Here is a 140,032-nt window from a genome sequence, read left to right on the forward strand (position 1 = left end):
GATGTATGTATGCTTGGAATATGCTATGGCTGGACTCTTTGTGCTGGTTACGAATCGTAATAAAGATTTCTGATCTGAGTGAATTCTCTGTTGGTGTTGGTATAGCTTATAGCTTTGCAAGGGAAGTTAGGAAAGTATTGGTCCCTTCTCATTCCTGTTGTGACCACTGTGCAGACTTTAGTTCTCTGTCAGACTCCTGTGTCAGCATTAGTATTACACTTGAAAAGAATGCAAGAATAGTTTTTACATGGGCAACACCCCTACACCCAATTCATTAAGCTAGAATCAGAGTTGCTTGTTTATGACAGATAACATTTTAAACATCCAGGTAGAGTAAACGAATTAAAGATTTCTAATGTATTCAGTAACACAGGAAAGGAACCATTTTCATATGCTGAATATATGAGCTGGCTGGTAGTAACCAGTAACTCTGAACTCGAACACAAAACAAAACCATGTTTCAACCAAGAGTCTGAATCTAGTGCTTTGAAGTAAACTCAGCGGGTTGAAAAACAACAACAACAACAAATCTGTAATGTATTCTATGTGATGCCAACTGAATACAAGAGTTATTGTGAACCTCCCCATTGACACCTAATGTTAAGCTTCATCCTGGGCTAGGATCCAAAGACATCCTATCAGAAGACTAGCCCAGGAAACGGAGTCCAATCACTTCACCGCTAGCTCCCTGAGCGGGAACATTCGTGATTGGTCCTTATTGGTTCAACCTCATTGGTTGGTTATTGTACAGTGGGTGTGGCTATATTAGCCGGGAATGTTTAAAAGCAGGACAGCTGCAATGTTAAAGCTGTTCTGGCTATCAGATGTTGATCCGTGTTAGAGTTGTGTGCGTTCTGAAGAATAAAGTTGTGTTCTTGCTGAATCACTCTCTGACTGCTTTGTTAAGTGAGCAACTTAACAAAATCCGTTAATTAAAAGCCTGGGTAAAAATAGATATTTTGACCTGGCATCTGAAAGAGAATAGGGTAGCCACCAGATGAGCCTCAAAGAGAACATTATTCCACAGGCAAGAGGCCATCACTGAAAAAGTCTAGCCTGGTCACCGCACACCTCACCTCCGCAGGTGAAGGCACAAAAAGCAGGGTTTGTGATCTTGACTGACAGACACCCATTCTCTGTGGTTGTGTGTCACATATGCCATTTTACTGGAATCTAAGGGTCAGCAGTAGGCCCAGAATTTCTGAATTAGACCACAAATCTCTTATTCTCTTCTGTCTTACACTAGGAAATCATGGATAGTGCTAAAAGCACTGGACATCTGAGAAGCTGACAAAATAATAATGGGCACAGGTGCATATCTGTGAGGTGAGGACTTAATTTGGGACACTCAGAGATCATTTGTAATTTTTCACACTTTGTGCAACAAGCTCAGAACAGCCTTTTAGCCTCCTAAGGACTGGGTGAGAGAAAGACATTAATTGTTCAAGATGTTGCATTGTGAATATGCAACCCCCAACTCTGTGGTATCAGGCTTTTTTCTGGTTAAATATACCTTAATTGCATTTTTTAAAGGTGGCTTACTTGAGGGAAGAACATTATTTAGAAAAGAAGATCTTTACAAATATTTCACAGTGAAAAAATCGAGGAAAGATTTGTCATCCAGTTGTGCATCATTTTAAAAAATGGATATGTATTTGGCAAAATAAACTTACAAAAGTGTGTTAGCCTGAAGAATAATTTCTGTAAGGTACAGTGTACATCCCAGCCCACATAGGAAGTACAAACAACAAAGCATTGATTTCATGTGGAGTTCCTCCCTTTACTTACCTTGGCAATGTTATTACCTCACAATCAATACCGAGAACATATATTTAACAATAGCACCAGTGATATGATGTGGCCTGTAAAAGTTTCATGTTTGTTGCATTCTAAGATTGTGGAAGTCTGTGGAGCTGAATATCCCATCTAACAATGGCCAGGTGGACCATATCAAGAACAAAGGTACAAGAACATGCTTGTGTAATAGATTATTACACTAACAATAATTCACTTCAAAATATAAGGCAAAGTACTTCTAAAACAGAAAGTATCTCTGGAAGCAGGAATCATAGAATTGATTTAATGGCACTATAAATGGTGTCATAAATTAATACAATCTTTGCTTAGCTTCAAAAGCAAGCTAGTTGCAGTCAAAATGCAAAAGAAAGCCGGCAATTTGCATTGAGAATGGGAGGGGGAAAAACAGACATAGATCAAAGCTGTGGGGTTAACACACTAACAATGCTACTATGTGATAACATACTAGCATATGCAATCCTGACTTCAGACTTCAGTGGACTTAGAACACATTTTTGATGAAAATGGCAAATATACAGCAAATACTTAAGAACACTGTCCTGGAAGTAAGTCCCATTGAATTGATCTGGGTAGGATTCTGAGTAGACCTGCATAGGATTCCTCTGATAACTTCTCACATGTTCCTTGTGTTATGTAATTCCTTTAGTGTAATACACACAGAATGTATTTTAATTGATATTTATTTACAAAAGTATTTCCAATCCACACCTGAAAGTCCTTTGGTTGTATACCACAAGAGTGTTGTTTTGTTCTTTTTACTCTGCAGCTGGCAACAGCAGACTTAAAGCTCTGGATCTTCTTAATTTGACAGTCCTCTGTCCAACTCCTAAAAAATGCTGCAACCAAAAAGTTCCATCCGAAGAGCAATGCCCTGATTCCATGTTTTGGGAACAATGCGAATGAACCTGGAAAATATAGGTGGGTTGAAAAAGTGCTTGATCTGTCCATTACTATTAATATTACCCATGAACACCTGAAAGTAAACAGAAAATATTTAATTAGTGAGATGGTAAAAAGAATGCATGCTGTTTAAACATATTCTTATGAATTCTTTGAATACTTGAAGGAGTAGACATTTCAAGTTTACACAATGGGTAGGGTTGCCAACTCTGGGTTGGGATTTGGGGGTGGAACCTGGTAAGGGTGCGGTTTGAGAAGGGGAGGGATGTCAGTGGGATATAATGCCCTAGAGTCTACCTTCAAAGCAGTCATTTTTTCCAGGGGAACTGATTCCTGCAGTCTGGAGATCCATTGTAATTCCAAGAGATCTCCGGACTCCACTTGGAAGTTGGCAACCTTAGGCATATAAGGTCTGCCTTCTTGTTGCAGAAAGGGGCAGGGCTGTCCTGACCTTGCCACAGATGGGATGTCAGTTCCAAAGATCCTTCCCCACACTCACCCTCCTTCCTTCCTGCCCCCTTCAGCCCCACAGCAGGCAAGGGCTTTATAACTGGCTTCCACCACTCTGGTTCTAGGGCTTTACTAGAGAGGTTTTACCATAGAGATTCCAGTGATTTCTTGAACTACCCTACATCAGGTTTCCCCCAGAAGTGCTGTAGTAATGTCCCCAGTATCACACACAGACCCAATATCTTCACCCCTAGCTCTCCCACCAGTTGTCTGGCTTGGCTTGGTAACCCTATGCATGCTGCTCTGCTCCCTAGCTTCATGATACTTCTCCACATTAATATGAACCTACAAAGCTGCCTCACACAGAATTAGACCATTGGTTTGTTCTATGAGCCAGCTACTGAAGAATCCCCAACCTTGTTTAACCTGTGTGCATTTTTGGAATTTTGAAAACAGGCATTACTCTAATGGTCTGTGCATATAATTATCAATTCCCATTTGGCAGGTGGCAACCCATGTTCAGTTGGGAAATTCCTGGAGATTTGGGGTTGCAGAGTGGGGAGGGCAGAGTTTGGAGGGGGAAGCTCAGCAGAGATGTGATGCTATAGAGTCCACCCTCCAAAGCTGCCATTTTCTCCAGAGGAAGTGATTTATGTGGTCTGGAAGTCAGTTATAATTCCAGGAGAACTCCAAGATGGAGGTGGGTAATCATACTACTGAGGGACTTAGCTATTTGTAGATGTTGGGGGAAGGTAGCAACATTTTTGAAGCTTAGCATGTTCCTGAGGTTGAACTAAAAGCATACATAGAGAAAAAGATGGCACCTTTTCCATGGAAGTTGAGCTATCCAAATAAGGCCTCCATGTTGACTCATTATCACCGTAAAGGATGGAGAATGCTTTCACATACATTTCAGTAGTCAGTGATTTGGCACCTTGGGTAACAATAGCTGTTATCTTCTTAGGTTGAAGGAGATCGATCTGCAGCCACTGATTATTGTTGTTTGACTATAGAGTAAATAAGTGTAACAATCATATTGTGTAATTTAACAGCCAAACTGGTAAATATCCAAAATATACAAATAATCTGTTGAGTTCTACAGAAATGCCCAGGGCAAAAGGATTATAATGAAAGGATGAAAAATGCTGCCCATTGTTGGATACTGCTACTATGGGTTGAAAAAACATATGGAGAGTGAACATAAGATGGAAAATTCAAATGACCAGAAGCTTGGATCCAGACCAAACTTTCCAGGAGCAAGGACTTCCCTCCATGGAGCATGATTTTGACACCTCCCTACTCCAGTGGCAGCCCAAAATACCCCCCAAAATCTTTAAACATAAACATAAAGATCATTCTCTGTGGGTGGGAATCCTGATACCCATGGAAATGGACTGAACCCTGTGTTTCTAGTACAATGGTCACATGCTGATGAAAGAAGCCTTGGGAAGGGACAGTGGTTCAGTGACCAAGCTCTTTGCTGTGTGTGCAGAATCTCCCAAATTCCATCCCTGGTATCTCCAGCTGAAAGGTCTCGAGTAGCAAGCACTGGGAAAAATAAGTACGTATTTACAAGTTTTTTGATTGCTGATTGCCATTTTGGCTTTATTGGTTTCCTTTTAGCATTAAACAGTTGAAAAGTACGCAGACGGAGAGTGATTTCAGCAAAGCGTACTTTATTCGATCAGGAACAAGACGGCTTTGGCCGGCTCGCAGGCCGGCTTATATTCCCCGAGAAACCGCCACCCAAAACACTTCCCAATAGGTTATTTACAGTGGCTGAGAATCCCATAGGCTCTTGGCCGGGAACCTAGCCCCCTGATTGGAGCGGGCTAGGATCCGCATAGTCTATTGTCTCTTGGAGCTAAGCTCGACGTTTGTGCCTGACCGCGTGGAGCCCAAGCCGGCCACGCGGTCTGGACTGGATACATTATAACAGTTAATATCTATCACTTAAAATAAGGGTGGTCTAAAGGTAAGTTGTACTCCAATGACTAATTTCTGGTGGGCTACCTAACACTCGTTTATGGATTAGACCATCTTTCGATTGTAGCCATAAAACGTTTTTTAAACACATGTATGTTTGCTGTCAGCAGCAGAAGCTTGGACTGTGCAGTTTTTATCTTACCTTTGCTTGCCAGGCATTCACCCCCCCTTCTCTATTGAGGCGGGCAAGGGATGGCTGCCATGAACGAAACCAATTCTTCTTATAGGAGGAGGCTGTAATCTGTGCATCCTTAATAGCCCCATTTTCTAAACCCAGTGGCATAGAGCAGCCTGTCATTAAAACAGCAACACATCATGGTTAGATCACTTAACCATCAGAATGGTTTCTAAGGAACATGTCCCAGTCTGGGAACCCCATTCCTATTGCTGGCTTCTTCAAGCAATTTTGCCACCTTAAGCTTAGCTTTTCTCTCTTTTAAAATCTTTCCTATTCCTCATACTTAATGTTTCTGCCACAAGAAAAGGAATATGAGAATTGTGTGACCATAGCATTCTCTAGTGAGGGCCCCTTAACCTTTCCAAATGCATGTGGATCACCAGTCAGACTTGTGGTTCTTTCTCCTCCTCCATCTCTTGCTCCAAATTGGAGTGTCAGACCATGAGAACAGAGGTGGGGAAAGGTTCCTGTGTGGGGAGGGCAAGTGAGTGACAGAAGGCAGGAAAGCAGCGCCAATGTAGGTCTGGAATTTTCCTCCTGGCCAGTTTTCCTTGCATGTGATTTCTCAGTGTGCTTGTTCAGAACTATTATGGCTCTCTTGCGTCCACTGAGCTAGGGATATAGTTGGGGTATAAAATGTTGATATGCATTCTGAATTCTCAGTTTACAAGATGATGGAAAGTAATCTTTTAGGATGGAAAATTAAGTTGTGGCATTCATAAGAGACTTTTTCTTTAGCTCTTTCCACCTGGGGAAGACTCAAAGGAGTCAGTGCGGGGTGGCTGCAGGTGAAGCATCCATGGGGTTTCTCTACCCACAGCCCATATAAGTAAGGGGTAAAGCTAAGCTCTGCATTCCTCCCTTCAGCCCTTTAACTGGATTTTTTTCCTCCTCATGGCTGGGTGGAACTGCCCCTTTAACAGCAGGTCAGCTGGGAAAGGGGGCTGAGTCGGGGGCTGCTCAGGAGCAGGGCATGCAGACACCATCCCCACCCATCTCTATCCCATTTTTATTACTATTATTATTATTACATTCAATTCGATTTGCTGCTGGTTCCACACCAGGGTGCCTTTTCTTCCTCCTTTGTGGGAGCAGTCTTTGTTAAGTCAATGAGGATCTTGTTGAGTGGTTCACCAAAGGGAATTTCCTTCCTTTTTCATCAAGTAGCTGTATTTTAGGTGAGAGGTCAGTGTTCCTGCTTTGAACCAGAGGTGCCCCTAGCAGTGATATTTATGACCATGGTTAAAGGCAGAAAGTCTGGCAGAAATAGGACTGGTACCTGCAAGATATATTGCTGCCAGTGACTTCCTGCTAATGGTAGATTCTGCTGGCCAAGGGGAAGGACAAGCTCCTTTTGGTCTTTAAAAAAGCTATACAGGAGACTTCCAGTTCATGGCGACACGCTGGTGGATGCATCTCCTGGACCTCCCGGGGATGTGATCTGCGCACCAGCGGATAGGAGGGGGGACAACGGGTCGCCACCCCCCGGAGCCTTGGCAAAAGACTCCTAGCCATGGGGCTTTTGAGGGGCGACCTCTTTGCCAGCGCGATGCTGGGGAATTGAGGCATCCTCTGCCCTGACGGTCCTGCCGCTGAGTGTCCGTATGGATCTAGAGCTGCTGACCGGGACAAGCTTCGGAGATCGAGCGTTTTAAATGTGTTCCGAGCGAGGTCGTATGACCAACAATGAACAGTGAGTCAGGTTAAAGCGAATACGAGAATTTAACAAGAAAGCGACCCACCAGGAATGGCAAGAAAAGCGAACGGGGGAGGGGCCCCTCCCATGCACATGAACTAAAAAATGATATACCAAGGGGGGAGTGAAAGAAAAAGCATTGAAATTTGTTTTGAGAGACTTACCAGAGCGCGGATAAGTGTATGGGCAAATTTCAGAGACTTTAGCAAGTTTTCATAAAAGTAAACAATCCATAAAGATGGCGGGGAAGAGGGCAGAGAAAGACAAACTAGCAAAAGTGAAACCAGCGGGGAACATGAGCCCTTGATCGAAAAAGGTCACTGTGTTCTCCAAAATGTTGGCAGATTCCTTGTGCCCTCTGCTGGACCAGAGGACTAACAGCAAACAACAGCTGACAACTCTAAATCAGAACCTCGCAACTCAGCAGCTCCAACTGACTGAGACTTTAAAAATAACAGAGCAAATGGCTGAGAAGGTGAAGGAAATGGACGCCAACACTAAAAAAAGTCAAGAAAAAGGTGCAAAAGCTGGAAAAAAACAAGCTTTGGAAGAATCACAACTTTTACAGCTGCAAATGGAGAAAGCAAATTTGGTCCTCCAGTTTCAAGGGGTCCCAGAATTAAAAGGCGAGAATCTAAAGCAACTCTTGAGTGAAGCATTAGCCCCAGTTACAGATTTGAAAGCAGAATATCTTGCAAGCGAGATGGATGTGGTCTACAAGTCCTATTCCGTGTACATCAAGAAGAATCTGCCTGGGGAAATAGTGGTCAAAGAGGCATGTGGGATTCTATCCTGAAAGCAACTACAGGAACACCCTTGAAAATCGGGGACAACATCATCAGGATTCTAAAAGACATCCCATTTGAAATAAGGCAAAAGAGAAAAAAATATAAAGACTTAATCCTTTTCCTACAAACAAACAACATTGCCTACAGATGGTTAATTCCAGAATGTTTCATTTTCAAAATACACAATAAAAAATAAAAGATTGACTCTGTCCCTAAAGCACGTGAGTTCCTGAGATTGCAGCTGGGCGAGACAGCCGAGGTCAAGAAGAAAGAAGATGACAGCAAATCCAGTGGCGAATTGGACTCGGTGTCTTCCAACGAGGACTCTGTTTGCGATAAGGGGGCGGCTGCCCCCAAATGTGCATATAAATTGAGGATTAGAAAAGACAAGACAAAATGAAGGCTGAAGGACTCTGAATTGTGCCTTAAAACTTTAGTTTTATTATGGGATGCTCTGGGGGTTCTCTTAAACAGTTAAATCAATGGATAAAAAGATAAATAATTTAGCATAACCGACTATGTTCAAAGTAATACTAGCAATTTAACATTTATATAAGCTGTTGTTATGATATCCTATTCTTGGGGTTTTAGTTATTAGAGGTTTTCTTTCCTTTCTCCCTAGATGTAGTTACCCCTTCCCAATTTTTTATTGTAGTTTGTAGTCTATTAAAAAATGCAATAAAAAATCCCTCCGGGGGGCAAAAAAAAAGCTATACAGGACAGGGCTGCAGTGAGGACAGGAGCTGAGAGACATTACCTCTCTCTTGTTCCTGTGTAAAATCTCATAGAATCCAAATCACTATTATTAAATGCCTTCCACCACCATACCAGAACATCCAGGTTTGCTTATCTCACCCTTACTCCATGGAGCCCTCCGCAATACACATAGTTCTCTCTTCCTCCATTTTTTCATCAAAACAATCCTGTATGGTAGGTGCTGACAGAGAATGACTGGCAGAGGGGGGAATTTGAACCTGGGTCTCCTCAGTCATAGGCCAACCACTCTAGTCTACTTTAAAACCCAGAACTTATAATTTAACATACACCAAGAACACAATGATGCAGTCCAAGAAATAAAAAGCAACACATAATTTGTAATTGATATTTGCCTTAAATAACACAGATAGGCTTTTATAGTTTTGCTAGTTACAGAAGATCTGTAGTCTGAAGAACTATAATTCGCTCTCTACCTTGTTGGCAAAAGGTGCTGTATGGAAAGCTCCAAACAATAGCCTCGGCTACATTCTTACAGGCAAACTGGGCTGTGAACTTACCTGAAGGTACAACGTGATTTGGGAAACAGGAACAATGTTTCAGCACAAATTCATGTTTTCCTAGCAGGGCAATACACATCTGAGTTTATTTGCTAGAGTCTGGAAACAGCAGGCAGGACACACAGTGGGTATGTGACATCCATCTTAGTAATGGAAGCATGCTGGCTAATGTTTGGGTTTATGCAACCATCTACTTATTTTCCCCATTCAATGTCCTGGCCCCACTGCTGGACCTCCTGATGGCACCTGGTATTTTTGGCCACTGTGTGACAGAGTGTTGGACTGGATGGGCCTTTGGCCTTATTCAACATTGGCTTCTCTTGTGTTCTATTGATAGTAAATAAGTAAAATGAACTTTCAGGCCTTACCTTCTGTTTCACAGCCCAGCAATTCCATACGAAGTGTAGGTCTGTTATAGCACGCAGTTGGATATACCCTAATATACCTAGCAATTATAGGAGGATCAATGTGATTTTCTTTTATTCCAGTGCCATCAGAGTTACCTTCAAAAAACTAAAGGAAAAATGCCTGTAAATAATTATACAATATTTGTTCATTTTATTGTCGGCTTCCAAATCATTGGCTGCAAGTTGCCTTTTGGAACACCCATGCCTACAGGCTCCACCACCCCACCCCACCCGCATGAGCAATGAAAAGAGAGAATCATGGTTATAGCAATATAAAAAATGAAAATAATTTGTAAATGTATTTTTTAAAATTAAAAAAATAATAAATTATATTTACATACATTTGTCAGTATTCCAATATGTGTTGTGGATTATTAATCAAATAATACATAAACTTATAATGATTACTTAAAGTCTATAATACCATCAGAAAAAGATGGTATTATACCTTTCAAACACAAACTACAAAATATAGTAACACAGCTTCTTCATAAAAGTATGTGTCCAAAATCACAGTTGATGTTATATGCAATACTAACAGTTCCTTACAAAGTTCAACTAGGTGGAACATCTCCCACAAGTTTCCAAAGTTCCAGCTCTAGATTCTCCGTGTTCCAGCTGACGAGGAGGCCAGCTTACAAGCTCATTTCAAACATTCCTCTTTTTCAAGGTTACTCCCCTGGAATTGTGAATCTTGGAAGGCTTTTCCAGCCATTTATTGAGGGTGAGAATAACTTACAATGGTTCCAATGTAAGACTGTAACTCCATTGAAGAAGCTGTTAGATATTGTGGAGCCATTCCGACTTTGAAAAAGAGCAACATTTGAAATGAGCTTGTAAACCGGCCTCCTCATCAGCCGGAACTTGGAGAATCTAGGGCTAGAACTGTGGAAATTTGTGGGAGGCATTCCACCTATCTGCACAAGGCAGTGGCAATCTAAATACACATGCAAGATGAACATCTGTATCCCCATTGGATATATGTGTAGATCATTATAACAGAATCAAGACAAATATTTTAGCATTATATTTATATTACATGGCTGGCTATATACAAGATGCTGCCTTATACTGAATTAGACCATTGGTCCATCGAGGTCAGCACTGTGTACCTGATCGTTTTAACTGGAGATGCTGGAGACTGAACCTGGGGCTTTCTGCATGCCAAGCACATGAACTAACACTGAGCCATGACCCCCTCCTCCACAATGACAATGAGAACCCTTAGCTAGGTGAGGATTAGAATTTATGTTACCCATTTCTGTAATACCATAGACCAGTAATATGTACTCAGTGGCTTGGGAGCCACATGTGGTTCTTTGATATGCCACCTGTGGCTCTTCTGAGCACTGTTCCCTAAAGTGGCATGGCACCTGCTCCTGTTTCAGTAAAATTGGGCAAGGCCCTTGCCTAGTGGGGCTTGTAGTTATAGGTGGTTCCTGCCTTGAATACCTACAATACCCAGGTGCCAGAACTCTCAAGAGGGAAATGAAAACTTATGAATTTTTAAACATTTTAAAAAGAATTTTGTCAAAGAGGTTCCAGAACTCTGTTCCAGCGCATTCTGGGAAATTAGACAGGAAAATTACCTATTTGCATGGACTTAGTTTGCAGGTTAAATCCACAGTTTAAAAGAGCTGGGATGGGTCTGTGAGGAACTAGAGATCCATGTGTGTGCAACAAGGATGGTAGACATATGAGAAGCAACCCTATGTTGTAGGTCCTACTCCCTATTTTGGCAGGCAGAAGTTTCTTTCTCTTGCATGATTGCTTAGGTTGCTCATAGCTAACTGGAGCCTGGAGAACAGGAAGCGTTGCCTGCAGACACTACAGTCTTCAGGCTGCCACCTGCTGGATGTTCTCCCACTTAGGGTGGCACTCCTGGCATCAGCCAGAGTTTGGGCCTTTTCCATCGTGGCTCCCATTCTGTGGAGTGGGTTCCTTAAAGACATGAGGAGAGCCCCATCAGTGGATATCTTCAGAAGGTGCTACAAGACTTGTCTGTTTGCCAGGGCTTCTGATGGACCATGAACGGGAGACATCTGTTAGGTGGGAGAGGGAGGTATTTGGGGGTTATTTTATTTTGGATTAAATATGAACCAAGAGTAAATATAGGGTATACATGTTTTTAATAAGTACATTTCCTTCCCTAGAAACATTGTTTTAGAAAAGCAACAATTTAAGCTGATTCCTGTAGCTAATAGCCAAGGGCTGGCCCTAATGCAGATAGACAAAACTGCATAATGGGACCAGCCACAGCAATGATTTCAAGTTCTGAATACCTGGGCCAATCCCCAGGCTTGCAAATACGACCTGACCTTTAAAAAAAAAAAAGGCCCAATGAAGGGAGTGATAGTGATCTGTGCACATCCAAACATCATGTCTCAAAAAGCCAGAGTCCAGGAACATTTTGCAACCCCAAGTGGCATACAAGCACTGGGTTGAATCCAACCATCCTCCAGGTGGCTTTCCTCCAGCTTAAGTGGTTCTTGCTCCAATGGAAGAGCCACTTGATTTGAAGGCTCATTAGATTGGAGGAAGGCTTCAACCCTGAGCCAAAAAGGAAGTGGGGTATAAATATTTTAATTAATAAACAACATTTGCTCAGTGGAGTGATGCAGCTGCCAGCAGGAGGAGGTGAGGAGGGGGAAATGGAGATGGGGGGGGAAGAAGGCCAATTGGCAGCACTGATGGCCAGTGGGGACATGGGGAAAAGGAGAGCTGGAGATGGCAGGAGAGGAGGAAGTAAAGGGGCGTTGATGTGGGGGAAGGAAAGGGGAATAGGGAAGCTGATAGCAAGAGGGGGAGGGAAATAGGATGAATATGTGCTTCAAATCCAATGAGCATACAGACCTTCTGTGCCCCTGTACTGTTTCCTCTGAAGGCAATCCACCTTCTCCCATTTTTGCTGTACGCGATAAAATATTTCTCTGTATACAAGTGTTTTGTTAACTGCTTGGCTCCCTGGGTCTGAATCCCTGTAATTAGAACTTCCCTCTGTAGGTCCACCTGTACAACAACAAAATAATAGGTCCATATTATTCCAGTTCAATTCTCTCATGCCCATGTATCCTTCAGAAACTGTTTTCACTTGATACGTGCTGATCTGTGTCTATTTATGCACAAGTCCTGCCATTCACATGTAAAGTGGAGTCAGGGTGTCTAATGGTTTTTCGGGGGGGGGGGTTGTACTGAAAATGGAATGGACGCATGAGGGGAGCTAAGCCTCATCCTTGCTTTACTACCTTGTTGCACTTAATTGCTTGAAGCAGTTTTCTGACAATCCAGCTCACTTGGAGCCAAAGTAGGGGGGGAATCTTCCAAACACTGGAGCACAGGTGAAGGAGGGCTCTTCTCCTCCCTACATAGCTCTCTAAAAACCAGATATTTCCCTTTTAACATGTCATGTGAATGGGCAGAGATGTGAATAAATAGATGTAGGTTCCACCCCGTCAGTTTTGCCCTAGGAGCCGAATGACACCGTAGTCAATATCTCTGTTAGAATTATCCATGATTAAAGTTATCAAACCATTTATTAAGAATAGCACACCACTTATGCAAAATCAGTCTTTGCTTCATCAAAGCGTTGCTGGTTCCTTATCCATTCTTGTCCAAAGGAGCACAAGTCAGCAGATACACAGGATACTACCTCCTGGTCATACCTAAAAAACCAATTATTTGGATCACAGTTATGGGGTATTAAAAGATGAAGAAAGCCCTCCATAATCCCTGGCAGACTGAAAAACAATTCTTTGGATCACAGTCATGGGGTATTGAAAGATGGGGAAAGCCTCCATAATCACTATGCAGACTGAATCTCTTTTTATCTAACACAGTGCAAAATCTTAGAGCTGGAATGGATCACAGGGCATCTCTTGGTCAGTGCTGTACCTCGTGCCCACATTCCACACAGCTTGTGACATCCCACACCAAAGACCATCTGTCTTGTACTGTGGCCTACCAGTTGCTCTACCACCCTTCTACCCTGCTGTTCAGTCATAAGCAGGCAGCAAGCACAGGAGTTTATTGAGGAGCCGATGGCTGATGGGCTTTGTACACTTCAGTTGGTCAGATCTTGTGTAGGCCTACCCGACTCAAACCATCCACAGCCATCAGCATCCCTCAGCATTCCAAACCGCCATCACAGCTCCACTCCACGGAGCTTGCACAGTCCCATGAGCTATAAACGACACCACTGCTAGAAGCCCAGAAGAGGCAATGCTCCACATGGCCCATGCAGATATAACCTTTAGCTATTCCAGCTGATTCTGTCCTTCAAACATTACTGGAGCACCATGTGGATGCAGCCATGTAGCAGGCAAGGTGGGATATAAGTCAAAACGAATAAATAAATAAATAAAATGTATTAATGAGTAGTTGCTCTTAACCGCACCTGTTACAGGTGGAATTAATCTGTCATGAACATGGATAACCACACTGACGAAGGGAGCTTTGACCCTCAAAAGCTTATACCCCAAAAATCTTGTCAGTCTCTGTGGTGCTACTGGACTCAAATCTAGTTGCTGTACTGTAGACCAAGAGGGCCACCCTCTGAAACTATCTTGTTGAGACCTGGGAGATACAAGGTTCAAGTCTGCACTCTCCTATGGAAGCTCATTGGGTATTGATGCCAAACTTAGTGCGGACACCCAATCGGCATAGCCCGCTGCAGCCCAGAACTCCTGAGCTCACGTGATCTGCCATCCTCAGCCTCCCCGGCAGCAGGGATTACAAGCACATGCATCAGTATCCTTGGATCAGTCACTCTCTCTCATCCTACTCTACCTCACAGGGTTGTTGTGAGGAAAAGCTGGAGGTGGGGGAAATTATGTGTGCCACCCTGAACTCCTTGAGGGAGGAGGAAGATATAAAATTCACAAAATAAATACTCCATCCATCCATCCATCCATCCCAACTAAAAATGCTTCAATAAGGTTGCATACATAAGGACCAATCACGGATGTTCCCGCTCAGGGAGCTTGCTGACAAGTGATTGGTTGGTTCTTCCTGGGCTAGCAATGCGATTGGATGGATTTGGATCCTAGCCCAGGATGAAGCTTTACATGACAATTCAATTATGTTGTTCACATACAGTTATGCATTCAATGGCAGCTATTGAATACATTACACTATGATACCTTATGAAAATGTGCCTTATTATGTATGACCCCAGGTGAATCCAGTGGAAACTGCTTAGATCAATACTGCAGAAAATCTAGAATATCCTGCAATGCAAACACAGCCCAAATCATACCTGGATCCAGGAACCATTTTCTTTCCTCTCGGTGCTCCACGCATTGTATTTCCCATTATTGTGTAATCTTGCCAATTTGGGTTCCCAGTAAGCTGGGTAGGAGGAAAAGAAGGGAGGGTGCATGTAAGAATAAAAGGAACACTGAGATCTCTCTGCATGCCTGCTTCTGTTTTAGAGGAAATCAAAGCCTTGACATTGATTGATTGGTTTTTCATGAGAAAATAATAGACATTCTAAGAGACAATCTCTTGTAAATCCATGGCTAGAGTAAAAGAAATGTTCTTGAGTGCAATCTAGGACATGTTCACATACATAGCCTGTTGAATTTCTTATGCCAATGTATGCCTGCTAATTAATGTATGTCATATTTTTGTTTGTTTTTGTTTTGTTAGTTCTGGAATTACAGAAGACAACTTGTTCCAACCATAGTGAAAACTTGGAAGTTAAAATATTAAGCCACACTGAATAAAGTAGTGGCATGTGGTATCATGGACATCTATTTATTTAAACTATTTATTTATTTCTTCTCCATTTAAAAAGTTTTAGGTGGCTCACAACTTCAAAACCAAAGCTAAAGTAATGCTAAAAATAACAACATCAGATTAAAAATGACATTCAGCGCAATTTAACAGCAGCAGCAAACACCATGAGAGCAGTAACAATCAGAAGAACGATAGAAACCACAACAGAAGCAAAGGCACGGGTCTATAAAAACACAAACGCCAGCCAAAGGCTTGACCAAACATACATATCACCTAACACTTAACACAGCTGGGGCCAAGCATATTGTTGTGGCAAGGGCATTCCACTAGAGATTATACTGTGTCTTCAGTTGCCACTCACCTCAGAAGGGAGGGTGGCATCTGAAGACCCCAATACCCATGGGGAAGGGAGAACCCACGTTCCTGAAAGGGTGGACTAAAAAGGCAGAGCAGGTGGGCATATTCAGCATCCTATCAGACATTCCATAGCTGTGACATTCAACTTACGTTTGTGATCAGAAGCACTTATTTGTGAATCTTGTATAATGCCACTTCCCAGACCCAAGGGTAATTTGCATTCTGTAGAGAAGGATCACAGACATTTTACTAGCCATATCTCCAGGGCTAAGAAATCTTGCTCCTTGTTTTATGAAATAAAGGGAGGGGTATCTCAAATACTCTTTCTGAATACAAAAATCCACTGGGAACCTTACCTCTGCAGTCCCTATGGGAAGATATGTACACAAAACACATTTGGAACATTAACTGAACCTATTTTGTTTTACTTTATTTATATCCTGTTTTTCTCTCCAATGAGGATCGCAAGTGGCTTACATTGTTCTCATCTCCCCTTTTTAATCTTCACAATAACCCTGTGAGGGAGGTTCAGCTAAGATTGCGTGACTTGCCTAAGGGCACCCAGCAAGCTTCCATGGCAGAGAGGGGATTAGAACCGGTGTCCCTCAGATCCTAGTCTAACACAATAACCATGACACTATGCTGGCTATCAGGCACAGTGCACTGGAAAGGCTCTTGGGCATGGTGCAAGAAACAGCATATGAGGCTGTAGTGGAAACAGGGAATATGAGCTCTCATATGAGCTCTAGCTCCATTCATACAAGAGTTTGTGCAAATGTATTATATAGAAAAAGCAATTATGCTTGGATTGGTTAGCGACAAAAGGAAACCAGGCCACCAAAGATCACAGTGGCTAGAGACCATAAAAGTTGACACCAGCCTGAGCATGGGACGACTCAAAGAAATAGTACAAGATCAGAAAATGTGGAGACAGCTGGCCCATAGAATTGCCAAGATTCAGGCACAACTGAATCTGTGCCTCTGTCCAAGATTCAGGCACAACCCCCTTTAGCATATAAGACTCTGTCTTAGCAGGGCTCTTTTTGTAGCAGGAACTCCTTTGCATATTAGGCAACACGCCCCTAATGTAGCCAATCCTCCAAGAGCTTACAGAGCTCTTCTTACAGGGGCTACTGTAAGCTCTTGGAGGATTGGCTACACTAGGGGTGTGTCGCCTAATATGCAAAGGAGTTCCTGCTAGGAAAAGAGCCCTGAAAATCACATTTTAGTTTCTTAAAATGTGCACACTTTGAAAAGAAAGATCTGAAAGAATGCCGCCATCGCCTATCACCTGTATTTGCTTGAAACTGTGATGGTTTTACCTGTTTTATCTGTTTTAAAATATTTTATGTTTTACTATATTTGTATACATGCCTGTAAGCCGCCCAGAGCCTGCCTCAGTGGGGAGGGCGGGATACAAATCAAACAAATAAATAATAAATACAAGAGAGAGCTGGCCCAAAGAATCATCAAGAGTCGGACACAACTGAATGGCTAACAACAACAATTTTATAGAAAATGTCTTTAAAATGTTGGGAATAAACACTTTATATTCTATATAACTTGTAATGTATAAATAACGTTTGATATGTATAATTTGTTATATAATCCTGCTTTCCCCTCTGTATCCCTTTTATATCATCTTGTTTTCTAAAATAAAAACATATTTTAAAAAAGAGTTTGTGGAAAGGTGATTCACTCTCTAGCTACAGCCTCACCCAATTCCATTTTGTCTGAAGTATCCTCCAACCTTTAAGGGTGGCTTTTTGGGCAGCACAGGAGAGATCCAAAGAGAAGGGAGTATGACAAATAAGCTCTCCATAAACACTGTTCAGCTTACCTCATAGCATAATTTTTGCAGCATTTAATGCTACTATAAATACTCTGAGTGTGTCTGTTTGTTTCATAATATTGTTGCTTTGATTATGTGACCATTGATATATACTAAAACTGGTCTATTTTTAACATGCTTCCCAGACATTTTATTTAATGCATAATTTATATAAAGTGAGTTGAAATTTATTTTCTCATATCTGTTGACATTTGTAACATACAGCCATTAACTTTGGAGTTAAAGCAGAACTTCTTTTGTGGTAGTCCTCACTGGTACTGAATTTTCTCATGGGAGAGTGGTGCTCTCCCAAGTCCTAAGGGGGCAATTGGTGGAAATCATTGCAACCTAGTATATGAGCACTGGCAACCCCCCTCCCCCACAAACACTAGGTCATAGTATGTAGCAGTTCCCTGGGGCAGCACTACAGGTTCTTGTTCCCTTGGGATGAAAGAGTATTGAAGAGCTCCGGGGCTGGATCCAGTTGTTAGCCTGATTGCTCTATTATCAATATTAGGGAACATGAGATATTATAAAATCGCAATAGGCAATAAGGGAACAAACACCTTTATATACAGGGGTCCCGCTTCTTCCAGAAGCACCAGAAATAGACACGGAGGCTGGTTTTAATATAAAATTATTCCTTTACTGTAGATTCGTCACAAGCAAACAATACACAAGCACACAAACAGTAATTAAACATTCACGCACGCAATACAGACTTAAGGAAGCAAAGGTGATTGATAGCTAATGGATGGGTTATGGGGTGATACTACCTATCCAGATGTGCAGAGGTCCATGAAGAAAGGGTGGTGACCAAAAACCCAGAGGGTTCCAGGGGTGGACTGCGAGTTGGCATCATGGCAGAAAACACACGGTCTGAGCCTGAGGCCATGTGTTCGCTGGGATATAGGCATTGGAAAACAATGTAGACCAATGGGCGGCCCTGGGGGCTGGTCTCAGGTGAGAACAATAGATTTTCTGGACCAATGATGAGTCCCAGGGGTGTGTGGCATCAGGATGGGCAAGGCCTAGATGTGACCAATGAGCTTCCAGAGAGGCAGGGTCTGGATTTAACAATAGAAGCCAGATGTTGGATGACTGTACTGGGGGTATCCATTGTGGAACAATAGAGTGGTCTGGCGTTTCCCCTAGTGCCAGACAAAGGAGTGATATTTCTTAATGTGTGGCAGGGTGAACCTGAATGGCTGACCATTCACTAGACATGAAGAGTTAATGTTGACCTTGATAGGTCTGGCATAGGTGTAAGAATGCAGATATCTTAGACAAATATATGGAGACAGGGATGAGAGGATTATTCCAAAGATACTTCCTGACATGGGTGAAACAGGAGAGGGGTGTGGAAACATGCAACACACTTCATTCACGACAATAGCACAGACCAGAGGCTTTTTGTCTCTGCCTGTCTGAACATTTGACAGTCAAAAGACTAGCCATTTGGTCAGCAGAAGATGCCTAAGGCAAGCTGACAGGAGAGAAGAGTGGGGGGGGGGTTTGCTTGCATGGGGAGTGCTTGGCCGTACAGCCAGCCTGAAGAACTCTTTGGCCTGAGTTTTCTCAGCCAAGATGTGGTTCTCCTAGCCTCCCAGCAAAAAGCCACTGTTTAAACCAAGCCTGGCGTCATAGGGCACTGCTTGTGGAGGTTCAGAGGTTGTTTTGGGGTGTCTCTCTCTCAGGAAAGACCACCCCAGGTTCAGTGCTGAGAATGCTGGCAACACAGTACAACATTTCCACTTGCACTAGTGCTCTTGGACTAAGTTGAACTTAATGTATCCACATTTGTACAAGATGCTGTACAACCAGTTCCCAAGCACTATAATATATAGGAGTGAATGTGCTAGGTGCTTCCACGAGGTCTTGCACGAGTAGCACGGCACTGCTTATGTTTCTGCTTGTGCATCGTTGGATCCAAGCCGTGGTGTTTTTTGCAGTGTTTGCTTATTCACATACGTAGAGTTCATCAGAAAAAAGCACATGCCCAAAGCCAGGTAGCTAACTGCTACAGCTCCCCAAGGAGAACAAGTGCAAGCCGAAGTATTTTGCTTGTGGCCAACTCACCGTTCACTCCCATTCTCTCTGTGCCTCTGTCCAAATCCATACATCAAGAATTTCTTCTAGCTATCTGCCTTTTCTCCCTCCAACTGTGTTGGGTATGGCACCATCAAGGCTGGCACCATCAAGAAAGATTCAGCCCTCTGCTACCCTGGATCAGCCATCAAGTTTGCTGGGCCAAGCCACAGGCCTTTTCAAGCAGACCACGCAGCCAAACTTGTTAGAATACGGATCTCCGTGAATTCTAACAGAAATCTCTATATAAGTACTTTAGTTTAAAGGGCAGATTGTGGCTTGGATCCTGCCTAGAATTTCTACAAGTTTAGAGGAGGCAATCCCCCCCCCCCGTGAAGCTGCCCCCAATGCAGCTCCCAGGGGACACAAATTCCCAAGAATACTTTGTGGGGAAATTGGAGGTCTCCCACAGTAGTAGGGAATCAGTGAAATCAGGAGTAGGGATCAGCCCTTGAGTCCATGGAAATTCTAGGCAGGATCCAAGTCAATGTTTTACTCTATATCATTAGCTGCCATTGTTTTCTGATAACAAAGCAGATACATGCCATTACATCAATGTGACCTCACTGCACTCAGCTTTAGCTTTTTATTGTCCGTCACTTGCAAAGCATGTAGCACACGACATGCTTTAATAAGATGTTCCCAAGAGACATAGGAAGGAGGCCTACATCAGAGGCTGCCATGCATTTGAAGCAATGAGTAGGTTGGCCCTGCAATTGTGACATTCCTACATTTTGCTGTATGCAAACAGAGCCTCAGTTTTTTTGAAGCACTCCTCTTCATCGAGCAGCTTCTTAATTTCCACAGCTGAATATCTACTCTCATGGAGACCTGTTAACACACACTCATCCTGCCTTGCCCTCTGCCACCTCATTTATTCTGGATGCATAATTGGGGGAGTTGCAGAAGTGGGAAGAACATAACCATGAGGTAGCTCAGTGCTTCCCAACTGTGCAATGACATTTATGGATTAAGCTCTGTTACCTTTATCGATAACAAGAAAAGCAGTCTGCATTCCAGCTTGCTGATATTCACCAACCTCCGTGTCCAAAAGCCACACACCAGCTTTTGATGGCTTCATTTGAACAGTGCGGAATGAACCTTGAAAAGAGAGAGAAAGTATTTGAGTGTAGGGTTGGAGGACTCGTGACATGAACACCTTGCAGAAGCCCAGCAGGCATGGGTCTGGTTAGTGCCTACAAAAGAAACACACACCCACAGCCTGGGAATCTGAGGAATGTGGTCTTGAACTTCATGATGGAGGAAAATCAGGGTATAAATTATTATTATTATTATGTAGTAACACCATCAGTACACATAGAGTTTGAAGAACTTCATAAGCAAAAAATAGGCAAGCCCCTGTCTACTAACAGCTTACAATCTATAACAGGCAATATTGAAGGCAATGTTGAGGACATGATAGGGGAGAAGGGAGAGAGAGAGAAGTAGGGTGTTTCACTCTTTTGATATTCGCTAGCATGTGAATATTACAGAAACAGGGACTTTATCCCAGATCAACAAAGTTACATAATGCTGGTCATGTTGTCTCAGATGAGCACAGCCTTTCAACAAAAGATAATTGTCATTCTCCTACTGCAGAGATGAAGTTGAAAACAGAAAAGAGGCTGCGACCTAGATAGCCCAGGTAAGCATGACCTTGTCAGATCTTGGAAGCTAAGCAGGGCCGACTCTGGAAAGTACTTGGATGGGAGACCTCCAAAGAATACTGGGGCCAGGATGCAGAGGCAGGCAATAGCAAGCCACCTCTCTGAAAATGTCCAAGGCACACTAGTGGTAGCCAGAAGTCAACCATGACTTCCAGGCAAGCACTCACACACACACACACCTCCCAAAAAAACTCAATTTGAAAAAAAATGGAAAAGAGAAAATGGATTGCCATTGCAACAGAGAAGGCTAGTGAATGAATTGGAAGCAAAACCCACTGTTGTTGCAATAAGCCAAGACAGCTCACACTGATTCATATAGTTAGAACTGACTGGATTCATTCTAGCATTCTACAGAACAGCCCAGTTACTTCAATACATGGATTGAATGATGTTTACCAGGAAGGAGTGGGTAGACGCCAAGCTGATGATCTTCCATTCCCTGTTCTGTGAATGTCTGACCATGAAAATGAACCACATGAATATCTTTCGGCCCACCAGTGTTCAGCAGATGCCAATGAACCATCTCATCCTGATACATCCGCAATCCTGGCAATTGGTACTGGATCCCATTAATAGCTGAAAGGAAAACATTTTAGCAATGATAAAAGAAATTGCAAACAAATATAGTATATCCTATGGCAATCAAGGGAGCTGCGGTGGCTCAAGTGGTTAAGACGCTGAACTGCAGGCTGTGGAAGATCGGTAGTTCAGCAGTTTGAGACCCAAGTGCGCCGCATGATGGAGTGAGCTCCCATCTCTAGTTCCAGCTCCTGCCAACCTAGCAGTTCGAAAGCAAGAAATTGCAAGTAGATAAATAGGTACCACTTCAGTGGGAAGGTAACAGCGTTTCGTGCGCCTTGGTGTTTAGTCATGCTGGCCACATGACCACGGAAACGTCTTTGGACAGCGCTGGTGCTTCGGCTTTGAAACGGAGATGAGCACCGCAACCCTAGAGTCGGATTCGACTGGCTTTCGAGCAAGGGAACCTTTACCTTTATGGCAATCAAATATCTTGATACACATCGTATCACTGCAATTGTCTGTAACCACTGAATGTTTCAAAGCATTGGTCTTGCAATACTTATGCAACTCAGTGCCTTAATTAAAATATTATCTTCATAGCAGAAAGCATTGTAAATATATACTGGAAATCTCAAATTGTATATGTGGGTGTGGATCATCAAAGTGAGCACAATCCTGCCAGCAATAAGAACAACTCCTTCCACTCCTTCCATATCCAATGTGAAAATGGGAACTTAATAAATGAACGACCGTTCTCCTGAAATAGAAAGGAGTGTACGTGTGCTCAACTTCAGCAGAATTGTGCCCATCTTTGGGTTACGAAGGCTGCAGCCCTCCTCGTAAAGGGAGAGAAAGGATTATGACGGCTGGGTGAAGTGGATTGTAAACAGTGCATTGCAAAGCAAGTTCATACTGTTGTTTGTTTTAATAAAGAGTGTATTGTATTAGTGAATACAGACATGCTTAAAAGTCTAACAGTGACCAAGTCTAAGAAATGACCAAACCAGTTTGGTGCTGGTGCAAGATACGAGTTAACAGGGAGACTGGTTATGATGACACAATAGAGAAAACAGGGATCAGTGTTTGTAAAACAGAAGTTATTTGAAGTATAAGTGATGGCACATAAAAATCACACGCAGATGACTCATGTACACAAATTATTAACATATAGCAATCTCCCTGTCTCTTTTCTGTTGTTAAAGACTGAGTTATTCTTTGCCACCATTATAAAAGACAAAGGTAAGCATCTATACCAGGATATGTGTGGCATCTTTCAGCATCAGCAGTTCTGTCTGCACACGTCTTCTTGGCCTGTTTATTGAAGTACCAGCTCTTCTTTTCATCAAAGACCATAAACAGGAGGACAAATTCCCGCATATCTATTGGCTTGTTATACTTGTCAAGCATTCCCTTTTGACAGATCAAAATTGGCCCAATCAAGCCAGAGTGTATATCTTTTCCCTGCAAGACCAAAACGAAATATGACTGATAAGAAAGCGGTTCTGCAAATCAGTTTCTAATGGAGACTAATTGCTGGTTTCAAAAGTGGTTTATTTTAAAAACATAATTTTGATTCATTTTGGTGCAAAGATTCATGAACAGAGTTAATGGAAGTTATAACATGGTAATTCTTTTCTGTTTCACGCATACACACGAGACTCTCAAATGCAAGATACATCTGCACAGCAAACTGCATGTAAAATAAATTCAGGTGGGGTAGCCGTGTTGGTCTGAAGCAGCAGAACAAAGCTTCAGTCCAGTGGCACCCTGAAGACCAATGAAGTTTTATTCAAGGTATGCCCCCGAAAGTTCATACTTTTAATAAAATTTTGTTGGTCTTAAAAGTTCCACTGGACTCAAACTTTGCATCTAAAATAAGAGATGGAAATACTTTATTAAGATTGAAAAAAAAGCATTTACAGTCTAATTCAAAGCAATCTGCAGGAGTGTTACTTTTTAAAATAGATTGTCTTACTGGGTTTACAGCAGAGTAGTAGGCCCAGGACCTACAAACTTTCCCATCTTGTGTAGGTCCTGACCGTTTGGTCGCATGCCAGACATAGGTATAGGTGCCATTTGGCTGGATTGCATCATCATTCTTGAACCATTCTGGAGACTGATCATCATAGCTTCTGCCTTCAGACGATTTCTCATAGGAAAGTCCATGAGCATGAAGAGAATATGCCCTGGAGGCCAGATTTTTAAAATGAACCTAAAGAGTTGAAGAGACAGTGATTACCGGTGATGAAGAAGCACGCCTCCCAAAACAGCTTTTAAAAACATTAAGCTGTCGCTGCCCTGGGTACAGGTTTTGTAGCCTGAGCCTGGAACAGTTCAAGTCTAGGCGGTGGTTTCTGCAGAAGAGTCCTTTGTCATATGGAATGTCCACACACTGCTTTGCAACGACTGAAGAAGCATTTGTTCACACGTGCCTTCCTGTTTTCATCAGGGCCACCAATGCAGCTAACAATTTTAAAAACATTCATAATAAAATCACATATTAAAAACCAACAACACACACACACACATCATTAAAACAATTAAAATCAAAGCTAAAACACATACAAAAACATAAAATATAAATCCTGAAATCCTGTTGTGGGATGTGCACAGCTAGCTGGCTGAACAGATAAAACTGAGCATAGGTCATGTCCTCTCAGACAGTTGCTGCTCCCAGTAAAATGATAAATGTTAGTTCCTACTTGTCTTCTGACAGTGCTCAAGTTGCTTAAGATCCTATTAATTTTTCTAATAATTTTTTGTACTTTCCTATTAATTAGTGAGATCTCCCTTACTCTTAAATCTTATGGTAGTACCATAATCCTGTATTGGTGACAGTGGAAATTTCATTCATCTCCATTTGACCGATTCAAGAGATGGGTCACCACGACAGAAGGAAACTTGCTTCTTCCCCAGTGTTCAGAGATAGGTCTCTTCAATTACAGATTAGCTGAGCCTCCCCAATAGGTGTTCCTGTTTCTGTTCTCTTTTTTCTTCTTTCCTGGCTTCCTGTACTGTGCAACGCTCTTCTGAGTAATCTGCACAACTAGAGGATCATACAGTATTCTGCTGGATGGATCAGAGGCACACCCTTCTGCTGAGGAAAAGGATTTCTGTTCAAGGAACCACAGTTTTACACTGCAGAATTGTGTAAGACAACTTAAACTAGATTTCAGTATGTATTTCCACTTGCACAATATCTTGTACTTTGCAAAGCAAAAGAACTGCTATAGCACTTCACAAATTCTTGTATTTGCAGAATTTGTAGCAACTAGATCCCTTCCATCCACAGGTTTTTTTGGACCCAACCCACTGAAAACATATTTGTACATAATTTCCAGTTGGATTCAAATTCACAGTTCTATCCTGTTATTGTACCATATATATATAATTCCCATTCTAGAGTTTAACCACAAGATACAAAATGTATCAGCAATGCTTTAGGAATGCTTCATACACAAACTAAAAAGGAAATCCATCCTTCCCAGATGACACATTCAATCCTTTATTAACCTCCCACCTTATTCTAATAGGAAATGGACTTACCAGGATGACATCGTCTACTTCAGCTCTGATGATGGGACCAAGGATGCCAAGGTGATCTTCATATTCCCTTCTAACTACAGGCGTTCTGAAAGTGCTGTCTTGATAACCTCGGAAAACCACCTTTTTGTACACTGTGCTGGCTGAGCCACTTTTCACTGCACTGAGGACATGGAGCATTAAAAAACAACCAAACTGTAAACGAAACAATTATTTTCTTATGGCTAAAGTGAATAGTAAACAATTTCCTGGGAATCTGGTCTGGGAAGTGACAAAGCTACTCCATGATCAAAGAATAAGCAATATGTACCAACGCTAGTATTTAGCGCATGATTCCATTGAATTTACTAGATAGAATTCGGAGAGCTACTTTGTATATGTCAAAGGCCTTGGTTCAGCCCTTTTTCAAGTCTGGGTTGTTTTTTTCCTGAACAACATGCCTCTGTACTATATCACAAACTTTAAAAGACCCTCAAAATGTAGTACATGGTGCTGTTCTTTAACAGATAAAAGCACAGAGCTATGGTGGGCATATAGAAGTAATGGCACCATTCTTTAAATCCTGCCCAATGTCAACATTATACTCAAGAAGAATAAGGGCTAATGCTCCATAAAGACTTTAGCTAAGAAATTTCAAAAGTTTACAAAGATATCCGGCCTTCCACAAATCAAACCTGATTTCCCTCCTTTCCTTTTCACCAAGCAGCCTCTTGTGCCCCTCCCCTGAAATTCCTATTCAAGGTCAGGGGATTCTCCTGAACAAAATATCATGTGATGTGACATGTGGTCCTATAAAAAGAAATGGACAAACTTGCCCCTCAATCTCATGAGCAAGCAGAGCAAGATCTAGGAGTCTATATTCCACTTGCACAAGAATAATGGCAGGCGTTGTGCTCCTTGCATTGAAGGGCTGACAGGCAGAAACATAATAGTAGTCCAGTTACTATTGATGGAAACCATTGCCATTTACACCCTGGGTGTCAAACATAAGGCCCGGGGGCCAGAAACAGCCCATTCAGGGCTCTTATGTGGCCTGTGAGCAACTGGTGCAAGGGAGGGAGTACTGGGGGAGAGTGGGCGGAGCCGCTCCATTGTGGCTTCAGCATGGCAGAACAACCTCATCTGCAGCAGTCAAGCATCATGGGAGCATCTGCCCAGCTGCCTCTCCAGTCTGCCTATGTGGGTTTTCCTCTGCAACCCCCTCCCAGCCCATGGGGCCTTGCAGTGAGGATACAGTAACTCGGAGCTGCAGGCCTTTATACAGTTCCTATCTACAGTACCTGGCATTACGTTTTATGGCACACATGGCCTGCTCTGGCAAAGTGACATTTATGTCAGATGCGGCCCTTGTAACAAATGAGTTTGACACCTCCGCTCTGTGCTATTGAATGAGTATGAGGGCAGTTTGGGCAGGAGGGGCCAGAAAAAGCAGTCACCCACCAGTTAACCAAAAGCCTGGCAGAATAGCTCCGTTTTACAGGCCCTGTGGAACTGTAATAAATCCTGCAGGGCACTGATCTCAGTTGGGAGCATGTTCCATGAGGCTGGGGCTTGGTCAGCAAAGGCCCTGGCCCTAGTCGAGGCCAGGCAGGCATCTTTTGGGCTGGGGACTGCCAGCAGGATGTTGCTCTGCTGCGCATAAAGCTCTACAGGGCACATATGGGGAGAAGCGGTCCCGCAGATATGTTGGTCCCTGGCTGCCCAGGGCTTTAAAGGTTAGCACCAACACCCTGAACCGGATCCGGTACTCAATTGGTAGCCAGTGTAATTGGTGTAGCACTGGCTGAATGTGCACCTGCACAGATGTTGCAGGCAGAAGGCATGCAGCTGCATTCTGCACTAGTCGCACTAGCAATTTTACAGCCGCAGTGCCTAGTTTAAAATTATTTAAGCAGTTTAAGTAGTTGATGGAAACATTAACATAGAGTAAAGTATTAAAATAGAAATAAACTAACGAAACAAACATGAGTATTTGTGTCCCTCAGCCAAGAGGTGCTTCGTCACCTCAAAGTCAGACAACAAAGCTGCTAAGCTTTAATTAAAAAGAAAGAAAAGGGGAGAAAAGTCACCTGTGGAGCCAATTGGACAAAAGGTTGTCTGGGGCTTGTAAGATCAGACCCTTGACAAATGTGTACAAAGCAGCCTTATCCTGAGTCACACCATTGGTCCGTTTAGCTCAGGACTGTGTACTACGTTTCCTAGGGGCAGCTTTCTGGGGTCTCAGGAAGAGCTATGTCTTTCCCAGCACTTGCTGCTTAAGATCCTTCCTGTGTAAATGCTGGAGGACTGAACCTGGACCGTGCTGCATGCAAAGCTTGTGTTCTGCCACTGAGTCATGGTCCTTCCCCTGTGGTATCCTCTTGTGATCGTGGGGCACCCAAAACTGATTAGCACAAATTGATAAGCACTGATCGGCACAAAATTTGATTCATTGTTGTCTGAATGCACATTCTTGGTTTGAAATACCTGGTTTGCACAGTGCTCTAAAATCCCAGATCAATTGCAGCACATCCAAGGTTGATTCCATATTATCAGCTCACTTATTTGACTTATTTCTCCTTCTTACATGGCTCAAAACTTAATAGCATTGAATGTTAATATCACATTAGTGATTACAGTAGTTAAGACAGCAACATGGAATCAGGCAGTGGTAAAAGAGAAAAAACAACAATCAAACCTTTTCCTAAATGCTGCATAGTCCCACACATCTTCTACAGCAGCAATGTAGTATATCCTCTTGTACCCATTATCGAAAGCACGTAGATAGTGCCCAGCTATGTCATCAGGGTTACGCACGGAACTTAAGTTAAGTCGGGAGTCTGTTGTATATGGGTCATCATAGTGTACAGTTTCATATTCGACTGAACCACTGGAACTCTCTTCACTGTCTGAGTATATTGGGTCAAACTCTTCATAGTCCCCATTTTCATTGGGGAGGCCTATCTTGACAAAAGGTTTAACTTGACTTGGTGTCAGAGTATAATTGACTTCATTCAGTAGCATAGTATGGTTGGCTTTATTGAAAGCTTGGGTATCGTTGAGCCCCTTAGATGACTCTGGAGGTTTGAAACCTCTTGGAGTCATTGAGGCACGTAGATGTTCCTTTTTCTTCTTTCGTCGGGCTTTCAAGAAAGTACCAGATGTCTTCATAGTACAGTTTTCATGTTCCTTTTCAATCAGAACTCCATGCTTGATGCCCACTTCCTCTTGGCCAAGGTCAGGCTGGGAATCTCCTTTATACCTCTCTTGCTTTTTTTTACCAGGGAATATGGTATTTTCTGGATCCATTGTGGCATTTCTAGAGCTGTTCTGAAATTTGTCATCAACAGTGTTAGTAAGGTCTATCCCTGTGTCATAATTCTCTTTCTCAGAGACAAAATTCCACTCATAATTTGTCTTTTTAGAGGGACACTTCTGCCTTTTGAGAGGTAAAACTTTCGGTCTTTCTGTTAGTGGCTTTGGAATGACCGTAGGAACTAAGATGCCTAAAATATCACCCAAAGTTGAATTGCTATGTCGCTGGAATTTTGACAATACTAATTCAGAAGCATGGGGTGATTCAAACTCATCACTTTTGGCTGCCTGCTCCACAGCAGAAGTTAAATTAGTTGAAAGGATGGGAAACTCATCTTCATCATAATCATCTGAAATGTAATCAGTTTCTAAATTAAATTGTGAATTATCTAAGGTGGAGGTGTTTTCTGCTCTAGGTATGGCAAGAAAGGCCATACCTGAAGTTGTGTTGCCTAAAGCAGAGAGGTTTCTCTTTTGTTGCACATAAAAGAGCAGAGCACGCATCTGTTTAACAGCAAAAAACATTGCCTCTGATAGACCTTGTTTTACCTTCTCTCTGTCCAAAGTATCTTTTCCATCTGCATTGTCTTCTTCTTCCTTCTTTGAAGAGGGTTGTGAAAATATGGCCATGGTGCTATTCTCTGTGTCAGCTAACAATTCTGCTGGATCTTTGCTCTGTGCTTCCCCATCAGTTCTCAGGGGCTCTGCTCCATTTGTTTGATTATAACTAATTGAGATCACAGTACTATTCTCTCCATCACTACTTTGGCCTTCTTCAGATGATAAGATGCTAACTACTGTAGTGATATCTGAAAACACAGCCTCTTCAGCCAAAGACGAGTAATTTGGATGGAGTGAACTAATGGCGGTGAGGTAAGAAGTGGTACTTTGAGTTTCCAGCATTTCACCACCGTGCAAATTATCACTACTATTTGTAAACACTTGATCTAAGGTTACAGGTAGGTCATAGTTTCTTGTAGAGCTGGTGCCATAAGTGTCTTCCATTGCAAGAGCAGTAAGATTATACTCCTCTTCCTCAGCAGCTGAACTGTTAAAACTTCGAAGTCCCAGCAATGAAGCTAATTCTTCTTGGGAATCCTCTTCCTTCTCATCCTCTCTCTTTCCCCCATAGTCTTCTTCTTGGAATCCATAAAGGGTGGCTAGGTTTTCTTGATAATCATAGTCTTCTGCTATTGTGCCTCTTTCTTTTTTTGCTGTTGTTTCTGTAGCGGCCACGGGAAGTATTTCAGGGGGCACAAAGACACTATAAAAAGCATCGTCTTCTGTGTAATCAGTTTCACATTTGACGTCCCTAAACCTTGTTCTCATGCCATTGCTCATTTCACGGGAGCCCCAGGAGAACAGAAGCCAGGTTCCTGCAAAAGGAGAAGAGCACAGATTGTGTTTTTCTTATACAGATATGGTTCAACTTTGTCTGGTACCAAAACTATGAAGTCTGTGGCTCGTAGGAGTGGTGGCAAGGACTGATACAAAGTCATCCCTCATTATACTGTTGCACAGTCAAGCCTAGCAGAGCTTATGAATCACTATAGGAAAAGTAGAAGCTCTGCCATTAGGGTAGATAAATCCTTATAGAGATAAGCGATGGAAGACAGACTCCTAAGGATCAGAGATGGGAATGGTATAGTTGATAATGGCAACTCCATGCAAAGATACTACAGCATGTGGAAGCCTTCCTTCAAAGGATTTGTGTGGGAGAAAGATGACAGTTCTCATCCTCATCATCATCCCACAGTGCCTTGATCATTCAGCACCAGGGACAGTTCCAGGGTTTGAGGGCCCCCTGCCCACCATCAGCCCCCCCTTCCTGAACACCCACCCACCCACCTAGGTGCCATCCCTCTGCCTGTATGTCCTTCCCCTGTCTGCTTTCAAGCTCTCCCATCACCTGTGCTCACAGTCACCTGCACACCCTTTCCCTGATGGGGCTGAGCAGGGTGAACGCCTGAGACTGCTACCACCATGGCTGCTAGCTGTGCTACAGCTGTGACCACACACATGCACTTCCCTGGCATTAGTGGGCAACACATGGAGCTGGGAGTGTGGGTGACAGAGCACTTGTAAGCTGGTGGGGGAAGAATGTGTGTTCAGGTAGCAGGGGAGGTGTGCAGGCAGAGGGGGCTGGAGGCAGTGGGCCTAGAAGAAGTCCACGGCAGCTCTCCTAATTTAGGATACATTGACACAGGCCCTGTTCATGACTGCTGTCTGGAAGAACCAGAAACCATAGACTCTCCATCTTCCTGGGTGAAGAAAAATCTCTCTCTAAGAGCCAGTTTGGTGTACTGGTTAAGTGCGCAGACTCTAATCTGGGAGAACTGGGTTTGATTCCTCCCTCCTCCACTTGCACCTGCTGGATGACCTTGGGCAAGCAATAGTTCTTCTGGCACAGCTGTTCCTGAAAAAGAGCAGTTTCTGTCGGAGCTCTCTCAGCCCCACCTACCTCACAGGGTGTCGTGGGGAGGGGAAGGGAAAGGATCTTGTAAGCTGCTCTGAGACTCCTTTGGGTAGTGAATGGCGGGGTATAAATCCAATCTCCTCCTCCTCCTCCTCCTCCTCCTCATCTGACAAAAACATCTGGCACTACCTGACCCTGGTTGCTAGTCAGTGCATATCTGGAGTGGGGGCTATCTCCCTCACAACCATCATGGAACTTAGAGAAAGATGACAGGGAAGAGGACATTTCAGAACATCATCTCCCCCCACCGCACCTTTATCTTTTACCAGTTCCTTAAAAAAATCTTATTGCAGTTATTGTGTCTCTGTTTTGCTTATTGTGAAGAGGCCTTGCTATCAGGTGAAAAGGCAGCATATAAATGATTAAGAAATAAATAAATAACAGTGCAGCCTAGATGGCAAGGGAGCCTGCACCTCAGGACATACTGGTGAGGTGTGGATTACAGCGGACATGATTTCACATTCTCATAGCAGGCATTCTGTTGTTAAGCATGGATCACAGTACACAGAACAGCCTGCTGAAGAGGAAACTTCAAAGGTTGCTCCAACTGCACTGAGTCTGTCTGAACCCAGCTAATCATGTTGGCCATTCTTGGCAATCTCTTCTTGAATAGATTCCACTGACTGCACAGGAGCAAAAAGCAGGGAATGCATTCTACCTGATGTTGGTCATTGAAAGGATGCATATGTGCAAAGAAGGAACCAATGGCAAACAAGTCCATTATGTATACAAATCAGCCAGGTTAATGATCTGGATATCCAGGACCCTAGGGGATACTGTGGTTCCTCTGATAAATGAGATCCTTCAGTTCTTGGGCTCGGAAAAAGCAACTTCAGGCTTCAAAAACCAAAGGGTTATGGCGCAAGCTTCTTGGCATGGTGTTATGCTCAAGCAAAATTTCACAAGGAACATTCAGGCAATCCAGTCAAGAGCATGTCTGACATGCAATTGAGCAGATCTGAGCAAGGTATGTTTACCTGAGAAGCATGCTTGCGGCAAAGTTCCCTGCATGTCAACACTGGACTAGATGGCCTGACTCAGCATAAAGGCAGCTTTATATGTTTATAACCTTTGAGCTAGAAGCTAACAACAGCTGGAGAGATGGGTGAGATATGCAAGCAGGTGGAGAACTATGTGCAAGTCAACCTCTCCAGGCTCACCTCACGTTTCAATGGGATTTCAGGAGACTTGCACAGCTGCTGGTCCCTGCTGTGGCTATAATCTCTGGAGCCATTATGTGCAGAGAATATGCACATTATGATGCTCTTCCTGGTGATGTTTAGAGGTAGCATGAAAATGTGCCGTGTGATTTGGAGAAATCCCATAGTAAGCAGGTGTTACAGGTGCTATAAAAGTCAACAGAGCTTGGTCTGTAAGGCAAATGTTTCACCTGTCCAAAATCATGATCCTGAATGGTTTTCAGTGAAAGTGATTTTCAAAGAAGTGGACAAAGAGCTACCTTACAAGAAGTGACACACACACACACACACACAACATAAGACTGTTAACAGGTATTTTCAAAATACTAATGAGAATCAAACATTTTCATTTGTACTTGAAAATCATTGTAGCTGTTGAAAAGAATGAATTACTGCTGTTTACATATATGGATTAAATGTATTATTTGAGGAGGTGCAAAGCGGAAGTGAAGTTATTCTTTCATCAGACAACACTAGCCCTTATTTTGATTTCCATACTCAAAACACAGTACACCATCTGTATTTCTAGATAGAAGGAAATAACTTGGTCAAACTACTAGTCCTTTCTGCTCTAATAACAGGGACAAACAACTCATCAGAATCTACCCTGAGGACTGATGCCAGGCTTATTTGTGGGTAAATAAGTGAACAGCATAGTTCTGTCACTTACCAACATTGTTCATGGTCACAGTTGCAGATTCACCACTCATGGGGAAAAGATTTAATATGTCTTGATCTTTTCCTTTGTTCAGAAAAGTGTGACCCAGAAGATGTACGGGCACGGTCAGATCTTGGGTGCCTACACTGGAGAGATGCCATTCAACAATGGAATCCTGGCAAAATCCCAAGATATTTGTTCCATCAGATGCGAAGCCATTGAGAGCTGGGGGGGGTGGAGAGGAAAGCTGCAGTTAAAAGTAATAGCTTCACCAACAGCATGTTGACTTTCTTACCCTACAAAAAGGATGGAATTGACTCAGATTCACACACAGCTGACAATCTATGCGACAGGTGATGCAGGATACTGCCCTACATAGAAAGCATCCTGCAACTAATTTATCAGTGCATGAAGGGAAGGGTTATATTAAACCTTTCTCTCTGATGAGTTCGAGAGATTTGTCTCTCAGGAAGGCAGAAGCAGCCTTGAATCCCACCCTTTCAGTCTACCTACTCATTCCGCTTAACTGGTCTCAAGTGTTGTCACTGTCATCAAGCTTAGCAACAGGAAAACAACATACTATCTTCTATTTTTAGTAGATGGTGGAAAGTGCCATCAAGTCGCAGCTGACTGATAGTGGCCCTGGAGGGTTTTCAAGGCAAGAAACATTCAGAGGCGGTTTGCCCTTGCCTGCCTCTGCGTAGCAACCCTGAGACTTCCTTGGTGGTCTCCCATCCAAGTACTAACCAGGGTCGACTCTGCTTAGCATCTGAGATCTGGCAAGATCAGACTAGCCTCAGCCATCCAGGGCAGGGATTTTTTAAAAAGTACACCTTGAAATAACTTACACAGTACTATGTCAGGTTCTCAAAAACTTAGCAAAACATTAGCTCAGGTGTATACTCACTGTGCATGACATTAGACTTGTAGAATTTGGGGTCATCTCTTTTGACAGTGGAGGGGTTGCTGCAGTACTGCTTGATGTTGTCCTCCAAATACCAGCTTTTGTTTTCATCGAACACCGCAAAGACGGCATGCTGCTCCACATCAGCCTTGTTCTGGAAAACACCAAGACATGCCCTAGTTGCTGATAGCACGAAGAACTCTTCACTTCATCTTGACTGATGGTTAAAGAATCCCAAAGATGGGCAGAAGGTATCCCAAGATACTCCCTAGAGGAGGAAAGATTTTAAACTTTTTGCAAGGAGTAGCATTGGGGTCACTGTCTATTCTCACGCCGTGACTTACTGCATAGCCATAACAAAGCTGGAAGTTGATTGGCCACAGATCTGGGCTGCCCAGAAAGCCACTTACTAATGAATTCACAGGCCACTGTTCTCTCTTGTAAGTGCTGGATCACTGCTACACTAGATATTTCCCCCCTGGTTTGAAAGTCATAACATTGCTATTTATCTTGGATTTCACTGACACTGACTCAACAAAAGATAGGATGATATCTAAATCTGTGATTTTCGCTAGGACAAAAGTTACACTGCAATAGCTCCTGTGATCATGACAATAAGCTAAAAGTGGTAAAATCCCATTTCTAATTCCAGATGGTTAACGACGTTGGTAAAGCAAACAAACAGCAAAGGAGTATCATGGAATATCAGAAAACCAACATCCAAGATATAAAGATGATACTGTGAAATTTAACTACAGATCAGTTAAAATGCTAATGATTTTTATTCTACTTTCTATAATTCATTTCCTTAATGTAATCTCTGCAATTCAATAAATAATCATTTATAAAATCATTTGTATGTCTAATTTTTCAAATTTTAACTAATACACAAAAATATGGTTTCCACAATCCTCACAAAATTTTCAGCACTGAACAATTCTATGTGCAGAGTGTAACGTACAATGGCAGAGGTCATTTCGGGGGGGAACGCGGGGGAACACAGTTCCCCCGGGTGAGGTGCAGGGGGCGGGGCACATGATGAAGCCCCGCCCCCTGCTTCCGACCGCCCCCTTCCAGCCCTCATTCAGCCAGGAGGAGGCAGGAGAAGAGGGAGGGTAAGTTGCTTCCTCCCCGCCTCTCCCCACCCCTGCCTGCCTGGGAGGGCCTTGGCAGGGCTTCCTCGCACTCCCGCTGGCCTTGCAGGTCCACCGCCGGGCCCCTGATGTCAGGGTGTGTGGCATATGCTAATGAGTTATGCTAATGAGTTCCCCTAGCTCTTTTTCTACAAAATGACCCCTGTACAATGGTAACCGTTAAAATATTCAATGAAAAGGACAAGAAAAGAAACATTTAAAGAGAGAACCAAACATTCAAATAGTCTCTAACCTTTGCAACCAAAAGATTTGTGGCATCTAAAAGTTTAACCACTTTATTGTAGCATAAGCTCTCATGGGGATAGAGACCAGTTGTACTTTCAAAACCTTCAAAACCGCTTTGACTAGCAAGAGTAGTGGAACCAAATAAATTAGGGTGAACTCCTCTGTCATACCATCTACAGCTCTAATGTCTATTGCTGTCTCCAGCCAGAGAAGGAACAGATCAACAACTAAGTTTGACTACTCTCTGTCTCACTGTTTCAGTCCTTGCAAGACGTGACTGTACCTGCACTCCTCTCTGGTTAAGCGCCCTGCCTTTACAGATCAGAAGGTGTCCAATCAGTCCGGAGGCGATATCCCTTGTCACATCCACAGCACTATGATACAATCTGGTAACACACTGAGGATCCTCTGCTGTGGGACCATCTGTGTCAAGTACAGTCCACTTGTACGTATATGTTTCTCCTGGTTGGACAATTTTACTTTGTGTGCTGTTCTCTAACATAAACATAAAGGAAACAAGAATATAAGCAAATGGAAGACAGTCTGTAAAGTATAATTACTAGATTTTTCTACCCTTTCCTGCTATACAGCTTTAATGTATCTCCCTTTCTGTAATACTATGTGAACTCGCTCCAGGTCACAGAATACTGCATGACGTCTGACACCACAAGTGAGTACTGGAGTCAACATGATCTCTCAATAAAACAATAAAACAATAGAGCAATAAAACTTTCTTCAAATACATTAGAAGCAGGAAACCAGCCAGGGAGGCAGTGGGGCCCTTGGATGACCAAGGGGTAAAAGGAGTACTGAAGGATGATAGGGAAATGGCTGAGAAGCTAAATGCATTTTTTGCCTCCGTCTTCACTGTGGAAGATGAGAGGTGCTTGCCCACTCCAGAGCCGCTGAGTTCGGGAGGGGTGTTGAAAGACCTGAGTCAGATTGAGGTGACGAGAGAGGAGGTCCTAAAACTGATAGACAACTTAAAAACTGATAAATCACCAGGCCCAGATGGCATACATCCGAGAGTTCTGAAAGAACTCAATTGTGAACTTGTGGATCTCCTGACAAAAATATGTAATCTCTCCTTAAAATCAGCCTCCATTCCTGAGGACTGGAAGGTAGCTAATGTCACTCCCATCTTTAAAAAGGGTTCCAGAGGAGATCCGGGAAATTACAGGCCAGTCAGTCTGACGTCGATACCGGGTAAATTGGTGGAAACCATTATTAAGGAAAGAATTAGTAGGAACATAGATGAACAAAACCTATTGAGGCAGACTCAACATGGGCTCTGTAAGGGAAGATCTTGTCTCACTAACCTGTTAATGTTCTTTGAGGGGGTGAACAAACATGTGGACAAGGAGGATCCAATAGATATTGTTTACCTTGACTTCCTCATAGCTTTTGATAAAGTTCCTCATCAAAGGCTCCTAAGTAAGCTCAAAAATCATGGGATAAAAGGACAAGTCCTTTTATGGATCAAAAACTGGCTAATTAATAGAAAACAGAGAGTGAGTATAAATGGGCAGTTCTCCCAGTGGAGGGGGGTAAGCAGTGGGGTACCACAGGGATCAGTACTTGGTCCACTGCTTTTTAACTTGTTCATTAATGATTTGGAGTTGGGAGTAAGCAGTGAAGTGGCTAAATTTGCGGATGATACGAAGTTGTTCAGGGTGGTGAAAACCAGTGAGGATTGTGAGGCACTCCAAAGGGATCTGTCAAAGATGGGCGAGTGGGCGTCAACATGGCAAATGGGGTTCAATGTGGCCAAGTGCAAGGTGATGCACATTGGAGCCAAAAATCCTAACTATAAATACACGTTGATGGGGTCTGAACTGGCAGAGACAGATCAAGAGAGAGATCTTGGAGTTGTAGTAGATAACTCACTGAAAATGTCGAGACAGTGTGTGACTGCAATAAAGAAGGCCAATGCTATGCTGGGGATTATTAGGAAGGGTATTGTAAACAGATCAGCCAATATCATAATGCCGCTATATAAATCAATGGTGCGACCTCATCTGGAATACTGTGTGCAATTCTGGGCACCACACCTTAAAAAGGATATTATAGCTTTGGAAAAAGTGCAGAAAAGGGCAACTCGAATGATAAAAGGGTTGGAACACTTTCCCTATGAGGAAAGGTTAAGGCGCTTAGGGCTCTTTAGCTTGGAGAAACGACGACTGAGGGGTGACATGATTGAGGTTTATAAGATTATGCATGGGAAAGAGCAGGTAGAGAAAGAGGTACTTTTCTCCCTTTCTCACAATACAAGAACTCGTGGGCACTCCATGAAATTGCTGAGCGGTCGGGTTAGAATGGATAAGAGGAAGTCCTTCTTCACCCAAAGAGTGATTAACACTTGGAATTCACTGCCACAGGAAGTGGTGGCGGCTACAAGCATGGACGGCTTCAAAAGGGAATTAGATAAGCATATGGAGCAGAGGTCCATCAGTGGCTATTAGCCACAAGGTATAGATAGGGACTCTGGGGCAAGTGATGCTCTGTCATCTTGGTGCTTGTGGGGGTCAACAGTGGGATGGCTTCTAATGTCCTGGCCCCACTGGTGGACCTCCTGATGGCACTGGTATTTCTGGCCACTGTGTGATACAGAGTGTTGGACTGGATGGGCCTTGGCCTGATCCAACATTGGCATCTCTTATGTTCTTATGTTCTCCTTGTGCTACATTACTTTCCTAATTGCCTCATTTCTGCTTTGATATCTATTAACTTACTTTACAGTTACTTTGAACATCCTTGACAGGACTGACATTTTGTGAGACTAGTGAGAATTCTAGGTGGGACTGCCACAGCAATACATAGTGAAAAAGCACGGAAGAAATCGAGGTCAAATAATGAAACTACTGACCTTTGGAGTCTGAAGGATAGACAGCTCCTTCTGCCTCTTTTGAAAGTGTTACACCATGCACATAAATGCTGTAAGGTCGACTGGCCATATTTTTGAATACAATCTGTTTCAAAATGGGGGGGGGGAGATAAATTCAGTATAGTACAATGCTATTTTCTTGACATAAGATTTTAGAGCTGGGTTAGGCTACAGCACTGCGTAAAACCCTGCAGACAAAAGCTACTGTCAAGGAGAAGCCCAATATTAGTACTTGTATCTGAAAGGTGGTATTATTGTTCTCACATGTCATTCACATAGATTTCAAAGGGTGGAGCTCTTATTTAAAAAGAAAAAGGTGTCTTGTGGCACTTTGGAGACTAATAGATGACCATGGTGAGAGCTTTTCTGGACCTAGAGCCCATCAGATGCGCAATCTCTGTTCTCAGTTGGCAAATATATGTTGGCAGAGAAAGTTATGTTCACAGGGCTACCTAGATAGGAAACTGCATAGCAAAATTAGGGATATTTAGAAATTCTCAATAACTAAGACAACAAATTCAGTGAATTAATGAACTCAGTAAAATGGGATTTTAAAGCATATTTGGTGCTCGGTACTTACACTGATTCTGTCTCTAACCTCTGCTCTGACAACAGGCCCCAAAATTCCACGGTCCTTTGGCCAGGTACTTTCTGTATGTTTGCTGAAGTTGGCATCTATATATTGCCTGTAAACAGCCTTTTTGTACTTCTTCCCAATGAGATTTGAAAAATTCTCCAGATACAGAGCTCTGTATTGTCTTGAAACATGGGGAAAAGGGGGAGGGACATCAGTAAAATCTCTCCAGTAGAAATACAAGCCTCTATATAAGAAGTCTGTTTCAGCAAATCTATGTAAGATATATGATTATGTGCATTATCGTAACTAAGCAAAGGGGTGTGCATAAGCTTCCATTGGGATGTACATGGAGCAACTTATAAAGTTCTTCTGTATTGGCTGTCAAGTTGCAGGATATCGTCTCTGCCTGTCCCAACAGATTGCATCAAGAGCATTCTACACAGCTTATCCATACAATAATGCCAGTTTCTACAAATGGAAAGCAACTGCATTAGGCTAAATGGTGCAATGCCACAAAAGTAATCCTACATGAGTTTCTCCATCCTAAACACAGTTATACCCTGTTGGAGTAAGCAATATCAGGTGTACAAAAAAAGAGAGAAGAATCCTGCAGGAAAAAGCACTAGAGAAGGCCAGTTAGATGGGATAGTGAGATCAGCACCTTCTTTCTTGATAAGTGTCATTCCTTGTCTGCAGATTGCTACTCTTAGGGCAATATCTCACTTCTTCTTGGAAGTTCCACAACTTGCAACTCTCTCTCTCTCTCTCTCTCTCTCTCTCTCTCTCTCTCTCTCTCATTACAGATTGTTTGTATGTCCCAAGGCTAGATAATAATCTTATCTCTTTAAGAGCAGTAGCTAAGAAAGGAATAAAAGCAAGATTTGGAGATAAATGTTTTATCAGAGATAAAGGTGAATTAATTGCAAATGGTGGTGTGAGTGAGGATTTGTACACACTTTAGTGTCACAGAGAGAAATAACTTTGCAAAGCAATGTAATCACAAGAATTGTTCCAGATTGTTGCATAGGAGATTGGGTTATAGAGACAATTATGCAATAAGCCAACCTGAAAGCAAGAATTTAACAAAAGGGATGCTAAGTGACCAAATGTGCTGATGCAGACAAGGGTGTATGCTGCATCAAAGCAAAGGAGACTAGACCACAAGACAAAGAAAACATCCCCTAGAGCTAATAACAGTGATACTTGTGGACCCATGAAAATGCAGATACCTAGTGAAAATAAATATGTGCTGACCTTTATTGATGACTACATGAAATACACTGTGACCTACCTAGTTAAAGAGAAAAGTCAAAAATTTAAGGCATATGTGGCAATGGTCAGTAACACATTCCAAAGGAAGCTACTAATAATTTGGACTGATAATGGAGGGAAATGATTGGGGCATAATAAATTACTTGGCAAAACAGAACACCATTTTATAGTCCCCTATACTCTAGAAAAGCAGAAAGAAAGAACTGCTCTCTCTCTGAAGTGTCCATATGTATGTTCCTTGAGGCAGAGCTACCTGACAAGTATTGGGGAGAAACAATCAGTACTACTACCTACCTATAAAACAGATCACCTACTAAGGGTACAAGGAGTACACCAAACCCAGCTTGAATCATCTAAGAGTGTTTGGATCAAAAGCCTACACTTACATTTCTAAAGAAAAATGGACCCAGGCAAGCCTGATCTTGTCAGATCTCAGAAGCTAAGCAGGGATGACCCTGGCAAGTACTTGGAAGGGAGACCTCCAAGGAATACCAGGGCTGGGATGCAGAGGCAGGTAATATAAGCCACCTCTCTGAAACATCCAAGCCCCACTATGGGTTGCCAGAAGTTAGCCATGATTTCCAGGCATACACAAATACACACGCATACACACACAAAAATACTCAAACCCCACCCCCCGGGAAAAAAAAGGAATACAAAGGATACAGAATCCTCAACCCAGAGACAGAAGTAGTCCAGATCTGCAGTGTGGTCTACATCAGTGAAAGGGAGAAATCAAACAACATGGAGAAAATACATTTCAGTGAATCTACACCAAAAGAGAAAAATGAAATACAACAAACAGAAACAGTGAATCTGAGAACTGTCAGACATTCAACCAGATCAAATAAAGTAGTATCACCAAGAAGGCTTTCCTGTCTGAACCTTCCACATGGGAAGACATAGCATGCCCGCAAAAGATGTAGAGAAAGGAAGAAAAGCTGCAGAAGAAAAAATCGAATCCCTAATCAAAAATCAAATGTGGACACTTACAGAACTACCTCCAGGGAAGAAGGTAGTAAGATGCAAGTGGATCTTCAAAACCAAGCACAATGAAAAAGGGGAAATACAAAGATACAAAGCAGGATTTGTTGGTAAAGGATGCTCTCAGAAATATGGAGAAGACTACAATGAAACCTTTGCACCAGTGATGAGACATACTTCAATAAGAACTTTCCTGAGCATATAGCAGCAAGGAAGATGCATGTGGAGCATCTAGACATAAAGGCTGTCTTTCTACATGGACAGGTAAAGGAAGATGTTTACATGGAACAAGCAACTCATGTGTAAACTTCAAAAGAACATCCATGGGCTGAAAGAGGTTGCAAGAAAAACTCAATCAAATGCTAATCTAGGGCCCCAGACACACGGGCCAGATAACACAGGGGGGAGGCGTGGCTGTTCGCCCGGGAGCAAAATAAAGCGCGGTAGTCCAATCACACGGTTCCCCTAGTCTCCGTGCTTCAGCTGTTAACTGGCAATCACATGGCAATGCTGCAGCGTGGCAAAGAAGTGGCACGGCACGATCACACAAGCGTTTTGCGTTTGTGCGCATGCGCAGTTCCGTGGAGCAGCACTGCTTTCCGTTTCGTGTTTGTGCACATGCGCTTATGAAAAACATCCAGTTTGCGACCGTATGTAGACGGGCGCTGGATGCCATGGGATACTAGCGCTCCCGCGATCAGACGCCCGCCTGTGCCGCGCGTTTTCCGGATGCTAGCGCACTTTCCTTAGTACTTCTTAACTCCGCATCTTCGGTGGGATGCCACGGGTTGGCCATGGGTGTGCTACGCTTCCCAGATGTTGCGGTGTCATCGCGCCCCGAAAATCCACCTGACATGCGTGCCTTTTGCATGGCAAATTCTCTGTGTGATTTCAACAAGGCAATGCCACAATACCATGTGATTTTAACAAGGCAAGGCAGAACATTGCCTACAGTGAAGAAATAGAGACAGCAAATGGACTTAGAGTCTCACTTACCTGGAGGACCTAATTTTATGATATGAAGACAAAGAGGATTGTGATGAAATAGGACACAATCTGCAGCAGGAAGCAGAAGTTTAAGGATTAGGAAACATCAGCCACTATCTTAGACTACAGATATAATGAGAAGAAGAGGAAAGCTGTCTTCTCAACCAGAAGCAGAAAATCCTGGAATTTCTTGACTACACGAACATGAAAGGAGCAAAATCAATAAGCACCTGAATCATCAAACTACCTGAAACAGCAAGGAAATAGCAAACTTCTGCCAGACAACAAGCAGTACAGAGAAGCAACTGGAAAACTGTCATATAACCTGCCACTGGAATCAAATTTAGTTCTCGCATCTCTTTTATTATCTGTATGCTAACTTGCTGCTATTCACAGACCCTACCAATTGCGTTATTCCAATCTTAGCTGTACTTATACATCTGGACTCTAATTAACTCTTCCTGGCAAGTAATCCTCCCCCCCCCACCTATACGTAGCACTTGAGGAAATCTGTTTCAGTGTATTTGAAGAAGTGTGCATCTATACATGCTAAGTCTCTCAGTTCTCACTTATGCCCAGAATTGAGCTTTATTGATCTTGGAGGTGCCACTGGACTCAAACTTAGTTCTCACATCTGTTTGTTAACTCTTATATTTGTACGCTAATTTGCTCCCATTCACAGGTCTTACCAACTGTTTTAATCCAATCTCAGCTATACTTATGCATCTTGACTCTAACTAGCCCTTCCTGGCAACTAAAACCCTCTCTCTACCTATATGTAAGGACTGAGGAAAACTTTCCTATGTATCTGAAGAAGTGTGCATGCACATGAAACTTTGCTGGTCTTAAAGGTGCCACTGGACTGAAACTTTGTTCTCTTGCTTCAGACCAACATGGCTACCCACCTGAATCTGTCATATATATGTACATTGCTGGGTTCTAACATCACAGCAGCTCTGGGCATGTTATGCAGGAAAACTGACTCACTGAGCAAAAAGGACTGGAATGCAGTCAAGAGACTTGCAAAGTACCTGCATGGCGCTGCACATCTGAAACTAAAGTTACCAACAACTGACTATCCCAGACTAGTGGGATACATGGATACAGACTGGGCAAGAGATGCTATAGACAGGAAGTTCACCAGTGGTCATACATTCTTTTATGGTAGAGAAGCCATCAGCTGGAGCAGCAGGAAGCAAGAAACTGTAGCTGTGTCCTCAACTGAAGCTGAACATGTGTCTCCATCAGAAGACTGCAGACAACTCAAGTGAATACTGCATCTAATGCAAGACTTTGGGATAGATGAACCGCAACCCATACAATTCGAAGAAGAAGAAGAAGAAGAAGAAGCAGAAGAAGAAGAAGAAGAAGAGGAGGAGATTGGATTTATCCCCCACCCTTCACTACCCAAAGGTGTCTCAGAGCGGCTTACAAACTCCTTTCCCTTCCCCTCCCCACAACAGACACCCTGTGGGGTGGGTGGGGCTGAGAGAACTCTGACACAAACTGCGCTTTTTCAAGGACAGCTGTGCCAGAGCTTGTGGCTGACCCAAGGTCACATCAGCAGGTGGAAGTGGAGGAGTGGGGAATCAAACCCGGTTCTCCTAGATTAGAGTCCGCACACTTAACCACTACACCAAACTGGATGCACAAAAACTTGCAAAGACAGAGAAGATCAACTCAAGAACTAAACACATAGATGTGAAACATCATGTAGTAAGAGACATGCATGAAGAAGGGCTTGTTGAGTTCCAATACAGTCTCACAGACGAAATGCTCGTGAATGCACTCACCAAGCTACTTTCTCAAGAAAAGTTTGAAAGTCTATGTAAGAAGATGTATCTTTTGGACTTTGGACACTAGACCCTGAAAAGGGCTGTTGCAATTGACAATGGTTGGTATACAAAGAAGAAAAGAAGAAGAACCCTGCGGGGGGGGGCAGCAAGAGGAAAGGCCAGTTAGATAGGATAGTGAGCTCAGCACCTTCTTTCCAGATAAGTGTCGTTCCTTGTCTGTTTCCAGATTGCTGCTCTTAGGGCAATATTCTGCTTCTTCTCCGAGTTTCTCAACTCACTCACTCTCTGTCTTTCTCAGCTTGTGATGTAGCTAGTACTATCTCAGTCTCCCTTTAAGCTGAGTTAGTGTGAGCTAGCTCAGTTTTTAAGCCTCTGACTAACATAGTTTTTGTCTTAGCTCAGGAAAGATGACTCCAGAGCCAAATCTGTAGTAGCCCAATTGCTCACTCATAACTTTAATGCCAGTAGCTCACAAAGTAGAATTTTTGCTCACAACACTCCACAGCTTAGAGGGAACATTATCAACTATGTTAATTCCTGAATAAAGCTTTCTCTACATTTGCTCTGTTGCAAATTAGTCAGCCAACACCCTTCTAAGTCCATTGAAATCAGTGAGCTTAGAAGGGTATAACCCTGCTTCGGATGGCACTACAGATGACTTGCTGTTTGGGTGTGGGACAAACAAGACATTGTGCAGAAACATATTTCAAAAATTCAACTATATTTTTAAAATGAAAAGATATCTTTGAAAGCTGAAATGGTGGGAGGAATGGCTATTCCTGGGCTACAACTGCTCCCTGCCCCAGTGGAATACATGGATCCTCTAAGTCTAAGAGGCTCTTCAAGGACATATATGAACAAAAGTGACTCAGATGTACAAAGTCTGGGAATTAGGTGATGGAGAGTTTCTAGGAAAAGAAAGCTACCTCTTTGGTGCTTTGGACAAATGTTACTCCAAAGTTCTAAAATGTTGATCTGCCAGGCATGCTGCATACCCTGTATTTCTGTTCCTCTTTGGTTTTTCTTGTCATATAGAGGACACACAGTTCACAGTTTGTTAATCTTTGAAACCCTCAGGCTCACTTCCTCCTCCCTGTCTCTATTTCCATCTTTCTTCTTCACTTTCACACAGCTTGGACAGTAGTAGTTTCTAAAGCAAACCATAGCCTGTCAGTTTGTTTAAATTCCAAAATGAACTACAGTTTGTCCTCTTGCCTTCAAGCCAAGATCCCAGGCCATGTTTTAATTCTGGTTTGAAAAATAAACCACTATTTTTGGTCCAGATGTAATAAACTACAGTTCACTGTGGAATTGTTAAGTATTAATTTCCAAACTGTGTGCAAGGGGAGGAGGCGGAGGGAGGAATGTACAAGCCTAAGGATTTTGCAAGATTATCCCTGTAATGCTAAACTATGGTTTGTTGCTACATGTGAAACATGCCTGACTAATTTCTATAGAAACTCTGGCCCTGGTCACACTGGGGGAAATAGGCGCGGTCAAAGTGTGGCTTTTTTGAGCCGCACCAAAAGAGAAGCGCAGCGGCGGGATCAGATTCCCCCAGCTGCCGCGCAGTTCCTCCCCGGCACGATTAGATGCCGGGGGAAGCCACAGACCGCAGAGCGAGGCGAGCCCACTGCGCATGCGTGTGCACGCAAACGTCAGCAGGACCTCACATGCTGCAGGAGAGACGGGTGCACCGGCGATCACACGTCCGCCCCTGCAGCGGATTTTTCAGTAAGTACTAGTGTTTCGTAGGTTTTTTTTCTGATCCGCATCTTTGGTCGGAAGAGACGGATCGGGGACGGGTGCGCGCCGCTTCCCAGATGTTGCGGTGTGATCGCGCCCGCTTGATGTGCCCCCGATCCGTCCCTCTTGCGGATGAAAGCCTCCGGTGTGATTGGGGCTTAAGATGCTCATTAACAGAGAGAGAAATTCAGGAACAAGATGCTACTTCACAATAATAAAATATACTTATTTACAAAGTTTACCAAAAATCTGCGGTTGCTTTCCCAATACTTTCTCAATCTACCTCACCAACCTCTTGGCATTTAAATCACAACTTCCTAATCCTTGGGCACCAGGCTCACTACACCCCTCAGGTTGCAAAACATTTCTCACTTCCACCAAGTTACCTATCAACACTCTCAGGAATTTGTGGAGCATAATCCCAGATGACCTCTTCTGCAGCAATGAAATATTCCCAATCTTTAATCATTCGCAGTTCTTTATAGGATAATTTCTTTGTTAATATATCTAGATTTCCACATTCTTCTATCTTGAGGTAACCGTGCATTCCAGCTGGTTTGAAAGACAGAATTGAACAAGGACAATTATGACTATTAGTCCTTTAAAAAAAGAAGAAGCTGTAATTAGCTGTATTGGCCAAAACAAAATAGTAAAATCCAAACAAAATAATAAAATCCATGTAATACCTTTCTATTAGGGTCAACCAAAGCAACACAAAACATAATCAAAGTAAAAAGGTATTACTTCATAAGCAACTTTGTAGATAAGTTGCCTTTTGCAATACTTTTTTGCCATCTAGTCACAGCTGATTTATGGTGACCCTGTAGGGTTTTCAAGACAAGAGATGTTCATGGGTTCTTTGCCATTGCTTGCCTCCATGTAATGACACTGATATTCTTTTTTGGTCTCCCATCCAAATACTAGCCAGGGCGGACCCTGCTTAGCTGCCAAGATCTGACAAAATCAGGCTAGCCTGGGCTATCCAGGTCAGGGAAGCCTAGTTTGATTAAAATTAATATGTACCTTTTAAATCTGTAATTTAAAGATGCAAGATTTGGTTTTATATACCCCCTTAATGGACCAGAAATTTCCCAGTTTATCCCACAAGAAAGAATCTAGGAGCCATTAGCCACTCTTTTAGTTTATTTTAAATAACAGCCATGAGTTGAATTCTACATTTGCATTGTTTTTTATAATGTTTCTTTCTGTGGAATAGGGCCTTTTAAAAAGCCCTTAGTTATGTATCTTTCCCACGGTGTTGCATCATGAATATCTTCAACCTTCTGAAGAAATCTCAAAGAAGAGTTGTTTATTCACCAGCAGTGGCTTTGTTCTTAGTGCACAAACTACCTGGAGAACCAGTAATTGCTAGGGCTAAGATTAATCAATCTTCTGTTTTTTAATTAATTTAAATGAATTTATTTATCATGAAAACTTCAGTATGTACCTGAAATAAACAGAAGATAACTTCAAATCAATAAACAAAAACTACCACTCATTGTTAGGAGGTCATTTGTATTTTTGTCTCATTCATATTATGGTATCACACCAGAACCAATGCAGCCCCAACAAATAAATAAATGTGCTCATAACATTCATACTCATCAACTTAAATTCCTCCTCACCAGCTAAAATAAAGCATTATTTAGTACAAACCAGTTAAGACTGCCATCCTAATAGTTCTTCCTTCTTATCTGGAAGGACCAGTGTAAGTGCACTTTCCCAGCATCAGGGTCTTCTCCAGTAAGTAACAATGCATTAAAGAGTCTAATAGAGGAGTGAGTCACGTGATTGGGTTTTGACCACTGTGTGACACAGAGTGTTGGACTAGATAGGCCATTGGCCTGATCCAGCATGGCTTCTCTTATGTTTTTATGACAGACTAGACACATGGTAATCACTTGAAATCATTGTGCATACTGGCTCTCTGCTCATGGTAAGCCAATAGTATACAGGTACCCAGGGGTCATTTCATAGAAAAAGAGGCGCAGGAGCTCATTAGCATGACTCATTAGCATAACTTATTTGCATATGCCACACCCCCTGACATCACCAGAAGTGTGTCGAAAGGCGCCACCCGCCACTCAGGCTCCACGTGACTGTTTTGGATTGCTAGCTATTGGGGGGGGGAACGTGCAGATCTGCCCTCACAGAGGAGGGAGAGCTTGTACCTGAATAAAACTTGGTCTTAAAGGTGCCACTGGACTGTTTTGGCCAGGGGGGCTGGGGGGAGCTCTGCAACTTACCTGGCTGCTTCTTGCTCCGACTGAGGGCTGCTGGGAGCAGGGGGTGGGACTTGTTGCATGTGCCTGCCCCCTGGGATCTTTACTGCCGGAGCTCTGCTCCTGTGCGCTCCTGCAGGAAAGGACCCCTGCAGGTACCACTTCACAGAGCATCATGCTTTATGCACAGATGCAGTATCAATAGTGCATGGAAGTGCCCTTGAATCGCTCAGTTTACAGCAAGCACCGGCAGTCATGGCTGGTCCCACCCACCATATTAGTCTACTTGTCTGCTGCTGAAAACAAGATTGACCCAGCAGAGTGATTAATGCATATCTCAAATCAAATTGGAAATCAAGAGGCACATGTTTGGTGTAGTGGTTAAGAGTGCAGACTGTAATCTGGGAGAATCAGGTTTGATTCCCCACTTCTCCACATGTAGCTGCTGGTGTGACCTTGGGTCAGTCCCAAGTTCTCTCATAGCTGTTCTCTCAAGAGCAGTCCTCAAAAGAGCTCTCTCAGCCCCACTTACCTCACAGGGTGTCTGTTGTGGGGAGGGGAAGGGAAAGGAGATTGTAAACTGCTCTGAGACTCCTTCGGGTAGTGAAGGGCGGGGTATAAATCCAATCTCCTCCTCCTCCTCACAGTATTTTACCTCTATGTTCATTCCCATGCTCTGCATCCAAACTCCATCCTGAACCTCAAAACTATCTCTCACTGGTTCTAGTCAAGCCTTTACAGGAGGACATCAATACTTTCTCCTAATGGACTACCTATATTGTCTTGTTTGCTGGTCACGCCCATTAAGTTAGGTAACACAATCACTTCAAGAGCAAAAGCAAACTTACATTTTCAATTTCCTTTGTACATGTGCTGTTACAGTAGAACTCATGGTTGGTTTGGACTCCCACTCCCCATTTTTTGGCTGGACAGAGATAACAATAGAAAGTTTTCTGGTGCAACACTGATGCGGTCATCAGCCTATTTTTATGGCTTTGAACATACTGCTTTGTAGATGAACTGCAGTTCTCCCTAAAAGCTTTCACAACTTAAATGAAACAAAAAATTATGTATGCCCTCCATTCAAGGGAAAAAATCCCTACAAGCCTGTGGTCAACTGCACAACTGCCTGCTTAATAAAGATCTCCTTGCCTTGCAGATGTTTTTGGACAATGGAAGATATTAGCCACTTTCCTGTGCGGCTCACAGACATGTTTGCTGTGGTTGATGCCCCTCCGACAAGGTTGATGGTCGACACTTTGTAGTGGTTTTGCTCCAGCGTTTGACCATTGAAATGGATGGAGAAGATCTCTGGTGCAGAACTCATCCCTATCAAATGCCAGCTAATGCGATCATAAGCACACGCCTCTACGTCTGAAATAAAAACAACAGGAGAGACACAGAGAGAAAACAGGTGAACTATCTTAAAAATCAGACAGTGTCACTCACAATATGATTCCCTTCTAGAATCTGTGTGTGGAAATTCATTATTTAATGAATGAATGACAGAAGAATGGAAAGTCCAGTTTTATTTACTCAATAGATGACCTGCAATAAAAACCCTTTTGTACTTGGGGCCCCAACCTGGGGAGGGAGACCTAACTCACAAAAAACAATAACAAACAAAAAAACATGGCTGGCAGCTCTAGATAGAACCAGTGCACATAACCAAAGTGGCATGCAGAGAATACAGGCTGAAGAGATCAGTGCAGAGTATTGCAAGTGATGAAACCATTCTGTTTCGCTTCATCATGTAGCCAGCTCAGCTGAGGGGTACCAACTAACCACGTCCAGTTCAGTAATTTCAGTTAAATGAAGCATGGAGAATAAGTCTGTTTCACTGATTAGTGGTCTATGTGTAGTTATTAGCCATGATGACTCAATGGAACCTTTGTATTTAAAGCAAGAATTCTTCTGATTACTAAATGCTGGAGACAAATAACACCAAATTCTATTTCCTCTTTGCTTTGCTTTATCCACTTCCAGAGGATGGCATCTGTGGAAAACGAATGCTGGTCAGTTCTTGCCAGACAATTCTTACGCTGTTATGTTTAGGAGCTCTAAATTAGGATTATTAATGCAAGTTGAGCTGCAAATTAAGTTCATGGAATAAACTCTCATGACTACCGCAACATATTAAGCAGAGATCCCCACAACTCATGTTTTTCATCTTCTCGGTTTGATTCTGTGAATTGGCTCTGACTGTTTAGAACACTGATCCACTCCAACCACATTTCATAGACACCGGGTTATGTGAACTGGTCATCATCACTGTGGGTGGATGGGCAAGATGTTTTATTCATCTTTTTATAAAGGGAAGGAAGAAGGGCAAGAAGACCTGGGTCTCTTACAGTGCAACCCTCTGCATGTTCACTCAGCAAGCGGGCAAACTTTGTTCTATTTGATTACTCCCATGTAAATTTGCATAGGATTGTAGCACCACTTAGTGTGGCTTGCAGTGAAGTATGTAAATCCCAATCCTGCATATGATAGTACCTGCACATAGTTTAAACGTTATAGAAAAGCTGCAATAAAAGTGCAATTTCTGCTTTCTCTGGTTCTGTTTTAACATGCAATGCACATGCTTGAAGAGCATCATGAGTCCCACAAAACCTCTGGAACTCATGGTAATATCTGAATCCCTCTTTTTCCCAGATGATTGCAGAAATGGGAATATAAAGATACAAATCAATCAAATCAAATGTATTTCAGCTTTCCCTACTCTGTCAGACAAATTCATGCAGTACCTGGAAGAGTTCCATTAGCATAACCATTGATCGTGTACATGAGGGAAGTAACTTTTTGCCAGCTTTTGGTTTCATCAAATACAGCAAACATCAACACATATTCCTGATCGAACAATTTCTGTGTTCCATTTTCATATAAGCTTCCTAGAAGAGAAGGGGGAAAGGGTATCCCCAGATCAAAAAGAAACTTTCAAAAATCAGACAGGTACAGATTATGAAGACTCTAGTATATTCCTCCCAGGGTGACATAATTCAGGTTTTCACAGCCCAGCCTCTTCCTCACAAGCCAAAGATCAGGAAGGGTTTGCTTTTAATTTGTTTCGTTCTTTATTAACCTCTGTTTCCTGCCTTTCTGCAGGGAGCTCAGAATTGCATATGTGACATTCCCATGAGATTCCCGGTAATATCCAGACATGTTTTCTTTCAACTATGATGCTAAACTGGACAGTTTCAGATGATTCCCTGGTTCTAAGCACTGAGCTTACATTGAACTGTCACTGTTAAATAGAATCCTATTTTTTTATTAAAAAATGGAATACCATTGTCCTTAATGGTGCAAAGATAACCTTGTCTGACAATAGTTGTTCGAAAACTCAATGACTAATAGGGGCATTGCATTCATTCTAAGTTGCTTCACTTGAGTCATTTTAAAACAAAAGTTAACAAACCATTTATCCCATGCCTAATTTGCAAAAGTTATACTCAACTGGGAGGGGCTGAAGCCAGTGTTCCCTCTAAGCTGAGTTAGTGTGAGCTAGCTCACAGTTTTTTAACCACTGGCTCACACATTTTTGTCTTGGTTCAGGAAAAATGGCTCCAGAGCTATCAAATACACAAATACAATACCTTTATTGGCATAAAATCAAATACACATGCAGCATAGAGCCTCAAGATAGGATGGAGGGGTATCACATTCCGAATTGCCTTAATATGAGCCTCTCCTCCTAGATACCTCATAAAAGAAATTTGCTACAGGTTCCAGAATTTCTATATTATGCGAAGACAATAAAGAACTAATTTTATGCTCATTAGATTGGCCCAAAAGGGGGTCCAACACAGGTTCAATATAAACAACACGGATGTCATAGTGAAATTTACAGTGCAATAGCACATGTCCAATGGATTCAATTTCCCCCATCCCACAGGGGCACAATCTATCTTTATAGGGAATTTTCTTGAACCTTCCAGAGCTATCTAATTAATGCAGTAGCCAAATTCCTGGCTCACAACTTTAATGCCAGTAGCTCACAAATAAGAGTTTTTGCTCAAAAGACTCCACAGCTTAGAGAGAGCACACCTCCCAGTGCAGAAACTATGGTTCCCAATCCCAAATACTGGGGGTAACAACCTAAAACTTTGTTACTGTAAAGTTTATTTCTATGACAGAAGTTCATTTTATTGTAATTGTTTTCAAGGATTCTATTGTATTTGAGAGACATCATGAATGCTGTTTTCTAGCAGAAAGGCAGGCCAAACATGTTAATACTAAAATTATTTTGTTTAGATATTGACAGAAAACACATAAATGCAGGTAATAAATGGATACAGTAGGCTTGCCAGTGTCCAGGTGGTGGCTGGAGATCTCCTGGAATTACAACTGGTCTCCAGCCAACAGATATCAGTTCCTGTGGAGAAAACTGCTGCTTTGGAAGTTGGCCTCCATGGCATGACATCCTCCTGAAATCCATCCCCTCCCCAAACCTGACTGTCCCCAGGATCCACCCCCCCAAATCTCCAGGAATTTCCCAACCCAGAGCTGGCAACCTTAAGGTACAGATATGCCTCAATTATTAACATCTCATAATTTCATCAGCTTTAAAATATGCGATTACCTTCTTTACATATCAGCAAGGCACCGATAAGGCCAGAATTAAAATCCTGTACCATGTTTTCATGGGAGTAGTAGGTATAGGTGAGACAGGCGGGGTCAGCTTTTCGAGGCCCAATTTCTGCAGTGATTGCCCACACATACTTATAAGTCTGGCCTGAAGGCACAGCATCATCCAGTGTCTCCATAGGTGATGTTTTGTCAGAATACGAGGCACCTTAAGCCAGTGGAGATAGGGGACAGTGAATATTTGCCATCCTAATAGATAGAACGCCACATACTAATAAGGTCTTTAGAACAAAGAGGATATCTAACTTTTACCATAAATAATAAATGATGTCCTTGCATACAAACTCCTCCCCACACACACACATGCTGATCGTGGAGCTATTCATGCAGACAGCATACTTTGCAGGCTTGGATTGGCTTTTCCTGTTTCTCCTCAAACAGTAAAAATAAGAACAAATAAATTTAGTCACTTCTCTTACACAGCTTCATTCTTCTTGTTGTTGTTGCTCAGAGGTGTATGAGCATAGTGTACAGGAATATTTATTCCCAAATAGGACTATTAATGTATTTGCTATTATATTACTGTGTGAACAAAGAAAAGCTGTGATTCTGTGAACCTTTTCAGATTGCCTTTCCCCTCTGCTGCTGTGCTGACAAGATTTGCTGAATGTTATGTAGAAGAGCATCTATGCGCCCGAATGGCATGCAATCTCATTCTAGCTTTACTGGAGCAGAAATTATCTCATTTCAAACATGAACATCAAAATCAAACAGCATGACAGCAATGTCTGGATATTCTGAGGCAGGAGGCTTGACACAGACATTTGGATCAAACACTATCCAGAGACTTAGTTTTCTGTGCTGTGGACTGTAGCCCTGCCGGTGAGATATGCTCATTAAGGAAGGCAACATGGTGCCCAGCAAGAAATAAAACAAACAAATTTGGGGTGGTAAGGGTCGGGAGTCGGGAGTTCCTGGACTTTTACTTTATACTGAAACCAACTTATGTGTGTCCACTTTTAATTTTCCAGATAACCTGAGGTCATATAAGATCCTGAGGGAGATTCACAAGATTGGATACCGCCTCTTGGACAGGCAGGAATGAATCTATTTATTCTGTGGATTTCTTTCTCTAGCTGTCCTATACCACTTGGACAGCTCCCCTAACCTCTCAGCAGCATCTTTGGAGGTCACAACTGCAGGTGAGAAAGCCCCATTCTATAAGCATAATTCTGTGAATCACACTTATCTGAACTAACTTGTCTAACTCTGGCAGGTGATGAGGTCGGGTGTATGGAATGTCCAGCCATTTCCAAAGAGCATTGAGTGATGCAGCAGCTCCATTCCCATGCCTTCCAACGTTTTCCCGAAAAAATAGAATCATCTTGTATGCAGTGGTTGAATAATGGATCTCCTTTAGGTAGTTCACTGTAGCAAGTGTGTGTGTCTGCTGACACAATTTTAAAAACTTCGCCAAGAGGAGAGGAGGGGCTGTGGGCTCAGTGGTAAGAGGAGGGGCCGTGACTCAGTGGCAGAGCATCTGCTTGGCATGCAGAAGGTCCCAGGTACAATCCCAAACATCTCCAGTTTAAAAAGGATGAGGTAGTAGGTGATGTGAAAGCTTCTACCAGAGACCCTGGAAAGCCACTGCCAGTCTTAGTAGACACTCCTGACTCTGATGGACCAATGGTCTAATTCAGTATAATTATGCATTCATAACTAGTGATGAAATGGGGATAGCGGTTTGTCAGGGACAGCTACCTGGAAATAGGGACTCTCCATGGTAAGTGAAGCTAGCTGGATCCACCATCTGTTCTTCATTGCTCCCTGCCTGCTGTTAAGCTCCACAGGAAGGTCTATATGTCATTCATAGACCTTCTTGTATTACTAGCACCAGGCACTTGACAAAGGAAATGTTTTTTTAAATATCATTCCAGTAAAACACTAAGTAAACAGCACACAAGCAAGGTAAGCAAATTGACAGATGCTGAGTACATAAACAGTCACAGATCAGATCCAAAGTTCAGAGGGATCAGGAGGCCACTGCGGTTTTCCTGACAATTTCTTTTACTGCCTTCTCTATCACTATACTTGCAGCACCTATCTTGCTGTAGGATTGTGGCAGGGAGGGCGGGATATAAATCAAATAAATCAAATCATTCACTGTTTCAAACATGGCAGTATGAGAAGCTGAAGGATGCATGTATGTGCTTCCTCCTAAGACAATGTCCTTAGGTTCTGTTGGGCCAAGTCAGACAGAGATGGTGGTGGCAGAACAATGCAGCAACTTGGCAGTGGCATCGGGCTCCTTTGCTTTTGAAAACTGGCAACTGTTGCATGCATGTGTGTGCAACATGTAGCTGATCCCTAATAAGGCTGGGAAATGCTTGGAGAGCAAGGATGAGTCTTGTAAGTTTTTTTTTTTTTAAGGAGCTTGAGTAACTTATTTCTCAGCTGAAGGACCTGCTGCTGCAGATTTCACATAACTACACTGAAGTGGGGTGGCCGGGGCTGTGTGAAAGCATTTTGTCCTCCCATTATAGCAAGTTATGAATTTGGTTGATTCACAAGCTTGTGAGGATGTGGGATGCTTGTGGAGAGTGCTGAGTCCAATGCAGGCACAATTATCTGAGCATGAGCAAGGTGTGAGTACAGGTCACGTCATCACCATTCCCAAAGTTATGGGATGTGGTTGAATAAACTGTGGTGATCTTCAAGCTGTGCTTGAGTGGACCAGTTCAGCTTTCACCACAAATATGAACCTGTACCATACCAAAAGAGTGATGTGACTCACTTCTCCCACACTGTGGAAGGAACCAAGTACTTCTTGAAGTATTTAGCACCATAGAATCCCTTAGTACCTTAAAAGACTAAACGCTCTATGAGAAGTTTGTCAGGATGTACACTATATATCACAAGTGCTGCAATAATATTTCTCGCGTGTGTTGTTCCAGAATCTGTTCTTGGTTGGGAGGACCGGAAGTCCCTATGAATAGAGCCAGTTTGGTGTAGTGGTTAAGTGCGCGGACTCTAATCTGGGAGAGCCAGGTTTGATTCCCCACTCCTCCACTTGCACCTGGCTGGATGACCTTGGGCAAGCCGTAGTTCTGATAAGAGCTGTCCTTGAAAAAGAGCAGTTTCTGTCAAGAGCTTTCTCAGCCCCACCTACCTCACAGGGTGTCTGTTATGGGGAGGGGAAGGGAAAGGAGTTTGTAAGCCACTCTGAGACACCTTTGGATAGTGAAGGGCAGGGTATAAATCCAATCTCTTCTTCTTCTAAAGCCAGCACTATTCACTTCTTTGGCAAGTGTTATTTCTTATTTTCTCACATAACATTCATAAGCTCTCTCACATTATCTGTTCAAATTTTGTGAACATGAGATAAAGAGATATTACACTGGAATTACAGGTGCAGGGGAAGAAAACTCCATTCCAGTCAACAGTTACAGAAGGGGACCAGAACATCTCACAGCACTTACCTTCCGATTGTTTGCTGTATGATATGCCTTGTGGGTGAATGCTCAGTGGTTTGTTTGCCATGTTCTTAAAATGAATGATGAGAGTATCTCCCACTTCAGCATGTAGCGTTGGCCCCAGAAGCCCTACAAAAATGCAATGCTTTTTTAAAAACAGGAAAACGCTTGAAAAACAAAATCGCACTTCTTGGCAAAAGAGATTTGGCCTCCCCTGATTGGGATGGGATTATAATACAGGAAGGAAAGAGGGTCAAACCTGAGGTGGTAAGGCTGATGCTGCTGGGTCTACTGATGGTGTTGCTAGGATCTATATGAGAGCAAAGTTGGCATCTTTGTTTATTGCAGGCCTTAGTACCAGAATCCATGTTACTGTTAAGCAGTTTATCATTGCAGGTCAGAAGTTGGTTTAGGTTAGCAGGCTCTCTGTAAGCAAGAAAAGCCTGGCCCCCTAATACCGATGTGAGGGAAGTGTCACTATCCAGCATGGCTTGTAGGTCATTAATAATATATTGAACTGGCTTGAGTTGTGAGCTGTAGGTGACCACCAGTGGTGTTTTGTTGTCACTTTCTTTGGGCTTGTCTTGTAGCAAGCTGGGTATCATTCTGACCTTTCCAATCATCTTTCTCACCTCACCAGGAGGATATTGTAGTTGCAAAAATGCCTGCTGCAGATATTACAAATTAGTATCTCTGTCTGAGGGGTTGGAGTAGATGCGAATATAAGCGTAGAGCTTGGCTATACACAATGGATTGTTTGATGTGGTTGGAGTGGTAGCTGGAGGCATGTCGGTTTGCAGTATAATGTACCGTGTTTCCCTGAAAATAAGACACTGTCTTATATTTATTTTTTCTCAAGAAGACACACTAGGGCTTATACCACAAATGCATAGAAATCCTGCTAGGGCTTATTTTTGGGGTAGGTCTTATTTTCGGGAAAACAGGGTAGTATATCTGTACTGTGGTGTCCAGGGAGTTTATTTCTTGTGTAGAGTAATTCATAGCTAGATTCATGGTAGGGTGGAAGTTGTGGAAAGCCTGGTAGAACCTCTTGAGGGCTTCTTTGCCATGGGTCCAGAAAATAGAAATGCCATCAAATAATCTCAAGTAAAGGAGAGGTGCCAATGGGTAGGAGTTCAGAAAACACTGTTCTAGATCTGCCATGAAAATGTTGGCATACTGTGGAGTCATGCAAGTGCCCATGGCTGTGCCATTGATTTGGAGGTATAACTTCTCACCAAACCTGAAGTAGTTTTAGGTGAGAACAAACATGCAGAGTTCAGTGGCAAGATCTGCAGTGGTATTGTCAGGGATGAAGTTTCTAATGGCTTGTAGTCCATCCCTACAGGGGATGTTGCTGTACAGAGATTCAACAGACAGAGATACTAATTTGAAGGATCTACAGCAGGCATTTTTGCAACTACAATATCCTCCTGATACAATGAGAAAGATGATTGGAACTGAGTGGTGATATTCTAAAGAGCTATTACCTATTTTGTAGTAATGCCTTCTGGTGGATGGGGTCACATTAACTAGGAAATTCATATGAAAACATCCAATTATATTGCTATGAAAAAGAAGAGAGAGTAATTTTCTAAAGTAAGCATTTACTGAATGTGAGATATCTTACTGGTGGCCAATTTTCAGATGTTTTGTCACCTGCTCTCTAAAAACAGGAAATGTATGTACCACATATTAATAGCTTTAACGTGAAGAGCCAGTTCCCAGCAAACACTATGCTGGGCCCATAACCTATTGGGTTAACTGGTATGGTTAGTCTAGTATCCACTAGTTAGCAAAGTGCTTTAAATAAAGCTACACATGCAGGAGCATCTTTCTACCAGGTCACCCAGCTTACTAAGCCGCACAGAGCCACATTTCAAGTTTAAGACTAATACTAGTTACTATTTTAGAACTACAATTTAGATAGGAAAGTTTAGAGATAGGATAGTATTCTAGTCTAGCTTACTAGGGATGGACACAGATGGTGAGAGGCCATCTGTGTCATGGTGCCAAGATGAGGACAGTGTGTCCTCCCTCTCGGTGTGTACAGGGAGAAAAGAAGAGAGTTGTGGGAGAGGATGAACAGAAGGAAGTTTCCCTAAGAATATAGTCTACATATCAAAGAGGACAGTGGCAAAAGAGCAAACACAGGAAGGAAGCTTAGGGTTTGCCCTCTCTAGCTGTCTAACTCTGTTGCCACAGAGTCTGGAGACTGAGGCAGGGGACAGCATCCAGTCCTTCACTTTCAACACATACAGCAAGCAAATGACAATTCATCTTCCACATAATAGCTCTTAAGTCCCTTATATTTAACAGCTCCAGCTGAACCACTACCAATATGGTACCACTCTCATTCATCTAACACTACATTATTATATTATAGAATGAGCACTTTCACTTTATATTCTCTATGTCCTTCACCAGGGGGCCACTGGGAGGTTGCACCTCTCCCTCCCTCATGGTAAGATGCAGATCATCCTGAGCTCAGCCATCACCAAAAACTGGCAGGGGCCTCCTTTTCCCTGTTCAAGGAAAGCTACTTTAGGTCACCATTGGGGAGAAGGGCGGGATATAAAAGAAGCAAATAAAATACAATAATACTAAAAAAGAAGGTATTGAGGTGGAGGGTTGTTTTGAGGGTGTGATTCATGCATGGGATACTGAAATGTGTCCTTCTCCAACAGAAATTCATACCCACCCAAGCTGTTGTTAGATGCAGTAGCAAATAAAGACCGGTAAAATATGGTGATCCTTTTTCATTACTGGGTCTAATAGCTCAAATGGTGGTAACGACAATGGATTTCTGTGGGGAAAATTATATAGGGTAAAGAGTTAACCCCTGACACACAACAGTGGCATGGCCATAACCCAAACTGAGCCTTTCCCTCACAACTGCTCCCATAACCCTAGGAAGAGATGATCCTATATATGCCATGTAATGCTTAGTTTAACTGCTTGGGTTGAACTACGCGATACATTTTCTTCCACATTCATCTTAAATTATTTTTTCCTTTTACAAATGCTGCTCCTGGGATTGCTCTTTCAAGAAAGAGAATCATATGGAGTATGAGATGTGAGCTTGCAGGCAGGGGCTGCCTCTCATTTCCATTTACGTACAAAGCCCACTAGCAATATTGTGTACTGAATTACAAGCTAAAATATAATAAATAAATAAACTGGTTTAAAACTATTAACTTGGGTTTGTAACAATGGGGAGTTACACTGATTAAAAAGTAGCTTCTGAAAATAATGTTCTCTTCACCTGAGAGAGCATCTGGTGGTTTTTCTTTTTGGAAACCGGCTTCATACTCCCTGTAGACAATTTTGTTGAATAAAGAGCCTGAATTTGGTACTCTGAAACAAAAAAGGATTTTTGTCAGATAAAATCATTTATATGGGAGGGAAAAAAGAATGTACAAAAACTATGATATAAATAAGCTGTTCCAATTAGGCAGAGTTGCAGAAATTAATGTGTACATTTTATTGCTTTTGCACATTTTGTGGGACTTCTAAGACTATATTTTAGAATTTGCCATTTTGCATTCTGACCTTAGGTCTTGAATGGATTTAGTCAGGGATGGAGAAAAGGCAAGAAGCATAGGAAACTACCACAACACTACCAAGTTTTATTCTGAAACCATATGGGTTAGAAACTTCCTGTGTTTTAAAATGAAAGCCGATAATCTCATGATCTGGGAGGAGGAACTGAGATCTGGATATTAGATTTATGGCTGCAATCCGCATATCCAGAAAGAAGGATAAAGAATGTCTCCCAATGGTGTTCTTACAATCCACCTTGTCAGACCATTTCAGTGTTAAATGTGGTGCTGTTCTGTGGAGGAGCTGTGCAATTTCTGTCAGTTGAAGGCACTACTACATGTCACCTACGGGCTTCTCACTGCTTGTTCTTCTCTGGACACTCAATCCATCTCATGTTGAGTCTTCCTCTTTTCCTGCTGCCTTCAACTTTAGCATCATGGTCTTCTCATAATGTGACCAAAGTACGATAGCCTCAGTTTAGCCAGTTTAGCTTCTATAGGCAGTTCAGGCTTGATTTGGCCTAGGTCCCACTTGTCTTTTTGGCGGTCCATGGTATCTGTAAAACTCTCCTCCAGCGCCACATGAATCTACTTTCTTCCTATCAGCTTTCTTCATTGTCCAGCTTTCACACCCATGCATGTAGTGCCGAATACTACGGCATGAATTAACTTGATCTTGACAGGGGTCATTTTGTAGAAAAAGAGGTGCAGGAGCTCATTAGCATGACTCATTAGCATAACGTATTTGCATATGCCACACCCCCTTACATCATCGGAAGTATGTCAGAAGGCAACACCCACCACTCAGGCTCCACTGGACTGTTTTGGATTGCTAGCTATTGGGGGGGGGGTGTGTGCAGATCAGTCCTCACAGAGGAGGGAGAGCCTGTACCTGAATAAAACTTGGCCTTAAAGGTGCCACGGGACTGTTTTGCGATCTGTGGGGGGGGGGGAATGTGCAGATCTGCCCTCACAGGGGAGGGAGAGCTTGTACCTGAATAAACCTTGGCCATAAAGGTGCCACTGGACTCCATTGGATTGCTATTTGGGGGGGGGGCTCTGCAACTTACCTGGCTGCTTCTTGCTCCTTGTGGCCCAGGGCTTCTGGGAGCAGGGGGCGGGGCTTGTTGCATGTGCCCACCCCCTGGGCTCTTTACTGCCAGAGCTCCGTTCCTGTGCGCTCCTGCAGGAAATGACCCCTGGATCTTGGTCTAAAAGGCTGCAGAGGCCCAATTCAGATTGGGACCACAGTGTGGGAGGGGGGAAGGAGTGGCTCCAGACTTTAAAATGTGCCATTTTTTCTGACCCCAATGGCTCCAGAGGGTCTTATTTGCCCCTTTAGGGGGGCACACATGCGCTGAATGCTTGCACATGCAGCCCCTAGGGGCATCTTAGGTCAGGAATATGATGCGGAGGGGAAGGGTGTAGTTCCTTTTCTCCTGTCCATGGTCCCAATTTGAATCCAATTCCTGTATTATTATTATTTGTTTATTTATTAAATTATGTTTCTAGACCTCCCTCCCCTGTGAAACAGAGCTCAGGGCGGTATACAACAATAAAAACAGCATTCATAGAATAAATTCACAGTTAAAAACAATATAAATACAATACTTAATCTAATTAGACGGTGATAAAACTTCCAAATTGTGCCACAGCATCAGGGGGGGGGGAGAGACAAGAATGCCAGCCAAGATGGAAACTGTCCCTGTCCTCAACCAAACACCTGGTGTGGATCTTCTCTGCCTTGCAGGCCCTGTGGAACTTCATTAAGTCCTGCAGGGCACGGATGTTATTTGGCAGAGAGTTCCATCAAGTTGGATCCAGGGAAGAAAAAGCCCTGGCTCTGGTCGAGGACAGCCGGGTGTCTCTTGGGCTGCAGACCACCAGTAGGTTCTTATCTGCTCAGCGTAGCGTTTTAGAATTGAGTTCCTGCAGGACACTTGCATCTGGCACCCTGCGGCCATTCCCAGTTGGGATCTCATGTTAAACGTAACGTGTAGATTGCGCCTAAAGACCAACGGCGTAATTATATAGCCTCTCCCAACTGAATATGGAAAGTACAATGTACATGAACTTCATTTACCGCCTTCTCTGGGCAAAGCTTTCACATTCATTTTCAGGGCTCGAGTGTAAATTTTTATCAGCCCGGTACAAACATGCTCACAAACGCAACCCAATTGCAATCTCATCTGATTTATACAGTCTCATGAATCATGAATTGAGAAGTTCCATCGTTTTTCTGAAATGTCATAAATAGTTCATATCATGTAATGAGATTACAGCCTGGGCAGCCCCTCCCCAATGAATTGCACCCATTTCTTCATGCTTGGGCCCTGAGTGGTGGGCTGCCTGCGTAACTTCACTTATACTCTATCTCTCTCCAGTGGGGACCCCAAAGTGACTTACATTGTTCTCCTCTCTTCCACTTTATCCTTACAACAACCGTGTGAGGTAGGGTAGACCAAGTGTGTGATTGTTCCTGAGGTCACCCAGCAAGCTTCCATGGCAGAGTGGGGATTTGAACCTGAATCTTCCACATTGCTGTCTTGACACTCTAACCACTACACCACACGGGCTCTCTCTCGTAAATATCTTTCATCCTCCAAAAAAAAAAAAACCTCTTTGTACACATAAAATAATACAGAGTTCCTTCTTCCTAGTCCAGTGTAAATTATTTTTAACAAGACTAAGAAGAAAAGGTATATAGACAGTGAAAATGTATAAAACAACATAATTAGGAGCATATCAGCAGAAAACGGCCAAAATTCTTGTGATTTTAAAGACATGCTCCACTTCTACTGAAATCAGTGCTAAATTCCCACTGTCCTCGGTCAACCTCCTAGCTTGTGCCACACCTCCTTCATATATCAAGGTACTTATATAAGCCCCAAAGTTTTGTTACCTGGATTGTTCCTTGGGTGGGGATCCATAGCTCCAGCTGGTGAATTGTGCTGCTATGTAATGCTCTCGGAGCCGAGCTGCTCTCACAGTGGGAATCTCCAAATCTAGCCAGCCCAAGGCCAGGAACGTCAAGAGAAGATGCCCACAGGAACTTAGGAACATGGTACAAGCTCCCATGGATATTGTTCTGCTGAGAGACAGATGAGGTATATACAGTTCCTGCTGCAGCTTGCAACTTCCCCAGGAAAACTATATCCTCTGTGGCTGGTGTTGCAAGGGACAGTGGTGCTGGCAACGCTTAGGTCATTGCTCTTTTCCTCCTCCCCTCCCACTTTTGAGAGGGTCACAGAAGAATCAGCTGCTGATTTCTCTGCAGAGGGGCAAATGGTGCAAAGCAAGCTCCACTCTACAAGGCACAGCAGGTGGTTTAACTGGGCCATTGCCCACCAGAACAGTAGCCAGCACTCATGTGGATCCATTTAGGTCAAGAGGAATGCAGAGCCCACCTTCATAAAAGCTTCGGCCATTTCTCCTGTTGTTAAACTCGTATTCTCAAGATGCCTTTTTATCCTCCCAACAGTGGTCTGTGACAGGAATTTACTAGGCTTCCTAATGGTGTTATTTAGTGAAAAGGTATTCTCTGTTATGGAGCACACATGTACAGGGCATATCATTATTTGCACATTCATAACCATACTTTCCTAATCAAAAAGACAGACACAGCCTTACAAGACAGAATCACTCTAAACCTTACCACTTAAACATGTTCTTCTTTTACCTGAACAAAACTGAGTGAATAGTTTACCTTGTTTTGTTTCATGTTTGGCAAGGATACTCTGTGTGATTTGACAGGGATGTCAGATAAAGACTGACTTGGGGTCCAGAAGGGCCTGCAGCCAGGTGGCTATCCCTGCAGGAAACCATTATCTCAGTCTTATGAAACATTCAATAACTTGTCATTAAGGAGCAAAGAGAAACTAAAGTTCTGTCCATTGACTTCAACAAAATGTCACACCTAAGAAGATGTTCAGTGCTTAAACACTGAAGGCCAAAGGAGAAATCTACTTTCCGACAATGAGCAACAGAGGCAGTCACTGGAGCTTGGCACCTTAGTTTGTTTTGTTTTTTAAATTAATTCTGGAAGCAAGCATTTTGCGCAAGGGTAGTTGCTAAAGGATGTTCTACAGAGCTATTGGCATCATCATCATCAAACCATCTCATTTTTTTTTTGGGGGGGTGGCGGTTATTGTACCAGTTTGAAGACTGATGCCTTTGGAGCTGGGGGGTTGGCCTAACCTCTCACTGACCACTGCAGGAAGCCTACTCTGGTATGAACCTTCCTGTTTCTAGGTCCACCAATGAACCCCTGTGCAAGATTCCATCTTGGATAGATGTAGCATTGGCATTCACCAGTAGCACAGCCACCTGAGCGGTGCTTTCTCATAAGGGAACGTTACACAGAAGAGATGTTAAGTGGTCCCCCCTCACCTAATTCTTACCCCGAGCAGGCAAAGATCATTTTGTCACCCAGCCTTTCATATTAGATAAGATCTATACCAGATAAAGAACTGGAAGGTTTCTGCTTGTTTTTAATTTGATAGTGTTTATTGTTTGTGCCTTCCTTGTCCCACTTTGAGAGCTTTCAGCTATACCAGTTATGGGGGAATATCAACTTTTGGGGGGGGGATCAGAGATGCTCATCTTCTGAATGAAACATGAGATAAACCTGATACTTGAAACTTTGTTCTCTATGCACAACTATCAAAATAATCATTAAAAATACTTGTTCTGAAAAGGCAAGAAGAATCCACTATAGCCTTTTTTAAAAGGAAAAGTTGATTTCCGGTCTATTTTCCTTACAGATGTAGTTTCTAAGATACCAGAAAGGTTTCCCCACAGCCTGTTTTCTTGGCATCATATTCAGGATAGTACATATATTTTCTATTTCTCCTTCCCCAATAATATTCCTCTCTTTTTCTTTGGTATTGGTTTGCGTATTCCCAATCTGAAGTGGACTAAGTACAGTCGTCTTTAAAAGGCCCTGGGTTCACACAAGGCTTTGTAGCTTGGGTGTTCAAGCTTCTGCCAGTCATCAACAATAGCCCTTGTAGGAAACCATCCATTTTATACCTGTTCTGCTGCCAGTCTAGATAACACAGGCATTTCAAAACTTTTAACAAAAAACAGGTACTCATTCTTCATACTGAACAACCCACATGAGGAACTCAACAAAAAACAAAACAACAACAACCCCTCTTGTATTGGATCCTGCAATGTGGAAGCAGAAAAATAAATGGAGTACAACAGTTTAACTTGCACAAGATTTTGTGCAACATCTAGTGCTTTCCTCTATATACTGCCCAGAAGTTAATTGCACAATATCCTGAGCAAGGGGAACACAACTGGAAATACAATATGTTTGACTTAGTGCATGCGGCTACCATGGTCATCATCTTGCACTTCTGCTTACATAAGAGCTCAAGCACAAGCAGAAATTTTGCCAAAGATCAAACCCACTATAACTACAATAATGATTTATCAGATATTATTAGCTAACCTTTGTGCACCAGGGCATTTTTATAAAGGTAATATAGGGCTATAGTATAACAGAATTGTTTTCAAAGATATTTTTACAAAGGGACCAGGAATGTCGTCTGTATTACTATGTATGGTATGTATCATCTGTTTGTTATATGTATTAGCCCTGGTCTTACTGCATTACTTTCTACTTTGTAGTTCCAATTTTCTGCACCACTTGACATACCATGTCTGATACTTAATACTGCATCTATTTTTTGTAATTCTAGTCCTATTGCACTGCTTCTTAGAACTCTCATGTTGTTTGATTTCATTGTTTTACATCATGAAACCCACCTTGAATCTCAGTGAGACAATAAAACAAAGGTTCAGTAAGGAGAAACACAATAATTTTATTAAATACCTTTTCACTATTCAGCATCAAAGCTTAATCTTAAAAACAAAAACCGTGCATTAAAGAGGAGGAGGAGAGGAGGAGACTGGATTTATACCCCGCCCTTCACTACCCAAAGGTGTCTCAGAGCGGCTTACAAACTCCTTTCCCTTCCCCTCCCCACAACAGACACCCTGTGAGGTAGGTGGGGCTGAGAGAACTCTTGACAGAAACTGCTCTTTTTCAAGAACAGCTGTGCAAGAGTTATGGCTTGCCCAAGATCATCCAGCCAGGTGCAAGTGGAGGAGTGGGGAATCAAACCCGGTTCTCCCAGATTAGAGTCCACATACTTAACCACTACACCAAAAGTGTGCCCACACCTGCAGAGGAGAGGGGGATGGCAACAGGCATTTTAGTGGTGGCTCATTGGCTTTGGAATGCCCTCAAGGCTTTCCTGGCACCCTAAGTGAAATATTCGGCCACAATTAAGCCATTTTCACAACTGCTAAAGACAACTTAAAATATGTATACAGCCCACAAAGAAGGGCTGTTTCAGTTCCTCATTTATTTTGTCAACAGAAAGAAGTTGATGTTTACCAGCATCACACATACTAGCTCTTTAAAAAAAACCTAAATGGGAGACAACTGCTTGCCAGATTCATTGAAAAGGTATCAGTCCTGGGGAGGGATCACCACAGTCAGTTTAATGGACTGATATTACAATGAGAGCTATTGGGTAATATTTTATGTGGAATCACAGAAAACATCATTTTGTGACATAAGCCACAACTTGGAAAAGGGAAAGATAGCACAATTTTACTCATGCAGCCACACCTGGCTTTGGTCACTACCATTCTGAGAATAAAACATTAGTTTCTAAACTATGACACATCTGTTAGTTGACAAATCTTAGGGTGCAAGTTTGCCAGTTTCCGTGGAACACCACAGCAGAGATTCTAGATGACACCTGCAGCCCCTTCAGCTATTGCTGTAAAATAAAACTTCCCATTTATGAACCTAACATTTTTCTCCCAAAGAAGAAATAGTGTTGGTAAGAATTCTCCCACCACAGAAGACCAAGAACTGATTATTTCCACTTATTGACAAAATATATTCTACTGACGCACACTGGCTGCTGGATGAAAAACAGTTGCTTCCTCTTCCTTTCAGCTGCCAGGATAGGGAGAAGGGGACAGTTTCCTGGAATACTCTCAGCACCAAACATTCCTTTGGGTGATTTCATTTCCTAACTTAAAGATGACAATGTGCATTAAGCAGTTGGGGAAAACTGCAGGTATTTTTTACTGAAAGAGAAAGCAGCCATCAAATGAGCAGTTTTACAGACCAGGTCCTGTTGTCTTTTGAAGGCAAGATATGACTATTATCTTTGCAAAGAGAAATTCCGCGTTGGAAGAAAATTAAGCAGAAGCCCACTGTACGCATAGGGATGCATAGTCATACTACCTTCCCATATATCCTGTTCAGTGCAGAACCAAAAGTGCAGTTATACAAAAGAGCATGGCTGTTGCTCTTTTGACATCAGCAAAAATTCTGCCCATACACAACTGGAATTCAAATCCTTAAAACATTAAATCTTGGATAAACAAGGTTTGGGAACTTGCTAAACTATCCAAGTTAACTGAATTGTCTAAACTAAGTGATGATCAAGTTAATGAAGCGATTTCCCCCCCCCCCATTGTTGGAATAATGTGTTACATCTTGACACTGATATATTTACCCATTGTGCAAACTTTTCATAGAGCCGTAAATGATGCAACTAGGGCAGTTTTGAAGCTTATTCAAGAAACAGGATTTAAAATCAATTGGGATAAACCTCAACTGGTGCAGAAGGAAGTAAAACACTTAGGGATATGTCTGGGCTAAGAAAGAATGGCCTCAGATACAAAAAGATTGGAAGCTATAGGAAAATTGCCAGATGCAAACAACCAGCCCATTCTTTAAGAGCAATCCTAGGAATGTTAAACTTCTCCTGGGAGTGCATTGAAGCATTTGCTGAGAAAACCCACCCTTTAAGGGTTTTTTTGAAAACAAATCACCAATGGGAACGAGGTCCAAAATAGGCAGAGATAAGTCATACAACTGAAGCAGGATTCGGTTCAGGCTTCAACTCTGGCATATTATGGAATAGGAGAGCCATTTATAGTATGGCTGGCATCAACAGATGCAGCTATTGGAGCCACTTTAATTCAGGATCAGGATGGGAAACAAAGAGTGATAAGCCTAATGCTCATAGAGCTCTCAGTGGAGGTGAGCAAAATGTCATATTTCCCTTTAGGCCTTTTCAGGCTTTTGGGTTTCCAAGCCCTTAATGGCTTCCCTTTGGCTAGTTCTGTTTATATTTATATTATCCTAGACTTGCTGCGACTTGTCATTCAAATGTATTTATAAAAATGTAATAAATTAAGTGCAGTATGAGCTAGACACATTTCCCCAGCTTGTTCCTTTGACCATGCAAAAGGCATGATCAATACTGGCCCAGTCTCAGCACTAGCACAGGTGCGACTGTGGGGGAAGGACAGGTAACTAGTACAGACATATCAACACGAATGTATGGCGAAGATCACATATCTACGCAGCCCTAAAATAAATATCTATGTAGATAAATCTACAAGTTACTACCGTGTACTACGGAATGTAACAACTCAGAAATTGTATGACTTTCCCCCCACTATCACACAGGTATGTGAAATACCCATGTCTGACTGCAGACGCAGATAAGCATTATTAGAAGCAAGTCTTTCCAAGTTCTGTGGAATTTATGCCTATTAAGTGTGCTTTGGATTGCTACCACTTTTACTTTAAATTGCTCAGACCTAATTGGTCAGACCTTTAGTGACAAGGATTTAGCATCTGTTAGGAACTGTTTTACAGGCAGTTTTAAATTACGGTTAAACAAGCTTTCAGGTGTGGTAAAGAAAAACACATAACACCTCTATCTACCCACAGCACAGGAATGAAAAAGTAGTTTATTTTTATTTTTTACACATAAAGGTCTTTATTAAAAAGTAAGGCTGATAGTGGAATTTTATTTTGATGCATAAACTTGATAGAAGTGGTACATTACAGAAATTGTATACAATTGTGGATAAACAAGTCAGTCACATATGGGTTGTTCTTTTTTAAAAATTAGGATCAATAATTAGCATAAATGTTCTCTCTCTCACCCCTAATTACATTGTAAAGTGTCTTGTATAGTCATACTCTATTGTTGGAATGACTGCTTGTACAAATTTCAAAAAAATTAGAAGGTACCTGAATATTAAATTAAGGAAAGCAAACTGGATTGTTTCACAATCTTAAGTACACAGGAAAACTAAGCAAAGCACTTTTACAAGTGTCCTGAAATTTCATCCTTCATCTAGAACCAATTATCTCTCAGGAAAAATCCAGCTCAGTAGATAAGATCAGTCTAGTACAACTTTTACATCAACTTCAAAATACTCAGACAGGTCTATGTAGCAATTTACTCTAATTACTACCACTGAAGTCAGGTGGATTTTGGCAAAGACACTTCTGATTTTTTTCTGCCTGCCATTTCTGTTCTATCAGTGTAGGCACAGAACTGCCCCCAGGAAATTGCACTCAGATTCTTGCTAACAAGTACAAACTCATTACACTTCTAGAAGACAGTACTTTATACCACTACAGAGCTACAGTGAGACCAAAGTCAGTCATGCCACCTCTAATGCTACCAGGCCTATTTGAATGCAGCAATACTTACTGAAGCTTGAACATGTAGGGGTCTTACGCACAGTTTGTACATATCCCAGCTTGGATTCCTTACAGTATTGTAGGCCTTCCATATACCTCTGGGTTTTTCCTGGCAGCAAAGCTGGCATGACTGCTTTACAGACAACCTTTTTAAAATAAATGGGTATTGCTACATCACGATGGTGTTTAATGTTACAGCAATCACTAGGTTCCTGGCTTTAATTTTTTTTTTTTTAAAAAAAGTTTCTGCTACAGTTTGCACCTTTCACCTTACAATGTCACAATCCAAAGGGCTAAAGACTTTTTAAAAAACCCAAAAAACAGAAACAGGAGATCATTGCAACAATGCTATTGTGATCTAGCAATACCTGTTTTTAAATGGAGCTGGGGCAGGAAAAAATGGGGATGTTTACCATGTGGAAATCCTACTGTCATTGTGCTGACCTGGCAGCCACAGGGAAAGCCATGGGAAATAAATCTTTGAAAAATGCTGGGGGTAGAAGAGCAGGGGAACACTTACTTTACACTTCACCAGGACAAGATTTCAAAAACCGGAGAAGACATCACAAGCCATTTAACTCTTCTAAATCCTACCCAACCAATTCAATGGAAAGGATACATATGGACTCCAAGTTCTCCTCCGCCTTCTGCCACGGTTTCAATTATTTTCTTCATCACTTCTGCATGCCTGAAAACAATATCAACATTCTTCCTTAACTCAGTAAAATTAATTAGTTTACTTATGGCTCATATGCAAGAACAGGGTAAATACTAGATGGTTTTCCAGAAGCAGAAATAAGCAAGGAGTTTTTTGGAGTTTTTTAAAGTTTGAACTGTTGATGCAACCAGCAATTGCTAATGTTCGGGTGATAGGAAAGAGATCTGCAATGATTTTTTCAATGCTGTTTTACTGTCATTAGAAATAGGACTGCAAAAAAAAAAGGAAAGAAAGAAAATAAAATATGGCAGCAGAGGATACTAGGGTGTAGTTGATGGACATATGACCCAACAAATTTCTGAAGCCAGACAAGTCTGGATGGGAGACGTCCTGAGAATGCTGTATGGGACGCCCAGAGTTCCATAGTGGAAAGAAGGTGACCCACTCGTAAAATCTATGCCATGTGCTGACCGAATCCACCAGGCTAGCCCCGGGCCCACTTATGTCTGCAGCACAGTGGAAAGCAGGGCCAGAGTGTGCTAACATCAGGCAATGACAGTCCTGTGAAGTGGACACTCTAATACTGTACAGCTCCACACAAGCAGCCAAAGCAGACATCACTGCCTGGGTATATTAGCAATTAATATCCAGAAGCACCAATTTCCAATTTACATCTGGTTAAAAAAAATTAATCAATGCAGTGTTTTCACCATGGTGCTATTACTACAATACCAGTCAGAGCTGAAGCTGGTTTGTCAGGATTCATGTATGTTAGGGATTGGATCTAACAGTGTACTCCTCTAATGGCAGAGCATTTCTCTGGCAGATGAAGCACGTTCTTACTATGGAGGGCAGCTTGCACAACAAAGAAGTGTTCTGCCACTACGAGAATAGATCACAGCATCTAACCTTATGCTTTCAACGACCCCCCTGCCTACCCCAGCCCCAGCATTTTTAGAACTGAAATACAAGGATGTTCCCATACAGTGAGTATCTTTCTATCTACTCTACTGCAAATTAGATCAAGACAGGCTTTAGTGAACTTTTTAACTTTACAGAGCCCCAGGGAGTTTGTTACTCTCTTCAGAATACTGATATGTAATGTATTTGACAGTCATAATTGTTAAAGTTGCTGAGAATCTTAAAAGTGTTGATGAGGGAAATTGCTGTGCTGGAGATGATGGATGTGATGATGGATATTTTCATGTATTTCTTCCAAACCTAAGTTTTTTTTGTCCTTACAGGGAAATGCAGGGATGCAATGAAGTGTATGACTGAAAAATGCAAACTTTCTCCAGAAACAGCTATCGAACACACAGCATTGTACAATCTCAAAAGTAGAAGAGTTGCAAAAGTTATTTGTGGAGAGCCATTGCTCTGCTGCAGATAAGCAGCAATTCTATGGAAACAGGAAGCAGCTACCCAGGTCTGCCCCCTATTTCTTATGCCCTTAGAAGAAGCTTTCATTTTTATACCATACATAGACACCCCCTTTTCCTCCACAACTCTTGTGCACAGATCATTATATATTTAGAATTCTCCCCTTGCATGAGCACATCAACACTGATAGTTGCTGCAGCCCCGGGAGAAGAGGCATCAATAATTCCTAATGCCACACTTTAGGTGGGAAAGCATTATCTCATACTAACACTGGGAGTCTGGCTTCATGAAAAACACAGAAGCTGACCCACAAAGTAGAGGCCAGTAGACTCCCAGCTAGTACTCCTCCTAAAACATGGAATCAAGCTTGGAATCATTCAGGCTTGCAGAAGGCAGATTACCCGCTGGTTTTCTCCAACATTTAGTTGTTTAGATATTTGCTACTCTAAAGGGATAGCATTTTTCTCCGCAGAAAAATTCAATAAGAGTGACAGGACTTTAAAATGAAGGCTGTCAGGACACCAACATGTGACAAGCTGTGCAAATAGACAAATATGGTTGGGCAAGTTTTTTTTTTAAAGCTGGAACCTTTATTCAATCTGCTGTGGAAAGAAGGCAAACTATTCTTAACTGTCCTGGAAGCATCTGCCACCTTCTGGAGATCATGTGAAAAATGAAAGAGAACCAGAAAAATCAGTTTTGGCTGATTAGAACCCTGAAGTGCTTCATGTTACAGGGGATTTCAAAATACAGTAAGGAAGTGCTATGTGTTTTGAACAGTTATTCTGAAATTGTGGGAAACCCTGTCAGAAGACAAAAAAGCAGCTTGACCGGGGAGTGGTGGTGGTGTCAAAACCAGAAAGGTCTACGTAGATGGCAAGATAGAGAGCTCCCGAACACCAATAAAAGAACAACAATTTCAGCTAGACAGCCCAAGCAAACATTTCTCATGTAGCAGTTAATGAAAGCATTCCCTAAGACTCAAGAAATACCTGCATGGGTGAACTGAACACATTGGAGGTGGAGGAAGGTGGGGATGGTTTTCAATAGTCACAGTTTTTTTGACATGATCTTGACTAATATCTTCATACATATGTTCTATAGTTAATGGCTGGCGTTGCTGAAAAGGAGAGAAGTAAAAAAGACAACATATGTAGCCTAGACTCTTCTTCTCTTAAAAGGAAACAGCAAAGCATCATTTGATCATAATCAAGTACCCTCATACATAATTTATTTTTCAGAGCAGACAAATCCATTTTGTTTTATAGATGAGGTGCCACTCTAAGCCCAACTAGAAAGTAGGATTCAGGTCCCTTAAACAAAATGCAATGACTAGGAGGCCACATTTGGAACTGCGATACCTCCAGTGCAAGTGCCACACAAGGAGAGAACTTGGCTCTAGACAAAGAAGTCAGTAACCTAATCTCAGCTTTTATTAGAAGAACAAGTTCGCAGCCCTTTAAGGCTATCAAGTATGTGGGCCACACTATAAAATGTTAGAGATGGGGCGGGGTGGAAATGAACCCTGAGGAAAACATTGAGGCACTTGAACAGGCTCCCTCCCTGTGTTTTAGAAGCAGAATTATGCAACGTCCAATGTGCATATATTATGCTTGGCAGTGTTTTTTCCTGGGTCTAGTTACCTTAGTACAGATTTTTTAATAGCAACTTCTAGAGGACACTGTCATGCACTTCTTTAATTCTTGTCCAGAGGAAGTCAGACAGCCATAGGAGCAAAACATGAAAGAGCTTTGTAGCCTGGGGTAAAAGGCACTGGCAGAGGGAATATTTACTTTCTGTTTAGAATATCACTATGCCACCCTCTTCAGAGTCCTGCGTGAGGCAGCTTACAATTTAAAAAATTATTATAAGCAGGATTCAGGAGCAGCTTTTGTCTCCAGGAAGTTTTTTTTTTCAACTACAAAATTATAAGCAAGAATTAATCTTACAAAATTTAAAACAATCTCTATTTACTGCCTGTATGTCTACTGTAGGGGCAAGGAAACAAGACCATGAGCCTTACAAAGAAGTGCAGAAAATCTGTCTCCTTCCACTATATTGTGTACCGGGTCTCACATATTACTCCTAAAGCACCATGGTCTCATCATGTGCAGAAAGTTTGAATCTATGCTTCACACATTAGAGGAAGTGGGAAAGCAAATACACAAGTACCATACATGTCTACTTTCCAAGCTTCTCTAACATTTCAGTGACTTCCAAGTGTGAGCATGCACTAACAACACCCACAGTCCCCCAGCCCCACACATTTAAGTTCACAACTAAAAGCCCCACTGAGAAGCAGCAACACTGCGTTATGCACAAGAAAGCAGTGCATATACAAAAGCCTGCAGATACACATCAGAGATATTCTGTTAGTGTAGGAGTAAATTGCAGTTTCTAGAGTTAAGTGCTTATAATGCAAGGAACACCTACTACTCATTAAGAGAAAAGGTTGTCACAAAAGTGATTTGGGAACAGAAGGCTGGAGTACATTTGTTTCCACATGTTTGCATTGCCTTTGCTGCAATCCTGTTTGACTTCTTGACTGAGTCATTTAAATACAACCTATTGACAGTTCACTTAACTGATGGGATCTGAGCAATTTCAAAAAACAGTGTACCTCATCATAACCAAACAACCAAAGCCTTGGTGTTTGGTAGTATTTGTCATATGTGATATAAAGGTCATATGTCCTGGTTTGTAGAATAGCTTCTTCCTCTCCGACATCAGTTTTAGTCTTGGCAGCTTCTACTATTTTCCTTGTATCCACTGTTGCCTGATCAAGATTAAAGAATCAAATTAGCAGCTGAAAATGGTCAGATGTTGCCTATTCCACCCTTCCTATTTAGTTCAGTGTCCACAGGGATTAGGTGTTTCTATGAATTAAGATAACAGTGCTTTAACTTAGTCCTTCAGCCATTTTCTGCTACTGAAACAGTCCTGAAATCAGAAGCAGGATTATTGTTGAGGTGGTGGCACAGGGGATTTATCCTCTGGTTAAACATCTGAGCTGAACAGGACTGCTGTCAGTTCTAGCCCCGCACTGGTGTGAGCAACCAGCCTTGTCCCCAGCTCGCCATCCACCCAGCGGTTCGAAAGCTTCGGCGAGTAGATAAAATGGGTACCACTTCTTAGAGAGAGTGGGCACAGTAAACCCCTGGTGAGGGTGGTGTTAGCCGACGAGCAGAAGGTCCGCGCGTAAGATCAAAAGCCGAGAGAGATTTACGCAGCATCAAAAAAGTAGCCTGTAATGGGCCATTCTGGTCAGACGGTGGCAGTGGTGCGCTGCGACTGAGAAAAATGCTGACGACATCAAGCGACGCCGACTAAAGAATGCTGCCGGAACACGTCTGATGCTTACAAAACGCCGAGTGAGAATGCTGCCGGAACACGTCTGAAGCTTACAGCTGACCAAACTCCCCGTCGACTGCGAAAATGTGTGTGAATTAAAAAGATATGTATGTTGTCCTCCCTTACCCCAATCATTGTTAGTCCCGTGTGAATTCATGAGTAACTGTAAAATCGCTCAGAGCCGGCAGCTCTGCAAGGATTGAGCGATCAATAAATTGAAAGATTATTATTATTATTATACTCACCTCATCGGTCTCTAACAGCCCACTCTCTTCATATTCTGGAGAGGAAAAAACACTTTAAGAGTTGGGGGTTTTGTTGCTGTTAATTGTCCCTTCCATCAACACACATTCAAAGAACAGTACACTTGAGACTTGCTTTGGTTTTTAAGTCATTTAGTTGCGCACACACCATGTTAAAAACTAGTTGCTTTCTGTTTCCTGCTCAGGTAGGCTGTGGAAACAGTGAAGCAATGTCTGGAGGCAGTTTCGGGATAAATGACAGCTTATAAACGGAATCTTAACAAAATGGAGGTGCTGCTGGTGGGCAACAATAGTGACCCAGGAACTGAGTTGTTTCCTGTTTTGGCTAGGATTGCACTCTCCCCTAAATGAGCAAGTTCACAGCTTGGGGGTGCTGCTGGAACCAGGCCTCCTGTTGGCTAAGCGGATGGCAGTGGTGGCCAGGAGCACCCCTCACCAGCTGTGGCTTTTTCTAGGCAAAGGAGATCTTGCCATTATGGTGCATGCCCCGGTAAAATCTAGGTTATTTTACTCCAACGTGCCCAAAATGAAGCTGACCTTGGACTGGTACAGAATGCTGAATGGATGGGTTGTTGGTAGCATATTATTTCAGGTCTTGTTCCAACTAGACTGGCTCCCAGTTTAATTCCAGGCCCATGCAAAGTGCTAGTACTGACCTTTAAAGCCCTATAGAGCTTGGGACCAGCATACCTTAAAGAATGCCTACTCCCATATGAACCTAGCCAACCAACTATTAGCATCCTTGGTGCCTGCATCAACTGAGGATGAGATGGGTGGCTGCCTGAAAAAGGGCCTTCTTGGTCATGACACCAAAACGATGGAATTCCCTCCCCAAGGAGAGTCATCTGTCTCCCTCTATAATTGTCTTTTTGTTTTGCTTGGCACTGTCTCATTCATGTTTGTGCTTTTGTTTAATTGCTGCTAGTGTATGTATGTATGTATTTTAAAGATGATAAATGTTTTTGATTGTTTGCTGCTTTGGAGACCTCAAGAGGGATGGAAAGGCAGTATTCTGAAAAAAATAAATAAAATCTTTATCTCCAATTACTATTACTTTGTTGCATAAAGAGGTCATTTCCTCAAAGGAGCTCACAGTGACCCTTGATATGTTCAATCCTGTGAGAGAGGTTAAGCTGAGAGATTGTTACTAGCCTGAGGCCACCCAAAGAGCATCACACAAGCAGGTATTTGCATCTGATCCTCTACATTCAAGCCCAGCACTCCACATGGTACATGCATCTTAGATATTAAAAGGCATTCCCCATCAGTCCTCCTGCCCTAAATCCACCCACGTCATCATCTAGCCTGTCCTTCATGGGTAGTGTTTTCATCACAACCCCCTTACCCTACTGAGTTCTTATAGCTGTAAAGCTCTCCCTAAGAATGAACCTAAATCTTTTCACATGCAGTTTCATATCATTACTTGCCTTGACCACAGAGGACAAGAGGAATAACTGATCCTTCTTCTCCTTAAGGCAATTTCCACATACATGAACAACTGCAGTGGAGTTTGAGACAGGATGCTGGACTGAATCTTTCACAAAATAAGATATCCATGTTGCACTGTAGTCAAATAGGAGCACTGTGTTCTAGCTATATAACCAAAGGAAGTACATTCTAGTGAACTGTGCCTCATTGACAAGAGGCAATTACCTTCCATATCAGCTGCCTCTCCCTCCTCATCCTCATCCTCTTCACAGGATCCTGAGCGTTCTGGTAATTTTATGCTATCCTTTGAACACAAGAGGGGGGAAAAGTACCTTACAGTTAACATTTTACAGAACTTCTCAGCCACATGTGACAAACTGAGTGCTACAGAACCTTAAGATTCCAGCAATGCCATGAGCTAGGAAGCCCACCATTCACTATAGTACCAAACCTAAGATGCAAAAATGTACTCTGGACCGTCACTTTGCTCTAGGTTTCCATTTCTGAACTAGCCATATGTCCTTATCACAGCTCTGCACCTGTGAACTTTAAAAAGGTTACTAAATTTATCAGCATGTTGAGATAAATCTATAGAAGAGCCCTAACTCAACCAACAGGCATGCTGTGAGTTTGCTGCTCTGGGTAACAGGAAGCACCTATTTACTGTTACAATCCACTGGAAACATGAAACAACACTGGTTTTTAAGGAGAGGGATAACTCCTACAAGCTGCGTATGCTGAGCTTTTACTAGATTTACAGAGCAATTGGGGGGAGGACAATCAGAATAGGGAGCCAACTGACCCCCATGCCAGGGTAACTCGGATTTATGCTGGTGTAAAGGGCATTTATGATGGCACAGGACATGAGTGAGGCTGTGCACTTCCACTGGTGCAGCTGCACCGCAGTTGCACACCAGCTGAGTGACAGTGGAAACCCATGCACCAGTGGATATGTGGCCATGCCAGGGGTTGTGGTGCCAGTCAGTTGGCTCCCAAAGTGTTTTCAGCATGGGAATACCTCCCAGAAGAGGCACAAAATTGTGCCAACAAAAATCCTGGTGCAGCCCACTGGCAGCCATGGTAACTCCTAATTCATCCCCCCCCCAGCTGCGCCCATGCCCACAGGAACCCAAACAGTCAGGAAACTGAACAAGCTACCACCCAATCAGCATATCCCACTTCCATGCTGGCCCCACTCCTCCCTGGCACCCAATGATGGCCTGCTCCACCCCATAAATGGTTCCAGGAGGTCGCCCCACAACTTCAGAGATAGGAAATGTGGCACACTAAGCTATCTGACAACTCCCTGCTGTGCGAACTTAGAGCAAGCAGGGAGGCACTTTGGTGATGGGAAAAGCACAGAGAGGGCACTACAGGGCAAGCACTTAGTGCTAACAACCAAGGAGGAGGGCAAAGTCCATACTCTGTGGCTGACTTCTGCCATTTCAGAACCCTAACAGGTACCCCTCCTTTGGACGCTCAACCCAAAGGGGCAACCACACACTGACAGGTAAGCAGAGGAAAGGAACTCCCTCCCCACCCCATCTGTGACTTCCCCTGAGGGCTGCCCAATGACAGGTCTACAAGGAAGGGCTCTTGGGTGCCTTGGGTGTGGATGACTGGGCAGGTACCCCACCCCCTCCACCCCTGCCTGTGATGTGCACTGGACTACACCCCCTTGCCACATGGTCCCTGATTGGTTCTGGCTGCCCTGTCCATTGCAGTGCCACCACCACAGCGCAACGCCTCCACTGACCACAGCGGTGCAGTTGCTATGGTCGCTACCTTAGTTACACTCAGAAAACAATGCAAACCAACTGATTTTGTCTGTTGGCTGCTGTGTAATTTACCCCCATAGGGAAAAGACTAGTGGCACCATAGTTACACCACGGCCAGCCACCGCAACGCAGGTGCAACAGAGGATTGTTCTGCCCACCCGCTAGCATATTACTTAAACGTTCACAAGGTAATACCTTGCTTTCCAGTGTGATCTCCTTAACAGATTCCATCACTCCTGTAACACCTGTTAAGAAAACAAGATGCAGTCAGAACTAAGGAGAAACCTACTCACAGGATTGTACAAACTACCGCTCACACTGCACCATCCCACCCATTGATGGCAACAGCGATTCAGAACATTGAACAGCTGCTTATTGAAGGGAGTAAAGATTTAGATTCAGTAAGGAAAACCAAAACTTGAAGATGATTTCTACACTTCATATACATTTTTGTATATTTATTTATGTATTGTATTTATTTATACACTAGAGCACTTTTGAAATATATGAGAATGGAGGTGATTTGACAGGAACCGCTGTCTGAACTTTTAAGCTTAACAAGCAAGATAAAGGAACTAGAATACCTGCATTGTGAAACGTGTCTACCCATCCTCCATCACCATCATCTTCTTCTATAATAGCTTCCAATTCATCAGAGTACTCCATCTGTTTACACCGTTTGTAGCATGGCACTGCGAAAACCACAAACTGGATCTCACACACAAAATAAACCAGAGAAAATCTTGCAAAGTTTTTGGAACCATGACCTTTTCAAAGTACTGATTGCTAATTTGTATACACTTCAAAAATTTTCTTACAAGTTCATATTTAATCAAAAAAAATTATTGCCTTGGTGAACTGAGACTTTTAATGCATTTTAATCTAACACTGAAGAATACACATTTTGAGTAAATTTAGACACCAGTATATTGAAGCATATAGGAACTGGTGGGAACTGCATTTGCACAGCTTACATAGCATAAAGGGAAAATGTCTATGAGCTGGAGTACTACCTAGGACATTACATTCTGTAGTATAAAATGTAAACCCATGCATTTTAACAAATTTGTAACAAATTTCTGTTATTGACAAGGGACGCACCAGCTAGAAAAAAGAAGAGGTAATACTCTTTGATTACAAATGGAATATGAGCTACCAGTATACTAATGCTGCAAAAGGTGTCTAGCTCCTGGATACAATTTTAGTGCAATCAGAGGTAGCATCCTTATACCAGGTACAGTGAGATCACATCTAGAATAATGTTATGAACATTATGATACAACAGTTTGTTATTTATCCACGAAAGGTAAATATTAGAGGCTCCAAGGATTCTCAACATTTACACCATTACCCCAAAATAGAGATAAATGTCAAACTTTTGGGGCACAGAATTTTTGAGGACTGTTGTTAGTACATGTTCAGTCACAACTACAAACCATTGGTTTGTAAAAATGGTACTTACCATTTTTAGTGACCAAAAACTGTTTGTCTGTTGGGAGATAAGCCTTGACCTTTAATTCTTCTCCCATAGCCCTTCAAGATACAAAATAAGACTGTGACAAACTGCAGAAAATTAAATTACACTTCCTACGGAAATACTATGTTTCCAAACAAACAAGACTGTAGGACTGCACTATTCTTAAGCAATATTGTGCCAAATAGTTAAAGATGGGCAGAGAATCATGGTGGCAGCAGGACAGGGAGGGGTGGGGGAGAGTGTAATCTCCATCTGGTTTGAAAGGGAAACGAGAGCAATGTAATCTCCATCTGGTTTGAAAGGGAAACCCTGGATAACACGGATGAAAAAACGGATTACTTTTTGCCATGTGAAGTCTCTGATACAAGTACAAATTGAGCACCAGGAAAAACCCTGTTGTAGAATCAGCCACTATTATAATTGTAAAAAAAATCCCAATAATTTTAGGATTGGGAAATCAATGTCCAGTGGTTACCTAATAATGTCACAGAAGAGACCCTCTGCTGGTATTCTTAGTATTTGTCTTTGAATGTTCTTGCTACACTTACAAGATAAAATTACTAAAACTATTACAAATAAATATTCATTTTAGCAGTTTATAAATGATTAATCACCTGGATAAAGTATCATGTCAGGTACCCATGACGGTCTGCTGCAGCAAACACAAAAAGGAGTCTTGTGTGGTACCTTCAAGACTAACACGTATTAATGCATAACCTTTTGTGGACCTCATTAGATCCTTGCAAGGATATTAGCAGGTCTCTGATTAGTTATGACAAAGGCAATTTGACTCTAATGGCAATGGAGTCAATACAAGCTTACAAGCACTATGATAGGTATATGAACAACACTTTCAGGTGCTCATAGCAGCTAGCACTGAATTGTAATGAATGCAGAACTTCTGACCAATTAGTTCAGGACCCATTAAATGAAAATATCTGTCAAGACAGAAAAGTACTAGCAACTCACACACAACACAAGGAAGAGGTTACATCATACTTCACATAATACACAAAAGAAATAAAGCAAGCTTTCTTCCTCAATGTCCACTCAAATGCCAGGAATCTAAAATTTAGAAAGGAGAAGATGCTCCCCATCTCACACAAGTAGTACAAGTGGTAAAAGCCAGATATCCTTCTTGCTTCAGAACTAGATGGGAGAGGGTATGCCCCCTTTATTCACATTGGGGAAGACTCATATATATATATTTTCCTTAAGGAGCATATAGGATCAACAGCTGAGTGCTCTTCTGATGTGCATCTGGTAGAATCTTACTTACCATTGCCAAGTAGGACAGTGGTGAACTAAATGGTCTCCAGCCGCTACAAACTGTCAAATGCAAAAGAGCAGAATGTTGCCTTATATATGACGTATACAGAGCTGCACCAACCCAAGCAGCTTTATCATCATGTATAATGTGCCACCCAAACTGATCAGTGCCAACATAATAATTTATCTACTCTAATTCACAGGGAATATTTCTTGCAGTGGTAAACTGGGCTTGCTGCTAGCTAGATTCGGACAATGCAGAAGTGTCGAACTCCTTTTTTACAAGAGCTGGATCTGACATAAATGTCACCTGGGCCTTGTGTGCCATAAAATGTAACCTGAGATACCAGAGATATAAACTTTATAAAGTATCGCAAACCGAGGCAAACAAAAAAGGAACCTATAAGATCTGTTAATAAATATTTAAAATAGACCTGCTTCTCCTCTAACACTCAGGAATTGACACCAGATAATTTAACTATATCTACTTATTCTCTGTCAAGTATTTCTAAGGTTCCATTTTCCTACAAAAAGGTTGCCATTTTGAGGAGTTTGCAATCCTTCTCTGTCCTTTCACACATTTTGCACCCAACAGTGCCCACAGTTTCCTTAAACTGCTAGTGATGGGGGGGGCAGGTAGAGGGACTCATCATTGTTGCTTAGGCAAGCAAGCAGACACCTCCTCACAGTTGGCTGAGCACCCAAACATGCATCCCAGTGATGGAGAACATGGCCTGATTGCCTTGACAATGAGAACACATTCCATCTTCTTCTGACCCAGCCATTTGGATAGTTTCACCGTTTTTGCAAAGAGGCAGGTTCATTTCACAAGGGACAAAAATATTGTGAAATGCTGCCCTCTCCTCCTGTTTGTCAAACTCTGTCTCTAGTTTGCCATGATTTGTAGGGGGAGGGAAATTCCTGAGGGGTGTGTGAGTGGCTGAGTGTGTGAACCACTCTATCGTAGGCCACGTAATTCTTCTCAAGATACCTCCCTTCACCAGGGATGACCTTGAAGTCAAAGCCAGAACCTTAGTTCTGACACGGTACAGCCTGGAACATGATTATTTCTCAATAAACAAATCACTGCCAGGGAGTGTTGTTGAGAGTAACTTTGTCCAGGAGTCTGCCACCATTTCAGCACAGTTCTGTTGATTACTTTTAGACATTTAACAGGTTAATAAAAAACCACAACTTAACCCAGAACATGTCTTGAAGTTTGGCTTTCTTTCAATAAAAATCCACAAGATTTTTTCCCTTGTCCCTTCTACCCTAAATGTAACAATACCATTTTAATCACATTGTCTAACTTCCATGTGGTACTATGGCAATCTTTTGTCTGGTGTTCTGCACTGCAAACTGAAAAACTACATTTCCTAAAATTGCTACAAAATTAAATACTGATATTTCTTTGATTAAACTCTTACAAATGATACCTAGAAAGTAAAGAAGTCAGTTTCCCTTTAAAAAGAGAAAGGCAGAAGGTTGGAGGCTGAGTGGCAAAAGGAACACAAGGAGAGTACAAAGTGTTGCACTTTTGCATAGATCCACCACAGTCGCAAGAAAGCATCTTTGTCTGAATTTGTAAGAGATCATCTGACATGGAAAACATCAGTTCTGCTTCTCCCATTTTGTGCCAGGTTTATTTTTGACCAAGTAACTAATATTTTCTCAAATTTTTCCATTTATGGTTTCCCCATCTTCTCTGGGGATTGTAACTTTTTTTCTGAGTCTTATACTAAAGGTGAACTTAATGTTAATTTCCCAAAGACCTTTCAAACAAGTCCTATTCCTGCCACATCACACAACATGAAGTATGTGTTGATTGCTTAACACAAACTGGAAAACAATGAAAAACATGAACTTATAGACAAAAGACCACAGCTTGACAAATACTGAAAGGTGCACTACAGTTCCTCATTTTTATAAGAGAGCAACAACAGGGAACTGAGAAACAGCATATTGCTAAGACCAAGAAGAAATGCCTGATCTTTACATAGTGACCTAGTACTAGATAACTCTAACGGGTTCTATTGGAGAACATTTAACACAAGCAAACAGACGAGCATGTTGTAATATCTGCACACTTCCCTTTACAGACTTCTTTGCCAACAGCAGTACAGCATAACTTTGTTTCATAGCCGAATCCTATGCATATTTACAAAGAGGCTGATCCTCCTATGTTCAATCGGACTTCCAGTTATCATTCTGAGCAGCTTTTCCAAGGAAATATTCAGTTATTTTAGCTAACTAGAGCATCTTGTTCCAATCATAACTGGCAGTAACAGGAACTAGCAAACCTTTCTAAAGGAACTTCATGTTTGTACTACTTTCAAATGACACACAGAAAAACATATAAACAATGGAATACCTACCTCTTCAGGAGTGATCACTCCAGTTTCTTTAAACTTGGACTCCTACCATAAAAAAGATAAATACATTAAGGTATCTGCAAACATCATGAAAACAAAGGTTCAAGAAAAAGAAAAGGTTACACTAGCTGGCACCTATACTTTCTGGTCAGATTATCACTTGTAGCACTGAAGGCCTTAACTTAGGCCTTCCCAACTTCTTAAGCACATGAAAGAACACATTTCCATCCAGAACCATAAGAGTTATCAAAAAAACCATACAACCAAAACATGCCTGTCTCACACTCTCACTAATTTTTCTATGAAGCAAAAAACACTATCAGCATTCCATGTCTTTTATAGATTTTTCTTTGAAATCAGACCTAGTTGTAGGTTTTCAGAACCTCTAGGAAACTGCTTATCCCATGATCTCAAGTTCCTTTCAGCATTCTTCCAAACACAGAACTTTGCAAACTTTGTTATCTTCACTGCTACCTAGTCTTATAAGCATTTAATTCGGTGGGAGAGGGAGCAGCCCCTACAGTGCTGGACAAAATACTGTTCTATTAAATAATAATTTTGAATATGCTAGGAAATTATGGGTTTCCTGCTTAAACTGTTTTTAACACACTTCATCATTAGATGCTAGCACAAACATTTCACTCTGATATGAAAAATAAGTGTATAAGATTAAGGAATTTCTAAGCATTTAAAAACAACATGTCCCCTTGCAAATGCTCGCAAAGAGTCGGACTCGACTGTGCGACTGAACAACAACAACAACAACAACTGTAAGGACAGATACAGAAATCCCAGGTTCATATTCCCTCTCTGCACTCAGTACTTCAGAAAGCTGTTGTGGTAACACTTACAGAGCCTTGCATATACCATCCTGAATCCTTGAAGGAAGCACAGGATATAAATATGACAAAAATTTTAAAAGGTTCCCAACTTCTTAGAAAAGTACTTGCAAATATTATAGAAGTCCCAGATACTCTTTCAGAATTGGATACTCTTTCAGTTTCATTCTAGGATACTTTTTCACTACCCTTCAGTGTACAAGAATGAAATCAATGCAGAATGCTGTTCTTGCTACATGACTGCAAGCTTTGTCCAGGACAGTTCCTGACCATTCTTGGTTTTCACACACACATTTCAAATTCTTCAGTCACCTAGATCATACATATGATTTGGTCCATAATTAAAAATAAAATTAGGAAAGAAGCTAGTGGGAAGGCTACATTTTATTTTCTCTTAACCTGGATGTATCTTCAGTTTAAAGAACTGTATAAAGCAGGAAATTCAGAATCAGATGTTTTACATGAAGGGGGAGGAAATTAGAAATACATAGGTCAAGGGTCACAATCAGTGTTACTTTTGTTCTTCCTCATAAACACCACAAAGTTGGCTTAGGAGCCTATTCTTTGAAGCCATAACCCTCATTTACTTTACTGAGCTTAAGATTCCTATATATGATTTAAAGCATTACTACTAAATTAATTTGTAATTTCTGCATACTTGAATAAATACATTATGCATTACAAAACATGTATAGGAACCCTAACTCCCAAAAGAATGTAACGTATCGTATGTAGTTTGAGCTGTCCTGCCCATGAAATGTTTGACGATTTTGTTTAATCTATGGGAGGGGCACAGCATCTTTGCAGCTCTGTGAGCTTTAATTGATGACCTCCATTTGAGTGTAGACAAAGGCCAAGCCTCTCTGTTGCTCTTATTGGATTAATCTGAAGCCTGATACAGTAGAACATGCCATCTTGTTGAGATGCCTGGAGGCAGAAGACATGTGCTGAAATGGTTCAATCATTCTTCATCAGACTCAAAGGGTTGCTATTGAAAATCAGTTGTCATTGGTGTGGGACCTAGGGCTGCCAAGCCGTGGCGGGGGATCCGCACGTCTTCACAGGATCCCTGCCGCAGGAGACAGCGATACGCGTTGCACCGCCGTCGCCAGGATGTGACACTACGCGTCGCTCTGGCAACCGGGCTGTTTGGAGTCCCGTTGCCAGAGCGACGCATAGCGTCACATCCTGGCGATGGCGGTGCAACGCGTATCACTGTCCCCCGTGGCAGGGATCCTGTGAAGACGCACGGATCCCCTGTCGCGGCTTGGCAGCCCTAGTGGGACCTATTGTGTGGGGTTCCACAGGATACAATTGCATCCCCCATGCTTTTCAGCCTCTATGTAAAGCTCTTAGGTTGGTTATCAAACTAAAATTAAACCCTGAAAAAAGGAGGAGGTCTTGAAGGACATTGTTCTCCCCACTTTTGATGGCGTTCAGCTGACCCTTGCTGATTTAGTGAAAAGCCTTGGGCTAATATGAGATCCAGCTTTATTACTGGATAGGGTTGCCAAGTCGCGGCGGGGGGGTGTAGGTCTTCACAGAATCCTTGCCGCGGGGACAGCGAGACGCATTGCGCCCGCTGTCGCCAGGATCTGACGCTACGCGTCGCTCTGGCAACAGGGCTCCAAACAGCCCCGTTGCCAGAGCAATGCATAGCGTCATGTACTGGCGACGGCGGTGCAACGCGTCTCGTCGTCCCCGCAGCAAGGATTCTGCAATGACATGCAGATCCCCCGCCGCAATTTGGGGAGATTTGGCAGGCCTATTACTGGAGAAGCAAGTTAATGCAGCTGCAAAAAAAAGATAATTTTCTACCAACTCAGCCTAACCCCTTACCTTGATATGGCTGATCTGGCCACCTAATTCAAGTCTCAGTAACATCAAGACTAGACTACTGTACTGCACCGTGTATTGGTCTCCCCTCAAAATCAGTTGGGAATCTCCAACTAGCCCAGAATGCCACAGTTCAGCTATTAGCAGGAGATAGACAGAGATCATGCACATTACTCCCATTCAGGCTCAGTTTAAAGTATTGGCTATCACAAATGAAGCCCTACATGGCCTTGGCCCCTCTTATTTGCAGGATCACCTCTCCCCCTATGCTCTGCCACAACTTTGCTCATGTCAGCAGGGGCTTCTGGAGGTGCCAACCTACAAATAGGCGAAATGAACAATTGTCCATACACATGCTTCCTTCATTGTAGCTTCCGCCTTGTGGAATGGCCTGCCTGAGGAGATCAGGAAAGCTCCCACTGTCCTGGCTTTCCACAAACTATTAAAAAACTGAACTATTCAAGAGGGTCTTTCTGTACAGGTAATAGGGCTGTATTGCACAAAATAGGTTCACAAACGTAGTTGGATAAATGATTAGGGACTGTGGTCTATACTGGTGCGTACAGTTTACTGTTAAGTAGGATCGTATTATATCATTTTTGTACTGCTTAATGGGTCATGTTAATACCTATGCTCTGCTTCAGCTCCTTCTGGTGGTCCCAGATTTCTAAAATCCCAATACATTGGCTACTGAATGCCCCATTTTGTTGATTGCACTGACTCACTACGCATAATCCACCTTGCGTCCCTGTGAGAAAGATGGACTAAATAATGTAAATAAATTAAAATAAATAAATCCAGCACAAAGTGAGACAACCTGCCTTCTGGAAGTTGTCTGCAGTGCACCAAGAACTTGAAGAAGGGTTGATAAAGCAGATAGGTATTTGATAGTTCATATGTCGACAGCTGCAAGGATAGTATATGCCAAATATTGGAAAATAATGGAAATACCAACGAAATAAGAGTACGTGAACAAGCTATTTGAAACGGCGGAAAATGACAAACTGACACTTGAGATGAGAGCCGGTACAGAATGGACTTTTAAAAAAACTTGGAAGAGATTCTACGATTGGTATAATGTAAATGTAACTGATAGATAAATGTAGTAATTTGAGAACGCAGAAAAGATAAGATTAGTAAAATAGATAACAAATTTAGAAATTTAATAAGCAGAAGAAATAATAAAGTCTCTTGTTATATGTTATATGTTGTGGGGGGTAGTTGGGGGTTGTTTGTATGTATGTAGTATATAATGGGAAAAAATAATAAAAGTGTACCCTCGGGTACTTTTTTTAAAAAAAGAACTTGAAGAAGGGTCTTGTACTTCGTCCTGGGCATCCAAGGTCAACTGGCCCACTAGAAAGAAAACAAGCATGGTGTGGCACTTGGATGTCAGATTAGGATCTTGGAGACCCAGGCTCAAATCCCCATTCTGCTTTGGAAATTTACTGGGTGACCTCGGGCCAGTCAGACACTCATCCCAACCTGCCTCACAGGGCTATTGTGAGGGTAAAATGGAAATCGGGAGAACGCTGCAAGGCGGCCACTCTGGATCCCCACCTGGGAGACAAGTGGGGTATAAGTATCAAGCAAATACGGGCGTAGGTACGTCGACCCTATGGAGTTCTCCGAAGCAGCGAGCCTGCCCGGGGGGGGGGGCCCTCCTTCGTCCAATGTGGTCCTAACGGCGTCACTGAGGGAGAAGAAAGAGAGAAGGGTGTCTCTCTTCACAGCCCGACCGCACTCCTTTCCTGCAACAGCCGCCCAGCCACTCCATCCCGTGGGGCTTATGTGGGCGGTGCCTCACCTTCAACACCGGCGTCAGGTACTCGGCCACTTCCAGCGCCTTCCCTTTCACAGTGTTGATGACGCTCTGCATCCTGCCTCGTCCCGCAGGCAGGCAAACCAGCCGGGGAGCGCGCGCACCCCTGTCACCTGCGCGGAGCAACCAAACCCGAGCAAGCACCCAAACGGCGCCTTTCCACCTTCCGGAAGACCACAACCACCAATGCTTTTTCCTCCACCTACTGTCTCCAATGGAGGGATCACATGAACGGGTACCCTAACACGTGACCTTACTGACCCTCCCTTTCCCCTGGCCGCTGTCTTTTTCTGTTCCCGGAGGTGGCCGTTGCGCCTGCGCAGGAAAGAGAAATGGGCGGAGGGGGAAGCTGGCGGTCCGCCTCTGTCAGTCTACTGCTGTATTCTGTCAAAAGGGGCCGGTGTCACGTGATGAGAGGAAAGGGCGGAGGGAAGCGGCTGCCTGGATTCCTCTGCGGAGGGGTAAGCAGCGAGAAGCTGAGACAGGTGGAGAAAAAAAATGCCCGGAGAGAGAAAACCAACAGCCGTCAGGTAACCGCGGCCATTCGGAAGAAAACAAGCACTCCTCCTCCGTCTCTTATTGTGCAATGATAGCGTAAGTTGCCTATGTTGGAGGAAGAACATTTCCAGGAGAGGGTGGTGTGAACGCGGTTGGGCGGGCTCTTTATTTTGTATTCTGAATTCATGGGGGTGACCCAGCTCTGGATGGCTAACACCATCCTTGTTTCACATCTCGACCATGAGTAGGTGGTCTTAGCCAAGCCACTGTACTCTCAGCCCAAAGCTGCCCACTAAAGTGGCCACGTTCTTGCATTTGTTCTTGGTTTCTCTCTGTTTATATTTTATTCCTCCATACCGGTACATACGTACAAATGTCTGCCAATCAAGGATCCATGCCCTGTTTAATCTGAGAATGTGGTTTCTAGTCCACGAAAGGTTATGCTGCATTTAAAAAAAAAAGTATTTCACATCACAGAACTCTAGCTAGTTTTTGCCTGACTTGGCTAAATATCTGGAACTTGTCACATCCTTTTTTTTGTTGTTCAGTCGCACAGTCGACTCCGACTCTTTGCGACCCCATGGACCACATCAAGCCAGGTCCTCCTGTCTTCCGCCGTCCCCTGGAGTTTGCTCAGTTTCGTGTTCGTTGCATCGGTAACACTGTCTGACCATCTCATCCTTTGCCGCCCCCTTCTTTTGTTACCTTCAGTCTTTCCCAGCACCAGGTTCTTTTCCAGTGAGTGCTCCCTTCTCATTTGGTGGCCAAAGTATGCTTTTAACAGCAGTATGAACTTCAGAAGTTTAACATGGAAAAAAAATTGTTACCATAGAAATAGGGGGAAAGTGTATGTTGACGCTGTTTTTAAAGGCCCAAGAGGTGGCAACTCAGTCCCTGTCTGCAGTATGTTGGCTATAATATTTAGTATCCATCTGTGTTATATAGTTGTTGAAAGAACAGTGTACATGAGATACTTTAGATACTTGAAATGTGATTCATAAGTGTAAATTCTTATGATCATGGGTTGGATCCAGCAATGTGTGAGGGAAAGGGAAATGTAATTGGTGCAGTTCCACTTGTGTATGCAGTATCTATTTATTTATATAAGAGCTGCAGCAACATGCAGTACATTGCGGTTTTTTACAAAATAACAATGCACAGATGAAACAATATTTGTGTAAATGATTAGTTTTTTTGTTTGAGGAACAAAAGAAAGCACTGCAAAATTATTGAAAGCTATCCTTCTTCTCCACTCTTTGAAGATCAATTTTTAAGGTAGTAGTTGAGCTTCTCTCCTTTCCAGTATGGAAGCAGGGCTAGCCACCCTGCAGTAAGGTTCATGTGAATGGTTGAACAGTTATCATGCTGTGTCACTATGTAATTAAGGCTAGCAAGCAGATAATGCTGAAAGATAAATCATGCCCATTGCTCCTTTTATTTTTTAAAAAAAGTCTGCATACACCCTGAATGACAGCATTACTGATCTTGAGTTGGTCAGCTGGTGAGTTGGTCAGTTGGTGTGAGGTCAGCTGTCAGTAGCTACAGGGAATGTCCCTCACAAGAACTTCCACGAATGCCTGTTGACTCCTTTACCATTGTACCAGAAGTGTTTCAAGGAGTTCCTGCAAAAGAGTTGCAGTGTTGTACCATTTTGTGCAACATCCTCCACTGGCTCCATCCCATATTGTGTTATCTGTTTCTTCAGCCTGATGTGTGCGTTGTGCTGGATCAGTGCACCCAGATTCCAAGAGAAATCCCTTAAGGGCATACCCACTGGATCAGTCTTTTTTTTTTTTAGCTTTGATATAGTACTAAGAGTCTATCAGTTCATGAATCGAGTGGCCTGATGTATTTGACTGACAACAGTTTAATTTTTCAGACAAAACTAAAATGGGGTATAAAACCATGAATTTGTTTCGGCATATGGACAGGAAAGTATTGGATGAGATTTGCTTCCTAGATAAAATGTTATTGTGTTCAGCGTAGGTTTGTGTCTTAGAGGGCAATCCTAAACAGTACACTGAAGTCAATGGGCTCAGAAGGGTGTACCTCTGCTTAGAACTGTATTGTTAATTTGGTAAATATCCTCAGAGAATTTGCTTTTTAATATAAGAAAGTCAGTGCTGGCTCCCCCTCCTATGTTTAATGACTGAATTCATTTATTTGCAAATATTTAGTTAGTGCTTGGAGAGACAAGGGTTTGAATACCATTAATGGGAAAGCTGACTACTGTCCTTCATGCCTTGGTGATCTCTAGATTAGTCTATTGTAATGCTCTGTACACAGATCAGTCCATGAGGATTATTCAGAAACTTCAGTTGGTACAGGATGTTGCTGCCTAATTGGTACTGAGTGTAACTCAGCACAGTCATATGACACAAGTGTAGAAACAATTATATTAGCTACAGTTGTGTTTGCATGTTTAAAATGAATGTCTATACAGGAACTATCTTTAATACCGTAAGTCACCATCTTCAATACCATAAGTTAGTCGCTAGCACTTTATATGATGTAAGTTAGTTTTAATGAATTGTTTTAGATATTTATGTATTTATTGTATTGTGTTTTTATGATGTTAGCCGCCCTGAGCCTGCCGCGGCAGGGAGGGCAGGGTACAAATCTAAGTAAATAAATAATATAACATGACGATTTTTACATAAAGTCCTAAATAAAGTAGGTTCAGGCTTTCTCAAGGAGTATATCCTCCCATGTCAGTCTCCCTGAAGTTTTAGATTAACCTATGAAACCCTGCTTCAAATTTGTATTTATTTAAAAGCCCCTAATGCTCCCATAAACAGGAGCTTTGGAATGCCATTATAGCATTCCACAAATAAGTAATGGCATCCCTGTTCTGTTATACTTTTGAGAGTTCATTGTTCCTTTATGTTCTTTGTCTGACTCTGTTGCTTTTGATTCTTTGGTTGGATGTTTTATATTAGTTAATGTGGTTTTGATGCGTTAATTGTATTCTGTACATGTTAAGTGCTGTCAGGTTGGTTCTGACACAGTGAACCTATGCATTAATGACCTTCAAAATGTCCTACCATTAACAGGCTTCCTTGACAGAGTACATCTCTTGTTGGGTCTTCCTCTTTTTCCTGCTGCCTTCAACTTTTCCAAGCATAATTGTCTTTTCCAGTGACTCTTGTAATATTACCAAAATACAATAACCTCAGTTTAGTCATTTTAGCTTCTAGAGAAAGTTCAGGCTAGATTTGTCTTTTTGGCAGTCCATGGTATCCGTAAAACTCTCCTCCAACACCACGTTTCAAATGAGTCAGCTTTCTTCGTGTTCACTTTCTTCATTGTCCAGCTTTCACACCTATACATTGTAGTAGGGAATGCTGTCGTATGATTTACCTTGGTCTTGGTCTGCAGTGACAGATCCTTACACTTAAGAATCTTTTCTACCTCCTTCGTGGCTGCCCTGCCCAGTCTCAGTCTTCTGATTTCTTGGTTGCAGCCTCCCTTTTGGTTGATGATGGAGCCAAGGAACAGGAAATGTTGAATAATTTCAATTTCTTCATTGTCAACCTTAAAGTTGTGTAATTCCCTAGTAGTCATTACTTTTGTCTTCTTGATGTTCAGCTGCAATCCTGCTTTGGGACTTTCTGCTTTAACCTTCATCAGAAGTCATTTCAAGTCTTCACTATTGTTTTAATTGTTTTAGCTGATTATTTTCCTACACAACTTCCATAGCATCAAATGAAAACTAGTATAGAAATTTTATAAATGTATGGGTTGCCATAGCTGATAACTAGAGAATTGCCAAAATATATTTTTACTTATAGAAACGATGGACTAAGTTCTTACTGAGCACAAGGCAACATTTTTAGTTGTTATTGCTCAATGTGTACCTTTTGTCCGAAAATATTTCAGACAGAATAAGCCTTAATTGTCTTAGGTTTAGAGTAGTAGTGCCAGTAGTGCATGTACTATTAATATTCTTTATATTTGTGTATATTCTTGTTGAGAGACAGTGTAGTTGGACTTGAATCTGAGAGGCTCAGGTTCAAATCCCCACTCTACCATGGAAGGTTAATGTATAATCTTGTGCCAGTCACACACACTCAGCCTAACCTACCTCACAAGGTTGCTGTGCGGGTAAAGTGGAAGAGCAGAGCACTATGTAAACTGCTTTGGGTCCCTACAGGAGAGGAAGGAGGGGTATAAATGAAACAAATGAAATAAAATTATTCAGTGATAGTAATACAAGAAATATTAGCGTCCCCCAAATAGTCTTCCATGTCTCTTTGCATACTGCAAAGGAGAATTTAGAATCATAGAGTTGGAAGGAGCCCTACCAGCCACCTAATACAAGCCACTGTTCAATGCAAGATCAACTTAAAGTATGCCTAATGAGTGTTTGTCTAGCTGCTGCTTGAAGACTGCCACCACCTTCCTAGGCAGCCAATTCAGCTGCTGAACTACTCTTACTCTAAAAAACCTTTCCCAGCTGATACCTTTCTGCCTGTAATTTAAACCCATTATTGTGAGTCCTATCCTCTCCTGCCAATAGGAATAGCTTCCTGTCCTCCTCTAAGTGACAGTCTTTCAAATACTTAGAGAGGGCAATTATACCTCCCTACTCTTCTCCAGACTGAACATTCCCAAAGTCCCTCAGCCTGTCCTTGTAGGGCTTGGTCTCCAGGTACCTGGTGTCAGGACCCACAGTGAAACAACGAAGTACACGCTTCCAAGAAGGTTTTACTTTATTGAAAAGCCATAGATGCAACATGAACACTGTTAGGAATGGTGGGAGTTCTATGCGCATAATAGGTTATAGGGCATTCGTATACAACCCCCCCCCACGTAGTACCCAATTACAGGGGTTCCCGCACGTGGGCATTAAGCTGGGAACTAACAGCTGCAAAAGCAAAACAGGTAAGAGCTTCCCAAGACTCATACTGTGCAGAGACACAGCAACTCCTCCAGCGGCCTTGAGAAATGCGTTGCAGTGAAGGGGCAATTAAGCGCCATGGAAAGAATGCACATGAAAGGGAAACACCCACCACACTCATGGCAGCTTAGCTGACACCTGGTTGTCTTCATTGCCCTCCTTTGCACCCTCTCCATTCTGTCGACATCCTTTTTGAAGTGAGGCTTCTAGAACTGCACAGAGTACTCCAGGTGTGTCCTGACCAATGTGGTGTATAGTGGGACTATGACATCTTGAGATTTGTATGTTATGCGTGTGTTGATACACCCAAGACCACATTTGCCCTTTTTGCTGCTGCATAACACTGACTGCCCATATTTAGCTTACAGTCCACTCATACTCTTAAGAACCTGTTCACATGCACTGCTACCCAGAAATGTGTCCCCCATCCAGTATGAGTGCTTCTCATTTTTGTTACCGTGATGTAGAACTCTGCACTTATCCTTGTTGAACTCCATTGTATTCACATCCAGATTCAATGTCCACCAACTTCATGCAACATATATAGGGAAAAGCACTAGCAGTGTATTTAAATGTGCCAGAAAGCAATAAAATATACATTGCTGCCTGATAAGAGTTTTGCTTTGCCGTTCAAAGAGCACTGATAGCAAGACAACAGAATGGAGTCCAAGTTCTACAATCAGCCTGCCTTATGGTCCAAGTCAGCCATCTATACACTCCTATTAGGAGGTGCCTTTGTTACTCTGGGATCAAGTCGTATCCTCCTGATGAAATACTCTGCCAATGAAGGTACATTTTGATATTTGACCCTCTGTGGTTACCACTAATCTTTATCAGCTTACTATCTGCTTTCACGTTCTCTGCCAATATGTGGCATTAAGTGTTTTCAGTCTGTATGGGGTCCTGATTTTTCTTCTGAGTGTAATGAGAGATGTGGAGAGAGCAGGTGAATTTGTAGGATGGAGAACCCTTACTCTGCTTGAGGACTCATTTGCCAGCTGAGGTTTTTTTATTCTTCTTCTTTGATTATTTTTATTCTGCATAATCTATATTTTCATGTATTGCTTTACAGTCAAAAGCTTGCTTTTTAAATAAAAAGGGGGCGGAGAAGAGATTGGTGGTGATCCAGATCCCACATCTGTATCTGTGCTGAGTGTACTATGCATGAACAAATTAGTCATAATGTCCTTGTTTATTGCTTTTTTTTTTTTTTTTGCTTGGTCAGTGTAAATATCTGTGACACTTTGTATAAGGCCTCTGCTAACTTTTTTCAGATAACAAGTATGATTACCTTCCTGCAACTGTAAATGTGTGCTCAGAGTTAGTGAAGCTGGTGCTCTGTCTGATAATGGCACTCTGGGTAACCAGGAAAGGTAAGTTGTTATATCTTACATTCTTATATGGTGTCAGTTTGCTATTTTTTTTAAAAAAAATTGACTTGCGTTGGGTGCATTGACAGTGTATCTTACTGTGCTGAAAGACAAAATCAGCATGGTGTGAGAAAATTGAATATTGTAGTTTTTAAAATGGCTTTTGCATTGTACAGTTGCACAAATTTGGTTGTATTAAAGTGTATGACTATCTCCTTATATTATAAAGCTGATTTGGGGTGGCTTCTGTCCTATGGGGTGGCGAGATTCCATTCACACCAAAATCAGTTGGCCACCTCAACTGTTACTCACAGGTGGGTCCCTGGCCACTGCTTAGCTTCCGTTGCTGCGTTGGCTCGGTCCTGCCCACAGAGCCGCAGCCCAGCGTCTCACCCTCAGTGTGCAGGGAGCCACCAGGCAGGATGGACGTTCCAGCAGCTGGGAAGCCGAGCAAGCCCATGGAGGGAGCTACGGTTGGAGCCGCCTCCCCTTCCCACTCAGAGCCACCTGCCTCTCGCTCTCCCCGCAGCTGCAGGAAACCTGAGCAGGCCACTGGAAGCGGAGGCGGTTGAGAACCCCTCCCCTTGTCAGGGCCGCCTTGCTCATCCTCCCCATGCAACAGGTGGGTGCGGACGACCTCCGGAGGCCTCCGGGCCACCTTTCCCTGCCCGGCCACCGAGGCCAATGTGCGGGGAAAGCCCTCCAAGGCAGGCAAGCGGGAGCAGCCGCCCAGAGGCCCCCCGCCCCCTCCTCGCCAGCACGTCGAGGCAAGCGAGGCAGGAAGGGGCCGGGGGGCCGTTTGCAGCCCTCCCCGTTAGCTCTCCGGGCGAGGCGGCAGAGCACAAGAAGCCGCCCAGAGGTCCCCCAGCCCCATCCTGGCCCAGCCGCCGAGGCCAGCAAGTCAAGAGGGGCCCGGGGAGCCCTTTCAGGTCCTCCCCCTGGGTTCTCCTGCCCTCCCATCAAGGCGGAAGACCAGGAGAAGCCGCCCAGAGCCCCCTTGGCCCCTTCCTAGCCCGGCCGCAAAGACAGCCGAGCCAGGAAGGGGCCAGGAAGCACTTTGGGCGCTCTGGTCCGAAGAAGTGGCCTCGTGGCCCCTCTGTGCTTTTGCCTTTTTTGTTTAGATTTGACATTTTGGCTACAGTAAGGCTTGTATTAGTAGAGCTCTTAAGAAAAATATTTCCTGTCTCTGTGTTCTAGTCAATAGACTATATCAGTAATTCCTTGGACTGTAGCCCAGATGACTTAATGCTTATAAAGAATCTTAAATAGATTCAGAGTGGCATTAAAATTGACTAAATAAGTGTTTTTTGTTCTTCCATGAAAAAAAAGTCTTACTACTCATTTTTCACTGTTTTATAAATCAAAATATCAGGAAATTCACTTTTTTAGAGAGTGGTCAGAATCTCAAGAGCCATACAATTGCTTTTGTGCCTCCAAGGGGGAGAGCCAGTTTGGTGTAGTGGTTAAGTGTGTGGACTCTAATCTGGGAGAACCAGGTTTGATTCCCCACTCCTCCACTTGCACCTGCTGATGTGACCTTGAGTCAGTCACAAGCTCTGGCACAGCTGTCCTTGAAAAAGAGCAGTTTGTGTCAGAGCTCTCTCAGCCCCACCTACCTTACAGGGTGTCTGTTGTGGGGAGGGGAAGAGAAAGGAGTTTCTAAGCCGCTCTGAGACTCCAAGTGAAGGGTGGGGTATAAATCCAATCTCTCCTTCTCCTCCTCCTCCTCCTCCTTCCTTCCTTCCTTCCTTCCTTCCTTCCTTCCTTCCTTCCTTCCTTCCTTCCTTCCTTCCTTCCTTCCTTGTGTGTGTGTGTAAGTCATGGTGATCTCTGGTGACTCCTACTGGGGCATGGAGGATGTTCAGAGAAGGGGCTTGATAGCCTGCCTCTGCCTCCCAGCCCTGGTATTCCCTGGAGGTCTCCCATCCAAATACTTGCCGGGATTGGCCCTGCTTAGCTTCTGAGATCTGATGAGATCGGGCTTGCCTGGGCTATCCAGGTCAGGGCAGGCACTTGTTTCTTGAATAGCAGCCCCACATGAAACACTGAACAGGACTTTTGAAACAGAAAGGAAATCGGAAAAGTAATTTGTGATGTGGCATCAGAATCTGATGACTGAAGAAACCAGCCTGTCAAATAGGTGAATACTAATTCCTGGGGTAGCTTAAAGTGGCTCATGCTATTGGTGAAAAATGTCCAGTGTACATCAATTATCTTTTTTTCAAATGCAATTGAGCTCAAGGGATGAGGGAACTTCTTACTCCATCTCTTTTTTTGTTGCTACCTTTTTTTAATTCACATTTTGATCTCCTCTTGTCTAGGATTGATGTATTTTACAAATAAAGCCAGCAAAGTTGGGTTGAGAGACTGCTTGAAGAAAATGTGCCACTTCAGCATCCAGGCACTTTCACATACATGCATGTGTGTTAGATTTCATAATTGTAATTCATCGTATCAAAACAAGACTATGGCTGCGGGCACACACACTAAATAATCTACCTTCAATGCACTTTCCAACTGGATTTTTACTGTGTGAACTGGCAAAATCCAATTCAAAAGTGGATTGAAAGTAGATTATTTCGTGTGTGTGTGACCGCAGCCTATAAATGTCTGAAGAACTGGATCTCATGTAATCTATTAGAACACTGACATTGTTTGCAACTTACCTATATTCCCACACTTTGTAGTGTGTTGTGCTTGTGCTTAGCTGTAATTATGTGCCACTACATCATGCAAGCTTCCTACTACATCGTGTACTCCATCATGCAAGCTTCCAGGCCTAAGTCACACTTTTTTCACATGACATTACTTACATTATGAGTTCATCATGTCATTTTTCATGTGTTGAGGCTTTTGTGTGGAACGGCCTCCATCTGATAAACTGAAACAGGGATAGTATTTGAAAACTAGCCTTTTTTTCTAAAGTGAAAGCTTTCCACTTTTCTTTTTTTCACTTTGTTCATAAAAGGTAAAGTCACCATGTGACTCTTTTAACATATCAGAAAGAAAATTTAAATTGATCCAACTCTGACCCAAAGATTGCTTTTCTGATATAGCTTATGATGCATTCTCCTCCAACAGTCCCTTCTGATCCCCAGAAACTGGATTTCAGATGTCATAAGATCGATGTGGCCTTAGAGCCTCATTAGGAGATGGAGAGGGGCAAAGGAGTCAACTCACCCTCTCCTATTGAGGGTGATGGATAGGAGCCAGACCTTTGTGTTTCTTTAAAACCTCTGACAATTGTGGAAATTAGGGCATAGTACATATATGTTTGCAAGCAGGATACGTTTGACTTATTCCTTCTCTCATTTCTTTAATTTTTTTTTTTTTAGGAGGATATTCTCATAGTGGATTTGGCTGCGGTTCATGGAGGCAATTCTGTAGCTACATTAAATGGTCAATACCTGCCTTTCTTTATTTTTTGGATAATCTGATTGTTTTTTATGTGCTCTCCTACCTCCAGCCAGTAAGTATCACTTCAGAAATACAGGCTATTTATTCAGAAATCTTATGGTAGTCTTATGGTCCAAGACTTATGGTGTCCTATATCGACATTACCTGTGATAAGTTCAGATCAAATCATAAGCTTTAACTGGGAGTACTATACTTTTTTTTTAACCTGATTAGGTGAACTAGAAATGCTGCGGGCAGCTAGACTGGTGGGTTATGAGACATTTGTCCTGAGTAAAACCAGGATGCGTTTTGATTATTTCAACAAAAATGTTTTCATGCGGCATGTGTAATAATTCTCTTGGCATCCTGTGCTAATGTAATAGGTGGCTAGGAGAGTGAGCTGCAATCTGGGAAATCCCTGGTTTAAATCTTGCTTCTCCAAGAAGGTTATTTTAGGAAAGCCACCCCCTCCACCATCTGCAGCATGGCAATAATATTACTGGCCTACCTTACTGGACTGCTGTAAAGATTACAAGATAATGTATGCTTTGAACTCTGAAAGCATTATATAAATGGAAATAATTATTATGTGATGTCTTATGTCTGATTGTGGCGCAACACTATAATGCAAGTTGGAAAGGTTAAAAATGGGAACAGTGGCATACATTTTCAAATACCCACATGGGCATAATAGGAATAGCAGTTTTCTCTGGCCCCAGGTAGCCCAATGCAATTTTAATCAAAAAGCGTTAGTATAAGTAATGACTTCACCCATGAAGAAAAAAATAATGATTTCAGATGATAACAAATAGAGGTATTCTGTAATTCAGTGTTGCAAAAGCTTGAGTATGTATGTGCTCCTTAACTTGGAAGTACTTAGTGCTGCATGGGGCCATTTTTATCTGGTGCTTGACCACTCAAAAGAAGTGAACTTGTGTGACAAAATACGATCAGATCCCAGATAACTGACTGGAGTACAGAGTGCCATGAGTACAAGTGACTCCAGAGAACACAAAATTTGGCTACCCCGATCTAGAACAGTAGCAATGACAACTTTTCTCCTCCCTTATCCAGGGCTCTTTTTGTAGCAGGAACTCCTTTGCATATTAGATGATGCAAAGGAGTTCCTGCTACAAAAAGAGCCCTGCTTATCACTAATAATAGAGCGGGATGAATAGAGTAAATATTTGAAGCTGTTTCCTGGTAAAGATGTGGAATCTCTCTTTGGAGAATTCCAAAGGGGAGGGGAAACAGAAGAGGAATAAGGTATAAAGAGCATAAAACCACACAGATGGTCCAGAATTCCTGCAAAAGTACAAGTTAAATTAGAACCTAGAATGGTTAATTATTAGCTGTAGAAAGTCACTAGCCAAGTCCTGCAGAAGAGGCCATAAGCCAGTCATGAAGTAACATGGGCACTTTTACTACAAAGATGTCCACAATCAATGACCCAGTTGTTCTCCTGCTATGGTATGGGCCTCAGCTGTAGTTCTTGATCGCTGCTTATTTCACTTCTCTGAAGTCCCAGCAGTTAGTAACTGCCAACTGTCAAACTAAGGGATAAGAGAAGAGGCACAAGTTTTGTTGTTAAATAACAGAATCTACATGCCTCAAACTGGCACCATGAAATAATAATATTAGGCAAAGGAAGGGGGTGTTCTATGTTTTGTGCTCAGTTCTGTTGGGGATGGATGAGGCAGAATAACTTGTAGAAGGAGCTGTCAGACCTGATCTTCCCCCTTCCCCCAGAAGCCTGGTGCTTCTTACAGAAGTGGGCCCTGACGGTTGGGGAACCTTCGTGAACAAAACACGCTGCAATAGTAGGGGCTGCATTAAGAAGGGGAGATTCAGTTAAAGCATCTCCTCCTCCCAGCTGTGATGTTTGTGCCAGCAAAGAACAGAAACACAAACAATTTGTTCTGCTGCTTTCCTCCTTCCCTTGTAATATATGAAATAGGCTTATGGGTCTGAATTTTTGGAGCACAGAGAAAAAAAAGCAAGAGTAAAATCTTTTTGGACACTGCAAGAAAAGTACAGAAAGAACAAGTGCAAGCTCCTTGTATTCCTTCTTTCCTTAGTGCTTTGAGATGTACAAATGCCAGTTTTCAGGGCCTTCTCAGGAAACTAGCATTTATTGACATTCACGTGCAGTTCTTAATTTTTTTTCATCAACTGGGGATTCTCTGATTCCTTCTTGTATTACAAGCTGAGGAGTTTTGCTTAGATGGAACAATCTTGGCTGTGCTATCAGGCTTGGGTGTTCGGACTTCTTGATAACGAAGCACTGTCAGCTGATATATATATATCCTATTTCTAGGTTGCATTTTACATGTAACTTTATTCCTTGACACCTTTTTTTCTAGGCCATGGCTGTGCTGTTCTCAAATTTTGTCATTATAACAACTGCTCTCCTGTTCAGGATAGTCCTGAAGTAAGTAGCTATGGAAACAATTTCCTTAGTCATTGCTCTATTTCCACTGTTGGTGTTGCCAGGTTTTCTTTAAAAGTCTGTAAATGAAGATCAATGGTATTTGAAATAAAAAGCAAACCCAAGTAAATTCAGTAGCATTTTAGCTTTGATGCATTAGTGTCCACGCCAGTTCCATTCCTGGCTGTTATTGATGAGAACTGCAGTCCTGAGTGTATGTGCTTGGATGTTAGTTCCGCTGAACTTGGTGAGAGTTACATTTAAGTAAGCCTGTATAGGATCAAGCTGCTAATAAGGTGACATAGATCGTTAGGTCTCTTTAGAGCACAAATCAATTTAGAGGAATGAGGTTATAAATCCTCCTTAAAGTAATCTGTTTTCTTCAGCATTTTGAACATGGTATGCCTTGTCCACTCAGTTTATGATAGCTTTCAACTGCAACATCTAATCCTCAGGACTGAGTACTATTCCTATAATATTTGATCTGTTCACCATTATATTATGTTTTTAGTTCTCTGAACATAAATAGCTTTCCTATTCTGTTAAATGATATTCTATCCCATCCTTGCTGCAGCTTTTATACATTTTCAACTAATGCAAACAAATTTATTGAGCCAATTAAATACTTTCCCCAGGTAAATAAGGTATATATTCTAAACTTGAATATTGCACATATCTAGTCTAGTGTTCTGTCTTTTGGTTTATGTGTCGTAGCATGAGTCACTAAGCATACTGTCTGATCACTGTAGGGAGCTGTGGGGAGATCATGGCTTTGTAGATGTTTTAATGAATAAGGTGTGTGTTTTATCTCTGGTGATCTTTTCATTGCCTCTCTCTGCATGCTTAAAGCCCTTTCTTGTCTACACACAGACGGCAGCTCTCCTGGGTGCAATGGGCCTCTCTCCTGATTTTGTTCCTGTCTATCATAGCCCTTACTGCGGGGACTGGAAGCAACCACCATAGCTTGGCGGTGCATGGATTTCACCATGATAGTTTTTTCAGCCCATCTAACCACTGCCTGCAGTACACGAAGCCGGAGGATGAATGCTGGGGGAGAGAAAATTGCACAACACCGTGGCTCTTCCCCAGTTTCACTTGGAACATCACCACCACTGCCACAGGAGTCTTGACATCACTTCAGCTTGGTCTAGGACATCTGCTCATACTACTGCAGTGCTTTATTTCTGCTCTAGCCAACATTTATAATGAAAAGATACTGAAAGAAGGTGGCCAGTTCAGTGAAAACATCTTTGTACAGAACACTAAGTTGTACCTTTTCGGAGCTATGTTCAATGCCCTGATACTGGGCCTGCGCACTGAACATCGAGGCCAGATAGAGTTCTGTGGGTTCTTCTATGGCCACAACACATTCTCCGTAGCCCTTATTTTTGTCACTGCTTTCCTCGGGCTCTCAGTGGCTTTCATCTTGAAATTCCGAGACAACATGTTTCATGTTCTGACTGCACAAGTTACAACTGTGATCATAACCACCGTGTCTGTCTTTGTTTTTGACTTCAAACCTTCTATGGAGTTCTTCTTGGAGGCTCCTGTGGTACTTTTGTCCATATTCATCTACCATTCCAGCAGCCCTCGATGCACAGAATATACTACACAGTGGGAGAGGAGCAAACTTGGAGGAGGTACATGGGAGCGCTCCAGTGGGGTAAGGTTTGAAGTGTTGCATTCTGACCCTATCCCACCCCTAAAGCTGGGATGGCGTCAGATTTAAGCAGATAGGTTTTTCTGCAGTGGCTAAACAGCATCCTGTCCCTGGAAAACGGGTGGCTGTATGCCACTTGTCAATACCAATATCTGTTAACTTCCTCTCTGTGGTAATTTGCCCACAGAACAATGGCATCAAAGGTCGGTGGTTTTACTCCAGTGGCTCTGAAGATGTGGTAAAATGTGCTGCCTGTGGTCCTGTGTTTCTCTCTCTTGTGCTGCCTTACTCCCTTGAAAAATTCTGCATGCTGTAAAAAATCTATGATATACAGCACTGCCACACCACTTAGGTTTTTTTTTTTGGTGGGCTGTGGCATAACAGTGTTAATGGCACTTGCATTGCAGGAGATGAGGCTAAGTATTCAAGGGTCAAGTATCAGAGGTAGGAGCTTCCTTTGTGATACTTGCCCACCACTTATAGTCTCTTCCATCCTTTTTATATTTTGCTGTTGAACTCTTACTTTTCTATAGTGGTGCCATTGTGTCAAACAGTTGCACCTTTTATCAACAGTGAAAAGTTTTAGGGAACATAACCTAATCCTTTAATCCATAATTTTGATTGCATTATTGCATATGATGATTATTAATATTGACACATATATATTATTAGCGTATCTTAGGTGATAGAGATTTTGAAAATTTCAGCTTTCCTGGCTGCAGTCATTTGGCACAAGAGGCTGTAAAGCACTCAATAAATAATTTCTCAATGTTTGGCCTTTGTTTTCCCATACAATATTTAAAACCCCATTATCCCAACTACCCAGGAATTCTAGAATCTTGTAATTTCAGGGTAAATTAAAAAGAGGCAAACAATAGCTAGAAAATTTCCTTCTCAAGGTTTTTTCTACAACTTCCGAATATTGTTCCTCTTGTTTTACTATCATTTAAAACATATATTTAGAATGTGCTTAAACCCATTGATTTCTGTAGACTCAACTGTGGCTGTGGCTGCTGTTTGAGGGTATTGGACACCAGGTGGTGCTGTTTGCAGTGAAATCTTCTATCAAGCGATATTGTTAAAAAGTGATCAGATGAATGCTTCCATTTCTAACACATTTACATACAAATTATCCATGAATGGTGCCTGCCCTTTATTCTCCTTGTCCCTCCATCTAAATCCCAGTAAACAAAAAATTCTCTGCCAGTGCAGTCCTAACTAGAGCTACACCCTTCTAGGTCCATGAGAAAAGGACTTAGCAGGGTGTAACTGTGTAGGATTGTAGAATGCATCACTGATGTAGCTTCACAAAAACAAAGTATTTCATACATACTTATGAAAACCTTTAATGTTGCATTTCATCCTCTGCATTTGTTTTCTTTAGGATGGAGAAGAGCTCGAGAGACTCACCAAACCAGACAGTGATCATGATTCAGAGGAAGAGGCCTTATAGTGTTTGGATTCTTGAGTTTTAGACACTTCTCATTAGAAGAAAGTACTTCTGCAGTTGGGGGAAGGTAAAAGCTTTTTCATGCAAAAAGGAGGGAAGTTCTTTTTATTTTTCCCCACTACAGCAGAATTTTAATTTGCCTTTTGATCAAGCTGTTCAAGGAAACATATCTATGTGATCCTTCTGCAACAGAAAGCAGTTGCTATGCGATGGATGCTGATGGGTTAGAATTGGAAACATCACTTCGAACCCATATGTATTAAGACTGCTGATTCTTCCATATCAGTAAAAAGGGGGTTAATTCCATCCAAGCTGATCTGAGTACCTCATTTCAAAGTTGTTATGAGATTCAGACTTGATGGGGCCAAAGAGCACTCCAGGCTTTTCCTGCATTCCAGAGGAACACATGCATCTGGCGTCAAACAGTATTTGAGGTTACTGTATATTTCATTTACTTGTGTCAGGAGTACTTCCCACATCAAGTATTGTATGGTAAATTTGTCTGTGCTGCTGTGCGTATATTTTGCAAGAAGCCAAGGCCACTCATATACAATGCATGCTGTGTGTCAGATGCACAATTATGTTTTTAGGTGTACATGTAAAATATAGGAGTACCTTAAAAATGTAATGTGTTAAGCAGCCTTCAGTGATGGATGCAATTGCAATATATTAGTAAAGATCCAGTCCAGGCTTAATCCCGTGTGTTGCTGGGACTGTAAAAGTGCTTTAAATGTTCTGTTTTACATTCTAAATAAGAGTTTTCATTCGAATTTCTAGTATTTCCTTGAAAAACTCAAAATTGTTTTGTTCTGTTTGATCACAAATGAAACAAGCAACTCAGCTGTGAGATCCATATTAAAAATTATGTCCAAGTACATATTTGTTGTGCTGTAGTGGTATAGAAGGAGCTGCGGTGGCTCAAGTGGTTAAGCCGCTGAACTGCAGGCTGTGGAAGGTCAGTAGTTCAGCAGTTCAAGACCCAGGTGCCGCATGATGGAGTGAGCTCCCGTCTCTAGTTCCAACTCCTGCCAACCTAGCAGTTCGAAAACAAGAAATTGCAAGTAGATAAATAGGTACCACTTTGGTGGGAAGGTAACAGCGTTCCCTGCGCCTTGGTGTTTAGTCATGCCGGCCACATGACCACGGAAACGTCTTCAGACAGCGCTGGCTCTTCGGCTTTGAAACGGAGAGGAGCACCGCAACCCTAGAGTCGGATTTGACTGGCTTTCGAGCAAGGGAACCTTTACCTTTAGTAGTATAGAGCCTGGTGCAAGCTAGAATGGGGTAATAAATCTTCTTCTTCTTCATCATCATAATTAAGAACAGCTTCCAAGATAAAGATGGATGCAGTGAACGGACAGTAAGATGACATCATAATAAACAGCAGAGCTTGTGCATTTTAGTTCTACCATGATGATAATTTCATAATTTCTGTTTTTATCAAAAGTTATGCATTTATAAAAACATTATGCATTCAGAGATTCTTTATCAAGACCAGCTGTTTTTACTAATCTTCCCACTTAAATGCAGTTGTGTCAGAAGGTAGCTTGAGTAAATGTGATGAAAAGATGGTGAACTCATCCACAAAGAATTGCTACTGTTCCTGGTCATGTGACTAGTGATGCCTTGCTTTCAGGATATGGCCCAGGTTCTACTGGGAACCTCACTGTGGATACAGTCCACACCTGGATGTGAAGTTTGAACCTCAGCCCAACTCTGATTCTTCTCAGTCAGATGACAGTTGCTAGGAACTAATTTCCCATGCATCACAGGGGCCCCAGCTGGGTGGGGAGGTATTGTGTTCAGCCTTCTCTCCCCCCCCATGCCATTTTCCCAATGTAAGTGGTGGTGGGGGGCTTATTTGCCCCCTGTGAATTCCTGCACATACAGCCCATGGTGCAATTTTTCTTTGCCTGGGTGTACTGCAATTGTACAGAGTGTATCACAGGAAGAAAGAACAGGCAAGACACAACAAATGGTACATTAAAATGGAACAAAATACTGCAAGGCACAGTCATGGTGCAGATACCCCCTAAAATTATAATAATGTATTTAATCCTCATTGTGAATATGAGTACAGAAACTGAATGGGTTGGTTCCTTTCAGCTCTTCTGCTGCCATAAGTGGCAGGATGCCAGAGACTATGGAACCTGTGTGGGCAAAAAATACAACACATGAGGCATGGACTTGTGATAAAAAGGGGGGATCAGGTGGGACTGCCCCCCACCACAGTCCTTGCACCAGTGGAATATCTGGTAGGATCTATGCTAGTGTTTCTATCAGGGTGTTCAGTTGGTATCCAGACTGAGAAAATGTGTAAAAAAGAAATAGTGTAAATATAGACAAGAAGATGAAATTATCCTGATATTATTTTGCATAATGTAATCTGGGAGTCTTGATAACACATGAATGGTCACATGTGGGCCTTGGGGACTTGAAAGATTGTTACATACCTTTCTTGCAGAAGGATTGTGATGTGGACTGTGAAAGTGCTGTGGTAAGTGGTGATATATAAGCTGCTGCAGTTGCATAGATTACACACATCTTGTTGTGTGTACGGAAAAGACTGGCTTCATAGGGTGGCTTCAGTTCTTTATGACACTCCTACAGTACAAAGTATTTTAGGTCCATTTTAATGAAGCAGCTTTTTGAACCTGGCTTGTAAATAACCTTAACAGTGTTTCTTCATGAGAAATACCATTAGAAATGAGGTTATATTGCTAGTAAAAGTGTGACTGCAAAGCTGGTGTGTTTTATATTAACAGTGGGTCTAATTCTGATTTGGTATTACCTTTTTAGTAATCTTTCTGGTTCCTGAGGGAATTGTTTTGATGTTTGCTGATAGATCTGAGAACATAGGATTTCTGTTACTAGCTGCTTTTTATTATTCTGCTGTGTTCTTTAAGGAACTCATCTGGAGTGCCTGGGTTTAACCAAAACGTGACCCCCTTTGTATGGAATTTTAATATTCACAGTCCAGACTACTATGCCATAAGGCCAAATAAAATGAAATGTGCAAACACAGTGAATGAATGTTGGATTTCTTGTGTACATTTCTTGAATGTGTAGGGCTGGATGGGGAGGTACAGGGCAATGAGGGGGAAGAGCAGGGTGTTTTGGTTAATACGTGATTGGCCAGCTTGTGCCTGGTTCTTTGAAGTGTTTTTTTGAAGGGGGGTTGGTATAGTGGTTAGGGCATCAGGCAGACACAGGTTTTCATCTGTACTTTGCCATAGAAAATTACACTGTCAGGCTAACCTACTTCACAGTGTTGTTGTGAAGATAAAAAGGAGGAAAAGAAAATGATATAAGTTGCTTTGGGTCTCCTTTGGGGAGCAAGGCTGGTTATAAATGAAGTAAAAATAATAAGAAGAAATACCACTGTTCCCTGTTTGGAATACTGGAAGAAGCCAAACTGCAGAGAAAAATGGAGGGAGGTCTTTAGAACAGAATTAGCAGAGAATTGAAGGGTTAATCCCTGCCTTGCCTGTCCATCCTCCTATACAAATGCCATCCCCTCCTCCTTTCACATTGTGGCAGATAGTTCAGAAAGGATTTGCCTATTATAAGGTGTATTTCTGCCCTGAGAGAGATCGGATATTTTGCTTTCTTTGGCTTGGCAGAATGTAATACAAAATTACTTTGAAATGCTTGTTTTCATTAAGGGGAAGCAGTATGCTTTGTGAAGAAAACAATACCCTACTACTCAACCATCCCAAGTGTTTGAGCTAATGAGTCTGTAGGGCAGTATATTTTCAATCTATTCGGCTGCATTTAATATGTGTTAGACTTGCTTAGGTCTCTTCCCTTAGGTTTACAGCTGTCTTCCTCAACATGATGTTTCCAGGAAGCATCTGTGAAACCTTAGCTTTGGATTAGAGTTCAATTAAGGAAGGAAAAGGCAGAGAACTTTTTTACCTAAACATTTCCAAAGAATCTCCTCTCTCATAAAAAGAAGTCTGCACACATAAATCTGCTGAACGCATCTTACAAGTTAACATTAAACTAGTGAGACCTTGAAACCTTGTGAGCTGTGCATGAAAACCAATGAAAATTGAAGAATACTGTGAATGTGCTTTGCACTCTTCTTTTGCAGTGAATATTATATGCAAAGTTTCACTGGGCCTTCATTGATTATTTCTTAGAAGAGAGCCCCTCCTCACTAAAGTTCAATGGAGTGGGTGGATTTGGGCTAAACTCTTGTCTAGATAATAAACCCCTGATCATAGGGCAGCAGTCCTGGTGGAAACCTGTGTCCAAGCAGGAAAAAAAACCTCACTGAAAAGCTATTCCCCAACACCAACTCTATATTCCAATCTATAGATAAGGACAAACAGCAAAGGTCACAGTAAGATGGAACAATATCAACAGGAATACCTCCCCTGACTGCCTGTAAACAAAGATCATCCACCAGTACAACGAAAGCGAACTCAGTTCTGAACCCAGGCCTGAAGCCACGTTGAAATGGGTCAAAAGGAGATTTGTCATCCAGAAACCACTGTGAAAGCCACAGAAATTTGCTATGTAAGAATTTATCCTGCAGAGCATCAAGTTTAAACATGTCCTAACAACACATCCCCTACAGTGGGGGGGGGGGTGTCATTTTTCACCCTGAAGACAGGGTCCCTAAGGTCTATGCTGAGGTAGGACATCTGTGTTTGGTTTGGCATGTCCAACTGTGCTCACATGACTGAATTCTTTCTCCATACAGAAGCATTCCTTCAAGACTGGAAACTGGCTCAGGGAGGAGGCTAGAGTAGAACCCTTTGCCCCCTACCAGCTAGTCCTTTATGTTTATAAGTCTGAATATTCCTCCCTACTGACAGAACTCAGATACTGGTTTTCCAAGGACTAGGTAGCAATTTCCCAAAGATGGTTTAGTTGACATAAGGGTTTCAAGAAGGAATTTATTATTAAATTTATTAGAATACTTCTATACCATCATTATTTGCTCAAGCAAACCCAAGGTGGTTTACAAAACAGAATAAAAAACCCAGACAGCTCAGTTAACATTCTACAAGTATAAAAGCTGACAGTCTAAAATCAATAAACCTGTCACCATAAAGCCACAGCAACCAATTAATTTAAATTACAGGCTGCCCCATGTGCCTGGCGTTGCCATTTGTCAGCCCAGGTAGGGCCTGGAGCTCTCCCAGAATTACAACTAATCTCCAGGCCATAGAGATTTGTTCCTCTGGAGGAAATGACAGCTTTGGAGGGCGGGCTCTATGGCGCCACACCCCACTGAGCTTCCTTCCTCTTCCTAAATGCTGCCTTCCCCAAGCACCACTTCCAAATCTCCAGGAATTCCCCAAGCTGTAGTTTGCAACCCTACATGTGACTATCTCCTGGACTTCCACCAGAGCCAAATTTTCTCTGATTTCTAAGGCAGTGGAAGTTCTGGTAAAGTGGACCATTTCTTCTGGAATTAAGGAGTTGGCTAGCATTATCCATGCTCTAATCCTCTATGAAAGTGTTGTTCTAGGAGATCTCACTTCCCAGGCATGTGATGAGTGAAGGTCAGGAAGGGAGCTATGGACTCCTTCCTGTCATGACTGGTGTAAGGAGAAATGTTGCAGAAGGTGCTGATGTTTAGGCATTCTGCTCCAAGCAACTGATAACGTCGCTGGGGTGTGGCTGAGCTCTTCTGTTCTCACTGATCTACATTTCTGTTTTCAAAATGGTTTGTGTGCATTTCTCAGCTCTCTTAGTGTCTCTCTAAAGAAATTCACTAACTAAGGCAAGAAGATGCTTGGGGATCTAAGGAGTACTTGTTAGCCACAACTGTTTAGTCCCAGAGACAGGACCTTCCCTGAGCTGAATGCTCTCCTCCCAAAAAAGATGGAAACAAATCTGCAAGAGAAGAGCCCACAGCAACATGATGCAATGTTTCCACTAAGAATCTATTTTGATATTGTTTTGAGCCTTTAGCAATTTCAGCTTCCCATATTGGAAACTGATAGATTAAACCAGCAGACTACGAATCTGGTTTGTTATAAAAGTCCTTTCAGACAAATCCTGTAAGCATTCATTTTTCTAAAAGGATCTGTTCCATAGTAATTCCTCAAAAATAAAATAAAACTGTAACATAATCTGCTGCTCCTCTTCAGCAAAAAAATCATACTTTCCAATAAATATTTTTCTCCCATGGGAGAGAAAAATAGTATATGTCTACTGTACAGTTTGTACCCTGCAGGGGGTGATATATACATACATAGCACCAGATAATACCCTCAAATTACAAGGGTTTCAAAATATAGAGGAGTCCGTAAGGCACCAGCAATACTAGCTTAACTTATTTCACTTCATGGACATGCATGTTATAGAGAAGGCCAAAGTTCAATACTCATGCAGTCCCTGAAGAACAAGAAGAAAGAAACATTTAGGCTGCTGTGAAAGGCTTTGTACATATGGCCCCTTGTGGTTTGAACAGCTATTAAGATGCAAGCAGGGCGTGGTCAATAGTTAAATTCTTTTTCTTCAGTAAGGGTATCCATGATGGTAACTTTCGTGGTGACGATAGTCATCTTGGTATCCTTCTTGGTACCCTTGGTGATAACCATGGTATCCATACCCTGCATATTCATCTTCTGGGCATCGCATCCCAAGTGATTGTTGAATGGCCATTTCCTGTCGTCGAAGCTGCATAGAGTCAATCAGATCATAAACAATCACCATGGACCACATTGGGGAAGGGTACCAGGATTTGACGTTTCCATCTTTTCCAACCAAAAGCATGGAGAAATATTCAGGGCTGATCTGGAAATAATTGCGAATGTCTTTCACCAAATGAGCCGGGAGATCTTCTCTGTCCACATTGGAGCTCCCTGGGGAATGAATGAATGAGAAGTACTGTCAGCATTAAGAATATAAAGCGAACACCATATTCCATAACTTCGTACTATTTGTAAGGTTCATTCTCATCATGTGACTCCTTACCATGTTAACAATAGTGGAATTATTCGAGTTGCAGTAGGATTTTCCCTCCCTTTCACAATCTTCTGCTGCTCCCTCCTATGGAAAACCTCCTGCCTTTGAAAAACTAAGTGACAGCAGTCTGCCATAACTAGCAGCTAAAGCCCAGAAGGAATTCCTCACCGTTAATTGGGTACAGTTCCAGCACTCCACCAACATCATCTCCAAGGCCTAACAGCTTGAGGACAGTGATGTGACGCAGACCTGTACAGGAAGACAAACAGAATGTGGCAAGGCTTTTCGAGTAAGTAAAAAAGCAAAATTGCTGGAATGCAAACAATAAATACGTGCTCAAACATTGCCTCCCTCTCCATTCTAAACCCATTCAGTAAATAGGGTTGTTTCTTTAGGAGGGAGATTTAGTTAGACTGCTGTCCTAGAATGTAGGTGACAGATGTACCATTGTGTGAGTTGTATGGCAAGTGTGGAGACAGTTATCTTGCAAATGACTGAAAATCAAGCTTTCAGTAACCACGTCTTAATTCAGGCCATTCACAAAGAGCTGAGAGGAATATTAAGAGTCACGCCTTAACAGCTTACTAGTATTCCTTAAGGATCATAAGATCTCAGAAACTAAGTAGGGTCAGCCCTGGTTAGTATTTGGATGGGAAACCACCATGGAAGTCCAAGGTTGCTGCACAGAGGCAGGCAATGGCAAATAGCCTCTGTTCATCTCTTGTCTTGAAAACCCTAGAGGATCATGATAAGCCCACTGTAACTTGATGACACTTTCCACCACTATTCCTTAGTGATATGAATGACCAGTGCAATGAAATGCTGAAAACCTGTGAAGGAACTTTACAACTAAATGCCATTTAAAAATATTTTAAAATATCTGTTCTCTTTTTCCAAGGCTTCAAGTGGCTTACAATGGCAGATCAAAACTATACTCTCTAATAATTGCTTCTACCAAAATATGTTCATCACACACATGTTCCCTCAGCATGCCTTAAAATAGGGGCCCTCAAGGTCTGCATATGGATGCTGATGAAAAGCCGTTCTGCCCTGTGGAATGTTATGTGAGGGTTACATTGCAGGGCACTGTGGAGTAGTGCTTAGACTAGGATCTGGAAGACACCGGTTTGATCCCCATTCTGTCACGGAAGCTTGCTTAGTGACCTTGGGTCAATCATTCTCTCTCAGCCTAATCTTTGGGTTTGCTTTGGGAAGAAAGGTGGGGTATAAATGAAGTAAATAAACAAACACGTTTGCCAGCTTCTTACAGTACTCACTAGTACTGTAAGAGTGCCACTTAGGAAGGCACTCTCCACACCAGTACTGTGCATTGCTAATGGTTGCTGGTATAGAAACTCTAAACCAGGAGTTCCCAATTTAGTGGCCATGGTGCCCACAATGTATTTTTAGAAAGTGGGAGGAGCTAGGTTAGGAGCTTACCCAGCAGGGCTTCTGATTGGCGGTGCAGATTAAAAGGCATCCTGTTAAACAGAGCTCCTGCCTGAAATGTTGAAGAGTTACTATTACAATTATACATAACCTCACTCCCTGACAGTTTGTGGTTGGCTCTGCCTCCTCTGGCAGCCACCTTGTGACTGGCCCCTCCTTAGGGTTGCCAAGTCACTTGGACTCACCGGCGGGGGAGCGTTGCTTGGGTCAGGGAGCTGCCGATGGACACGCGCGCGCCACCAGAACATCACAGGAAGTGACGCATGACGTAGAGCACGTTGGGGGCGTGGCCCCAATCGTTGGAGGGAAAACCATAGAGTTTTCCCTCCAACGATTGGGGCCATGCCCCCAACGTGCTCTATGTGGTTGCGTCACTTCCTATGCGCTTCGGGGGGAGGGTTCCCCCTGGGGCCCGATTCCATGGCGGTGGAAATCGGGCCTCCAAAGCAGGGGTTTACCTGCCCCCACTTGGCAGCCCTACCCCTCCTCCTGAGCAGTCTTTTTGTGATTGGTGCCCACTGCCCAGTGTCAGGATTCCAGCAGTGCCTGCAGGCTTTAAAAGGCTGGGGACCCCTGTTATAAATCATCTGATTGGTGCATGTGTACAAATACTTGAAAAAAATTATAGCCCTTGCATAGAGCATGTCAAAGTTAATTTGGTGTTATTCAACTATAGACTATAATGTGTAACATAGTTCTCAGATCATACCGAAGTATATATCCTCTGAGATTAATGGGATTGCATTAGTAATGAAATCTAAAGGTACGGGGTTATCTATAGTTCAATAATCAGACATGGCCCTCACGCTGAAGAATTTTGTTGAAGAGCAGCTAATAGCCAGAAAGCAAGGGAATGGTGTCTTATAACTTACCAAAATTGCAAACTTGTCCCACAAGGGCAGAAACTTGCTGTGAATAGGCCCAGTCCTCATCACTGGGAGCAGATATAACTAGAAGCCTCCTCCTCCATCGGAATCTTTAATGAAAAGAGGATGTACAAAATGTAATTAAGACCCGTGTGCAAAATGCAGTGGCTTAGGTCATACAGCCCATTTCTGACAACTGAAGAGCACTTCAATTAATATAGAAAGGGCACAATTTCCACTAATCCCTCCTCCCACTGCAGGTCCTCGGTTTGCCTGCTATACTGTTCAGGAGGGTTGGCTGATCGCCACGAAGCTGTAGTGGGAAAGGGATGAAGGGAAAGTGTGAACAGACATGGCAGTGAGTATTGGAGCCATGTAGCGGAAGCAGATAAAACCCTGGGATGGGTGGAAACCTTGTGAAATCAGGCACATCAGATTTTTATACCATGGGTGGTCTGGTTTTTGTGTTGAGAAACAATCCCTACAATCTTCAGCCACAAATTAGCCCATTAATTGTGGCACAAACAGTTGTAAATCAGAACCCCCCAGTCAGATACAGCCTTGTCATTTAGTAGGCTTCTAAACAAAACCTACTTTGAAGAATGAGAAAGTGGACTCAAAAGTGGGAGAGATGGAGTATCCTAAACTGTTTCTCAAAGGAACATAAAGACTCTCTTCCCTCTTCCTGTTTACTGCAGCTGCCTTTTACTTCCACTGACTTTGGATCATATCCTGTCCTGGAAAGTACCCCCATAGTTAAGCAACTGGTTAGGAAAGATCTGGGCACATCTTGAATGCAATTTCTCTCCTCCCTGCCCCAATGAACATCCTGCCAGTAAACGATCAGTAAAGGCAGTAAAGGCATCATAGGTCAAAAATATAGATGTTCAGCAAATTATGAGCAAAAGTTCTGAACTAGCTAAACATATTATAAAGTATTATAAAGTAACCTAGTTCTAGATTTTATCTCAAATCCTGCTTCAGTGGGGAGGGTGGGGTATAAATCCAAGAAACAAATAAAATAATTTTCTAAGCTTTAAGATATTGCCAACTGCAATAACAGTGCTTAGAACTGTGCTAAAGGTTCAGCCCAATCCACAGTCCTGTATATGTGAAGTAAGAATATGTAAACTGATTGGTGCATTATTGGTTCTAGTGGAATAAACTCAGCTTACATTTACATTCTTCAGCTGTGGATGAGGCCATTTGGGAACATAAGGAAGCAACAGAACTCAAGTGCCTTAAAATGCCATTTTGGGTTTCAGGTTATCCCATTTTGTTACTTCCAAGTTTCTGTAGAGCAGCAGCACTAATCTCAGGGAAAGATACTTTTTCCACTTCAGCCCTCCCCCATTAAGAGACCACCTTCTGTTGCCTTACTCAGGAAACTTGGTGGGTGGGGTGACACATCTGTAGTAATGAGCTTAGACGGGTCATTTTATACTTTCAAAATAATATTCCATTCCCATAGAAGTACCTACGCTAACTGGGTTTAGAGGAATGTACAGAGCTACACAGGAATTTTCGTAGCAGGAAATGGTCTTTTAAATGGCTGCAGATGTTACTGATTTGCAGGGGATGCCTCAGCATTTATGTTTACCCCTTGTTCTGAACCTTCACTTTCCCTTTTTTAATAAGGGACCAGTCCTTTCATCACTGAGGAACTGTGAGCTGATTCAAACATTATGCTGTAGGTATGTTTATGCCTTGTCTACTGCACATCTCTCAGTGAAAACTACTGTTTGTAAATGTGTGGTGTATTCAATCTGACCAAAGTATGTATTGTGAACTCTGTCATTGAAACACCATGTGAAGCTTTCATCCTGGGCTAGGATCCTAATCCCTCACTTGTAATTGGTAGCCCAGGAAGAACCGACCAATCACCAACAGCCAGTTCCAAGAGCAGGAACTATTGTGATTGGACCTTATCTCTGCAACCTCATAGGTTGATATTGTAGAATAGGGCGTGGCTACATTAGCCGGGAGAGTTTAAAAGTAGAACAGCTTCAATGTAAAAGCTGTTCTGGCTATTCGTGTTGATCTGTTTGGAGTTGAATTATGAGTTGATTAATAAAGCTGCTCTTTTGCTGAAATCATTCTCTGAGTCTTTGTTAAGTAACCGACTTAACAAAATGGGTCTGTAAAGACATGGAGATGTACATGGGGCACAGAGAGGCAGGTAGTGGTTACACCTGTGAGATATACTAAACAATCGGTTATACGAATAGGTTCACACTCTGCACTCATACTCAAAACAACTATTACTATTACTAGTGCCATTTGATAACCATAGGTAGTACTGTACCGAGTAATGTAAAACGAAACATATATTATGTGTATATATACTGTTCTTAATATACCAATAAAAATATATTTTAAAAAAAGAGAGAGAGGCAGGTAGTGCATGCATACCCAGCATGGGGTTGCCACTGAAAACAGTATTCTGGGCTGGTTTCCTTTCCTCTCCCTGTATCATGCAGGATCACAGATACTGTGCCAGGACATCACCATGGTGTACATTTATTCACCCCTGTGGCAGACCATGTATGGATCAGTTGGGATCCGGGGGGGGGGTACATCATACTGCCCATTCACCTGGCACAAAGTGCACACACAGGGTCTCACTTGCAACTTTATTAGGGCACTGGTTTTACAGTCCTCATGGGCACGGTTACTTCTCTGATACTCTCAGTGCCTCATAACCCCATCCCTTTCATCTATTCCTTCTCCACCTTTTCCTGAGCTGCTCCTTGGGGTCTCACCCTGCAGGAGAATGGCCCTAAGACCACTATGTAGACTTTCCTTACACAGACACATAATGGCAAGCATCCATCTAACTTATATTGGCAATACAGGGTATGGAACCAGGCCCCATTGGGGCATTGTGGAGTGATGCTGACTGGGGCTGGGAAAGAGCTGGGAGTGTCCATTCCTCTCTTCTTCCACTGTCAAATCTGATAGGTCATTTGCTGGTTTATAACAAAACTCAAAGCACAGGCATTTAAACCCTGGGAACAGAGTCTGCGGTCCAAGATAAGTTCAGACAACACTATCACCCTTGTTAAATTTACTGTGGCCTTTTAAATGGAGACAAATTAAAGTCCTGCCCCTACTGAGTCGGGAGAATTCTCAGCGTTGGTTAGTTGTTCCCTTTGCTGGGGCTTCAACTTACAAATTAAGAACAATCAACATCATTACTTTGAATGCTTTGCCCAGAGGAGCAATGTCTGAGAAAAGATGCCGCTTCCTGCTGTTTCATTCAAGGGCGAGAGGTAATTACAGCAAACAAATTAGTGCTGTCAACATTCAAAGACTAGGGATGCATGGGGGGGGGGATTATGTCTGGTGACATTTCCATTTATAGATATTCTGTTTCTGTAGTCCTCCCAACTGTCTTTATTTGAATTATAAGAGATATCCAAAGGCAAACAATGTTGTGTGGTTTCCCCTTCCTCTGGAAGGATACAGCCTTTTCACTGTCTTGGATGCATATGTGTTTCCTAATTATAGCTGTTCCTAATGGTCTAAAGTAAGAATGGCCCAATGCCTGAAAATAGTAAAAACTGTCCTGGAAATTTAAGGAAGCTCTAGTTTAAAAAGGCCACTTAGAATTTACAGGCATTATTCTCAATCAGACTAGATCCATCTCTCTTGGTATCAATATGAAGATGGCTTACTTGGATATGCACAGAAAGTCTAATAACAGATCAGAGTATTCTTCACTTCAAGGGTGATCTAACATTTACCATTGTTTTACAGGTCTCAATTAAAATCATAGTAAATGCTTCTGGGGTTCTGGCATAAGTCATCAACAAATTGTACTGTTCCACTTCTGCAGTTTCGTGTTGCCTACTCTAACCATTTCCTCATCATTCTCAGCACCCCAGTAATTTTCATGGCAATTCACACTAACGATGGACTGGCTCAAAAATGCATTCATATTATTCAATATTTTATCATTCAAGCCTAGTTCACCTAAGCAGCAGATGAGGAGACAGAACATTTCCTTTACTGCTCAGCCTTGGACTGCAAGTACAAGACTGGCTGGTTAAATATTTACACGTGATAAACATTCTCTTAACATACAATGCTAACATATCAGTGGGAGACCAGGCAAGCCTAAAACTCTTCTATAAGACCATCCCAGTTGGTTTGTACATGGAGGTTTTATATGGGGAGATATTTAGTCATCTGTAGTCTGACATTTCGAAGTATGGGCTGGCCTTCTGTTCTGCTTTCCTACCCCAACTCAGGTCCAACCCTCAGTTCCACACACAGCATGGAGAAATCCATGGGAATAAATTATTATCAGATGTGAAGATAGATGAAAAGACAGAATAAAGACACTTAAATGGAAGTGAAATATTAAAATTAAATACAAGTAAGTTCTATATAAATGAACGACTTGATTGATAACTGCATGATTTAGATGATTGTAGTTTATGATTTATGTATGATCTATATGATTGTGTTTATGCCCTATGTATGATTTAGATTAATATAGATGATTGTATTTTGTGTTTTATGTTTATGTGTTTTTAAACTGAAATAACAATATTTTTTAGAAAAGAGAAACCCATGTGTGCAATTATGTACACACAGTCTTCTGCTATGTACAATATCTGTACTGGGAAACTAATCCAGTGCTAGTATTAAGGAACAGAACAACACAATCTCAGATACTTTCTAAAAATACAATCACAGATATTTTTCTGATTCAGGCTGTAATAAATTGGAAAGGCGAGGGACTGCCAAAATGCAACGTGAGGTTCCCCTACCAGAAGGTATTCAGTCTACTCATCTCTTGCTAATGAAGGGAGCTCAAACTGCCTCAGGCTTCTCTGAATCTAACCCCAGTCTAGTCATTCACACTCCCATTCCGGATGATCTGTGCTCCCCAAGATTTTTGTGTTGGAAGTTCTAGGCAGCTGCCCAGTGTAAGCCTGCACTCAACAAGTATGATATTGACATAATTAAGAAAAAAGAATAGGAACCTGACACAGAATCATAGAGTTCGAAGGGGCTATACAGGCCATCTAGTCCAACCCCCTGCTCAATGCTGGATCAGCCTGAAGCAGCCGTGACAAGTGTTTGTCCAGCTGCTACTTGAAGACTTCCAATGAGGAGGAGCTCACCACCTTTCGAAGCAGCTGATTCCACTGCGAAACTACTCTTACTGTAAAACAAAATTCCTAATATCCAGCTGCTATCTTTCCATTAGGGGTGTGCACTCAGTATATACTGAGCCAAATAAATACCATTGGCATTTTGGGGGTATTTATTCAGCGCAATACAGATTGGAGACTCTGATTCAGCTACCGAAATAGCCACGCCCAAACAAAAGCTCATAGGGTATAATGGAGTCAAATAATTCCAGGTTTCTCAAATATCTACCCGAATCCCAGTACAGTACTGATACTGGTATTTGGGAATATTTGGAATAGCAATATTTTCCAGGTCCAACAGACCCAAATTGGGAAAAAAACCCAATTTTTTTTTTGCACACCCCTCCATAATTTAAACTCATTATTGTGTTATCCTCTGCTGCTAACAGCTCCCTGCCCTCCTCCTAAATGACAGCCTTTCAAATATTTAAAGAGAGCAACCATGTCCCCACTCTACCACCTCTTCTCCAGACTGAACATTCCCAAGTCCCTCAGCCTTTCCTCTTAGGGCTTGGTCTTCAGGCAGCTGATCATCTTTGTCACTCTGCACCTGCTCCATTCTGTCCACATCCTTTTTGAAGTGAGTCCTCCAAAACTGCACACAGTATTCCAGTTGTGGCCTGACTGATGCAGTCTACTGCACAACTATGACATCTTCTGATTAGGATGTTATGCCTCTGTCGATACCCCCCAAAACCACATTAGCCCTTTTTTTTGCTGCTGCATCAAACTGACAGCTCATATTTAGCTTACAGTCTACCCATACCCCAAGATCTTGTTCACACACACTGCTCCCTAGAAGTCTGTCCCCCATCCTGTATGCTCGCTTCTCATTTTCATTACTCAGATGTAGAACTCTGCACTTATTCTTGTTAAACTGCACTTTATTCACATCCACCCAGTTTCCCAGGGTGTACAGCTCTTGTTTAATTCTGTCTCTATCTTTTGGTGTGTTTGCTATTCCTCTCGAACTGATGTCATTAGCAAATTTAGTGAGTAGTCCCTCCACCCCATTATCCAGATCATTTATAAAAATACTGAAAAATACCAAGCCCAGAACTGAGGACTGTGGCACCCCACTGGATACCGCCCTTCAATCATGCTCAAGGCTTTCAGGAAATACCTGGACAAAAAGTTTTCCAGGGATTGTTTCTTGTCATCTTTGCAGACAATGCCTTCCCGTTTCTGTTTTTCCATATCTTTGATACGTGATGGGAAAGTATCAACCAGATCAAACACTGACTTCATTGCTATGGGCACTTCATAATATTGCTGTAAAAGGAAAGGATAAGAATGGGTTGAATCACAAACAAATTCCTTGGCATCTGTATTTTCGTTTCAACTTAATCATGAATAGCAACTAGTACTGGTAGATTAGTATTGTTGTACTATAGGTGCTTCCACCGATAGTACCTCCCAAGTGCTGCTCCTCTGATACTTCAGGCAGATACAAAAGTTACAAGGAACACAAGGTTGTTGCCAAAAATAGCGTCCATGTGTTGAGGCAGCCCTCCCTTTCCATAATGGCTAGTAGAATTTACATCCACATGATACTACACTGGATTCCTGCTTTTTGGCCACCCCATGACCACCTAACATTCTTCATGAACTTTAACACAACACAGAATCAGTCTATTAAAAGATTCATTACTTTTTTGTCTGCTTTATAACAATCTATGGCATCTACATCCATCAAGCACAAGACAGAGAAGCATAAAACTGTATCTGCCTACTGGTTTCCTCAGGGTTCCAAAAGAATTCTGGAATGTATTTTGGAAATTCATGTGACTGAGTCATTGACCAAAAGCATAACCAACTTCCCAGATTCCATGTTGCCGATGTTACTGTTATTAGCCATCAGCAGTTACAAAAAGGGAACTCATTGAACAGTTACAGAATTAAGACAGAGAGTATGGTTTAGACCCTACTATTATTACTTAGATCTTATTACGCAAGTGCAACAGAGTCAATGGAAAACAACTATCCAACCTCCCCTTCTGCTACAGCCTGCCATGCTTTCTGAAAGCATTCCTTCAGGAGTTGCTTGACCCCCTTCCTCACCCCTGAACAGCAGGGGGGGTGAAGTGGCTTGTTTCTCTATTGGTGCACAGTTTTAATTGTAAGCCAGGTCAAGCAGGATTCCAAATATGCTGCACAGAAATACCCTAAATAAATAAAGTGTGAGTGGTGGTGGGGGGGTCTGCAGTGGGACTGGAGAATTGGTGGAAATCACTTTCTCCCTCTTCCATAGGTAGAAGAGCTGTTCACAAGATGAAAATGTATTTAGAATCCAAACCTTAATTAATTAATTTTTAATTAATTAATTAAATTTATACCCTGCCGTATCCCACAAGTGGGCTCAGGGTGGCTTACAGCATACAGTCCATAAAACAATAAAACAATAAAAACAATAAAACAGTTGATGGCAAGGTACACAATATCATCAAACCCCATGCCTCATATCAGGTGAATATAGGTGCTCTATCTAGGCCCAATAATACTATCTGTCAGCAGGCACTGGGAAAGAGGCCGTAAACAGGGGAGGCCAGAATGGTTAAATGTCCACCGCCTCAATCAAAAGCCTGGCAGAACAGATCCGTTTTACAGACCCTGCAGAACTGTAATAGGTCCTGCAGGGCCCTGATCTTGGGTGTTCTACCAGGTTGGGGCAAGGGGCAAAAAAGCCCTTGCCCTGGTTGAGGCTAAGCAGACGTCCCTTGGGCCAGGGATCACAAGGAGGTGTTGATCAGAAGAGCATAAAGCTCTCCAGGGCTCATATAGGGAGAGGCGGTCCCATAGGTATGATGGTTCCAGGCCACATAGGGCTTTAAAGGTCAAAACCATAACCTTGAAATGGATCCAGTATTCAGTCAGCAGTCAGTGCAGTTGGCGCAACACTGGCTAAAGATGCAACTGAAAATGCCTTCAGCAGGGGTCATTTCCTAGAAAAAGAGCTAGGGGAACTCATTAGCATAACTCATTAGCATATGCCACACCCCCTGACATCACCGGAAGTGTGTCATAAGGCCACACACCCCGCCCCCAACGGTCCCGGCCGCTGGCCTTGCAACTCCACTGCCGAGCCCCATGAAGGGCCCGGCGGTGGACCTGCAAGGCCGGCGGGAGTGCAAGGAAGCCCCGCGAAGGCCCTCCCTGGCCCCAGGCAGGCAGGGGTGGGGAGAGGCAGGGAGGAAGCAACTTACCCTCCCTCTTCTCCTGCCTCCTCCTGGCTAAATGAGGGCCGGAAGCGGGGCAGCCGGAAGCAGGGGGCGGGGCTTCGTCATGTGCCCCGCCCCGTACCTCACCCAGGGGAACTGCGATCCCCCGCGATCCCCCCCAAAATGACCTCTGGCCTTCAGCCTTTTTGTAGAGTGAAACCGTGACCTAGGGTGTGCCATCTTCAAATACAGGTGCATTCCGTACTATTAGAAACCATAGGATTGGTCTCCAAAGGCCAACAGCTTCAACGCCACTTACTTTTCCAATTACTAGCACATTTTTTGTTCTGCTCTGCCCTGATCTTGCTTCTTGATCCACTTGTGCATCTAGCCTTCCTTTCTGCCCATCCCCGTATAGTGTTGTTCATTATTCCAATGCTTTTTCTAAGTTAAATCTCCCTACCTTGGCCCTCATGTCTGTGTCTGTCAGAACCATGAAGAAGTCATTGTATGTCATTCCATATTCTCTTCTCAGCTCATTGATGAGATGCTGGTCCACCAGGTCTTCATCTTCTATCACTTTCATAGGCTTCTCATTGTCTTCAAGCAAAAAAACGCATAAGAATAAGTGCCAAGAAACAAGATTTAAAACAGAACATCTTCATAAACAGACATCTGAGAGCTATTCTTCTGACTCTCAAGTCCAGATGGAAGTAATAAGAATTCTCCTGAATCGAAATAGATTGTGCAGAATTTAAATCACCATAACATTAATCAGGGGTACGTAACCCTGGGTCTCTCGCTTTCTGACTGATTTGGCTTCAATAATTAGAATGATACTTTAAAGCTCACACCTCACTAAGAGCCAGACAAATCACTTTAAAGCTTTTGCTAAGAAGCATATTAATGTACTAATTAATAGTACAAATTAAAGGTACTAACAGCAATTCAAAAAGACTACCAGCAGTGGCATTTTAGAAGACTGATGGAGACCACTGTGTGAAAAAGAGATGTGAAATTCTACAATACATTAAACCCCAGCAGTTCTCTAATTAATGTTAATATTTGTACACTTTAAATTAATTGGAATCATGTATGTGTATTTGTTTATGTTTACACTGCACGGCACCGAAGCTCTTGCCCTTGAATGAGCTCTTGGGGAACAGTTTATTTTAATAAGGAATCCTCATTACTCACTCCTAATAATTTTCACACAGATTTTAAAAAGAACCCTGATGGTCTAATTCTCTGCAGAGAGTAGCATCCAAAAAAGACTTCAAATGACATAAACAATTGTTAGAAAACTTGTCTGTTTCAGAAAAGCTGTACCAGCCTGATTTCATCTTCTTACATCAATATATCGAATTATCAACATGGCCAAATCTGTGGATACTTAAATCCAGAGACTGGAATAATGAAGAGAGAAGGCAGATCTTTCTATAAACTTAAAAAAGCCCCAAGTTTGCAGAAATGAAATATTTTAAAAAAATACATTGGAGGATTATAACCCTACAAAATTATAGAATCAGTGTCTGTAGTGATAACAAATTAATGTCCTCAGTGGTCACTGCTAGGCAACGACAACAGTGTTGCTAATGTTCAAGCCTTGGTTTCTGTCAGTAAAGGCAGGCAAGGGGGCACAGAGCTTTCCAGTACTGCTTGGTCTTTGAGGGCAGACTCATTGGGACCAGGTCTGGCAGCAACCATTAGGGATGAGCATTAACAGCATTTTTGCAGTTCATGACCAAACCATGAACCAAACCACAAACCGATATGAACTGGGAGGTTGATTCACAAACTGAACTGGTTTGTATCTGTTTGTGATCCCTGCTTTCTACTCCTCACCGCTTATTGATGGGAGCAGAAAGTAGGGGGTTAAATGACTACAAGTCATTTAAACCTCTCCTTTCTGCTCCCCACCACTTTCTGCTCCCTGTGAAAAACAGTGGGGAGCAGAAAGCATAGTGGCAGGGAGCAGAAAGCAGAGCAGAAAGCAGAAATGTCTCAGCCATTTAAACCTCTGCTTTCTGCTCCCTGCTGCTCAGCTGTTTCTTTGTGAAGAGCAGAAAGCAGGAGTTTAAAAATGGCTCTGAGCCGTTTAAACCCCCGCTTTCTACTCTACACAAACCATCATGAACTGCCTTAAAATTCATGAAAGTTCGTGGCGGCTCTTCAGTTTGCAAACCACAAACCAGCCAAAATTCATCACAAACTTTTGTTCATGAGCCAGTTCATGCCCATCCGCAGCAACTTGCTATCACCTGACTTATATGATTCGCCCAGGCTTGGCTGCTTGAACAGCAGCTTCCCCATGAAAACCAGTGCTGTGTAGTGATTAGAGTTTCAGAGCAGAATATAGGAGACCCAGGTTCTAATTCCCACTCTGCTGTGGAAGCTCACTGGGTAACTTTGGGTCAGTCAAACACTCTTTGGCTGTGGTCACACATGCTAAATAATCTACTTTCAGCACACTTTCCAACTGGATTTTTACTGTGTGAACTGGCAAAATCCAGTTGGAATTATTTAGTGTGTGTGACTGCAGCCTTAGTCTAACCTATTTTACAGGGTTATTGTGAGGATAAAATGGAGGAGAATTATGTAAGCTGCTTTGGGAGAAATGCAGGGTATAAATGAAGTAAATAAAATCAGTATAGTGGAAGATGGGGTCAGATAAAGGAAGATTTGTTCGTTGGTGGGAGGAAGATAAAGACGCAGGGAAAGATATATGGGAGTGTTGCCAGGAGGAGGGAAATAGGAAATAGTGCAGGGAGTGGGATAGAGGGAGGAGTGAAGTACCCCCCCACACACAAGTTCTTGTGGGTTCCCCACTGCACAATGGGAGCTAGTGGCCACCACTGTGCAACTGGATCAGAGTTTTCCTGGGGAGAGACTGCCAGGGGGAAGAAGGAGGGAAAGATGAAGACAAGAGGGCAGATAAAGGTAGGTTGGCTGGTGGGAGGGAAGGAAGCAGGAAAGAGGCTTTGGGGGCTGCCAGGGAAGGAAAAAAGAAAATAGTGAGGAAAGGTTGTGAGATTACCCCCCCCCCCGCCGCCTGCAAGTCATTTGGGGTGGCTTGTTAATACTGTTTACTGAAGCAGTTATTTGTAGTTTAATTCTAGTCTTTGGTATCCAGATATGTAAGATACTTCACCATACTATATAATCCTCTAAAATAGCACAACTTCAGATCGAGTAGACTTGATTCAGGTAAATTTAGTTATAATGGCTTGGATCCAACAGAAGAATTCATGGAAGGTGTTGGTGGAATAGATCTTTCTCCAAGCAGCCTGCTGTTGTCCCGAAACTCATATTTGAGGATCAGGATAGCCTTGCAAGCAAAATCGGGCACAATTATCAATTTCTCGCTCTTCTTCTTTTGGCTTTGGTGAGTGGAGGAGGAGGCAGGTGGCTATTATACACATATAATTGATAGACTGGGTAGAAGGAAGTGGTTTTACTGAGGGGTACAGTTAAAAAGTTGTTTCCAGGGTTTTTAAAAATGGGTCTAGGTAAGCACTCCAGAGCAGCAAAGACATTTTTAAAAATTCAGAAATAATAGAATTGATGGAACGTCAAGCAGTTGCTGCTTTGACAATGCATGTGGTGGACTAACAACAAAATGGCTTAGATTCTTTTTTAATCTACCTTTCTGCCCATTAAAAGCAAGCACCTGGTCAGAAGGTAAGGTTCTAAGGGGGTTTATAGCCTTACCCAGTTAGCATCTTTAGAAGCAGCAGTGGTCTATCAGCAAAGCGTGTTCTGAATTTGGGTAAAGGCAGCAAAGGGAGGTGGGGGACAGACTGATGGCAGTCGAAGAGGATTCTGGAGAGTCAGTGTGGTGTAGTGGTTAGAGTGTCAGACTACAATATGGGAGACCCAGGTTCAAATCCCCCACTCTGACACAGAAACTCACTGGGTGACCTTGGAACAAAGTTTGAGTCCAGTGGCACCTTTAAGACCAATAAAGTTTAATTCTGGGCATTAGCTTTTGTGATAGAAACTCACTGGGTGACCTTGGAACAAAGTTTGAGTCCAGTGGCACCTTTAAAACCAATAAAGTTTAATTCTGGGTATTAGCTTTTGTGAACGTGGGTCAGTTACACACTCTCCACCTAACCTACCTCACAGGGTTGTTGTGATGACAAAATGGATGAGGGGAGCTGGCTATAACCCACTTTGCGTCCCCACTGGGAAGAGAAGTGGGGTATAAATGAAGTAAACAAATAAGAAAGCCAGGCAAATAAGAGTGGAAGTGTGGGAAAACAGCTGGTAGAGGAAGCAGCTTTGTTTCGTTTTATGCAATTGCTTAGATTTAGCTCATAGGCTAAAAAGCTATCAGTTCAGGCTGGCCACAGCCCATACTTAGTCCAACTTCAAAATTCTAACACTTCATTTAAATACTGGGAAGCATGATCCTCTCTTCATCAGAAACAATGACAACTGGATGTGAGAGTGAGAAGAAAGGCTAAATCACTTAGTACTTAACATAAACCAGTTCATTTTTTTGAGTATGCTCAATTAACTGCCTGCTGACAAATGTCTGCAAAATAAGACCAACATTTATCACTGAAGTATAATCACTCAGTTACACAAAGATCTGAAGATACAAGGAGTTTCTAACCCTGAACCCAGTGACCTTTAACCTCCGGTGTGACCCAGTTGCATTTCTCTGCTTTCTGCTGTTCCACCAGCTTGATAAACAAGCACAGGCATACTCCATAAATTTGACCATGTTGCCTTGGAAAAGTAAACTGAAGAAATACCAGAGCCAGCTATACAAATACAAAGGGGGGGGGGGACCATGTTACCACAACAAAGGAACTCCCAAGTTTTAACCCTAGTTACATGGCTCCTTTTCCCAAAACGGAAAGAAAGGAATGGCTTTGCTTTTAAAAAAATTAACCTAGCTGGAAGTGGTCAATCTTCATGCGGCTATTGTTCATCGTGCCAAAGATGGTGACGACTGAGATTTTTCTAGTTGCCATTTTGCAAAAGCTCTCCAGGTATTCATCTCTCTGTTGAACGTACATGGTGTTGTCAGTCTTGGGAGTTGTGATCAGCTAGCAGATGACAAAATAACAAGACTTCAGTCATTTGATTTGAATAAAGTATTAGTATCAGAAGTAATTCACAAGTCTGACCCACAGGTCTTTTAACAATATTTATATATTAAGGCCTGGGCTACATGATATATCAGTCATTGGAACTAGCATCCCCGATGCCGTTTTCCAGCCCTGCCCCCATACCGTTTAGTAGACATATAGCTCTCAGCTAACCATTTGGATTCAATAGAACAAAGTTTGAGTTCAGTGGCACCTTTAAGACCAACGAAGTTTAATGCCTGATGAATAAGCACACAAAAGCTTATACCTAGAATTAAATTTGGTTGGTCTTAAAGGTGCCACTGGACTCAAACTTTGTTGTATTGCTTCAGACCAACACAGCTACCCACCTGAATCCACTTGGATTCATGTTCCTGTTGTGTGAGCAGAACACATTCCACCTGTAAGGGGGGGGGGAATGCCATCTGCAGCTCCATGTGCTCCCAAAAACTACTCTGAATTGTCCCCAACCATCTAGAGGCAGTTGTGAAGGAACAGGATCAGTAGTTAGCCCCACCCAACCAGCAGTGCCTCCTGGATTGCTCATGCCATGGGATGGGAGCTTTGCATCTGAGCCAGAGTGAGTTTCCACCCATGTTCTGTATCACCAGGGGCTACCATTGGGATAAGGAAACTCAGCTATGCCAGTCTCCATGGCAAACACACATGTAACTCAGCTCAGAGATTTCCTGTGCAAGGGTTAACAAACAAGTGAGGCCCTGAGTACGCTACAAGCAGAACTAGGGTGTCTTGCTGTGAGTAGAACAGGGGAAGCAGTAAAGCCCTGTTGCTCTCAGAGAATCGTTAACTCAAGGGAAAGGAGAATAAGGCCTATGGTTCATATCCTACCAGCCAAGGGTTTCCCCCCCACAGCCCCATTTTGCCATTGGGTGGCAACTTATCTCAGGCAGCAGTTCCAAAGGAAAACACCCACTGGTTAGCCTTTTCTTTTTAAATTATATAAAAGGCTTTCATTTCTCACATAGCAACTAACCTAGTATTTATATACTACTTATACAGAACTGAATGAGACCATGGCACTCTGACAGTAATCTGTCTGCTGGTTGCAGTGCACGGAGCCATGAGGCAAAGACAGTGTCGGAATAAGATCTGTGAGATCCATTCAGTTACCATTTGTAAAATCTCTAAGGAAGTGCCATGATCAAGTAGCTAAGCAGAGGTCCAGAAAGGTGGTCAGTTGCACAAAGTCCAAGAATTATGCAAGGGGGGACAAGAACAGTACAGAGAGAAGGAACAGGCAGCTGGAATCTTATCTGACACTAGGTAATCCTGAGAAGTATATAAAGGACCAGTCAGAGGAGTGAAAGGAAACAAACGCATACCATTTTGTGACACCATAATACTGCCTTAAAAAACATGAGCTTTCATGCTGTCCTTCAGTTCCTAGTGTTGTGAGACAGAAGCGTCTATTCACAGGTCTGTAGTACAGAGTTCCAGTCATAAGACTGCGAGTGCTTCATACAAACTGCTGTTAGCAAGAATATAACATAACATTCACTGCTCACCCAGATAGCAGCCCAAGAAAGCATTAGGACAATACAAGTGTGATAGCTATCTGCATAGCATTCAAACAGTTTCACTGGTACGTGAAATTTAGAAAATATGTTATAAGCAATTTTTTTTAATTATCCAAAATGACCCCCCCTTCCCGGTATTTGTATGGCCAGACATTTGATAGTCGGCAATCAACTAATGATTTTTGATGATTTGTGGCATTATAGTTCCTAGAATCTGAATCATCTCACACCTGCCTGGCTGTGGCAGTTAGTTGTAGTTAAACTATGAGCCAAAGAATGAAGACAGATTGAATTTATATCTTGCTGGAAAAGGCTGGCTATACTTTTCCGGCTCTTGGAAACAATTTCTAAGACAATGGGTAACTAGGTTAATATCACCGGAGGCCAGGCGCTGCCTGCATGTGTCCACACTTCCCATCTGTTCAACCTGCACACTTGTAAATAAATGGTATATTACAAAAGGAACATAAACCTCTAGTGAAGGCTTGTAGCAATGGTCAGCACAGTAAGGTATCTACTGTGGCTACAGCTCAGTAGCAGGGCAACCACTCACCAAGACATATTTGGCTCATGTGTTCTCACCAGGAATGGCAGATGGTCCTAGTCTTGTTTTATATAGGCTACCAGGGCAATTTCCCATGTCTTGCTGGGAGAAGTCATGACAAAGCCACACTCCACTGCCTTCCCCTCTCCTTCCAACACCTTTGACAGGAACACTCTCTAAGGCCTGGCACAATCTTCAGGCTGTTCTGAACAGTAATTGGAGGAGGGAGGGGAACATGACTCTCTGGGAGCGCCTTTTAACCTCCACTGGTGCTGGCAAGACTAAAAGCAGCATTCAAGATTCCTACTCCACTCCCTTCAACATGAGGGAAGGCCGACTGAGCACAGGGAAAGTAAATTAAGCTGAGAGTGACTAGCTCAAGGTAGGTTGTTATTAAGCTTCATGTCTACAATTGTGATCCCACTGTTTGTAAGCCGCCTTGAACCAGGTTAGGTAGGTTGTTCTTGAGCTTCATGTCTACAATTGCGATCCCACTGTTTGTAAGCCGCCTTGAACCACTTTTTGATGGTGGAAAAGGCAGGAGGCAGGGTGTGAATATTTTAATTAGTAGCTAATACTTTAGCTATTGCAGTACCCCCCATATATAAATTCAGCTCCAATTTATATTGTTTATGCAATGATTGTTTCAGGTTACATGGGATCTGAGCATATCTTGGTATACCAATGCTTTTCATCCAACAAGAATGATTTTCATCACTGCTCCAGAACCACACAATAATGATGTAAAATGCTTAAAATGCACACCAAAATCCTAAAAATGTCAATCAGAAAGAAACGATATTCTCAGTTTTCCTTCAAGGAGATGGGGCAAATCTGACCAACTCTGGCAAACCTCATAAAAACCCCACTCTGAAATCACAACTCTGAAATGAAAAGCTGCCATTTTAAAAATAAACAAAAGAGTTTAATTTTAGTATACATTACATTTACAGTCTGGGCAAGTCCTGGGTGTGAACAGAAGGCTACATGTGAGCCACAGTCTGTATTTCACCCCCACAGAGTAGCAAACAAAAACAAGGTAATGATCTAAAATAGACTGGCCTGAAGCAAAACCACAGGCACAAGCAGCAGGAGGCAGGTTCAAGTCAGCAGTGAATCCAGATTTAGAGCTGGTCTCTGTATTAAATGTGCTGCCTGTTGTGTTAGCCCTTCCTCTTTAGCCATTAACAACAGCTTGAGTTGCAAATATTTCCCAATGACAAACATTATCTCCACATCAGAAAGGGATTAGAAAAAGCAGCTGATTCCTGAAAAATCACATACCATTAAAGGCAATGGAGAATTTTTTCCCCCCAGTTGAGTTGGCAAATCTTTCTCTGGATTGATCAATCATCAGAATGGGAATCCCTCTACTGACTCCTGAGGCTTCGAATTTAAATGAAAACCAGAACCTTAAAATTTGCCTCCAGTGCCTCCCACTGCCACATGGCAAAATCAAAGAGGGAAACATGGTATTAATGCATTGTGATAGTTGTCCATACAGTCCTGCACATGCATGTGGGTTTAGAGAGGGCATCTATCAGTCAAGAACACAGCTGTCCCCTAGATTCCCAAAAGAGAGATGTTTCATCTTTGCACGAAATAGAGCTGAAAGGCACCTGAGATATGACAACCTAAACTGGTCTGGGTCTGGTTTGTGCTTGGCTGAGAAACCTTCTGGAACCTTAAGTATGCTTGGATGAAACATCTAACAAATGTAGACTGAAACATCTAAATTAAGTGTTCCTGCCCCTCCACGGCACTGGTATTCAGAGTGTTGCTGCCTCTGGAGTTCCATTTAGTTATCAAGGCTAATAGTTCTGCCTTCTATGAATGTTTCTAATCCAATAATTTGTCTAATCTAGGCCCCTGCAACACGGGGGAAATTGATCTGGGCAAAGTGCGGCTTTTTAAAGCCGCACCAAAAGAAACACGCGGCGGCGGGATCATATTGATCCCCTGAGCCGCGGCGCATTCCCTCCCCGGCACAATCAGATGCCGGGGGGAGCCACGGGGGGTGAACGGGAGGCTGCCGAACTGCACATGTCTGAGCATGCCCAGTTCGGCCAGTAGCCGGGGATGCGCCGGCAGAAGGACGCGCCGGCGATCCCACGGCCGGCCTTGATGCGGCCTTTCGGAAAGAACCACCTTGGTAGGTGGTTCTTTTTTGCTGCGGCTTAACGTCGGAAGGGCCGGATCGGGGACAGGCGAGCAACGCTTCCCAGATGTTGCAGTGGGATCGCGCCCATTTGCGCCGCCCCCGATCCGTCCCTCTCCTGGCTCAATTCCTCTCATGTGACCGGGGTCCTAATAGGTTTTTAAAGATCAATAGGACAGCATCTATCTCATAAAAGACTCCAAAGTACGTTTTAGAGGATCAGAATCAAGCTGTAGATTCATGTATTCCCTTATCCACACTTCTCACATAAACCATAGCTTTCCTTTCAATTTCCTGTTTTGTGCTAATGATAGTTTGCTGTGGCATCTCAGTCAGCATACTTTGGTCAATGTTTTCCCTTCAAAACCAGAATCTGAAAACATATTCAAGCCAGGATTTCTAATTCTGGATTGGAGGGAAAGCCCTAACCACAGTTTGCTGATTCAGACAGCATGGCAAATTATGGAAACAGAAAACTGAAGTCACATATGAGTAGTAAGATAGGAAGGAAGAGGGAGACTGTGAGACCACGGTTCATTTTAGGGTTGCCAACCTCTAGGTAGTGCCTGGTAGGCTTGCCAAGTCCCCCCGGGGGCGGGGAAACCCCCGCCCTAGAGGCCTGTTCCCCGCCGCCGCCGGATCAGGCCCCTGGGGGAACGCCACCCCAACGTGCGTGTCACCAGGAAGTGACGCAACAACGCCAGGCACGCTGGGGGCGGGGCCACGGTCATCCGAGGGAAAACTCTATGGTTTTCCCTCAGATAGTCGTGGCCCCGCCCCCAGCGTGCCCGGTGTTGTCACGTTGTCCCAGGATCGACCCAGGAGTCCCCCACTCGGGAACATGGTGAGACTTGGCAACCCTAGTGCCTGGGGATATCTTGCCTGGGAGAGGGTGGTCTAGAAATTCAATAGATGATGATAATGATAATGATGATGATAATTTATCTACAGAGATCAGTTATCCTCTGGACAATGTCTGTTTTGGAGGATGGATTCTATGGCATTTATTGTTGCCTGGCAGAAGGGCTGTGGGTGAGGACAGGAGGTGGGTGTGATGACTGTGGCACATCACTTCTCTGGTAAAAAACTGGAAGTTACAAAGGTAGCTCTAGGAATCGCTGGAAAGTCTATGGCTTCCCCCCCCCCAGTGATTACTAGTGCTACCCTATGCTACTTACAGTTTCTTACCAAAAAGGACATGATGCTGCAGCCAGCAGCTAGTTTGGTTTTTCTCTCCCCTGCTGCTGAGCAGTGGGCAATGGGAATGAGGGGCAGGGGATCTCCCACCCAAACCAGGGGCTTGGCAACCCTGATGGCATTATACCCCACTGATGTCTCTCCTCTCCCCAAATCCCACCTTCTGTGGGCTCTAGTAATTCCCCAGACGAAGTGGGCAACCCTTGTTCATTTCCAGTCCCTCAGACTTCATAAAGTCTCTTTATCATGGCCCCACCATGCTTGTCATCCTCTTCCACTATGAGCTTTTGGCCTTCTTTCACTCCCTGGTTTTACACATATCTCTGTACCCATCTGCTCAATGAACATTTTGCATCTTTCTTGTTGACCGGAACATAGAGAAAGTTGTGTTTCATCTTGAGTGATCCAGGCTGCTTTCCTACAACAACAAGCCATCCCAAGATTCCCCCTTCAGTTCATTCAGTTATAGTATTCAAGATCCAAACAAGATCCCTGGTCAGTCAGGTAAGTAGAGGGCAGAATGCAGAAAGGCAGAAAGAAAATCATGCTGAAAAATTAAAAAGGAATTCTTTCCCAAAGAATATGGACCATGCACTGTTTTATGGCTTCCTGGTCTGTGTACCTTGTGAAAAAGTAAACATTAATTCTGCACTACATGGAGACAACCCTGTGCTAGAAAAAACATAACCTGTAAAGTGGGACTGAATTGTCACAACATGCCTTCAAGATGAATTCCATCTGCCAACAAAAACATCTGAGCATATTGCTTCATGTTCTCTGAAAAATCATTTTCAAGAAGAACTTGCTAATACATGCAGTAAATCTTCAAAGATGAAACACCACATTGTGCTGCTTTTGCGCATCACAAGTTCACCATAATTTGATTATGTTCTGTTTAACAGAAAAGTAATTCTATACATCTTATCAATGATATTAAAAGGCATATGTTTGCAAATACATATGTTCATGCCAAGGAACAGCGCCAAAAACAGTTGGCCTGATTCCAAAACGTAGAAGTCATCAACATTGCTGTGAAACAGATGTTGACTGGAAGAGCATGCTGGGAGTTAGAATATACATGAAAACAGTGACAAGACAACCATGAACTCTAATTCGCTGAACATGCAAAATCCTCATTTGAACTTTTTAAATTCCTTGCTCTGGATTAATGAGTTACAGATTCTGCCATCTATGGATTCCTAGTGGTTAGGAAAAACCATAGTTTTCTGGCAACTTATACAAATGATTGAGAATGGTTTCTTCATAGAAGGCATCACATTATTAGGTCGCATGCTTTTGGAACATAAGAACATAAGAGACGCCAAACATGCTTTTGGAGTATGCCAGGGACCAGTCTAAAAGTCATAAAGGTATTTATGCTGAAGTATAGTCTAGGTCTGCACATTGCCTATTCATCCTATGCTACTAAGCACACATAGTAAGAGACAGTGTTCCTCATGTTGAGAGAATGGTTGATCTGAACCTCAAACAAGTTGTGTACTGTTCATTTAATATACCTGACACCTGGGAACATGACCCATTTAGGGCTACAACCTGGAGTTCTCCCAGAATTACAACTGATCTCCATGCTACAGAGGTCAATCCATTAGGAGGAAATGGCAGCTTCAGAGAGTGAACTCTCTGGCATCACCGCCTCCCTGAGCTGCCTCTCCTCCTCTCTCCCCTCTCCAAATGCCTCACTCCCCAGGCCCCACCTCCATATCTCCAGGGATTTTGCAACCTGGAGGGGGCAACCCTACCCCTCTTGCCAGGGGTCATGGGAGCCCTGTGGACAAATTTCCAGGCAGAAGGGGATGCGATGAGGACAGAAATAAGGCAAAATCACCCTCACCTTGCTCTTGCATCAAGGGAGCTCTTGCTTGGCTTTCTCTACCAAGTATGACCTCCATGATATCTTTACAGAAGTTGCAGAGGGCTACTAAGAAAGGGAAGGTGGTCAAAGATCCATCAGTGTATGCATCTTCAATGTATTACCAAACCACACAATCCAACTGCTTTTGCAGAGACCAGGAATGATACATTCACCCAGATAATTACACTATATCAAGAGTCCATAGTTTTGCCAGGATCTTATGTTGCAACATGCTCAGCATAATGGCCAATTCAGCTCTCGGCATGTCTTCAGAGAGAAGAATGGAAAGCCTAACCAGGTATATGACATCTATAAGAGGAAGACAGAATAGCAACAGAACTTGTTCACTCTGGTGGCACCTATTTCCCCCTAAGGGAAAAACTGATGCAGTCAGAGCATCTGAGGTCCTTTTTTTGCGAAAGAAAGTAGGGTAAAAGAAATCTGCAAGAAGCTGAGATGGAGAGAAGGGTAACTGTTTTGTCTGGTATCATTAGGGATGAGTTATGTAAAAGCGGGATGGCGGTGGGATTAATAACTTGTGAACTGACCTTATGCAATGGATGTTCATAACACAGTACTTACCAGGAGTCGTCTTTTGCCTTCAAAGAAATCCAAAAGGTTTGTTACAGTTTTCCTGGAAGTTTGGGTGAAAGTCTTGGCATTGGGTTTCAGGAACCCCCCATTCTCCACTTTGCTTCCCTTCTTATTCTTCTTGTTGCGCTCTTTCTCTTGTTTATTCTTCTTGTCAGCTTTGTCCTTCTTGGCCTGTTTCTCACTTTTCTTGTCAGCTCTTTCTTTCTTCTTCTTTTCAGATTTATCTAAGCGCTCGTGTTTCTTTAGATCTTTCCCTTTCTTTGGTGGTATATTTCCTGCTGGAACTTCTTCCTCTAAACGGGGAACTGAAGGCTGCCCTGGGTCATATTTATCCTCATATTCATTGCTCAGGATTTTGTCTTGGGCTTTCTTTTTAGGTGGCTTGCTTTTAGCAGGCTTGTGTTGCCCACCTGTGACACTGAGGTCCCTGCTGTTATAGTCCTTCCTGTCAGTACGGTTGTCTCTGTATCTGCCGGCACTGGACCTCGTGTAGTGTTCAGAGGGGTTTGTTGGAGTCTCTGTGTAGGTGTCATAAAGAGTGGCTTTGCTGGGTCTCCTAGTAGTTGTCGTTTGTCTGTGTATGTGGCCATGATGTTTTTCTCTGCGGTTCTCTTTCCACGAAGGGGAGTAGAAATCCTCCGTATCTGTTACCCGGAGGGCGGTTGCCTCAGGTGCTGTGGGAAGCAATGTGTGTGATTTTGTGGTCCAGGTGCGCTGCGTAGAAGGAAGAGTTGTGGTGGTGGTTGTAAGCCTGCTAGCTGTTGTCACTGTTCTGCTGACTGGTCTTGAGGTTATGGTTGTGGGAGCAGGGATGGTAGCTCTAGTGGTAGGGGGAGGGTGGGGAGGCACTGTGGTTTTTAAAACTTTCTTCACAATTTTCAGTTTTGTTGGCTGAAAACTGCTTTTTCTTGGATCTTCTTTCCGTGCTGAAGATTGGACATGCCCACTACTTGGTGTTGTTCTTGCACTGCTATTGCCATTGTTGCCTTCTTCAACCACTTGGCCTTCCACTCCAGCTGCTTTGCATTTCTGGATGAAGCCCTTTTGCCTCATCTTCTCAATTTTCCTAATAGGGCTCTGGTCAATGATTTCATATATGGCCTCCAGCCTTACTGGGTAGGGGTATCTTTCCTCCACTTGCAATGTTTTCTTTAGAAGAGCCATGCCAAATTTTCCTTTCTCTAGCTTCACAAAGTTCATGAGCTTAGGAATCAGGCTTGGATCTACTGGCTGCTCCAGAATTTTCCCTTCAGTGGTTATCTTTCTGACTTTTCCTCCCTCTTCACCATCCTCATGAAACAAGATGATCTGCTGGACATGCCTCTCGGCCAGTTCACAATAGACATCATTCTTCAAGAGACTCATCATGAGACGGTAATAACCATCAGAGGCATGAGGAGCAGAGATAATCCAGACTCTGTTCTTTCCTGCAAAACTGGCCAGAATATTGGGAGAACTGGACCCAGATGGGAAGCGCACCATGCGTGAATGATGTACTGTTGATGCGCCTTCATCCTTAATCATTTCCGGTTGAGGCCTCTGCATCTGCCGTACTCTGGCCCCACCGTTCTTCACCTGGGCATGAGCACCACCTTCCAAAGGAACTGCTTGTGTGATTTTGGACTCCAAAGAGTCTCTTTTGACAAGGGGACGCTGCTGAAGTCTCAAAAATCTATGAGACACCCTTGTTCTCTTGAGCTGTGAGGCTGGTCTGCTGTCACCCCTGTAGGCCAGAGGCACTTTTCTGACTCCATGGGTCCTTCTCTCTGCTTGCCTCAAGGGCTTTTGAGAACCACACACTAGCCATGCGGCCCACAATACAGTTAAGCTCACAAGTGGTGTCCAGTTCATTGTGGGACTGACTTTGGAAATAAAAAGGGAGGGGGAGTGTTAATGACCACACTGAATAGTCATGCAGACTTCAGATTTTTCTTCCACACATTTTTCTTCCACACCCCAAGAAAGCCTGCTGATCTTTTAAAACTGCTTTTCGATTTTCTGCAGTTGTTTCACCTGATCAGAACACTCCAAATTTGCCTCAGCTTTTTCTCCTTTCATGCACATACAGGATGAAACCAACACTGTCAGTGATAAGGAAGATGAGCTTCAGGTTGGGGTTTGGAATAATTTAAATTAGGACGTGGAAAGATGCCCTTAAATTAAAAAAATGAGTGAGGTAATCACCAATGGATAATTGGGATCTGTTGATACAGAAAAACCCAAAGGGGCTATGTAACCGCGACAGATGTAACACGCACAGACACAGCAGTTGGCCTCAAGCTCAAGGCAAAGGAACATTAAAACTTACCCTTTCGTAAAGTTCCACTTCCAGAAGTGTGTCTTCCACCACCCCCCTACAGGAAAAGTCTTTCTTTAGACCGAGAAGTTGGCCATGTAGTTCTGCGGCAGGCAGCTCAGCAGTTTTTCGTGCTACAAAACAAGACTCCGGGGAACGTCCGGTTATGGCTCCCCTCGTCACCCCCCTACTTTCTTTTACCAAGCCGGGTGCAGTGAAAGGGAATTTCCTACGGGATCTTCGCTTCTCCCCATCTATCCGCTGCTCATGCTCTGCCTTTTCTCAGGAGCAGCCACGCTGAGACACATTTCGCTTCGGGCTGAGCGGCTGCTTGCTTCTGTTTCTCTTTTAAAGTTCCATGATCCTCCCCAACGGTCCCGTCCTCCTCAGCGGAGCGGAGCGCCTTTGTCTCGAGAGAGCCAAAGCATCAAGGCTAATATATTTTCCAGGCAGGATTCAAGCACACTAAATGTAAGGCTGAGGAGAGGGCTTCTCCACACCTTGCTTTCCCTTTCTGATCTTCTCTCCTCCCCCTCCCTTCTCTTCTCCCCCGTCCCTCCGTTTTTGTTTTTGGATCTCCTCCCAGAAATGTCAGGATAACTTCACAACAGCAGCCACTGGAAATCGGCGAAGCCTCAGTTTAACAGATCAGCAGAACGCCGCCTCCTTCCACACGCTTTTTTTTTGGGGGGGGGGGCGCGTCATACAGGATGAAACGCTACACATCATCATTATAAATAACTTTTTTTGGAAGAGGGTGGTTGAGATTTTAACCCTTTCAGCACCTCAGGCTTTCTTGCCAATTCCTCTTACATTTCATTTTGAAAAGTATGAGCGCAATGTAAAAAAAAAAAGGAGGTAAAATATTGGCCTCACCTATATTCAAAATGTAACTTCAGTACTGTAAAAACTAAAGTTTTAAGATCTTCTGCTTCTTGTTTAATTTTTTGCCTTTTCTGACAAATAACCATTTATTTCTAGCAGTTTCCCCCCCTTTCAAGACTTTGATGTAAAAATACAGGGGTTAGATTCAACTAGCAAACTCTGCAAAATAAGACCATGTACATATTCTATGGCAACAACCCCAATATAAAGCCTGATCCCACACTGGTCATATTATAACACCTAGAAACCACATGAAATAGCTTGAGTAGATTTAGACAGCCAAAAGTGTTGTGAGAGCCCCCAAAAATGTACACTCCACAGAGAATTGCAGCCAATCCAGTCTCCCTCTCATTCACACATTGGATTTTAGGTGTATTCATAGTGCACTCCTAAGACCCGCAATGTGCGGATCATCCAATGTCTAAAAAACTGGAGTGGAGATGTTTTACAGTGAGAACCTGAGTCTGAGATTGTGTGTGTGTGTATGTGCACACACATGCAGAAAATAGTATGTGTGCTGAAAAAAATATACTACCCAAAACATGTTACTCTATACAAGTAGGGTGTGACTTGTTAGCTGATGTGAATCTTATCCTTTTTTGATACTATTTGTTGTTGCTGCTAGGACTAGCCTGTAGTGTCTATATTGCACCTCCTTTCCCAACTTGCTCTTTACACCCGGTTCTGTTTTGCAATCTGTTGTTCCTTCTGAAACATATATCAAGAGAAGGGTTACATTTTCTTGCTAAATGTATGCCTCATAATATTATAAATCATAATGGCCAATATCCTACTGTTGTGTACTAGTCGACCATGTGTGTGGCCAGGTCTGCACATGGTCATGGATGAGCAGGAGCTTAACTCTTAGGAACAATAGAGGCTCGGATCCTAGCCGCACCAATCGGAAGGCTAGGATCCAAGACAAAACCTATTGAGCACTGGCACTGTAAATAAACCTATCATGGGTGTTGGGGTGTGTGGGGTGTGTGGTTTGCTGTGGAAATATAAGCCGGTTTGCGAGCCGGCTTCTGTGTCTTGTTTCGAAATAAACTAAGAGCTGATTCACTACACTATGCATCGGACCCAGTATATTATACAACCAACCAGAGGAGGTCCATAACCCCCACCGGATGTAGCCAAACAGCCAACTGGAAAGGAAGAAGGCCAGCTCAGCCATTATTTGGCAAGCACTTCAGATGGGCCAAAGGAGACACAGACACAGCGATTCTGGGGATAAAGTACTTCCAGGGAAAGATAGAATGGGCAAGACATTATCACGTGGCAACCATACAGTTGTGTCTGTGTTTGCTTCAGGCTGTCCCAAGTACTTGCCCCTGTGACAACAGAGCTAGGACAGGGGGATAGGTTGGACAGGTTGCCCCATTTGATGGGAGGAAATGAGGTGGCTGAAACGACGTCATTCAGTGCTGCAACATCACCGTATCACAGAATGTTGTAGGATTCTCCCCAAACGCTATGGTTTTTACCACAGAGATTTGGAGGCGGGGGATTTTAGAGTGCCATGCAATGAGGTCACTTCTTCTCGTGCAGCTGGAATTGCTGTTGCAGCACTGCAGGACACCATTTTGGTAAGTCACTGCTCACACCCCAGGCCCTCAGGGTTTGGCAGTCAAGGGTTGGCAAATCCTATGAGAAGGGGTGCAGCATTAACACTCCTCACATGGCCCAGTTCTTCTCACATGATTACCCAAAAAGTAATTATACTGCAAGATTCTACCCAACAAATGTAATATGGGGATCCATACTCTGTGTGTGCAAGAAACTGCTGAATCAGCCCCCCCCCTTCAGATTTAATGGCTGGGATCCTAATCCTTTCTGATGTTTCCACAGCCTGTCCTCCATAGTGGAATGCATTCTTCCAGTGCTAGCAGCTTTCTGCTCAGTGTCCTGCAATGACTGGAATGTACCTGCTGCAGGAGAGAGCACCCTTTTTGGGTGGCTGAGGACACGCTCACAGTTATTACCTTTTTAACCCACCATTTTGGCAGCATTTTACCCAGTTTAGGCCAATAGACAATGATGTTGCCCAGAACCACCCTGTCAACCTCACAGTTGTGTGGGGACTCTAATCCATCTTACATTTCATTTTGAAAAGTATGAGCGCAATGTAAAAAAAAAAAGGAGGTAAAATATTGGCCTCACCTATATTCAAAATGTAACTTCAGTACTGTAAAAACTAAAGTTTTAAGATCTTCTGCTTCTTGTTTAATTTTTTGCCTTTTCTGACAAATAACCATTTATTTCTAGCAGTTTCCCCCCCTTTCAAGACTTTGATGTACAGGGGTTAGATTCAACTAGCAAACTCTGCAAAATAAGACCATGTACATATTCTATGGCAACAACCCCAATATAAAGCCTGATCCCACACTGGTCATATTATAACACCCTCTTTAACATGCATAGAAACCACATGAAATAGCTTGAGTAGATTTAGACAGCCTAAGACCCGCAATGTGCGGATCATCCAATGTCTAAAAAACTGGAGTGGAGATGTTTTACAGTGAGAACCTGAGTCTGAGATTGTGTGTGTGTGTATGTGCACACACATGCAGAAAATAGTATGTGTGCTGAAAAAAATATACTACCCAAAACATGTTACTCTATACAAGTAGGGTGTGACTTGTTAGCTGATGTGAATCTTATCCTTTTTTGATACTATTTGTTGTTGCTGCTAGGACTAGCCTGTAGTGTCTATATTGCACCTCCTTTCCCAACTTGCTCTTTACACCCGGTTCTGTTTTGCAATCTGTTGTTCCTTCTGAAACATATATCAAGAGAAGGATTACATTTTCTTGCTAAATATATGCCTCATAATATTATAAATCATAATGGCCAATATCCTACTGTTGTGTACTAGTCGACCATGTGTGTGGCCAGGTCTGCACATGGTCATGGATGAGCAGGAGCTTAACTCTTAGGAACAATAGAGGCTCGGATCCTAGCCGCACCAATCGGAAGGCTAGGATCCAAGACAAAACCTATTGAGCACTAGCACTGTAAATAAACCTATCATGGGTGTTGGGGTGTGTGGGGTGTGTGGTTTGCTGTGGAAATATAAGCCGGTTTGCGAGCCGGCTTCTGTGTCTTGTTCCGAAATGAACTAAGAGCTGATTCACTACACTATGCATCGGACCCAGTATATTATACCTGACATGCCGCTAAGCAAAGTTTGCACTCTTCTTCCAAGTAGCTCTTCCTCTAATGAAAAAAACCCACTTAAATTGGAACAGGGCTGCTTAGGCTGGAGGGAGGCTATGCTTTTGGGTGGTCCAAGGACTGACTTCTCATCCTTCACTCTTTCTCTGCTCCTCCCTCTTTC

General features: G+C 42.6%; 4 protein-coding genes across 7 annotated transcripts; 1 reads left to right on the forward strand and 3 right to left on the reverse strand.

The window, feature by feature from the left end:
- Positions 1-2,644: 2,644 nt before the first annotated feature.
- On the reverse strand, positions 2,645-62,281 carry F5 (coagulation factor V). The gene is made up of 25 exons (XM_015411301.1): positions 62,121-62,281; positions 58,942-59,033; positions 55,683-55,805; positions 52,199-52,411; positions 50,367-50,510; positions 48,772-48,993; positions 45,784-45,949; positions 38,616-38,793; positions 38,018-38,120; positions 35,435-35,646; positions 33,776-33,926; positions 32,881-33,093; positions 27,919-29,911; positions 25,245-25,404; positions 23,674-23,910; positions 22,952-23,159; positions 21,573-21,752; positions 20,494-20,610; positions 15,741-15,812; positions 14,752-14,843; positions 12,351-12,506; positions 9,459-9,603; positions 5,297-5,445; positions 3,993-4,175; positions 2,645-2,791 (listed from the first exon to the last, which is right to left on the reverse strand). Exons 1-25 carry the CDS (start codon positions 62,279-62,281, stop codon positions 2,645-2,647), a joined length of 5,817 nt encoding a protein of 1,938 aa, XP_015266787.1.
- Positions 62,282-68,066: 5,785 nt separating this feature from the next.
- ATG3 (autophagy related 3) lies at positions 68,067-87,473 on the reverse strand. Of its 2 annotated transcripts, XM_015411304.1 has the most exons (12): positions 87,221-87,473; positions 82,742-82,783; positions 80,377-80,426; positions 79,083-79,153; positions 78,205-78,312; positions 77,816-77,865; positions 76,068-76,146; positions 74,397-74,431; positions 73,421-73,576; positions 71,793-71,920; positions 69,382-69,450; positions 68,067-68,303 (listed from the first exon to the last, which is right to left on the reverse strand). In XM_015411304.1, exons 1-12 carry the CDS (start codon positions 87,290-87,292, stop codon positions 68,222-68,224), a joined length of 942 nt encoding a protein of 313 aa, XP_015266790.1. In that variant the 5' UTR covers positions 87,293-87,473; the 3' UTR covers positions 68,067-68,221. The 2 variants fall into 2 exon arrangements, with proteins under 2 accessions (XP_015266790.1, XP_015266791.1); XM_015411305.1 differs by lacking the exons at positions 80,377-80,426; positions 82,742-82,783; positions 87,221-87,473 and adding an exon at positions 79,712-79,761.
- Positions 87,474-87,651: 178 nt separating this feature from the next.
- Positions 87,652-103,774, forward strand: SLC35A5 (solute carrier family 35 member A5). 2 transcript variants are annotated; one of them, XM_015411306.1, is made up of 7 exons: positions 87,652-87,829; positions 93,270-93,422; positions 93,908-94,006; positions 97,339-97,472; positions 99,763-99,830; positions 100,698-101,490; positions 102,872-103,774. In XM_015411306.1, exons 2-7 carry the CDS (start codon positions 93,293-93,295, stop codon positions 102,938-102,940), a joined length of 1,293 nt encoding a protein of 430 aa, XP_015266792.1. In that variant the 5' UTR covers positions 87,652-87,829; positions 93,270-93,292; the 3' UTR covers positions 102,941-103,774. The 2 variants fall into 2 exon arrangements, with proteins under 2 accessions (XP_015266792.1, XP_015266793.1); XM_015411307.1 differs by having other exon boundaries at positions 87,652-87,765.
- Positions 103,775-108,202: 4,428 nt separating this feature from the next.
- CCDC80 (coiled-coil domain containing 80) lies at positions 108,203-136,332 on the reverse strand. 2 transcript variants are annotated; one of them, XM_015411312.1, is made up of 8 exons: positions 135,820-136,332; positions 133,500-135,369; positions 125,409-125,565; positions 120,969-121,105; positions 118,471-118,619; positions 112,189-112,292; positions 110,036-110,116; positions 108,203-109,764 (listed from the first exon to the last, which is right to left on the reverse strand). In XM_015411312.1, exons 2-8 carry the CDS (start codon positions 135,360-135,362, stop codon positions 109,418-109,420), a joined length of 2,838 nt encoding a protein of 945 aa, XP_015266798.1. In that variant the 5' UTR covers positions 135,363-135,369; positions 135,820-136,332; the 3' UTR covers positions 108,203-109,417. The 2 variants fall into 2 exon arrangements, with proteins under 2 accessions (XP_015266798.1, XP_015266797.1); XM_015411311.1 differs by having other exon boundaries at positions 133,500-135,373.
- Positions 136,333-140,032: the final 3,700 nt, after the last annotated feature.

The sequence above is a fragment of the Gekko japonicus genome, unplaced genomic scaffold (assembly GCF_001447785.1).
Source record: "Gekko japonicus isolate JY-2015 unplaced genomic scaffold, Gekko_japonicus_V1.1 scaffold2240, whole genome shotgun sequence".
Lineage (NCBI taxonomy): Eukaryota > Metazoa > Chordata > Lepidosauria > Squamata > Gekkonidae > Gekko > Gekko japonicus.

Coding starts and splice junctions, on each gene's coding strand:
- F5 (XM_015411301.1), bottom strand. CDS start 62,281: ATGTTCCTAAGTTCCTGTGGGCATCTTCTCTTGACGTTCCTGGCCTTG. Junction 23,160..23,673: donor ACTACTCTGCTGTAAACCCA/GTAAGACAATCT, acceptor TTGGTCTTGCAG/GGAAAAGATATACACTCTGG. Junction 21,753..22,951: donor AAGATGCCACACATATCCTG/GTATAGATGCTT, acceptor TTTTCCTTTCAG/CTATTAATGGGATCCAGTAC.
- ATG3 (XM_015411304.1), bottom strand. CDS start 87,292: ATGCAGAGCGTCATCAACACTGTGAAAGGGAAGGCGCTGGAAGTGGCC. Junction 79,154..80,376: donor CACTGTCCTACTTGGCAATG/GTAAGTAAGATT, acceptor TGTATCTTGAAG/GGCTATGGGAGAAGAATTAA. Junction 73,577..74,396: donor GGCTGTTAGAGACCGATGAG/GTGAGTATAATA, acceptor AATCTTGATCAG/GCAACAGTGGATACAAGGAA.
- SLC35A5 (XM_015411306.1), top strand. CDS start 93,293: ATGGAGTCCAAGTTCTACAATCAGCCTGCCTTATGGTCCAAGTCAGCC. Junction 94,007..97,338: donor ACTCTGGGTAACCAGGAAAG/GTAAGTTGTTAT, acceptor TTTTTTTTTTAG/GAGGATATTCTCATAGTGGA. Junction 97,473..99,762: donor TGCTCTCCTACCTCCAGCCA/GTAAGTATCACT, acceptor CTTTTTTTCTAG/GCCATGGCTGTGCTGTTCTC.
- CCDC80 (XM_015411312.1), bottom strand. CDS start 135,362: ATGAACTGGACACCACTTGTGAGCTTAACTGTATTGTGGGCCGCATGG. Junction 125,566..133,499: donor AAGGCAAAAGACGACTCCTG/GTAAGTACTGTG, acceptor GTCATCTGCTAG/CTGATCACAACTCCCAAGAC. Junction 109,765..110,035: donor GGAACTGTACCCAATTAACG/GTGAGGAATTCC, acceptor TTCATTCCCCAG/GGAGCTCCAATGTGGACAGA.